Source organism: Prionailurus viverrinus, chromosome B2, assembly GCF_022837055.1.
Source record: "Prionailurus viverrinus isolate Anna chromosome B2, UM_Priviv_1.0, whole genome shotgun sequence".
Classification (NCBI taxonomy): domain Eukaryota; kingdom Metazoa; phylum Chordata; class Mammalia; order Carnivora; family Felidae; genus Prionailurus; species Prionailurus viverrinus.
Window position 1 is genome coordinate 120,263,640 of NC_062565.1, and position 144,179 is coordinate 120,407,818.

Here is a 144,179-nt window from a genome sequence, read left to right on the forward strand (position 1 = left end):
CTGTCCTATTGCCTTTAAAAAGACTGATGCTCAAGGCAACTAAGGAATTTGGTCTCATAGCAGAAAGTGGCAAAGCCAGGAATCAAAGGAAGGTCTAACTCTGAAGTTCCATTTCTCTCTGCTGCCATTTTATTTCTCCGGTTTTACAGACAACTAGACACACTCCGATTTATAAATTGTCTTTGGTGAGTTTAGTTAAAGTGGCTCAGTTTCCCGGAGGCTGATCATTTCTGGTGACACTGAGACTGAGTTTTAGAGCTTACAGTATAGAGAACAGACAGGGAATAGAACCGTCTCCCTTCCAAAAAAGGGCAACTTTGTACAATATCAATCTCTTGACTGTATTTGCAGACAGTGTATAAGTACAGGATATGACCATGATACCTTGTGAAAGCATGAGGCCATCCAAGGGCATGGAATCCAGTAGCTACTGAAGCAAGTGACTCTACAGAAAATTCCATGCAAATCTCTACATTAGAGCTGAATATTCTATCTGAGGCCACTTCTATCTAAATACCTTAGTGTATCGGAATCATTTATATATATTTTTTAATGTTTATTTTTGAGTGAGAGAGAGAGAGAAAGAGAGGGAGAGAATGTGAGCAGGGGAGGGGCAGAGAGAGAAAGGGAGCCACACAATAGAAAGCAGGCTCCAGCCTCTGAGCTGTCAGCACAGAGCCCCACGTGCGACTCGAACTCGTGAACCACTTGTGAACTGGGAGATCATGACCTGAGCCGAAGTCCCACATTTAACCTACTGAGCCACCCAGGTGCCCCTGAAGCATTTATATCTTAAGGGCCTAGTACAGCCTCTGGGGTCTAGAAACCCAGTAAGTAATAGTTCTGGAAACTAATAATAATAAGGAAGCTAAATAGCAAGTGATGCTTCAAAAACTGTGTTCAGTTCGGAGTCCTGAGGATAGACCAAATGCTAGCAAGTCTCATAAATCTCTTAAAACCACTTTCAGAAAATAGGTTGACAGATAAATAAAATCATCCTGATGCCATAAACCCTGAATATTTTCATGAGTTTTAGAGGATTGTCTGTATATCTATCCTTTGGCCACTACAAAGAGAAGAATGGAATGTAAGGGGCATTCAGCTTATATATTTTAGGAAGGATATTTTCTCTTTTTGAACCTATCCTAAGACATGTCACCTTGAATGTTAGTTTCTTATTGAACTTGAATCTCTGAGCCAGAAATTATATTCACTTGAACCTAAAGAAGGCAGCCTTTGGGTTTTTATACCAGATCTCTACTCCTCAGGGCCCCAGAATGGAGAGACCCAGTATAAAGTAACTTCATCTCTTTCACCTTTTTTGTTTGTTTTCCCCATTGGAGGCAAGAGGAGGAATAAACTAGGGCAGCAATTTAAAATAGTGAATTCCCCCACAGTGTGCTGCTCAGAACCTTTTCTCACATTTTAGGATCTTGAAGACAGAACCTGAACATACTGCTCGTGTGGGCACAGCCAATGCTTGGTTTGTGTCAATAGTAATAAAGAGAAATTATAAGGAGGATGAGAAGGGTAAAGAGCAGTGGTGAAGGAGGAAGAGAAAGAAGAGGAGGGAACATAGGAGGACAAGGAAAAAAAGAGAAAGAGGAAGAGAAGAGAAAGGGAGGGGGAAAAACTTACTGAACTTAGACCAGTCACTGGGCAAAAGGCATTACATGAAATCTCTCTGGTTTATTCCCAATACCCTCCAAATAGCTGGATAGGGAAAACTGAGATAATTACTACCTTAATGAAAATTTCAGCTAACATCCATCTATGGATCGGTGGGTTGGGGAATCTTATTAATTACAAGCTAAGCAAGGTGAAGTGATAACAAACTAAATAGTAGTATCAGAACATTTTCAAAATAGTATTTGTAATTGTCTTAATAACTAACATCATTGTAATATATTTTTATCAACAGTCTCTGAAGATAATGCTCACATCTTTATTTCAGTTAAAATTAAATTATATATGTCCTTAAGGAATAATTTCAGTGTTTAGATTTTATTTTATTTTTTTGCCATAGTGCTTTCATAATCTACCTCTAGAACAACTACTTTCCTATAACTAGGTACACAGTGGCAGGCTTTTCAATCAATTTTTATTCATATTGCAACAGCAAATAAACCCTCAGTAATTGTCTTTGATAGAACAAGATGAAATTTTATCATAGACAGAAAGAAAAAAATCAGCTGCTTCACAATGAATTTCAGTTAAGTCAACATTGCAATCTGTTAAAAGAGTATTTTGTTTTACTAATATTTTCACAACTCAATTCAAAGTTTAACCAATCAACATGTCTACAAAGCACATTGCCCAAACATTAACTTTTTATTAGGTAATCTACCACCATACTGACAGGTGGGCCTTATTTGCCTTGGCAGGAGTTCAAAGTTTCTAGAAGGTATTGATAGCTGAATAGCTGCTAACACTGATAAGAGCTCTTGCCATATTTCTGTGGCTAGACCACCATATGCAACTAATTTCAAAATAGAAAGATTAAAAGAGCTCACTCTTCTGTTAACACATAGTCATTGATGCTTCTAAACTTACCTCTCAAGACTGAAAAATTCCCACTCTTCATTTTGATAATCTTCTCCTAATTTTTCAAGGCAAAACTTTATTCTCCATGCCACGTCAACAAATATGACCAACTAAGTTCAATCTTTGTTCCAGGAGATATATATGCTTTAATATTAATCGTGTACTTTCACCTTAGCTCTCATCCTGCATTCTGTCAAAGTCTGAGCTATTAAAGCTATGAGACTATGTAGAATGTGGCATATCTTTCCTGTAAAGGTAAGGATGCAATTAAAATCTGGCTTTAATAATCACTAAGCAAAGGGGTGCCTGGGTGGCTTAGTTGGTTAAGCTTCCAACTCTTGATTTTGACTCAGGTCATGATCTCACAATTCATGAATTTGAGCCCACATCAGGCTCTATGCTGACAGCATGGAACCTGCTTGGGATTCTCTCTCTCCCTCTCTCCTTGTCCCTCTCCTGCTCACTCTCTCTCTCTCTCTCTCTCTCTCTCTCTTTCTCTGTCTCTCAAAAGTAAGTAAACATAAAAAAAATTTTAAAAATATTCTTAAAAATATAATAATAATCCTAAGCAAACAATCAGTGTCCAGCTCACTAAGCAAATAATCAGTATCTAGCATTTCAATCAACAAGATTAACACTGAGTCTTTCAGAAAGCCACAGTCTAGTGTGTAAGAAACCATTAGTGGACATCCCTGAAGATGGCGGCTTAGGAGGACGCTGGGCTCACCGCACGTCCTGCTGATCACTTAGACTCCATCTACATCTGCCTAAATAACCCAGAAAACCGCCAGAGGATTAGCGGAACGGAGTCGCCGGAGCCAAACGCAGACGAGAGGCCCACGGAAGAGGGTAGGAAGGGCGGCGAGGCGGTGCGCGCTCCACGGACTGGCGGGAGGGAGCCGGGGCGGAGGGGCGGCTCGCCGGCCAAGCAGAGCCCCCGAGTCTGGCTGGCAAAAGCGGAGGGGCCTGACGGGCTGTGTTCCCACAACAAGCGCGACTTAGCGTCTGGGAGGTCATAAGTTAACAGCTCTGCTAGGAAAGCGGGAAGGCTGGAGGACAAAGGGAGGGAGAGCTGCTGAGCCCCCTGACGACAGAGCTCAGTTTGGTGGGGAACAAAGGCGCTCGCCAGCGCCATCTGCCCCGCCCATCCCCCAGCCAAAATCCCAAAGAGAACCCGTTCCTGCCAGGGAACTTGCTCGCTCCGCGCAAACACCCAACTCTGCACTTCTGCGGAGCCAAACCTCCGGCAGCGGATCTGACTCCCTCCCGCTGCCACAGGGCCCCTCCTGAAGTGGATCACCTAAGGAGAAGCGATCTAAGCCTGCCCCTCCTGCCCCTGAGCACCTTGCCTACCCACCCCAGCTAATACGCCAGATCCCCAGCATCACAAGCCTGGCACGGTGCAAGTAGCCCAGACGAGCCACACCACCCCACAGTGAATCCCGCCCCTAGGAGAGGGGAAGAGAAGGCACACACCAGTCTGACTGTGGCCCCAGCGGTGGGCTGGGGGCAGACATCAGGTCTGACTGCGGCCCCGCCCACCAACTCCAGTTATACACCACAGCACAGGGGAAGTGCCCTGCAGGTCCTCACCACGCCAGGGACTATCCAAAATGACCAAGCGGAAGAATTCCCCTCAGAAGAATCTCCAGGAAATAACAACAGCTAATGAGCTGATCAAAAAGGACTTAAATAACATAACAGAAAGTGAATTTAGAATAATAGTCATAAAATTAATCGCTGGGCTTGAAAACAGTATACAGGACAGCAGAGAATCTCTTGCTACAGAGATCAAGGGACTAAGGAACAGTCACGAGGAGCTGAAAAACGCTTTAAACGAAATGCATAACAAAATGGAAACCACCACAGCTCGGCTTGAAGAGGCAGAGGAGAGAATAGGTGAACTAGAAGATAAAGTTATGGAAAAAGAGGAAGCTGAGAAAAAGAGAGATAAAAAAATCCAGGAGTATGAGGGGAAAATTAGAGAATTAAGTGATACACTAAAAAGAAATAATATACGCATAATTGGTATCCCAGAGGAGGAAGAGAGAGGGAAAGGTGCTGAAGGGGTACTTGAAGAAATCATAGCTGAGAACTTCCCTGAACTGGGGAAGGAAAAAGGCATTGAAATCCAAGAGGCACAGAGAACTCCCTTCAGACGTAACTTGAATCGATCTTCTGCACGACATATCATAGTGAAACTGGCAAAATACAAGGATAAAGAGAAAATTCTGAAAGCAGCAAGGGGTAAACGTGCCCTCACATATAAAGGGAGACCTATAAGACTCGTGACTGATCTCTCTTTTGAAACTTGGCAGGCCAGAAAGAATTGGCACGAGATTTTCAGGGTGCTAGACAGAAAAAATATGCAGCCGAGAATCCTTTATCCAGCAAGTCTGTCATTTAGAATAGAAGGAGAGATAAAGGTCTTCCCAAACAAACAAAAACTGAAGGAATTTGTCACCACTAAACCAGCCCTACAAGAGATCCTAAGGGGGACCCTGTGAGACAAAGTCCCAGAGACATCACTATAAGCATAAAACATACAGACATCACAATGACTCTAAACCCATATCTTTCTATAATAACACTGAATGTAAATGGATTAAATGCGCCAACCAAAAGACATAGGGTATCAGAATGGATAAAAAAACAAGACCCATCTATTTGCTGTCTACAAGAGACTCATTTTAGACCTGAGGACACCTTTAGATTGAGAGTGAGGGGATGGAGAACTATTTATCATGCGACTGGAAGCCAAAAGAAAGCTGGAGTAGCCATACTTATATCAGACAAACTAGACTTTAAATTAAAGGCTGTAACAAGAGATGGAGAAGGACATTATATAATAGTTACAGGGTCTATCCATCAGGAAGAGCTAACAATTATAAATGTCTATGCACCGAATACCGGAGCCCCTAAATATATAAAACAATTACTCATAAACATAAGCAACCTTATTGATAAGAATGTGGTAATTGCAGGGGACTTTAATACACCACTTACAGAAATGGATAGATCATCTAGACACACGGTCAATAAAGAAACAAGGGCCCTGAATGAGACATTGGATCAGATGGACTTGACAGATATATTTAGAACTCTGCATCCCAAAGCAACAGACTATACTTTCTTCTCGAGTGCACATGGAACATTCTCCAAGATAGATCATATACTGGGTCACAAAACAGCCCTTCATAAGTTTACAAGAATTGAAATTATACCATGCTTACTTTCAGACCACAATGCTATGAAGCTTGAAATCAACCACAGAAAAAAGTCTGGAAAACCTCCAAAAGCATGGAGGTTAAAGAACACCCTACTAACGAATGAGTGGGTCAACCAGGCAATTAGAGAAGAAATTAAAAAATATATGGAAACAAATGAAAATGAAAATACAACAATCCAAACGCTTTGGGACGCAGCAAAGGCAGTCCTGAGAGGAAAATACATTGCAATCCAGGCCTATCTCAAGAAACAAGAAAAATCCCAAATACAAAATCTAACAGCACACCTAAAGGAACTAGAAGCAGAACAGCAAAGGCAGCCTAAGCCCAGCAGAAGAAGAGAAATAATAAAGATCAGAGCAGAAATAAACAATATAGAAACTAAAAAAACTGTAGAGCAGATCAACGAAACCAAGAGTTGGTTTTTTGAAAAAATCAACAAAATTGACAAACCTCTAGCCAGGCTTCTCAAAAAGAAAAGGGAGATGACCCAAATAGATAAAATCATGAATGAAAATGGAATTATTACAACCAATCCCTCAGAGATACAAACAATTATCAGGGAATACTATGAAAAATTATATGCCAACAAACTGGACAACCTGGAAGAAATGGACAAATTCCTGAACAACCACACTCTTCCAAAACTCAATCAGGAGGAAATAGAAAGCTTGAACAGACCCATAACCAGTGAAGAAATTGAATCGGTTATCAAAAATCTCCCAACAAATAAGAGTCCAGGACCAGATGGCTTCCCAGGGGAGTTCTACCAGACGTTTAAAGCAGAGATAATACCTATCCTTCTCAAGCTATTCCAAGAAATAGAAAGGGAAGGAAAACTTCCAGACTCATTCTATGAAGCCAGTATCACTTTGATTCCTAAACCAGACAGAGACCCAGTAAAAAAAGAGAACTACAGGCCAATATCCCTGATGAATATGGATGCAAAAATTCTCAATAAGGTACTAGCAAATCGAATTCAACGGCATACAAAAAGAATTATTCACCATGATCAAGTGGGATTCATTCCTGGGATGCAGGGCTGGTTCAACATTCGCAAATCAATCAACGTGATACATCACATTAACAAAAAAAGAGAGAAGAACCATATGATCCTGTCAATCGATGTAGAAAAGGCCTTCGACAAAATCCAGCACCCTTTCTTAATAAAAACCCTTGAGAAAGTCGGGATAGAAGGAACATACTTAAAGATCATAAAAGCCATTTATGAAAAGCCCACAGCTAACATCATCCTCAACGGGGAAAAACTGAGAGCTTTTTCCCTGAGATCAGGAACACGACAAGGATGCCCACTCTCACCGCTGCTGTTTAACATAGTGCTGGAAGTTCTAGCATCAGCAATCAGACAACAAAAGGAAATCAAAGGCATCAAAATTGGCAAAGATGAAGTCAAGCTTTCGCTTTTTGCAGATGACATGATATTATACATGGAAAATCCGATAGACTCTAGCAAAAGTCTGCTAGAACTGATACATGAATTCAGCAAAGTTGCAGGATACAAAATCAATGTACAGAAATCAGTTGCATTCTTATACACTAACAATGAAGCAACAGAAAGACAAATAAAGAAACTGATCCCATTCACAATTGCACCAAGAAGCATAAAATACCTAGGAATAAATCTAACCAAAGATGTAAAGGATCTGTATGCTGAAAATTATAGAAAGCTTATGAAGGAAATTGAAGAAGATTTAAAGAAATGGAAAGACATTCCCTGCTCATGGATTGGAAAAATAAATATTGTCAAAATGTCAATACTACCCAAAGCTATCTACACATTCAATGCAATCCCAATCAAAATTGCACCAGCATTCTTCTCGAAACTAGAACAAGCAATCCTAAAATTCATATGGAACCACAAAAGGCCCCGAATAGCCAAAGGAATTTTGAAGAAGAAGACCAAAGCAGGAGGCATCACAATCCCAGACTTTAGCCTCTACTACAAAGCTGTCATCATCAAGACAGCATGGTATTGGCACCAAAACAGACACATAGACCAATGGAATAGAATAGAAACCCCAGAACTAGACCCACAAACGTATGGCCAACTCATCTTTGACAAAGCAGGAAAGAACATCCAATGGAAAAAAGACAGCCTCTTTAACAAATGGTGCTGGGAGAACTGGACAGCAACATGCAGAAGGTTGAAACTAGACCACTTTCTCACACCATTCACAAAAATAAACTCAAAATGGATAAAGGACCTAAATGTGAGACAGGAAACCATCAAAACCTTAGAGGAGAAAGCAGGAAAAGACCTCTCTGACCTCAGCCGTAGCAATCTCTTCCTCGACACATCCCCAAAGGCAAGGGAATTAAAAGCAAACGTTAATTACTGGGACCTTATGAAGATAAAAAGCTTCTGCACAGCAAAGGAAACAACCAACAAAACTAAAAGGCAACCAACGGAATGGGAAAAGATATTCGCAAATGACATATCGGACAAAGGGCTAGTATCCAAAATCTATAAAGAGCTCACCAAACTCCACACCCGAAAAACAAATAACCCAGTGAAGAAATGGGCAGAAAACATGAATAGACACTTCTCTAAAGAAGACATCCGGATGGCCAACAGGCACATGAAAAGATGTTCAGCGTCGCTCCTTATCAGGGAAATACAAATCAAAACCACACTCAGGTATCACCTCACGCCAGTCAGAGTGGCCAAAATGAACAAATCAGGAGACTATAGATGCTGGAGAGGAGGTGGAGAAACGGGAACCCTCCTGCACTGTTGGTGGGAATGCAAACTGGTGCAGCCGCTCTGGAAAGCAGTGTGGAGGTTCCTCAGAAAATTAAAAATAGACCTACCCTATGACCCAGCAATAGCACTGCTAGGAATTTATCCAAGGGATACAGGAGTACTGATGCATAGGGGCACCTGTACCCCAATGTTCATAGCAGCACTCTCAACAATAGCCAAATTATGGAAAGAGCCTAAATGTCCATCCACTGATGAATGGATAAAGAAATTGTGGTTTATATACACAATGGAATATTACGTGGCAATGAGAAAAAATGAAATATGGCCTTTTGTAGCAACGTGGATGGAACTGGAGAGTGTGATGCTAAGTGAAATAAGCCATACAGAGAAAGACAGATACCATATGGTTTCACTCTTATGTGGATCCTGAGAAACTGAACAGGAACCCATGGGGGAGGGGAAGGAAAAAAAAAAAAAGAGGTTAGAATGGGAGAGAGCCAAAGCATAAGAGACTTAAAAACTGAGAACAAACTGAGGGTTGATGGGTGGTGGGAGGGAGGAGAGGGTGGGTGATGGGTATTGAGGAGGGCACCTTTTGGGATGAGCACTGGGTGTTGTATGGAAACCAATTTGTCAATAAATTTCATAAAATAAATAAATAAATAAATAAATAAATAAATAAATAAATAAATAATAATAAATAATAAAAAAAAAAGAAACCATTAGTAACCTGTAATACTAGAAAAAGCATTGGACGTAAAATTAAAAGATTCCCATTTGAGGATCTGATATCTGATACACCTAAGAAGAGCAGAAAACAACACTTTGCTCTCTAAGGTAAAAAATGGAAGAAGAAAAAAAAAAGTACCCACTTTGTGAAATAATAGAAAATGTATCTGAAAATGTTTTGTAAACTATGAAACACTATATGTAAGACATTAGTGATGTCTTTGCATACTCTGGGTAAGAAGACACAGGTGAAGTTGCCTTCAGATTAATGGAAAGGGCAAGTAAAGTTTGAAGGAAGTGGTCATCTTGGCTTGCAATTGGCAGGCACATGGGGCTGTCAACGAAGTATGGGGTAGGAGGCAAGGATTATAGTCTCACTATACATTGGAAAATAAATGATAAATAGCAGTGCTGGTGACTCATGGCAGACATTTATTGGGTGGAAATAAATGGAAGTGGAAAAAGAATGTAAGATGCATGCCTTTGAAGACTTTCATTAAATGATAGCTATTACTAGTGCTAACCAATATTTATGGAATCCCTTCCCTTTCCTGGACACACAGGGAAATTATGCTTTCTGTGCATTTAAATTTGGCAAGTCCATAGGACTCGCTTTGGCCAAGAAAATACAAATGGGAATGACAAATATCACTAGATGAAAGCATTTTTTAAAAATGTTTATTCATTTTTGAGAGAGAGAAAGAGCACACGTAGCAGGAGAAGGGCAGAGTAGGGGGGAGAGAAGATCTGAAGTGAGCTCCACACTGACAGCACAGAGCCCAATGTGGGGCTCAAACTCACAAAACACGAGATCATGACCTGAGCTGGGGTCAGATGCCCAACCAACTGAACCACCCGGTTGCTCATGCCCGGTTTCCTAGATGAAAGCATTTAAAAGACAGTGTGCAATTTCTCCATATTCTTCTGTCATGCTCCAGAAATTATGGGAGCATTGGTAATAAGACAACAACACACAATGAAAAAGCCTGAGGTTCTGAGCTTTGACACAGAGGCTAGCTGCCCTGGAGTAGCCTTTGAGTGAGAAATGAATTTTCGTCTTATTTAGCCAGGAGATTTTTGTTTTTATTTGTTACTACACCACAAGCTAGCCTATCCTGACTAATACACACGATAAAGAAAAAGTATAGCAGAGTGAAAGAAATTTGGTTTTGTAGTGTCTGTACTTAAAACACTAAACATTGATTATGGCAGCATGCTACAGTATTACTCGTGGATATAGGTATTTTCCCCATCCAAGACTTGGTGATTACAAAAGCAAAATTAAGGTAATGCATTTGGAATACACTCAAGGGGCGCCTGGGTGGCTCAGTCGGTTACGCGTCCGACTTGGGCTCAGGTCATGATCTCGCGGTATGTGGGTTTGAGCCCCGCAACGGGCCCTGTGTTGACTGCTCAGAGCCTGGAGCCTGTTTCAGATTCTGTGTCTCCCTCTCTCTGACCCTCCCCCGTTCATGCTCTGTCTCTCTCTGTCTCAAAAATAAATAAAGGTTAAAAAAAAATTTTTTTTTAATTTAAAAAAAAAAAAAAAAGGAATACACTCAAGACATCCAGAATAGAGAATTGGAAGAATGTGGGGAATGCGAGGTTAATTTTTGATGTAAGAGCCAAGTGATAGATTTCAGAGCAGCTTTTGACATTGATAATGACTTTCTAGTTGATTGTTGCCATATTCAGAACACTTCAATTGTTACTTTCCATTTGTTTTATATTTTTATAGATTAGTAGAAAAAAATCCTTGCTGATTCAAAAAGAAAAAAAAACAGTTAATATGTTGATGTTCTTAAGACCCTTTTCCTAGTAGTGTCATTTCATGAATTAATGATTCTGGAACTTATGCTGTTTATTCTATGTTACTTTTTTTTTTAAGCTTTGTTTATTTTTGAGAGACAGAGAGAGAGACAGAGAGAGAGAGAGAGAGAGAGAGAGCATGAGTGGGGGAGGAGCAGAGAGAGGGAGACACAGAATCCGAAGCAGGCTCCAGGCTCTGAGCTGTCAGCACAGAGCCCAATTCGGGGCTCGAACTCATGAACCGCGTGATCATGACCTGAGCCGAAGTCGGACGCCCAACCGACTGAGCCACCCAGGCACCCCTATTCTATGTTACTTTTTAATGTGTATTCTTTTATAAAGTAGACTTCTAAGAAGTGAATGTAAAAGTCACAGGTGTGTATCAGGAGATGATGCCACCACAAATGAGTTAATCCAACCAATTTAAATTTTACCAAGAGCAGAAATCATTAAATTATTTAATCTTTAGCATAGAAAATAATTGTAGAAAGTCCTTTGGCACAATACTTTTCAGATGTAAATATTGGGAGTATATTTTGAAAGACATATTACATATATAGCAAAAAGAAAAGGAAACGGTCCTATGTTTTAAAATTATATAGAAATACATATAAATATAAATACATACTTATCGTAACAGCCAGCATCCCAATTGATCTGCAAAGATCCTTGTCTCTTGATATTCTTACCTTTGTGTGATTCTCTCCCACATTGTACCACTGTTGGTCTGTGTGACAAATAGCGTATGGCAGAAGTGATGTCACTTCCAAAATTAGGCTATAAAAGACTGAAATATCCACACCCTTCTATATATAGATATAGATGATATAGATACACATGATATGGATATAGATAGCTATAGATGATATAGATATCAATGATATAGATAGATATAGATATAGATGTAGGTATAGAAATAGATACAGATATAGATAGATATATTTATCTATCTCATCACTCACTCTTGGAGACGCCAGTTGCTTTTTTGTGAAAAATTTCAGGTAGCCCATGCATAAGGAAAAAGGCCACAGCCAGCTTCCAGCAAGGAGCTGAGGACCATCAACAACCATGTGAGTGATCTTAGCAGTGGAGTCTTCAGGCCCAGAGGAACTTAAGATGATTGTAACCCTGGGGACAGGTTTATTACAACGTTAAGAGAGACCTTAAGCCAGAAAACCCATTTAAGCCATTCCCAGATCCTGACTCCTAGAAACTGTGTCAGATAATAAATGTTTGCGGTTTTAAGCTGTTACATTGCCAGTAATTTGCTGTGCTACAATGGATATGTGATATATTTGCCAAAATAGAATAGCAAAGAAGCCCTTAGGGTTTATCGAAGGCTTTAATATTTTAAACTTAACACCGTTACAACAATTTTCTTCTTTAAATTAAAATTGTATGAAGTATTGAGGCTTGCCATGATGATTGTGGTCCCTAAATACATAGGGGGTTATTTTCTAATGGGCCCTTTTTAAAAGGTAGTTAACATCACCCAAAAGTATAAGGTGAATTTTACTCAAATATTATTGGATGAGATAGTATTTTTTTGAAAAGTATCTACCACAAAAATGTTTATTTCAAAATGATATATTACTGGTATGGATCATGCTCTCCTTCGCAGAAGGGCATGCTTCGTATAGTGTGGGGCTGATCTCGGGCTATGTGGATAGTCTACCGGTTGAGAGATGTTTTTGACTTCAACGATGTCCTTTGTTTCACTAAGTTGTATCAACAGATTCTTTTGTTACTAAAAAAGAATATTTAAGGACAGATCAATTACATGATTTCATCCGTGTGACTTTCTGCTTTCCCAACATCCAGATGGTCTGATGGTTTCAGCATCAGTTCAGCAATGCTTCTCTGAGAGTATCTAGTTGAGTCTCATGGAACCAGGATAGCTGGATCTTCTTAACTAGGTAACCATTCTGTTTAAGCTTCAATTTATGGTAGAAATGGAGAGGAGAGGGGATTAGAATTTGTACTGGTTTTCTAGGGCTGCCATTATAAAGTACCACGGATTAGTTTAAACAACAGAAATTTATTTTCTCAAGAGTCTGGAGGCCAGAAATCCAAATCAAACTGTCAACAGGGTTGATTTCTTCTGAGGGCCTTTCTCCTTGGCTTGTAGATGGCCATCTTCCATAGTTTCACATAGTTTCCATAGTGTTTATGTCCTAATCTTCTCTTCTTATAAGAATACCAGTCATATTGGATTAGGGCCCACCCTAATGCCATCATTTTACCTCTTAAAAGACTTTATCTTCAAATGCAATCACATTCTGAGGTATGGAATTCAGACTTCAATACGTGAATTTGAGGGGGGACATAATTCAGCCTATAGGAGACCTGAAATAGATTGTTCCGATAAAAAAACTAAAAGACCAAATAAGTAAAATCAATAGACACTTAAGCAGAGCTGAATAACAGATATGTGTTATAATACAAGTAAGAATGAATTCATATTTATTATAAGTGACAAGGCTCAGAAGCTATATAAAAGTTAATATAAGAATCAATAGCAACAAAACAATTAATCGTGGAGAATTTCTCCATGGAGCCTGGGTGGGAATCACTGGGGACCAGCTTGGAAAAAGGCTACCACAGTGAGAGAGGAAGTGGTTACATCATCATCATGAAGTTGATAACAAATGATATCTTTAAATGAGGAAGTATCAAAAATTGCTCTCTGGACCATTCAGAGGAGATCGGGTGCGTTCAGGGTGGTATGGCCATAGACAGGACCATTCAAATTGATCAAGGTATAAAGAGATTAAGGAACATATATTTGAGCATTGGTCTTTTTTGGAATTGGGTTGTTTGTATTAAAAGAGTATTACAAATGTTTTACGCAAAAGAAATAAAAATCACAGTTAAAAAGCACATCAAAACTATCGTAAAATACGTATGCATGTGTTAAAGAAATGCACAGTGAAAAAGTAATCAGATCTGGGTATGGATGTTGTAAATACCATTTTTAAAAAAGTAAATTCATTGCCTGTAATGTTTAATTTTAAGAAAAATCATTCTAAGGCAAGCTGGTGAGTTTGCCGAAGTTAAAATACCAGATAGTGTATTCCTATGAATAGTTCTTAGTTGATCTCCAGGAAAAATTTGAAAATAAAAACTAATGTGCTTTCTCCCAGGAATTTGAGAACATACCAAATCCATCAAAAAGCTTTGTGATGTGGTATCTTACAGTGAATGGATATCAACCATGTTTATAAAAATGATCTTATTTGGGGTATTAATCTACTTAGCACATTTGGCCATACGTTAATCAAGGCAATCTTTGCACATGTGTGCGTGATGGTATATAATACAAAGCAAATAAAGATATTCTATTTCTCTTTTTATGAAAGACACAGGCAATTTGCCCACTGAATTGCTTTAAAGGCTTTTAATACTAACATCTGTAGTTATTTAATACTTCAGAGCAGGAGTTAACAAACTTTTTGTGGAAAGGGCCAAGCAGTAAATATTTGCAGCTGTTCTGGCCATAACTGGCCATAACTGGCCATAACAGCTTTTCTGTGTCATAACTACCCAACTTTGTCACCATAGCATAAAAACAGTCATCAGCAGGGGCGCCTGGGTGGCTCAGTCGGTTAAGCGTCCGACTTTACCTCAGGTCACGATCTCGCGGTCTGTGAGTTTGAGCCCCGAGTCAGGCTCTGGGCTGATGGCTCAGAACCTGGAGCCTGCTTCCGATTCTGTGTCTCCCTCTCTCTCTGCCCCTCCCCCGTTCATGCTGTGTGTCTCTCTGTCTTAAAAGTAAATGAACGTTAAAAAAAAATTTTTTTTTAATTAAAAAAAAACCAGTCATCAGCAATACTTAAACAAACGTGGCTGTGTTCAATAAAACTTTACGTATTAAGACTAAAATTTGAACTTTAGATCGTTTTCATGTATCACAAAATATTCTTCTTCTTGGGATTCTTCCTCTTTTTCAACCATTTAGAAACATAAAACCCTTTCTTAGCTAACGGGCTATGCAAAAATAGATTACAGGCCAGATTTGGTAAATGTCTTAGAGCCTCCTTATTACTATACTTATAGGCTGACAAGGTAGACAAAACACTAAAGAGATGCTGAAAACCACAAAAAACATGAAGGCCTTCTAACAAGTTCCTAGGTGGAAGCCCAGCTGCCTTCTAGAATACCTCATTGCTAGGTACCAAGCCAAAGCCAATTAGCTGATGTTGAATTCATTGAGAGACATGCTCTGAGGGACAGAGAGAAGAGGGAGCCGCAGAATCTGAAGCAGGCTCCGGGCTCTGAGCTGTCAGCACAGAGCGCAGTAACGGGGCTTGAACTCATGGACTTTGAGATCATGACCTGAGCTCAAGTCAGATGCTTAACCGACTAAGCCACGCAGGCACCCCGAATTCACTGATTTTCTAACTGAAATATGCAGGGTGACTGAACCATTGGAAAATGTTTGCACTTTAGACAATTAGAGTGATATAGTTTTAGCAGTCAATATATCGTGCATGGTTTTCCTGTGACAGCCATTCACAGTTGTGATTAGCACACGTGCAGTCCTTTCCATGATCCAGTAACTGGTCTAAGGACTGTAAGTGTATTTTTTTTTCCTCACCAAAAATCCCTAAAATGTGGGTATAATTGTTATTCTCATTTTATGGATTTTGCCTTTCAAAATTATGTCACTGTGTATCTGGCTTCTATTATCTGGGGTGTGTGTGTGTGTGTGTGTGTGTGTGCGCGCGTCTAAAAACAGAGAAATACATACGTATAAATAATTGTATTCCCTTGTACAAAAGACCATGACCACTCTTATCAAAAGCCCAGATGCATGCTTCTGTTGTCACCCATCATTTTTTAAATCATGTAAAATAAAAAGGGAAATAGAACTATTTTACCAACTGAATGAGCACACAGTCAGTGCTATAACTACGAGCATTACTCGCGGTGCTTGTGCCCTGAGGTCTGATGAAGCCTTTAATATCCAGTCCTTCTCGTACAACCTCCCAAACAGAGTTACGGTCAAGACAGGTCCCGATGGCGGCTTCACGCTAAACAAGCGTCCATCACTTGACACCTAATTAAAGCACAGAGAAGTTAACCGGGTCTCCCTGCAAGTTCTACAACCCCACCACACGCTTTTAAAATTCAGGGCAACTGCATGAAGAAACAGTAAAAATAATAATGGCTACCTTCGGTCAGAAATTTTGAAATGGTGCAGATCACGGGAAAAATTGGAGGTGTGGAGTTGGCATGGATTCATTTATTATTGAAATGGCTACAGTCAATATCTTATAATTGACTTATTTGAGGAAGCATTCCATGAGGAAACAAGCATAAAGCAATGGGTTTGGGAAATCTAATGCTCTCAGGCAAAATAGGCTCTTCCAAGTGGACAGAAGGGACTGACTGAGGGGGTTGAGCTGAGCCTCTGTCAACCCTGTCACTCGCTCACCACAGCCCCCCACCATGTTCATTGACCCAATGCCCCACAGTAGCTGTTCCTACAAGGAATACAGAGTAAGAGCAGAACCTGCAGGAAAGCCAGGGGAAGAATGTGGCTGGGCAGAGCTTATACAGTAAGGAACTATTTCCGGCCTTTAAAAAAAAAAACGTGTTTTGTTTCTTGACAATTTCAGCTACCATCAGATTCTCTCTCCTCAGCTTTTCCTTCCTTCTTTTTTCTCCTGTGATCACAGAAGTTCTTTACACAACAATGAAAGGAACTCCCTTTATTTTTGCTAGGCTATCACTGCTCTTGATGTGAAGGGGTTCCCTCTGGTGAGACTGGTCCTAAAACCCTTCTGGAGTCTTCTTCTTACTCAGGGGATCCGAAACAGCCAGCCTCCTCCCAGTAGTCTCCATAATATATATATTATGTATATATGTATACATAATATATATACATATATATATTATGTACATAATATATATATGTATATACATATATATATTATTCACATAATATATATATGTATATACATATATATATTATTCTCAAGGACACTAATTACTATAGCAAGAATTTCCAGACAAAAAATTCAGCCTGCTCAGTGTGCCTCCTGATTCCTAAGAACAATTTTATCCTTTCTAAATGGAGATTTTTGTGATATTTGTAAACACTTGAGTCGGTTTCATACTCAAAAAGTACTCCCTCTTACATGAAATGAATTGTCAATATTCAGCAAAGATTCTTACCTGAAATTCCCCAGGTGCAAGCTGACTGTCACTCAGCAACACCTCAGGGAAGACATATCGGGTTCCAAAAGTGCCACTGAGGGAAAACATTTCAAACCTGGTGGAAGCAGATTCAACCGCATCACCACAAGTGCGTAAGTTTGGTGTTTTACACTTCAGCAGAGTACAAATCTAGGAAAGTAAATGCAAACCAGTGAGTCCTAAGAAAGCCAACTGATGCACCCTTCTGACCTACAAATATTGCCTCTGCAATGCCTAGGCTCTTTTGTTTGATAAAATAATGTTATTTTTCCATTCGATTAATTCAATTCATTGATGGATAGCTAATTCAACTAGTAATAAAAATAAACGACTTCAGACCCTAATGCTTTCTGCCATTCACGGTCAAACAGATTAAATCTCATGAAGAAACAATCAGACCCTTGGTCTATAGCGATGAACAACTATACCCTCATTGTTCTCAAGCTGGCAATGCTTTTAATCATTGACTTCCATTTTTTTTCCAAAAGGTTAAATCTAGTTTCATCTCTACATTTTTGCCTGTTTCCCACAATAAAAGAAATTTAAAGTTGTAATGAACCCTAGAGTTGATCTAGAGGCAATCCCCGTGAATGGGAAAAGTCACACACTTTATATCTGAGCAAGAACTGAAATAGTTCTCACTATACTACACAGTTATATTCTACTCTACTCTACTACATAATAATGTAAATGTAATGTACATGTAAATGTAAATGTAAAATCTAAGTATAGGAATCATCTCACTATGCAGATGCAAAGTCCCCAAAAGGAAGATCCATATTCATTGAACCTGTACTGCATCTTCCAAACCTTATTTCAAGCCACCTTACCTCCTGCCTGACTAAAGCAACAGCTTTAACTGGTCTCCCTGTTTCTACTTTTGAAGTCAGAGAGTAAGAGCTTTAGAGCAAGTATGTTAAGATGGGATAAAAATAGCTTTCAGATAAAGGAACAATGAATACATGCGTCTGTTTTATTCCCTATATCTTACCTAAGCCAAACTTGGTTTGTTTGTTTAAGACATGAACCCATAAGGATAGGAAAACAGGAGGCTAGAGCATGGCTTAATGTTGGAAGTTGGGACAGTTGATGCAAAAGTAGTGACTGATTTCCCAAGCCTAAGAAAAGCCAAGTCCTAATCTGGCAATAAGAGAACCACGAATCAACCCTATCTACACGGCAGAATACTCAGAAGATTCCACCCCTGGGAGCACCAGGTACCTCAGGAACTGGTAAAGTTGTGGTGGCTAATGTAAGGAAAATTGGTAGGAATTTGTTAAGGATGCCTCAGATTCTGAGTCCCCCACCATGGATGGGCAACTCTCCTTCCTCTAGTAGAGGTTTTGAAAAACCTGGTTGAAGGGGATTACATGAATGAAATTTTGTTGAGATCATCCCCCTCCACCATGGATGCATCCAGCAAGGTCATTGCTCCCACCTGGTTCTCCAGATGCTGTCAGCAATGAATTTACCCTTCAGAAATAAAATTACCAGATAAATACAGGACAGGAGCCCAATTTAAATTTGAAGTTTAAATATACTAATAGTATCAAAAATGGTTTTTAGTGTGTAAGTATGTCTCAAATATTGAATGGGACAATCTTATATTTTTTAAATATTTGTTGTTTATCCAAACTTTGAATTTACTAGGGCACCCTGTATTTCAATTTGCTAAATTAGATAACATTATTCAGGAAGAGAATTAGAAGAATTTTAAAGACTGAGAAACCTGACCCTTCCCAAGAGGAAGTCTCCAAATATACTTGCTCCAAATATACTTACTTACTGTTTCCCCTAACAAAATGCCTGGTTAGATCACCCTACTTTGAAGTTTAAGTGGGCAAATATCACTCATGCTCGGCCCTTGACTTAGTTTTTGGTAAGGTTAAAGGGTTACTACATTTCTGAGGAAAGCTTCTAACATGAAAGAGAGAGCAGAACAGGTAGATAAAAGAAACTTTAGGGAAAAAGAGACTATTTAAAGAGAAGAAGCTTCAAGAAAAAATTTTCTGTAGGGCACCTGGGTGGCTCAGTCAGTTAAGTGTCTGAATCTTGATTTTGACTCAAGTTGCGATCTCACAGCTCTGGAGATTGAGCCCCCTTTCAAACTCTGCACTGACAGTGCAGCACCCACTTGGGATTCTCTCTCCCCCATCTCTCTGTGCCTCCCCCACTCACCTTTATTGTCTCTCTCTCTCTCTCTCTCTCAAAATAAATGAATAAACATTTAAAAGAAAGAAAAAAAGAAAAAAAATTCCTTACCAGTCTCAGAGAGATAAAATACTGGATCCACAAAACAACATCAACAGAAAAAAACTCATAAAGCAAAAAAAATAGTTCTTGAAAAATAAAAACATGTCAACAAAAATAAATGACTCAATGTAAGGCTTGAAAGATCAAGAGGAGTAAATGAAAAAAAGAGAGAAAGAAAAAAGAAAGAAAGAAAGAAAGAAAGAAAGAAAGAAAGAAAGAAAAAACAGGAAGGAAAGAAAGAAAGAAAGAAAGAAAGAAAGAAAGAAAGAAAACAAAGAAAAGATACAAAAATATTAGAGGACAAACCCAAAAAACACATGATTCCAAAAATAGGAGTTCCAGAAGAGGAAACCATGGAGGGGAGGAAATTCTATAAGGTTTCTGAGGAAACAGTAGGAAGAGGGATACACATACAAAGCACCAGGAATCAAAATAACTCAAGAATTCTCAGTAGCAATACAATGACCTTGAATTTTATACTTAGGGAAATCCTCCATCAAATATGAAAGGAAAGGCATTTTGAGACTTGTAAGTTGAAAATATTTTATCACCCACTCAGAGTGATCTTCCAGGAACTTACACCAACAACAACAAAGGAAGTGGGTGGTACTGTGTAAGAAAATGTAGTAAGAAAAATATATTTGGTCTTTTTCTAGTGCCTGGCAAGAAAAACTCTAAAATCCTTGGAATTTCCTTAGTGATGAGAGGTGAAATGTGAAAACAGGGGCTTTTGTTACTAATAACAAGCCTCTTCAACCACGACTGAGTTCATGTTAATGAGGAGATTTTTGGAGAGCCTTAAATAACCACAGGATGGAAACTGGTGACCAGGGAAACCAACCACCTGGTTAGAGAGTTGGAATTTTCAGCGTCGCCATCCCCACCCCTATATCTGCGGAGGGAAGAGGAGCTGGAGGCTAAATTAAGCACCAATGGTCAATAACTTGAATCAATCATGTCCATGAAATTAAGCCTCCATGAAAATCCCTAAAGTATGGAGTTCAGAGAGAATCCAGGTTGGTGAACAAGAAGGCCGTATCAACATGATGGGAAGGTGGCATACCCCAAACGCCATGGGACAGAAACTCCTATGCTTGGGATACTCCCAGACCTTGCCGTATGTGTCTCTTCATCTGGCTGTTCATTTGTATTCTTTGAAATGTCCTCTGTAATAAATTGTTAGTAGTACATAAGGCACTTTCTTAGGTTCTATGAGCCATTCCAGAAAATTAGCAAACCCAAGGCAGAGATCGCGGGAGCCCCTGATTTACAGTCAATCAGGTCAGAAGCATGGGTGACAACCTGGACTTGCGATTGGAGTCTCAAATGGGGAGGGGACCAGTCTTGTGGGACTGAGCCCTGAGTCTGTGGACTCTGCTTTAGCTCCTGGTAGATGATGTCAGATGAGTACATTTCAGAAGAAACAGTTAAAAGATTCAAAAGTGTTTGCCTCCAGAAAGAAGGACAGGATGGATTAGGGAAGAAACCGGTGTTTCACAAGATTTTAGTGCTGTCTTCTTAGGTGTGCCCATGCATTACTTTTATTAAAATGAAGAAAGAAGTGATAGAGGCAATCTAGGTGATAGGAAGGGAGAGAACATCTGGCATATGACAAGAACTCAAGAAACAAAGGAGTTGACTCAGGACCTGCTTGCAGTGCAGCCAGTGTTCACGTGAGCAAAGAAAAGTTTATGTTACTTTTTTTAGCAGCAACAACAACAATAATAAAAGTTAACATTCATTGAGGACTTTTTATGTGTAGGCACGGTGCTGAATTCTTTACATTTATTTGTTAGTTTATATATTTACTTATTTTTAATGTTTATTTCTTTACTTTGATCGGGGGGGGGCAGGGAGAGAGAGAGATTGAGCACGAGCAGGGGAGAGGTAGAGAGAAAGGAAGACAGTGCGGAGCCAGACGTGGGGCTCAAATTCACAAACTATGAAAGCATGACCTGAGCCAAAATGAAGAGTTAGACGCTTAACTGACTGAGCCACCCGGGTGTCCCTGTTTACATTTATTTATGAAATCAAAGTTCCCCCAAATGCCATAAATAATAATAATAATTATTATTATTATTGTCATCATTCTTACTTCCCTCCTAGGATTAAGTTAGGTCCTCCAGTTGTATGGTTTAATTGTCCGTGCTACTTTCCTTTGGAAACATTTGTCCCAGCTAAAATCAACTAGTGATTTCCTTAGTTTTCTCTTCAATGCCTGTGTCCCCACCAGCATTATGCTATATGAAGACAGTGACAGTATCTGTCTTGCTCATCTTAATATCCTCAGGCTGTACCAAGTGCTTGCACACAGAAAGCATTATATAAATATTTGGTGAATGAAAATGAATCCACATGTTACAGATGAGGAACCAGGGATTTAAAGAGGTTGGCCCAGGGCCAGGTGGTCAACACACAGTTAAGAAGTGATTTACCCAGAATTTCTGACTCCAGAATCTATGTTCTCACCATGTCATATCTCTAATTTCTTACCCTGTTGGGAAATAGTTTCACATTCTAGAAGAGAGAGGCTGGTGATTTGGATGACTCTTACCTTGGTGGGAGGAAATGGAGAGGACAAAGGGTACAGAAAATAATCTCAAGAGGAAGATCTCCCAGGTTATATGGGGTAAAGGGAATGAACTTTTGTTTAGTTTATTCCTTCTTTATTAATTGATTTACTCAATGATTCTTTACAATATGTAGGCTGCTTCTCCCAGTCTCCTATAACCACTGCTATAAATTTTTACCCAATCTTTTACCATCCTGTACTCTAGAAAATGCTACAAGCACCTTCTTTCCCTACGTCCTTAAAATTCACTATAGAACATTTGGAAAATCTCCGTGGCAAGATGCAGAGTTATTGTACCCTTATTTCCTTTTTTTTTTTTTTTTTTTGTCTTCTCTTCTTAGTTAAGAACTAGATTTTGGTGTTATAGAGATTTTTCTGGCATTAATTATCGTCACAGTTAGACTATGAAGGATTATGAATATAATCCCATACCCAAATCCCTCATTCTTAATTCCAAGACCAAACTTCTCTGAAAATAAAGGCTTTTGTAGCACATTGGACATTGAAACCTAACTTGAACTAACATAAGGCTATCCTGTTTTTAAGTTATTTAGGGTGCATAATCCCACATTTTCCAGCAGACACATTAACACGTTTTATCTGGGGTGCTGCTCCAGGCTCTGCTGGTGATGTCAGGTACCAGGGCTCCAGCTGAATGTCCCATAAATACTTTGAAACCAGAATATCCATAGCTGAACTGAGCATCTCTCCACTGCCAGCCTGCTCCCCTTCTAACATCCTGAAACATACATTCACCCAGCTACTCTTGTCGGAAACCTGGCATTCTAGCCGCTTCATTCTGCTTTCCTGTTCTGTATCCAATTAGCTACTAAGTTTAGACTTCTACATATTGCCAGAGTCCACACCCTGCTCTTACTCCTACTGACATAATCTTGATACAGGTTTTAATAGGGCTATTTTTAAAATCTAACCAGTCTTTGTGCCCTCGCTCCCCCCTCCACAGTGCTGCCACAGCGATCTAACTCAACAGCAGATCTGATCACATCATTCCCTGGCTGAACACCTTCCCACAGAAGACTGGCACCCAGAGAATAAAGTCCAAACCTTAGGAATGACGGGTAAGATCCTGCCAAACGTGATCCTGCCTCTAAGCCCATCTTCCACCAATCCTTGCTTCTTACGTTATGCCTTAGTGACACTGACCCGTATACCCTACTTCTTGACATGTCCTCACCCTTGCTCACACTCTCCACTCCACCTAGAATTTCCTCCCACTCTTTTTCATCTGGAGAAGAGCATGAGCATAAGCTCATACATCATGTCTCCAGAAACCTCCCTGAATCCCCAAATCAGGCTAGGTATAGCTCCTTAGTATTTCCTACAACAAAACGTGCACTCTATGTTCTATCACATGCCGATTTGTACTGACATTACCTGGTCCTATGTCTTTCCCCCCTGCTAAATTCTTCAAGAGGAGGGCCTTGGCTTATTCGTCTTCATATCATTAGCACTGAATATATACACCTACTATGTAGTAGGCACTCAACAAGTGTCCAGGGAAAGATGCATTAAGACGGTGCTTATCATACAGCAAACGACATTTTGCACATTGGGTACAGTTCCAGCACTTATGCACAAGGATGTGCATCATTTCACATAATATGTCCTTAATAAAGCTGAGCGTAGGATGCCTGGGGAGGTGGGCTTGGTGCTATAGGAAGTGTCAGGGCAGCCCTCGGGGTGAAGAGAACACCCGAAAAGCACCATGAATGGTGAGGCGGTGGGGCCATCATAGATAAAGGAGACAACCTGTGCAAACATCCAGAGGTTCTGCAGATGCCGGCACATTGGGGATGAAGAAATGCCTCAACATGAGAGGAGCCCAGGGCACGTGTGGGTAGAAGTGAGAGAAGAGAGAACAGAGAGTAGGAAGAGGTACATGTCAAGCATTTCTGAGTAGCTTTTTGGTGAGGAAGTTGATTTGCCAATGAGAAGACAGTGAGGCCTTTTAAGCAAGGCAGGGAAATAATCAGAAATGGCTTTTAGTAATTGGTATAATTAGAGTACGTGAAGTAGATGGGATGGAGCTGAAACTGTCAACAGGAAGCCCTGTTCAGATGTTGCACGGTCTGAGTGACATAGGATAGGAGCCAGATCAAGGAAGAGGAGAGCAGAATGAGAGGAACATGAAAGTTGCTTGTTGCAACTCACCATAGCTCTTCCTTTGATGTTGAGGGCTGTGAGATACCAAGTCTCTGCACTAGTAAACTACTCTACTGCATGTCTCAGAGGTCAACCCTAGATGTCTCCAGGACATACTTAGTGTCAAGTTCTTAAGTAAAAAAAAAAAAAAAAAAAAAGGGGGGAGGGGGCTGGGTGGCTCAGTCGGTTGAGCGTCCGACTTCGGCTCAGGTCATGATCTCGCACTTCGTGAGTTTGAGCCCCGTGTTGGGCTCTGTGCTGACAGCCTAGAGCCTGGAGCCTGCTTCGGATTCTGTGCATGTCTCTCTCTCTCTCTCTCTGCCCCTCCCCACTCACCCTCTGTCTGTCCTGCTCGCGAAAATAAATATTGAAAAAAATTAAAAATAAAAATAAAAAGCTTTAGCGAACATATCAAGAAAATGGGTATGTTTGTTCAGGGAAGAACTATCAGAGGTTAATCATCCTTTAAAATCATCTGTAATTTGATTACTGTATCATTTTAAATGCGGGTACTGTAAATAAATCTTCTGCCTTTTTCCAGCCAGTTTAAAATTGGACATCTAGGATTGCAAGTTTTGGCAAATAAGAATTCAGGATGCCCAACTAAGTTTGAATTTCAAGTAAATAACAAAATTTTTAGTGTGCATATATCCTCAAAAGTGGGACCCATTTTTTTTTTCTTGAAGTGGGACACACAATGAAACAATTTGTTGTTTATCTGAGAGTCAAATTCAACTGGGTGTCCTATATTTTGCCTGGTTAATGCCCCTGCCGGCAAAACAAGCATTACCTGTAGATAATAACTCCCTTCGACAATATGTAGTCCATCAAATGCCCCTAGGGCATAAACTTCATCTGGTTTCTTCTCAGACATCTTGTAGCTTAGATGGCAGCAGAGTTCTTTCTGACAAACTGTGTAATTTCCTGTGACTCTTGTGAGCTCCAAGAAGGTGAATTCATCAAAAAACGCAGTATTTTTAAATTCCTGATTTCCTGTGGAGAATGCTTTTATACTACTGGCATAAGAAGCCCAATTTACCACTCCAGGGTCGTATGAAGAAGAATTCAGTCGTGAGATGAGGAGTTTTCCCTCCTTTGTCTTCATGTCATAATGAAATGCTCTTGGAGAGTCAGGTGCATAGATGCCGCTTCCTGAAAGTGATGTTGGAAATGGCATTTGAAATAGAGAAGTGAAAAGGGATTGCATGATTGCTACTGCTATTTTATTTTATTTTATTTTATTTTTAATTTTTTTTTCAACGTTTTTTATTTATTTTTGGGACAGAGAGAGACAGAGCATGAACGGGGGAGGGGCAGAGAGAGAGGGAGACACAGAATCGGAAACAGGCTCCAGGCTCGGAGCTATCAGCCCAGAGCCTGACGCGGGGCTCGAACTCACGGACCGCGAGATCGTGACCTGGCTGAAGTCGGACGCTTAACCGACTGCGCCACCCAAGCGCCCCAACTACTGCTATTTTAAACTCACATTAACATTTAGTCTGGCTAAGCTAACTATTTCAGTAATTTCAGTAAAATATACTGACAGGGAAACAGGTGAGAGGAAATCTAACAGGGTTTGATACTGAGAAGCCAATAAGAGAAACTTTCGGGTCAGAAGTGGTCACTCTTGAGGGGGAAAAAAGTGTGCCTGTAAGTTGAATAGAACTAAATAAATCTACAAAACAATTTAGATTGAGATGGATTCTACGGTATGTCACCAGCCAGAGGTGCAAAAAATAAGAGTTGGAAAACATTATATTAAGGAGTACACGTTAGCTAGAAAAAATCATTATTTTGCTTTTTTGGTTATGGCCTAAAGTTTGTACATCTTAGAGATTGCACATTACCTGTCATCCTCTTGTGGGGGTGGTGTATGTTGGCTGCAAGGAAGTTAACCCCCATGCCCACTGCCCAAGCCGAGTGGAATTCAATAGCTGATAAATGTGGCAAGACATTCATCCACGCTGTTGGGAAAACTATGGTATCCACATGGAAATCTTTCACCAGAGTAACAGCGGGATCATGGAAGAGTATATCGAAGCATGTGAAAATGCCAAATCTTCCAAAGATGGTGTCAAAAGTCACAACCTCAGGCTTCTTTGGTACGTTGAATTGATCCTCACCCATGAAAAGGTTGTACTGTAATAAAGAGAAGATGAAGTGGGTAAAAGTCTCTTTTCAGAAGTTGGCCTGGGTGTCAATGTGTCTGAAAAAGTGCAAGCCAACATCTCTTAGTGCCAATTTCATCCATAACCACCGTCCTCACAGGGAAAAAGTGTTACAGAATCAGAGATTACTATGGCTGATAGGAGCCTTTGGTTCAATCTCTACATTTTAGAGATCTGTAGAAGGGAATCCTTATGTATTAAGATCCTATTGAATCTTACAAGACCTAAGAGTGAAATAGATAACTTCTATTTGCCAAGAACACCTAAATATTTTCTATAGACAAAATTGCTCCTTTCTTTTCAAAACCAAGTCTATCTGGTAGGTAGTTTTTTTGTTCTAGTCTTGACCCATTGCCAGGGCATGTCCTTAAAAAGACAAAGTCTAAAAGGCAACATTATATTTCAGTGCAGGTACCTCCTGCTGATTCTCACATACTTCCAAAGATACATTCCTATGTTCCTAAATGCATAGAAAACCTCTTGAGTCTCTTTATAGGAGCTTACCATGCCTAATTATCGTTTTCCATGCTTTGTCTCTACTCTGCTTCTAAAGTATGCTTATTATAAACATTAATGTTTTTTCCCCTTTTTTCCCACTTTATTTTGTTAAACATTCAGTATCTGAACTGTGTGCAAATTAATTTTACCTTATGGTAGCGTGCCACCAGTTTTCCCTGAGAATCAAACACCACATCAGTATTGTACTGGTAACGGCCATCGGGGGGACACTGAGGGTCACTGGCATTGCATGGCTTCTTGTCCCCAATATTTGCCACAACGTAGATAGAGTTGTGCTTGGCCAGGCAGCTGAGTCTTTCTTGCACTGGGGTGTGGCCAAACCTAATATGTGTTCATTGGAAGAGGAAAACAAAAATCAAGCTTACCTCTTAATAAAATTCAGCGTTATATTGCCTGAAGCTATTATGTGACATACACAAAACTAAATTCTAAATAACATAACACAAGGGAAGGATTAAAACAAGAATAGACTTTGGAGGCAGTACACACTTGTGGGAATTTGGTTGTAGAAAACTGTTCTAGGATAAGATTCTAGGTCATGTATCTTTTTTCTTCACAGCATTTATCATCATCTATAATCAGTATTCATTGTGTGTTTATTTTATGATCCGTGTCATATCTCATAGGTATTTTGGGCAAAGATATACATCTTGTGTTCACTAACCCTGGCAGAAAAGAAGCATTAAAAAAAATATTTCAATTGAAATAAGAACAACTTGGAATTAAGAGAATTTGGGGAAGATGGCTGAGCACAAAGCACCAAGAATCCATCCTTCCACGTAAATGATATTTGTGTTGGCAGAATCTAACTGAAATTTTGGAGTCTATTCCAAGGGTTGTGAGTTCCAGGGGGAAGGCTTGGCAGGTGCATAGATGCCGCTTCCTGAAAGCGATGTTGGAAATGGCATTTGAAATAGAGAAGTGAAAAGGGATTGCATGATTTCTATTGCTATTTTAAACTCGCAGTAACATTTAGTCTGTCTAAGCTAACTACTTCAGTAATTTCACTAAATTTCACTAAATTTCAGTTAGTTTCAGTCAATTTCAGCTCTTATCATGGGTAGTGGCTACCCATGCTCTACCCCACCCCAAGCCCCATGGCAGGCAGCCATGCAAGTGTTCCTGCAATACTGTGTAGGTAGTTTATGGGATCAGGTTAGACAATAGAAACCCTGTCCTCTAAATATCAGGAAACTGTATTCTGATCACTGATAACTGCTTCTTATCCTGGAGGTGCAGACACAGGGACAGGTAGCCATTGTTGCATCTCCACCACTATAATGTTGTCAGTCCTTCCCCCACTAACTGAAATAATTTCTAGAGGATTTAAAAAGCCAGAGTCTTCTTCTCTCCCCCTTCCTTAATTTTGCTTTTTTTCCCTTTCTTTTGGGAATCATACATTGAAGGACTAGGATATACAAAAGCAATCATATATATAGGAGATTGTAGAAAGTCACCACATACGCTCGGGGTAAAATAAAGGCTAAGACAAGGCTTCAAAAGATTTTATACCTCAAGCTTATGCCTAGCACAGATACACCTACAGCAATCAAAACAGATAAACAAGCAAAAGGCAGTAAACCCTGGGGAAGGGGGAAAATTTCATTTCCAGAATTATCACATTTTAAGATTCAAATACCAACTTGTCAACAAAAAAATCATAAGGTATACAAATAAAGAGGAAAGGGTGTCCCCATTCCAAGGAAAATAAGAATAAACCTACAGAAACTATCCTTGAGTACGACCAGATGGCAAACTTCCTGGACAAAGACAAAAACAACGGTTTTAAAGATGCTCAAAGAACTAAAAGCAAATGCAGAGGAAGTCAAGAAAATTATGTGTGAACAAAAAGGAAATATCAATAAAAAAGATGGAAAACCTAAAATAAACCAAAAAGAAATTCCGGAGCTGAAAATTACAATGTTTAAAATAAAAAATTTACTAAAGGGATTCAGAGATGGATTTGAGTTGGCAGAAGAAAGAATCAATAAACTTAAAGGTAATGCAATTGAAATGATCGAGTTGAAAGAATGGAAAGAGAAAAAGACTGATGTCAACAAGGCCTAAGGGAGCTGTAGGACACCACCAAGTGGACACATATATACATTCTAGGAGTTCAAGAAGAGTGAGATAAAGGAACAGAGAGATTATTTGAAGAAATAATGTCCAAAACCTTTCCAAATTTGAATAAAGACATGACTATAAAGATCCAAGAAGTTAAATGATCTCCAAGAAGGATGAACTCAAAGACACCCATATCAACACACATTCTAATCAAATTATCAAAAGCCAAAGACAAAATAAGAATGTTGAAGGCCACAAGAGATAAGTGATTGATACCATACAACCAATCCTCAGTAAGATTATCACAGTTTTTAAAAATTTTTTTTTTTTCAACGTTTATTTATTTTTGGGACAGAGAGAGACAGAGCATGAACGGGGGAGGGGCAGAGAGAGAGGGAGACACAGAATCGGAAACAGGCTCCAGGCTCTGAGCCATCAGACCAGAGCCCGACGCGGGGCTCGAACTCACGGACCGCGAGATCGTGACCTGGCTGAAGTCGGACGCTTAACCGACTGCGCCACCCAGGCGCCCCAAGATTATCACAGTTTTTAATCAGACACTTTAGAGGCCAGAAAGCAGGGGGCCAATATATTTAAAGCACTGAAAGAAAAAACTTTCAACTAAAAATCCTACATTCAGCAACACTGTCCTTCAAATGTGAGGGGAAAATTAAGATATTCTATGCTAATATCTGACATAATTGACTTTAAATTAAAAAAAAAGATTATAAGAGACAGAGAAGAGCATTGTATATTAATATTCACAATACAACAGAGAACTCTTAAAATTCAACAACAAAAACCCTGATTTAAAAATGGGCAAAAGACTGGAATAGACTTTTCTCAAAAAAAAAAAAAAAAAAGGCCATACAAATGTTCTTTTTTTGATAAAAACCCTCAAGAAAGTAGGGATAGAAGGACCATACCTCAAGATCTTAAAACCATATATGAAAGACCCACAGCTAGTATCATCTTCAATGAGGAAAAATTGAGAGCATTCCCCTTAACATCCGGAACACGACAGGGATGTCCACTCTCACTACTGTTATTCAACGTAGTGTTGGAAGTCCTGGCCTCAGCAATCAGACAACACAAAGGAATAAAAGGCATCCAAATCGGCAAAGAGGAAGTCAGACTTTTACTCTTTGCAGCTAACATGATATTCTACCTGAAAAACCCAAAAGATTCCACCAAAAAACTGCTAGAACTGATCCATGAATTCAGCAAAGTCACAGGACATAAAATCAACGCACAGAAATCAGTTGCATTCCTATACACCAATAATGAAGCAACAGAAAGAGAAATCAAGGATTCGATCCCATTTACAATTGCACCAAAGCCATAAAATACCTAGGAATAAACCTAACCAAAGAGGTGAAAAATCTATACACTGAGAACTATAGAAACTTTATGAAAGAACTTGAAGAAGACACGCACACAAAAAGGAAAAATATTCCGTGCTCATGGATTGGAAGAACAAATATTGTTATAGTGTTGATACTACCCAAAGCAATGTATATATTCAATGCAATCCCTATCAAAATAACACCAGCATTCTTCACAGAGCTAGAACAAACAATCTTAAAATTTGTATGGAACCAGAAAAGACCCCGTATAGCCAAAGCAATCCTGAAAACGAAAACCAAAGATGGAGGCATCACAATCCTGGACTTCAAGCTGTATTCCAAAGCTGTAATCATCAAAACAGTATGGTACTGGAACAAAAACAGATACATAGATCAATGGAACATAATAGAGAACCCAGAAATGGGCCCACAAACGTATGGCCAGCTAATCTTTGACAAAGCAGGAAAGAACAGTCAATGGAATATAGACAGTCTCTTCAGTAAATGTTACTGGGAAAACTGGATAGAAACATGCAGAAGAATGAACCTGGGCCACTTTCTTACACCATATACAAAAATAAACTCAAAATGGATGAAAGACCTAAACTTGAGACAGGAAGCCATCAAAATCCTAGAGGAGAAAGCAGGCAAAAACCCCTGACCTCGGCCGCAGCAACTTCTTACACAACATGTCTCCGGAGGCAAGAGAAACAAAAGCAAACATGAACTATTGGGACTTCATAAAGATAAAAATCTTCTGCACCTTGAAGGGAACAATCAACAAAACTAAAAGGCAACCAATGGAATGGGAGAAGATATTTGCAAATGACATATCAGATAAAGCATTAGTATCCAAAATCTATAAAGAACTTATCAAACTCAACACCCAAAAACAAATAGTCCAATGAAGAAATGGGCAAAAGATGTGAATAGACACTTTTCCAAAGAAGGCATCCAGATGGCTAACAGACACATGAAAATATGCTCAACATCACTCATCATTAGGGAAATACAAATTAAAACCTCACATCTGTCAGAATGACTAAAATTAACAACACAGGCAACTACAATGTTGGTGAGGATGTGGAGAAAGAGGATCTCTTTTGCACTGCTGATGGTGCAGCCACTCTCAAAAACAGTGTGGAGGTACCTCAAAAAATTAAAACTAGAATTACCCTATGATCCAGCAATTGCACTACTAGGTATTTATCCAAGGGATACAGGTGTGTGTTTCGAAGGGGCACATGCACCCCAATGTTTATAGCAACACTATCGACAATAGCTGAAGTATGGAAAGTGCCCAAATGTCCATTGACTGACGAATGGATAAAGAAGATGTGGTATATACAATGGAGTATTACTTGGCAATCAAAAAGAATGAAATCTTGCCATTTGCAACTACATGGATGGAACCAGAGGGTTTTATGCTAAGTGAAATTAGTCAGAGAAAGACAAATATCATATGAGTTCACTCAGATGTGGAGTTTAAGAAACAAAACAGATGAACATAAGAGAAGGGAAGCAAAAATAATATAACAACAGAGAGGGAGACAAACCATAAGAGACTCTTATATACAGAGAACAAACTGACGGTTGCTGGCAGGGCGTTGGGTAGGGGGTTAAATGGGCTAAATGGGTAAGGGACATTAAGGAAGACACTTGGGATGGGTACTGGGTGTTACACATAGAGGGTGGATCACTGGAATCTACTCCCAAAATCATTATTGCACTATATGCTAACTTGGATGTAAATTAAACAATCAATCAATCAATAAAAAAATTTTTAAAGGAATAAAAAAAGGATGTTATATTTTGTCAAAAGCTTTTTTTCTGCATCTATTGAGAGGATCATGTGGTTCTCATCCTTTCTTTTATTAATGTGATGTATCACATTGATTGATTTGCAGATATTGAACCAGCCCTGCATCCCATAAATAAATCCCACCGGATCATGGTGAATAATTATTTTAGTGTATTGTTTGATGTGGTTTGCTAGGACCTTATTGAGAATTTTTGCATACGTGTTCATGCAAAAATGTTAGTGGGATCTTTGTCCGGTTTTGGAATCAAGGTAATGCTGGCCTTGTAGAAACAGTTTGGAAGTTTTCCTTCTGTTTCTATTTTTTGGGACAGCTTCAAAAGAATAGGTGTTAACTCTTTAGATGTTTCATAGAATTCCCCTGGAAAGCCTTCTGGCTCTGGACTCTTGTTTCTTGGGAGATTTTTGATTACCGATTCACTTTCTTTACTGGTTATGGATCTGTTCAAATTTTCTATTTTTCCCTGTTTCAGTTTGGCAGTTTATGTTTCTAGGAATTTGTCCATTTCTTCCAGATTGTCCAATTTGTTGGCATATAATTGTTCATGATATTCTATTATTTTTTGCATTCCTGTGGTGTTGGTTGTGATCTCTCCTCTTTCATTCATGATTTTTTAAAAATTGTTAATGTTTATTTACTTTTGAGAGAGAGAGACAGAGCACAAGCAGGGAAGAGGCAGAGAGAGAGGGAGACACAGAATCTGAAGCAGGCTCCAGGCTCTGAGCTGTCAGCACAGAGCCCGACGCGAGGCTTGAACTCACAAGCCATGAGATCATGACCTGAGCTGAAGTTGGACGCTTAACTGAGTGAGACACCCAGGCACCCACATTCGTGATTTTATGAATTTGGGTCCTTTCCTTTTTCTTTTTGATCAATCTGGCTAGGGGGTTATCAATTTATTAATTCTTTCTAATAATCAGCTCCTGGTTTCATTGATCTGTTCTACTGTTGTTGCTTTTTCTCGATATCATTGATTTCTGCTCTACGCTTTACTATTCCCTTCTACTGCTGGTTTGGGGCTTAATTTGCTCTTCTTTTTCCAAATGTTTTAGGTGTAAGGTTAGGTTGTGTACTTGAGACCTTTCTTCCTTCTTTAGAAAGGCCCCGGTTGCTATATACTTCCTTCTTATAACCATCTTTGGTGCATCCCAGAGGTTTTGGACTGTCATGTTATCATTTTCATTGGCTTCCATGTACTTTTTAATTTCCTCTTTAATTTCTTGGTTAATTCATTCATTCTTTAGTAGGATGTTCTTTAATCTCCAAGTATTCAGGGTCTTTCCAAATTTTTTCTTGTGGTTGATTTCAAGTTTCATAGTGTTGTGGTTTGAAAATATGCAAGGTATGATCACAATTTTTTTTATACTTGTTGAGGGCTGATTTGTGTCCCAGTAAGTGATCTATACTGGAGAATGTTCCATGTGCACTTGAGAAGAATGTGTATTCTTCTGCTTTAGGATGAAATGTTCCAAATATATCTGTTAAGTCCATCTGGTTGAGTGTGTCATTCAAAGCCATTGTTTCCTTGTTGATTTTCTGTCTATATGGTCTGTCCATTGCTGTAAGTGAGGTGTTGAAGTCCCCTACCATTATGGTATTATTATCAATGAGTTTCTTTATGTTTGTGATTAACTGATTTATATATTTGGGTGGCTGCATATTGGAGGCATAAATATTTACAATCATTATATCTTATTGGTGGATAGACCCCTTAATTATAATATAATGCCCTTCTTCATCTCTTGTTACAGTCTTTATTTTAAAATCTAGTTTGTCTGATATAAGTATGGCTACCCCAGCTTTCTTTTGATGACCATTAACATGATAGATGGTTCTCCATCCCCTTACTTCCACTCTGCAGGTGTCTTTAGGTCTATAATGAGTCTTTTGTAAGCAACATATAGATGGGTCTTGTTTTCTTATGCATTCTGATACCCTATGTCTTTTGATTGGAGAATTTAGTCCATTGACATTTACAGCAAGTACTGCAAGATGTGAATTTAGTGCCATTGTGTTCCCTGTAGCATTGGTGTTTCTGGTAATGTTCTCTGGTCCTTTCTAGTCTTTGTTGCTTTGGGTAATTTTTGTTTTGTTTGGTCTTTTCTCCACTCACAGAGTCCCCCTTAAAATTTCTTGCAGGGCTGGTTTAGTGGTAACAAACTTCTTTAGTTTTTGTCTGGGAAACTCTTTATCTCTCCTATTTTGAATGACAGCCTTGCTGGATAAAGAATTCTTGGCTGCATATATCCTGCAACACATTGAATATATCCTGTCACTCCTTTCTGGACTGCCAAGTTTCTGTGGATAGGTCTGCTGTGCACCTGATCTGTCTTCCCTTATAGGTTAAGGACGTTTTTTCCCTGGCCACTTTCATAATTCTTTCCTTGTCTATGTATTTTGTGAATTTGACTGTGATAGGTCTTGGTGATGGTTGGTTTTTGTTGAATCTAATGGGAGTTCTCTGTGCTTCTTGGATTTTGATGTCTGTGAACTTCCCCAGATTAAGGAAAGTTTTCCACTATAATTTGCTCACATAAATCTTCTGCCTCTTTTTCTCTCTATTCACCTTCTGGGACTCCTATGATTTGGATGCTATTCCTTGTTGACAAGTCACTGAGTTCTCTAATTGTATCATGATCTTTTGTCTTTGTTTCCCTCCTTTTTTTCTGCTTCATTATCCTCCATAATTTTATCTTCTCTACCATGGATTCGCTGCTCTGCTCTGCCCATGCTTGCCATCGTGGCATCATTCAAGATTGCATCTTGGTTATAGCATTTTTAATCTCATCCAGACTAGATTTTATTTCTTTTATCTCCACAGAGAGTGACTCTATGCTTTCTTCAAAAGCAGCTAATATTCCTATTATTGTGGCTATAAATCCTAGTTCAGACATCTTGCTTATATCTGTATTGACTAAGCCCCTGGCTGTCATTTCCTCCTGTTCTTTATTTTGGGGTAAATTCCTTCATTTTGTCATTTTGGAGGAAGAAAAAAATTAACAAGATTAAAAATTAAAATTAAAAAAGTAAACACAAAGCAAAAAATCAAATAAAGGAAGCTAGATCCTAGCTGTTTTGTGCGTTTTGGTCTGCTTGTTGAAAGAAGCTTGATATAATAGAGTAAAAAAAGGAAAGAAAAAAAAGGTAAGAAAAAATTTTAAATAAAATATTTTATATAATAAAATAAAATGAAATAGAATAACAATTTTTTAAATAAAAAATAATGTAAAAAAGAAATAAAAATAAATGTTTCTCTTTCTGTATCCAAGAAAGAGGATGGAAAGAAAGAAAAGAGAAAACAATTTAAGCAAAAACAGAAGGAAAGAAAAGGAACAAATAAATGAATCAGCAAACAGAGTGAACTCTGGATGAAGTTATATCCAGTTTCCTCTAGAACTGAAACTATGAAGCCTTCTATAGTCCATACACTAAACAGGTGGAGTGGCTTGTGCTGGTCTGCTAGGGGATGTGCTTGGAGGGTGCAGTTGGGCAGGGCTTGGTGTAATGGTTCCATTCTTCACTAGGTGGTGCTGCTTAGCTTACTGGGGTGGATCAGTGTGGCATGCATGTGCATGTGCACTTGCATGTGTGTGGGAAAGGTGGAAATGGCTTCACCCAGCTCCCTAATCTCTAAAACAGGAACTCTGTGCTCTTACCGACTTACAGTCAAGCACCATTCCTTTGTCTGAGGCCTCTGTCCACTCCCCACCTCTACCTTGTCCGTGTCCAAGCTGTCCACCTGCCAGGTGACATCTCTTCCCAGAGTTTTATCTCAGATGGGGTTGTGTTTCAAAATCCCACACTTCAGAGACCCCCGTGGCTTGGACCCATCTGACTCTCTGGGGAAGGGTCTTGCTGAGCATTGGCCAGGTCTTGGCTTGCCCCAGAAAACATTTGTGCAATTGTTCAATAGCAGAGATTCAGAGATTATGGCAAATTACAACACACAGCCAGTGCCAGATTTCACTGCACTCTAGAGTCTTTGTCCCAATACCAGCAAACGTGGCCGCTCTCCAGCGTCTGCTGGGACCTTTGCCTATGGGGAGAATGTATGGCCTTTACCAAATGCTTTCCAAGCAAGGGAACTGCTTCCCCTGTGTGGCACATGGACCCCTCAGACCCCACTGCCTGCTCCTGGGAATTCACGCTACTTCCTCACCAGAGTACCACCAGGCATTGAGCTCAGAAACTTCACACTCTGCACTCCACTGTTTATAGAATCCTGGTGGTAATGCTCTCCTTTCTTCCCATCAACAGTTTTAGGGAACAGATTTCTTGATCAGGCCCCTGCAAGTATTTTCACTCTTTCCCTCTCTTTCTCTCCAGCTACTTTAGGGGGAGTACTTTTCTTGCACAATCTGATGTGCTGCACTCTCCCCCTTTCTCTTTCTCTGTCCTCTCTCTGCAAAAACAGCTCCCTAGCCTCTGTGGCTTTTCTCTCCCCCTGTTCACCTTTCCATGCCATGTACCTGCCGAGTTTTGTGGCTCAAGTTATGCAGATTGTTGTGTTAATCCTCAGATCAGTTTCTTAGGTGTTCAAAATGGTTTGGAGCTGATCTACCTGTGTTTCAGAAGTGAAACAAGCTCAGGGTCTCGATGCTGCTCCTGTGATTTGATTTTCTTTCTTTCTTTCTTTCTTTTTTAAGTTTATTTATTTTTGAGAAAGAGAGAGAGCATGAACGGGGGAGGTCAGAGAGAGAGGGAGACACAGAATCCGAAGCAGGCTCCAGGCTCTGAGCTGTCAGCACAGAGCCCGACGTGGGGCTCGAACTCACGGACTGTGAGATCATGACCTGAGCCAAAGTTGGATGCTTAACTGACTGAGCCACCCAGGTGCCCCTCCTGTGATTTGATTTTCATCAGAGGTGCTTGGCCAGATTATTATTTCCCTTTGTATTTCAGAGACTTGTTACAAGATGCAGAGCTTCTACTTGTTTCAAGGATGAGAACCTAGTTATGGCCAAAAGGACCTGTCCTTTTATGGGCCTGCCTGGTCTTCACTGAGCTTTTTCTCTCAGGAAGTTTCTGCCCCTGGCAACACCAATTTCAAGATTATCCCCCATGTTTTCTTCTAGGATTTTTATTGTTTAGGTCTTATATTTAAGTCTTTAACCCCTTTTGAGTTAATGGTGTAAAGAATGGTGTAAAGAATGGTGTAAAGAAGTGAATGGTGTAAGATAAAGGTTCAATTTTACTCTTTTGCATGTGAATATACAGTTTTCCCAACACATTTTTTGAACAGACTGTCCTCTCCCCATTGAGTATTCCTGGCTCTTTAGTCAAATGTTCATTGACCATATACACATGGTTTATTTCTGGGCTCTCGAGTCTGTTCAAATGGTCTATGTGTTTCTTTTTCTTGCCTAATTGCTCTGGCTAAGACTTCCAGTACTAATTAAAGAGGAGTACTGATACTGTCTTTTCTTGATCTTAGAGAGAAAATCTTCAAATTTCATCACTGAATATGATGTTAGCTGTGGGCTTGCTATTTATGGCCTTCATTATGTTGAGGTATGTTCCTTTTATACCCATTTTGTTGAAAGTTTCTAAAATGAAAGGATGTTGAATTTCGTCAAATGATTTTTCTGTATCTATTGAAATGATATGATTTTTATATTTCATTCTATTAATGTGGTGTATCATATGCTTTGATTACATGCATTGAAACATTCTTGCATCCCAGGGACAAATTCCACTTAACCATGGTCTATGATCCTTTTAATATGCTGTTGAATTTGGTTTGCTAGTATTTTGGTAAGAATTTTTACATCTATATTCATCAGGGATATTGGGTTGTAGTTTTATTTTATTGTGGTGTCCTTACTTAACCCTGGCATTAAAGTAATGGCCTCATAAAATAAGTTTGGGACTATTCTCTCCTCTTAAATTTTTTGGATGAGTTTGAGATGAACTGGAATTAATTATTCTTTAAAAGTTTGATAGAATTTATCTGTGAGCCATCTGGTTCTGGGCTTTCCTTTGTTGAGAGTTTTTTGATTACTGATCCAATATCCTTACTCATTATCGGTGTGTTCAGATTTTCTATTTCTTCATGATTTGGTCTTGGTAGGTTGCCTGTTTCTAGAAATCTATGAATTTCTTCTAAGTTGTCCAATTTATCGGCATATAATTGTTCAGAGTAGTGTCTTATGATCTGTAGTACTTCTGTGATAACGCGTAAACATAATGCCTCCCCTTTCATTTCTAAAAATATGGCGTGCTTCAGGAATTTTCATGTTATCCTTGTGCAAGGGCCACAAGGTTTTGTGTTTTGCTAGATAAAAAGGAGTTCTGGAGGTGGATGATGGTGATGGTCGAACAACAACATAAACAGACTTAATACTACTGACTGCACATTTAAAAAGGGTTAAGATGGTAAATTTTATGTTATGTGTATTTTACCCCAGTAAAGAATATTAGAAAAAAAGTAACCTTTTGTAGGCTAAGAAAAGGGAAATCTTGTTCAGGGAACTAGTCAATCTGGTTGGTGCAGAGGCATCCTTAAGGAAGAAAAGGGAAGAGGAAATTTAAAAAGATGCATTTGGGGTCATAAAAGATAGAGCTCAGCACAAGAAGCTAAAAAGCTTATTTTAAATTTAATAGACAGAAAAGTACCATTAAAGGTTTTAAGGACAGAAGTAACATGATCTCAATTATTTTTCAGATAATAGGGCATTAGGGTATAGAATGTGCTAGAATGGTGAGAGACTAAATGTAGGGAATTGTTGGGAAACTGTTGGAATAGTTCAAGTTAAAAGCAACAAGGGTTGGGCTAGGGCGATGCCAGACAGTATGGAAAACTGGAAATATTGGAACATTTGTTAATGTTTGATTTCTTTATTCTTTATCATGTTACCAAGTTGTCCCAGTAAATCAACTAAAATACAATCTTCAAAAGTGAGACCTCAGAATATATAACATATAGCCATATGTACTCTACTGGCACAATCCTTAAATATTAAATGGTTAATACTAGGTTATTGAAGAATAGCTGAGAAGGGTAAAATTACTGTTGAATGAATGGCATATTGGTGCCATCTGCTGGAGCTTTCTTTGAGTATCAAATCTATACTGTTAGATCTCCAAATTGGTAAAATTAACATAAGCAATTATCTACAAAACATATCCTTGAAAAAGACAATGAGGATGATAAACCACATGTAAAAATTATTATTTTAATGCATTTATATAAAGAACAACTATTTGATAGTTGTTCTCCCTGTTTTCTTCAATTAATTCCTGAATGACATAGATGTAAGCACAACACATTGAACCACTTGAAACATTTTTAGCCCAAGTCTTTTCAGATCTCCACAAATGGTACAATAGTGTATTGAGATAGAAGCCTGGTGTTTGGGATTTCTTAAACAGTCCCGATTACATATTTCCCTCCTGTCTATTAATCTTGAAAGTACATCAGATATTCTAATATATTTACATTTAAACCACATTTTCCAGACTGTTTACTCTATCCAGGAAAGGCTCCAAATTCTTTGTTAGAAAATACACCCATATTACCTACTCACTCACTTCTTCCAAGTCTCTGTTTAGATGTTACCATGGAGTCGACTGATGACCAAAAATTTAAGCCCCATGCTTTCCGCCATATTCACCGGTCCTGCTTTTGTTTTTCTCTGTAACATTTACCTTTGCTACATGGCATAGAGCAGTAGACAGATAACAACTAACTAGATATTATCTTTTTTTCATTGACTATCTCCCCACAGTAGAATATAAGCTCCAGGAAGACAGAGATTTTTAATCTATTTTGTCTACTCTACTGTCCAGAATAGTGAGTGCCTGAACATAATAAGTACACACACACACAAAAATGTTGAATAGATGAGTGAAGGCAAGGAATGGGGATGTCATCAGTTGATGGAAAAAAAGAAGGGCAACCAGATTTCTTGAAATGAGATGTATGGAAGGGTCTGGTGGGGATTTCCAGGAGACCCTTGGAAATGTGGGTCTGGGAAAAGGTCATTCGGAAGCAAGTGAAGTCAATACATAATGGAAGTGAACACAGAGTGTTGCCCTTTAACAACCGAAAATCTGGCATGAGAGGTGGTCAAATAAAAAATAATTATGATACAATGAAATATGAAGATAGTAGACGATTAGGATAAATAATACTGAACTGTGTCAAAATCAAGGTGTCTCTATACGCAGTTACAGTGGTTAGTTTGCATGGTTTTGAGAGCATTTCCAAAACGGGAGTTCCTAATGATGTTAGCAATAGCACGTTTGGAAAGAAGTGAGTTAACAGAGATAATTCTCTTAAATCTATAAGGTATTGCTTTGCTTACGTTGAAAAAAATAGTGCTGCTTTCATCATACATTATATTTCTTTAGTTTACGCCAGACTTAAACCACTCACACAGTTCTAGGACACCAATAATTACCTTAAGCTCTCAGGATTTCATTCACATTAACCTCATTTGGCTATCTTATTGATGTAAAAGGGAAAGTTTTAATCTTAAACTAACATGCGACTCTATTTTGCCATTTTCTCACAGTTTTCACATGGGGAAACAATTTTTTGTTCACTGGTAAGAAGTCAGAGACTAGAGTTTGATTCTGACTCTCCCACTAACCAACTACCCCTGTAAACCATAAGCAAGTTACGCTATTGTCTTCCAGATTCATTCTCTCAATGAAAATATATTCACAATTTGGTGGTTTCTATGAGACCTTCCAACACTGATCTCTGTGATTTCACAATTCATATTTGCTTCCCTAATAAATGTACCCATAGGAGGTGAAAAATAATAAAATCATCTTGAGCTTCGAGTTGATAGTGAATCTTATGCACTGATCTTCTACAAAGTTCTCCCAGGTACAGTAAGTTCATGTTCATGATTGAATTGTCCACCATCTGTTTCTTTACCTGTTGGGATAATTACAAGGGATCCAGTTCACTCGAGGGTCTGGGATATCCTCCAAGTATGGATAGATAGTTTCTCTGTTAAAATTCCAGCCATAGATACCGTCTTCTGGAGTCACAATAATATGTGCACCCTGTGAAAAATGTAGCTTAATTGAAATATTTCTCAATTAAGGAAACGATCCAAGAAGGGTTTATAAGAGGACCTGAGCAACTGAGTGGATGAGAAACAACCATCCAGGCTTTTTTTTTTTTCCCCCCCTTTTCAATCCTAATCCTTTGTTTTCACTATTTTTAGAATTTATTTTCTTGGCCCAGCCATTTTTATTGTCTAATCCCACCATCGCCATTTCTATACAACTTTTTCATTCTTCCATAAACATCAATAGCCTTACATGTTTGCCATCCACTGCAGTTAACTGTAAACCCTGGTCTTCTCAAAATCACTTCCCTTTTCTGGACTTCAGTCGGATGTTGTGTCTGAGTGTCACCTGGTTGATTTATATTCAAAGTCTTGGTTTTACTTCCTCCTCTGTTCCAGCCTTCCCTGCTCCGTATCCTGCAAAAGTGACTCTGGCTTCTCAGAAGGAGGGCACTCAGACCCTGGTTCCCTGAAGCGTGCCAAGCCCAGAGGTACACCCCACGCTAACCTGGGCACCTTCAGACCGGGGAATCACCCTGAAAGCTACTGTAGCCTTTGAGAAAATGGCTGGACTAAGGGTGAAAAAGAACCTCAGAATTCTTGTAGCCTTTAAAATGTTCGTAAGTATGTATAAGAACATGTGCTGATGAAGTGTGAGATGTGATGTGTACGTTATACGTATGTATTCACGACTCATCACACTTTACATATCCCTCCTCTACACCTGATCTACAGATGCCTTATTTAAACCATACCCATTCAGACCACGCACTTAAACTTAACCCTTCATTGAACTCAAGGACTTACTATGCATCAACATATACTTTTATCCTGTAATTAGAACGAAGTATGAAGTACATAATGCATATTAATTTGCAACTTACTAACTTTATTTTGGTGTTATGAACTAATCTGAAAACCTGCGCCCACTTAAGAGCACAAAAGTATATCAAGGCTGCTAACACTCTAAAGCACAGCACCTGGTCCTGACCCATTTATCTTCGACCCTTTATGTGTAGCAAAAGGACGGGAGCAAAGTTGTGGAATTCACAGCAAGTTCCTCAAAGGCCTGCTGAGCCTTAATGATGAGGAAGCCATTCTTTTCTTCACTTGGTCTCACTCAGGGAGGCATAATAGTGTCCTTGCCGTAATAATTTTGAGAAGGAGGTAGGACTCTGATTGTACAGCAAAAGTTGTTGGCTACCCTGACACTTATGTCATCCAAAAGTATAACTGAACCTGCCAGTGACCCTGTCTCCTAAGACCCCCACTCTTCCTCTACATGGAATCTAGCACACTCGAGAGATGGTACCTGTTTTGCTGCTGAAGTGATCGCTCCCTCCAAAAGATCCAGATTTCGGTTCATTAACGCCAATGCCTCTTCACGGGACACTGGTATTAGGGTGGTATTAGGCAATATCACGGCGTGTTCATAAACAGCTGCAATAAAGGTATCCAGGGAGCTGACTTTTAAGACACAGGAAACTGAAATTGCCACATAAGCCAGCCACTGGGGAGTAATCATGCTGAAGTCCAATGACTGCTGATAAACAGAGCAAGTCCTGATATGTACAGAGAGAAAACACAATAAATCATGTGATTCCCAGGACTTAGTACCTTACAAGCAAATTAAAATCTACTATAAGCAAGCCGTGTGGTTTTACATCACAGAGATGCAAACAAATCTTACATAACGAAGGACTCTTTTTGTAGGGATTTGTGAGGATCCGATGAGGAAATGTATATTTCAGTTTGCCAGGCTTGTCATAATGAAGGACTAGAAACTGGGGAGTTTAGGCAACAGAAGCTTATTGTCTCACAGCTCTGGAGGCAAGAAGTTTCAGAGGAAAACAGATCTGGTTCCTCTTGAGGGCTATAAGGGAAGGCAAGGCTTCTCTCTGTGTAGACGGCTATCTTCTCCCTGTGTCTACACATGATATTCTCCCTGTGTCTACTCATGGATTCCTCCTGTGTGCACGTCTGAATCAAAACTTCCCTTTTTGACGAGGACGGGAGTCATTAGATTTAGTGCCCACCTTACTCCCCTAATGGCCTCATCTTAACTTATATCTGAAACAATCTTATTCCCAAATGAGGTCACATTCTAAGGTACAAGTGGTTGGAGCCAGAATTGGTATGATCACATTAACTGTCATTGACTAATTGCCAGATGCTCCGGCAAATAACCAAGGCAGGCAGTTTTCCTACTTTTTAAACAATGAGACAATAAACCTGTGAGAAACTGACAGGACAAAGAACGCTTCGGGAGCTTCAATTAGTAAGGGCTTCCAGAATCTGGGCTAGAGTTGTAAATTAAACAAAAAGTAACAAGGGCTGTTCATACAGTCTTTTTGGCTCTAAATTTCCTATCTTTGGTAATGAGGATCTCTCTACCTCCTGGTACAGAGAGGTTACCTTTCACATGGGAGATGTATTTCTTGTTTTCTGGAGGTGAAGATGGGGGGTGTCAGAGCTGGTTTTGTTTTGTTTTGTTTTGTTTGCCTTGGTTGTTTCTTAAGTCACTTTTATTTAAAATAATCAACATGCCGGGGGAAAATGAGTGATGGGCGTTGAGAAGTACACTTGTTCGGATAAGTGCTGGGTGTTGGATGTAAGCGATGAACTACGGGAATCTACCCCCAAAATCAAGAGCACACTTTACACACTGGATGTTAGCCAATTTGACGATAAATTATATTTTAAAAAAATAAATAAATAATAAAAATTGGAAAAAGATAGCAAAGAAAATAAAAATAAATAGACAAAATAATCAATATGCCAAAGTGGTCACATTTTGGGGTGGCCTGTCCTTGGTCCCTATAGTTTCCTCCTCGGAAACTTCCCTGGAAGTTTCGCACATTCGAAGTTGAGCTGGCAGATTGTTTTATGTCACTAAACAGTATTTTAGTTCTAACAATGGGTTAGTGTAAATTAAATGAACTTTAGAAGGCTGTGCTGCTTGTGTATTTTCAGAGTGAAGCCGACGGTTCAAATAATCATATAGTAGATACGAGGCATTTTTATGGAAACAACAACAACAACAAAAAAAAATGGTTAAGATTAGATACATTATAAAACTGGTTTTGAGTTCTGAGAGTAGCCAGTTAAAAAGATTTCTACAAGCATTTGCAAATAAGGTTAGTGCAGGCAGTGACAATTTGGCAGACTGTTTCGGTTTGTACAAGCGTCTCTGGTAACCTTTCTGAGCGACCCGCACAACAGGCATGACGATTGTTATATATTAGCTGTTGTGGTGACTTCTCTGGAGTTTACATCAAGTTGTATCTATTTAGTCTGTAAGGCTTCAGAAAAAGGAGAAGTTTTATTTACAAAATGATTCCAAGTCAAAATGATGGGAAAAAACTGGAAACGTTCATTCAGAGTTATAACCAGACACTGAAGGAAACTAGAAAAAAATCAAGGTCTGGTCTCATTTGTTTGTTTGTTTGTTTGTTTTTAAGTTTATTTGTTTATTTTGAGAGAGACAGAGAGAGAGCACAAGCAGGGAAGGAGCGGAGAGAAGAGGGGACAGAGGATCCAAAGCGGGCTTCTGTGATGACAGCACAGAGCCTGATGTGAGTCTTGAACTCACAAACCGGGAGATATGATCTGAGCCGAAGGCACGTGGTTAACTGACGGAGCCGCCCAGGCACTCAATGGATCTAGTCTCATTTATAATGAACTGTTTTAGAATCTAATATCTATAAAGATGTGTTACTGAAACATAATTTTCTTTTTATAAGCACCCTCATTTTACCAAAGACAGTCAAATTAAGACTGATTTGTTTATAAAATAAACGTAGTTTAAAAATATTGGCCTGATTCTTTATAAAAGTTCAGCAAGAATAGCATTTGATCATACAGACTCTTTTAAATCTGCTTTGCTGGAATTTTTTATAAAGAACCTCTAGACTCAACTTTTAACAGGCTCTGAAGGCCAGAAGCCAAGTCAAATCCTTGCCATCAGACTCTGCCTTTAATATTTATAGATTTAGGTTAATTCTTCTCTTCTTGAAGTCCTCAAAATATCCTGAGGTTCCTGCACCTGCCAAGAAGTGACCTTCTTTACCTGTAAGGTTGCTAGCAACCCCATAAGCAAGGTATTGGGCTGTTTTCCCAAGGAGCTTTATTGGGTCCCTATCATTAATACTAGTTCCTTAAAGCTGTCTGGTAATATCTAAGTTTTTGCAGGTCTCCCTCAAATACAACATTCCAGTCAAAGCCTCAGTAGTACAATCAATGTTTCCAATTATGTTCTGTTACAGGAACCGGTTCTTACTGAACTTATGCAAGTGGATACATTGCCATGAAAATATAAGAATATTCACTGAAAATTCTGAGGGGATCAGAGAGAAGAAAAAGGTATATGTTTTAATTTGTTGAAAAGTTTTATTTTGTCAAATTGCTATAGGCCATAGAGAAAGTTAGTTAAATCTGGAAAAGCAAAACCTTAAAAGATCAGCAAAGTTTCAAACAAAAAAAGTCATAAAAAGTATAATCATCCTCAGTTCATTTAGTCTCATGATTTTAATTTGTGTTCTGCTTGAATCCAATTTCCTCACTAAACCAAGTTTAGTTTTAACGTCTTAGGGTTGCTAAAACACAACCTGGTGGTGCCTGGGTGTCTCAGTCGATGAAATATCTGACTTCGGCTCAGGTTATGATCTCATGGTCCATGAGTCTGAGCCCTGCATCGGGTTCTGGGCTGACAGCTCAGAGCCTGGAGCCTGCTTAGGATTCTGTGTCTCCCTCTATTTGCCCCTCCCCCAGTCCATCTCTCTCTCATAAAGAAACAAACATTAAAAAAATTAAACAAAAAGCTTTAAAAACAATAAACCTATACTCAGAGTTCTTTCCATGAGTCTCACTGGAGATAAAATACATGTGCAGGAAACTTGTAAAAGCGTCTGAGAAAAAGTATAACTGTCTGTAAATGATAAAGGACCTTAAAAATCCATGATTAAAGATGTGATTAGAAATCATTACAATGTAATTGGTAAGGAAATTTGGTTATTTTTCTGGTACATAACATTTTAAGATAATAACATACCAGGACATATCAGATTTCTAGGCGTTTCATACAATTTCCAGAGTACTGACTTTAGTAACATATATCTACACAAATATAAGACAGTTTAGTATTACTTATTTGATAATACTTCCTATGTAATTTAACATACCAAGAACGCCTAAGTAGTTTAATATCTCTCTTTTATGATGAGAAATAGAATCATCGAACTATTCCAGGGGCCCTCTGGAACATTTCAATTGGCTGGTAGTCAAAACACTATTTTACAGCTCAATTTTGGAGGGTGCCTGGCTGGTTCAGTTGGAAGAGTGTGTGACTCTTGATCTCAGGGTAGTGAGTCTGATCCCCATGTTGGGTGTAGAGATAACTTGAAAATAAAGTCTTAAAAAAAATTTGATTTTGGGAAGGTCATCAAAGAATATCAAAAGTTTCAAACATTTAATTAAAGAATGATCATAGATCATTATAAAACTACTTATCAGTTTAAACAAAGTGACAATAAAAGATTTTTACATTTTTTTAAATGTTTATTTATTCTTTGAGAGAGAAAGAGAGAGAGCATGAGAGGGGGAGGGGCAGAGAGAGAGGGAGACACAGAATCCAAAACAGGCTCCAGGCTATCAGCACAGAGCCCGACTTGGGGCTCAAACTCATGAACCGGAAGACCATGACCTGAGCCGAAGTCAGATGCCTAACCAACTGAGCCACCCAGGGACCCTCTGACAACAGAAAATTTTAAAGGCACATATAGAGGATTATGTAGTTGTAAACAAATCTTAGCTCTTTTAATATCAAGAAGACTCGGTTCTTGAATGATCAAAGATTTGATTAAAACAAAACACAGAATCTTTTTCTAGGCAGATTACATTAGAGGTAAAGAAATTTTTTATTACAATTTCTAATAAAAAGCAAACAAATCACCTAAGAAAGCTTTCTTCTTTTAACAGAGGAAAAAACCAAATTCTAATTTTCTTTCCATGAGTGTACTTTTGATACGAAAACTTATTCTTAAATAAATGTATTCTAATCTTAGCCATTTACAATTTTTTTTAAGTTTATTTATTTGAGAGAGAGAGAGAAAGAGAGAGTAGGGGAGGCACAGAGAAAGAGGGAAAGAGAGAATCCCAAGCAGGCTCTACACTGTCAATGCCAAGCTGGATACCTGGTTTGATCTCACAATTTGTGAGATCATGACCTCAGCCGAAATCAGGAGTCTGACACTTAACCAACTGAACCACCCAAGTGCCCTAATTTTTAACAGCTTTAATCACATGTACTAATCACAACTTTTAACCCTTACAAACTAATTTCTAGTGAAAACTAAGTAGTAAAAAATGTGAATTGTCTGTTTCTCCAGCATTTTTTAGATTGGCAATTTTCTGAATACATTTCATAGCTTCTAGAAGCATGTGTTTCTTCATAGTGCAATCTTTTAATAAAGCACAAAACATGGTTGCTAACAGATCCAAATTTATTTTTAGTTTCTCTATAATAAGGAAATTATAAGTAGATAAACCTATGCTTAGTATTTAATGTTTATTATTTTATCTTATTTGGAAATGACCCAGATAGTCAATGAATTCAACCTAACTTATCACTTAGCAAAATGTCAAGGTTTCAACTTGCCAAAAAGATTTGGGAACGCTACTCAAAAAAATTTTTTTAATGTTTATTATTTATTTTTGAGAGAGAGACAGAGTGTGAGTAGGGAGGGGCAGAGAGAGAGGGAGACACAGAATCCAAAGTAGGCTCCAGGCTCTGAGCTGTCAGCACAGAGCCCAACATAGGGCTCAAACTCATGGACCATGAGATCATGACCCCAGCCAAAGTTGGTTGCTTAAGCGACAGAGCCACCCAGGTGTCCCTGGAGAAACTACTTTAAAAGTTTACCTAAAAACCTTTTAAAAGTTATATCTCTTCAATTTACTTGTTCTTAACAGTCATGCGTAGGTTACCAATAAAAACTACATGAGACATGAAAATCTTCCCAAGCTAATTATATTTTTAAAACATTTTACAGGGGCGCCTGGGTGGCGCAGTCGGTTAAGCGTCCGACTTCAGCCAGGTCACGATCTCGCGGTCCGGGAGTTCGAGCCCCACGTCAGGCTCTGGGCTGATGGCTCAGAGCCTGGAGCCTGTTTCCGATTCTGTGTCTCCCTCTCTCTCTGCCCCTCCCCCGTTCATGCTCTGTCTCTCTCTGTCCCAAAAATAAATAAAAAACGTAAAAAAAAAAAAAAAAACCATTTTACAACAGAGGTAGTATCCACTTATTTGACTTGAACTAAACTGAGGCAGAATAAAAGTTTTAGTTTTAATGGTGATAATTTCAAAACATGTCTATTTTAATTAAACCAACCACCTTAAATTACCTTTAACACTGAATATTTTCCCAGATCATATGAACTTGAAAATAAGCGCTTGCCTTTAAACCAACTAAATAGGGCTCTTTTACAAATTAATTTTAGTAATACCATCCAGATGTAGGGAAAAAATCTCACACTTACAACATATGTGTTGTTAAAAGGAAAACCACAGGCCTAAAATGGAATTACTTAGGTTGAGGCTCCAAGTCAGTAAACCACGACTAAATACCTGAACTAACTGCAATTTCAATTCCCCAGGAATGCAACCTTTAACCAGTCAACATGGAATTTCCTGGTCAGCACAAGAAGTTTATTGATAGATCTCTTCCATTTCCCTTCGGAGGGCAACACAGCCTACAACAATGGATGTTTTGCTTAAAACGATCTTTTTCCACTCCACCTCTACTTTCAAAAACAGTTCCTTTTCTGTAGGACTCTAGAGTTCCTTTCTAATTGTTAGATGGGACGCTCCCAATTCATGAATTGATTAATAACGCCGATTAGATCTTTAAAATTTACGCTGTTGGATTTTCGTGATTTAACAGTATGGACTTACATACAAACATACTTACAGATGTAAACAAAGATCTTATCGTTTTTGTTTTGTGGAGAGAGCATCATGGGTCTGATTTTGACATACCTTTTCTCTGCCTTCCTTCTGATGCGAAACTTTTTTTTTTAGAGTTTGTATTTCAAAGGATGGCTTTTCGGTAGAGAAAATTGATATCACAAAGACATAGAGAAAGTATCCAAGTTTTCTCCAACGTGGACTTTTTGGGGACATATTGTCCTCTTATCAGAGATGTTAGAGCCTGGGCACAAGAGGCATTTTAGTAGTTTGTATTTTTAAAAGACCTTTTCTCTTCTCTGCCTTTTTCCTTCAGTCTCAGGCAATTGTGGGCTGTGTTTACATTTCAAGGTATGATAAAAATTTATAATTTTAAGGGACAGAGAAAAGAATGCAAGTTTGTTTTGTTTTGTTTTTTTAAAGAAATGTGGGCTAATTGCTATTTAACTTTTATTTCTGTTCTTAGGACAATTTTGCTCCAATATCCCAATCTTTTATAATATCTATAAGCATTTTGAGAGGAATAGGAAAGATTTTGAGATTTGAGATTAGTAAAGATCGGTGGTTGATTTGCTTTTAGAGTTTTGTAGAGATTTATAAGATAAAGACACTTGTTTTTAATTCCCCCAAAGATTTGGATTGCACCCTGAATATCAAGGGATTGACCTGCCTTTTTTTTTTTTTTGAGAGATTGAGAGAGAGACAGCACAAATGAGTGAGGGGCAGAGAGAGAGACAGCACAAATGAGTGAGGGGCAGAGAGAGAGAGAGCGAGAGAGAGGGAGAGAGGGAGAATCCCACGATGGGCAGAGAAAGAAGGAGAAGAGAGAGAGGGGGAGAGAAAGAAGCAGGACTCAAACTCATGAACTGTGAGATCACACCCTGAGCTGAAGTTAGATGCTTAACCAACTGAGCCACCCAGACGCCCATCCTGCCTTTTTAGCTAAACATTATATATTTATACCAGGGAGATGATTAACTAAAATAGGAATCAAAACCTTTATGCCTGTGTAAACTCTATATAAAGCACTCTAATAAAAGCCTTTTTTTTTCCCCTAAGTACAAAATTTAACCTGAGCTTTTATTATATTAAGCCTTGAGAATCAGCCTTCCACTGATTAATTGAAGGAGGGCCTAGGAGAAATTTTGGTCTTCTGCTTCCTCTGTGAAGGGGGGCAGAGTTCCAGGGGGCCTTCTGTCATGCCTAATAACCATATCTATAATCATGAGCTGAAAGAAACTTCCCTTAGGAACCAGTCAAGTTCTCTGTGAGTGAGGCTGTGACTAGCCATTAAGCCAATTCCTCTAAATTTGGTAGGATCTTTTCTTTGAAATATTAGTAGGTTTCATGCCCAGGGTGGAGCCCCATGCAGGGTTTGAACTCATGACCATGAGATCAAGACCTGAGCTGAGATCAAGAGTTGGATGCTTAGCCGACTTAATCCAAGCTGGTAGGGTCTTTGAAAATGGAGGAAAAGGGCATTATAACTTAAAAGATCTGCTGCTGTTCAAGGGACATGAATTCTTTATGGTTGTTGGGGGCAGGGTCATTGCATAGAAATGCCTAAAGGTGGCAGAGCCTGATTAGAGCAAAGCAAGCCCTACTGCCTGTCTCAGGTGCTTCTGCTAAATTTACTTTTTGGCTTTCAGCATTTATGAGTAACTTGTATACTTTGAACTTGAGATTAAGCTGGAATGCTGTCTACAAATCTTGTACGGAGTGGAAAGTTTAATTTCTGTTTTTTGTCTTGTTAAGCGAGTCCCTAAGGCTAGCCTTATACTAATAAGACAATTCAGAGCTCTCTATAAAGATTTTTTTTTTTAATTTAGCTAATTTAAAAGATTCATCTTCTGGTCATTGATGAGTAAGATCTTACTATTAATAGTGACTCAAACCAGTAAGTCTTTTCATGGCTTAACCAAAGATACAAAAGGCATCCTAAAGAGGGCATAGTTGATTAAAGTTCCCATGATCCAAAAGTCTACTCTCAAGAAAGCAAAGGCCTTGGGGGACAGTAGGGAAGAATGACGTGGTATATCCTGTGTCTCCAGCCTCCCACAAGGGTGCAAAGCTTCCTGACCCACTAATTTGTGTCAGCAGGCAGGTGCTTCCAGAATGGGATTTTTCTAGCACTTAACAAGCAATGAAAGTTGAGAGGACAAAGGTCCTTATGGTCTAGACATAAGACATTTTCTTATGACAAATTCCCCTGAGAGCTGGCACAGCTGGAGAAAGAGAGTGCTCCTCGTCAGTGGGTGTCTCAGATCCCCACTGTATTCAACTGGCCACTGAAGTGCACCCCAGTAAATGCACCCTCCGAATGCCAGAGAGAATGTTCTCACTGGTCACAAAGCCAAGCTCTTAGCACATAGAACAAGATGAAAGGAAAACCCTCATCCGGTTATTACACAGGGGATTCACAGCAAAGTACGTCCGAACTGACACTGTCTGATGAGAAACTGTGAACTCATCACTCAGTGGGATCAGCTTGCACAGCAGGCTGGTAGGGTCTATGCTTGAGTTCTTCTCTACGATAATCCCTTTTAAGAAAAATAACACAAAAGACACAGACCAAGGGGGAAAAAAAAAGACCACCTCTGGGAGGAAAGGGATCACTAACCAAACAGTACTCTACCAAATTTTTACCAAGAGTCACTAAGCCAAAGAAAATAATTCGACAAATATTTTCTCTTACTAATCTAATCTGAGAGAGAGAAAGAGAGAGAGAGACAGAGAGAGAGAGAGAGAGAGGGGGAGAGAGAAAGGCTGTCATCACTCTCACTCCACCAGACCTCACAGATTCCAGGAGGCTGGCATGGTAAGAAACCTTACCTTCTGCCGGCTGTACGTCAGATCTCCCAAGACCTCAAAGCTGCAGAATCTTCGGAGCAAATATCCAGCGGAAGTTGATCCAGCTGGCCACGCCAACCATAGGGGAGGAACAACCTCCTCTGCTTTCAAAGATTTCCTGCTGGTCTAAGAATTAAATGAACATGAGACAGATTAACGGGGAGGGGTGGGGGGGGGGAGCCAAAGCTTTAATACGTGCACACAGAGTCCCAATAATGAAATTGAGTCCTAAAGAAATTACCAAGGCAGACAGTTTCTCAACTTTTTAGACAAAGGGGCAGTAAATCTGTGGTGAGGAATTGACAGGACAAAGAAATATAACTTTGGAAACCTCAATGAGTGAGGAATTCTAAACAGAATTTAGGGACTACGGTAGTAAATTAAATAAAAAGTAACAGCCTTTTTGGTTCTAAATGTCCTATCTCTGGTGATAAGAATCTATTTAGCTCCAGGCACAGAGAGACTACCTTTTACACAAGAGATTTGCCGTCTTGTTTTCTCACAAGGAGGAGTCAGACTGTTCTTTTTGCATTGGCTGTTTCTTAAGTAATTTTTATTTAAAATAATATGCCAAAGTGGCACACTTTGGAGTGGCCTGCCCTTGGCCTGAACAAAACTTATTTTTTTTAAGTTTATTTATTTAAAAAAAATTTTTTTAAATTTTTATTTACTTTTGAGAGAGACAGAGACAGAATGTGAGTGGGTTAGGGGCAGAGAGAGAGGGAGACACAGATCTGAAGCAGGATCCAGGCTCTGAGCTGTCAGCACAGAGCCCGATGCGAGGCTCAAACTTACAGGCTGTGAGATCATGACCTGAGCTGAAGTCGGCCGCTCAACTGACTGAGCCACCCAGGCGCCCCTAAGTTTATTTATTTATTTGAGAGAGAGAGAGAGAGAGAGAGAGAGAGGAGAATGAGCATGAGCAGGGGAGGGGACAGAGAATCCTGAACAGACTCCATAGGGACCAGGGGCTTGAACTCACAAATCGTTAGATCACGACTTGAGTCCACATCAAGAGTTGGACGCTTAACTGACTGAGCCACCCAGGCGCCATTTTCCTCCCCAACCCCAACAAAACTTTTAGGTAGAGAGAAATCTTGATTAATACCACCAGACAGCCAATCAAACCTGCAAGGATAGAGATGATTACCCGCTGAGAGGGAATATGTAACATCCCACTGCCTGGTGTTGGAATAAGACCTCCAGCATCTGGGGTTTCACTGACAGCAACCCAGGTAGCAAACCCCAAAAGGAACTCAGCAGCACATCTTGCCCAGCCCAAGTGGAAAGAACCAGAAACAGGAGAAAGGAGAGGAGAACAAAGACCGAATGGGGTGGGTACTGCCTGTTGCATTTCTCTATGTACCCAATACCCAGCCCAATACCTGGTACACAAAAGACCTAACAAATGTGCCATTTAAGGGATCACCCCAGGACTGCCACCAGCTTTCGATAGAACTTTGGATAATTTACTTCCCTCATTGGTTATCTGTTCAGTTGTTGCAGCTAATCCAGTTGTTCTGGATGATCCAAGGGAGGTCAATGCAAGAGAACCATGATTTAATCATGGGTGCCTATGTAATGAAGGGGTTTGGAGAGCTTTGGGGTTGGTGAGCACATGGAAGTATGGGGAGAGCAGCACACTCAGAGAGGGCATGGAAACTCTGTGCCCCTTCCCATACCTTGCCCTGTGCATCCTTTCCATGTATCCTTTTTAATGAAACTAATGTTAAAAAGAAAGCCACAGGCCCCCAAAATGGCATCACTTAGGGCCCCAAGTCAGTAAACCAAGACTTAACACCTAACCTGTATACAATTGCAACACCCCAAGGATGTAACCATTCACCAGCCAACATGGAATTTCCTGGTCAATTCTAGAAAATTTACTGATAGGCCCTTACCACTACCCTTAGGAAGACAACCTTGCCTAAACAATGCATTCCTTGGTAATAAATTCCTTTTTTCTTTCTTTTTTTTTTATGCTTTCTCTCTCCCTTCAAAAACTGTTACCTGCAAGACCCCCAAGACCTGACCCTCACTCCCCACCTGCTTGTACTCACCAACCTTTGTCCCACATTTTTCCGTAAGCTCTTCTTTCCAGCTTATCTCCTAACTCAGACAAATAAAAATCAAAAGCACTCCTCAGGCCATAGTGACTGCCCTGACAAGACCTCCAGCCAGCCCAGACCAACAAGACCAGTTTGAGCTTAACTTCTGACTTGCACCTGCACAGGAGGACCATAGAGTGACCTCCAGAATGACCAAAAACTACCTCATTATAATACTCATTATACTCATTATAATACTAATTATACCTCATTATAATACTCATTACCTCATTATAATACTAAAATCTCTGCCCAAGGAAGAGCACAGACCTCATTGACATAACACACAATGCATGTATAGGCATGTTTCTCTAAGGCATGTGCATGACCTTATGACTACCTCTACATACAGAGGGGAGGCTTACTAATCTAAATATTCACCCTGAATCTAAATAAAGAGAATCCATTCACCCTTGCTTGGAGAGTCACTGCATTGGAAGCCATTCCCTGTAATGTCCTTATTTGCTGCAAATAAATCTTTCTTTGTGTGCCAACTCAACCCAGTTCAATTTTTGATTCACCAAGGAGCAAACTAAACGTTGGTTCAGTTACAAAACCTGCCTCTTGTTTAGCTCAAGGGAGCTCCCGTCTATTTGCTAGATGGAATGCTGCCTGATTCATGAATCATTTAATAAAGCTAGCTAGATCTTCAAATATACTCGGCTGAATTGTTTTGTTTTGTTTTAACAGATTTGGGGGCACTGTCAGGATCTGAAGCACAATTCTGACTGTATTTGGGAGCAATGAGAAACACAGGTATAATGCTCTGTGAACACTTCTGAGTTCACTGTCTTGCTTCTTCTGAGGGCCATTGGTAAGTCCCTCTCAGTTAAGCTCTGCTGTTTTTGCATTCGAGCTCCTGACCTAATTGGCTTTCCAGTCCATGGTCAACAGGTCGGTCTAGACAGATAAGAAGCTTTAATGGAGTGCCAGTCCTTAGCCCTTTGATCAGTCTGCAATTTCACATTGGGATTCCTTCTTAACTTCCACACTGAAGTCCCCATTTACTGGGGTTTCCTGGTTTATTCCTTTCCCCAGTTCCAGTCTGCAGTCTCCATAATGAATTCTGCTGGTTTAGTCCACAGTGGGAATTGCTAACGGTGGGCACAGCCTTCCCTTGGCCAGTCCACAGTGACAACTTTTGTTTACTGCTGGTGCATTAAGTTGCCCATGTTTGTTTGTCTTGTGTCCTGTGAACAAACACTTAGCTAATGGGATTCTTAAAATCAGAAGAGTCAAGCATGTCACCTTCTGGAACACCCGCTTATTTTATGTCTAAAAACTATAGTGCTGGGGGCTGTGATTATCTACAGAAATGGTAAAACTTTAATAAAAACAACATAGAATTATGATGGCCATGATGCAGAACGTTGTTAATTAGGTAAGGCCATCTAAGCAGTACACTTGAAAGTAAGGGTTCCCAAAGTAAACAGAATGGGATACCTGTTTTAATTGGCAAGCAGATGCCTGCAAAAAGTTTCAAAATTTCAAAATAGTTTTGTTGGAAGATCCACTGCAAAAGGATAATGAAAAATTAAATTTAGATGAGCTACCTGCCAGGGCCAAGGCAGGCTGCCCCAAGATGGTCCACTTTGGCATGAACATTATTTTGAGTTAAAAGCAAAAGAATCCAACAGATTCAGGAAAACTCTTTACCTCCTCCTCCACTGCCTGCATCAGGAAAACAGGTATTAACAGAGATTTCTCTCTACTTAATAAATCTATCAGCACAATAGGCAAGCATTGTTTTCCAAACATGTCCTCAGCTTCCTGCTGATGATCTTTCTTCCCTTTGTATCTTTAGGAATTTCATGCCTGTGTGGATTCCCTGTATGTATGAAATGAAATTTGATTTTCTCCTGTCATTCATCTCATATCCATTTGATTCTTAGTCCAGCTAGAAGGACCTTGAATAGCAGAGGAAAGTCTTCCTCCTCAACACATCTTTGTAAGTACAGTAAAATCTTGGTTTCTGAGCATAATTCATTCAGGGCATACGCTTGTAATCCAAAGCATGAGTATATCAAAGCGAATTTCCCCATAAGAAGTAATGGAAACTCAGATGATTTGTTCCACAACCCAAAAATACTCATATAAAAATGATTACAATTCTGTAATATAATACAAAATAATAAAGAAAATACAAAATATAAAGAAAAATAAACAAATTAACCTGCACTTACCTTTGAAAACCCTAGTGACTGGTGTGAGGGAGACAAGAGAGAGGAGGGTTATTGTATAGGATGACTTTCACTTTCACTGGATGTTGACTACAGTACAGTGTCATATACTGTATTTACTGTAACTGGCAATAAGGCAGCAGGGGAAAGGGTCTAGATCTGGAAGCAGCCTGACCTAGAATGAAGCAAAGCATCCTAAGCTTACTCTTGTATGGAAAAGTAGAGGACTGTCCATAGTTGCTATGAAGTGATAAAAAACACACTAGTGCCAGTTATGGGCACTTTCTAATGTTCTGAAAACCCACTGATTTCTGCCAAACACCGTGGCCTGAGACTGAGCATCCAAGCATGGGAGACCATCACCCACAATCTCCCATCACACAGTGGGAGAGAGAGAGAGAGAGAGAGAGAGAGAGAAGAACCATTGGCTCACTTATGATCATGTGGCATTCAGCATCATGTGCTACTCATATTGTAAGACATTGCTCTTTTATCAAGTTAAAATGTATTAGAAATATTTGCTTATCTTGCGGAACACTCGCGAGCAAGTTACTCGCAACACAAGGTTTTACTGTATTGGATTTTAATACTGCTTCTTATAAACTGGACCAGATTCTGATTTCTTCTAGTGTTCCCCAATACCTGGTTATGACTCTCCAAACTAACATTTTTTTCTCTCACCTTTCTGACTTGAAATCGTTTAAAAACTAAAACTGCCTTTATTTCTGAAGCTCTACAAACAATATAAACAACTTGGTATAAATTTTACAGAAATCACCACAATAGCTCATGTATAAACAATCTTCAGGCCTCTTGCTCTGTGGACCGCTCAAAAAGATAGCCTGATGGGTGCCTGGGTGGCTCAGTTGGTTAAGCATCTGACTTCAACTCAGGTCACGATCACGCTCACATGCTGTCTCTGCCTCTCTCAAAAATAAGTAAACATTAAAAAAAATTAAAAAAAAAAAAATATAGCCTGACATATAAAAATCTTCTTGATTGGCTACTCTCAAAACTCGGAAATTGGTTTATAATTTGATACAAACCTTAACCATTGTTTTCTTTTGTTTCCATAAAAATGTCTCTTATTTAATATCTGGTTGTTTATACCAAAGGCCAAACTTTGAGAATATACCTTTATCATGACCTCCTGAAATGAGTTTAACTAAATTGACCTATTGTCAGGACTAAGAGACTGGCTTGAAAATATGAAATCATCTACCAACTCAATTTATTAATGTGTGAAACTTCAGTGAAGTTTCAGACAAAGGGACTGTAGGGCAAAAGGGAGGCTGTCCCAAGAAGGGCCATTTTGGCATGAAGATTACTTTGAGCTAAAGATACATCCAAATTGAAAGTGAGATGATACACCACCACCTATCATGCTAATGGACATCAACAGAAAGCTGGAGTAGCCATGCCATACTTATATCAGACAAACTATATTTTAAACAGAACTGTAGCAAGAGATAAAGAAAGTCACTATATCATAATAAATGGGTCTATCCAACAAGATCTAACAATTGTAAATATATGTGCCCCCAATGTGATGACACCCAAATATATAAATCACCTAATCACAAACATAAAGAAATTCATTGATAATGATACAATAATAGTAAGAGACTTTAACACCCCACTTACAACAAAGGACAGATCATCTTAAAAGAAAATCAACAAGGGAACAATGGCTTTGAATACCACATTGAATCAGATGGACTTATAATTATATTCAAAACATTTCACCCTAAAGCAGCAGAATACACATCCTTTTTGAGTGAACATGGAGCATTCTCCAGAATAGATCACATACAGATTCACAAATCAGGCCTCAGCAAGTACAAAAAGATTGAAATCATACCATGCATATTTTCAGACCACAATGCTATGAAACATGAAATCAAACACAAGAAAAAATTTGGAAAGACCACAAATACATGGAGGTTAAAGAACATCTTACTAAATAATGAATGGGTTAACCAGAAAATTAAAGAAAAAATAAAAAAAAATACATAGAAGCAAATGAAAATGAAAATATGACAGTTCAGAACCTTTCAGATGCAGCAAAGGAGGTCATAAAAGAGAAGTATATAGCAATCCAGGCTTACCTCATAAAGCCTAAAGCCAGTAAAAGAAGGGAAATAATAAAACATAGAGCAGAAATAAATTATATAGAAACAAACAAAAAAATCAGTAGAAAAGATCAATGGAACAAAGAGCTGGTTCTTTGAAAGAATTAATAAAATTGATGAACCCCTGGCCAGACTTAATCAAAAAGAAAAGAGGAAAAACCAAGAAAACAAAATCACAAACTAAAGAGGGGAGATCACAACCAACACCACAGAAATACAAACAAGTACAAAAAAATATTATGAACAGTTATATGCCAGCAAATTGGGCATTCTGGAAGAAATGGATAAATTCCAGGAAACATACAAACTACCAAAGCTGAAACAGGAAGAAATAGAAAATTTCAACAGATCCATTACCAGCAAAGAAAGTGAATCAGTAATCACAAATCTCGCAATAAACAAAAGTCCAGGGCCAGATGGCTTACCAGGAGAATTCTACCAGATATTTAAGAACAGTTCATATCTACTCTTCTCAAACTGTTTCAAAAGAATATAAATGGAAGGAAAACTTCCAAACTCAATCTACAAGGCCAAAATTACCTTTATTCCAAAACCAAAAACCCCACTAAAAAGGAGAATTATGGGCAGCAAAAATTCTCAACAAGATACCAGCAAATCAAATCCAGCAGTACATTAAAAGAATTATTATTCACCACGATCAAGTAGGATTGGTTTCTGGGCAGCAGGGGTGGTTCAATATTCACAAATTGATCAACGTGATACACCACATTAATAAAAGAAAGGATGAGTACCATAGGATCCCCTCAATAGATGCAGAAAGAGTGTTTGACAAAATACAGCATCCATTCTTGATAAAAACCCTCAACAACATAGGGATAGATAGAACACACTTCAACATCATAAAGGCCATATATGAAAGACCCACAGCTAATACCATTCTCAATGAGGAAAAACTGAGAGGTTTTCCTTTATAGTCAGGAACAAGACAGGGACGCCCACTCTTACCATATTTAACAAAGTATTGCAAGTCTTAGCCTCAGCAATCAGACAACAAAAAGAAATAAAGTCTTAGCCTCAGCAATCAGACAACAAAAATAAATAAAAGGCATTCGAATCAGCAAGGAAGAAATCAAACTTTCACTATTTGCAAATGACATGGTATTCTATGTAGAAAAATCAAAGACTCCACTAAAAAATTGTTAGAACTAACCCATTAATTCAGCAAAGTCTCAGAACATACAATCAATGCACAGAAATCTGTTGCATTTAATGTGGATGGAACTGGAGGGTATTATGCTAAGTGAAATAAATCAGTCAGAGAAAGACAGATATCATATGATTTCACTCATATATCAAATTTGAAAAACTTATTAGAAGACCACAGGGGAAGGGAAAGAAAAATAAGATACAAACAGAGGGAGGCAAACCATAAAAGACTCTTAAATACAGAGAACAGACTGAGGGTTGATGGGGTTGGGAGTTGGGAGTAGGGAAAATGGGTGATGGGCATTGAGGAGCGGACTTGTTGGGATGAGCACTGAGTGTTGCATGTAAGTGATGAATCATGGGAATCTACTCCTGAAGCCAATGCCACACTGTATGTTAGCTAACCTGACAATAAAACAAAAAAAGAAAGAAAAAAGTCTGTTGCATTGCTACACACCAATAATGAACGAGCAGAAAAAGAAATCAAGGAATCGATCCCATTTACAATTACACCAAAAACCCAAGATACGTAGGAAAAACTTAACCAATGTGGTGAAAGATCTGTACTCTGAAAACTATAGAACATTTATGAAAGAAATTGAAGAGGTCACAAAGAAATGGAAAAACTTCCCATGCTTATGGATTAGAACAAACATTGTTAAAATGTTTATACTAGCCAAAGCAATCTACATATTTAATGTAATGCCTATGAAAATACCACCAGAATTTTTTACGGGTTGGAAAATAAGCCCTAAGATTTGTATGGAACCACAAAAGACCCCAAAGAGCAAAAGCAATTTTGAAAAAGAAAAGCAAAGCAGAAGGCATCACAATTCTGGACTTCAAGCTGTATGACAAAGCTGTAATCATCAAGACAGTATGGTACTGGCACGAAAACAGACACATAGATCAATGGAACAGAATACAAAGCCCAGAAATATTGTTGACCCACAACTGTATGGTCAATTAATCCTTGACAAAGCAGGAAGAATATGCAATGGAAGAAAGGCAGTCTCTTCAGCAAGTGGTATTAAAACTAGACAGCAATATGCAGAAGAATGAACCTGGACCACTTTCTTACACCATACACAAAAAATAAATTCAAAATGGATGAAAGACCTAAGTGTGAGACAGGAAACCATCAAAATCCTAGAGGAGAACATAGGCAGCAACTTCTTCGACCTTGGCCATAGCAACTTCTTACTAGACACGTCTCCAGAGGCAAAGGGAAACAAAAGCAGACATGAACTACTGGGACTTCATCAAGATAAAAAGCCTGTGCAGAGTGAAGGAGACAATCAACAAAACTGAAAGGCAGCCTATGGAATGGGAGAAGATATTTGCAAATGACATATCTTATAAAGGGTTAATATCTAAAATCTATAAAAGACTTATCAAACTCAACAGCCAAAACCCAAATAATCCAATTAAGAAATGGGCAGAAGACATGAATAGACACTTTTCCAAAGAAGACATCCAGATGGCTAACAGACACAAGGAAAGATGTGGATAAATCTTTAGCCACAAAATGGCTAAAATTAACACCACAAGAAACAACAGGTGTTGGCGTGGATGTGGATAAAGGGAACCCTCTTACACTGTTGGTGGGAATGCAAACCGGTGCAGTATGGAGAACAGTATGGAGGTTCCTCAAGAAACTAAAAATAGATCTACCCTACAATCCAGCAATTGCACTATTAGATATTTATCCAAAGGATACAAAAACACAGATTCAAAGGGGTACATGACCCTGATATTTATAACAGCATTATCAAGAATAACCAAACTATGGAAAGATCCCAATTGTCCATTGACTGATGAATGGATAAAGAAGATGTGGTATATAGGTACAATGGAATATTACTCAGCCATCAAAAAGAATGACATCTTGCCATTTGCAATGACATAGATGGAGCTAGAGTGTATTATGCTAAGTGGAATAAGTCAGCCAGAGAAAGACAAATACCATAGGATTTCACTCATATGTAGAATTTAAGAAACAAGACAGATAAACACAGGGAAAAGAGGAAAAAAAGAGAAAGGGGGAGGCAAACCATAGAGACTCTTAACTATAGAGAAGAAACTAAGGGTTGATGGAAGGGAGGTGTTCCGTGGGATGGGCTAGATGGGGGATGGGTATTAAGGAGGACACTTGTTGGGATGAGCACTGGATGTTGTATGCAAGCGATAAATCACTCAATTCTACTCCTGAAGCCAACATTACGCTATATGTTAGCTAACTAGAATTTAATAAAAATTTGATGAAAAGAAAGTAATCAAAATCCAGCAAATTCAGGAAAAGCTCTTTACCTCCTCCACAACTGCCTGAAAAGAATTTAGATAGAGGATCAGCTCCAGGACGTGAGCTATCACCTTAGATAACTATGTTTTGACATGAACTAGGTGTGGCAGACAGGAAGAAACCTAGCAAGACTTGTTTCATCAAAGTCCTGTTTGTCTCACATTTCCTGAGAGGCCTAGCAAACATTTGTTTACCAACCATTTACTCTTTCTTATCTCCCTGTGAATTTCATTCCTTCCCTCTGAAGTCCCAGGCCCCACCCTCTTCTCCTTACTTCACAGTGACAGATATACTTCATTTTGCCTGATATCTTTGGAATTTCCATGTGCATGTGGATTCCCAGTACATACGAAATCAAATTCAATTTTCTCCTGTTAATTTGTCTCATGTCAGTTTGATTCCTAATCTGGCTAGATGGGCCTTGAGAGGAAAAGGAAATTTGTGCTCCCTGATATACCTACAGCAGAAGACAATTAGACTGATGTAACTCTCATGGCTCATCTCTGTCCTCTTCTGAGTACTCCATTCTACTAATCCTCTGTCTAAATTGTTCTCCCGCTCTGGAAAGACTACATAATTAAAAGCAAAAGTCTGCCAATTTAATGCTTTTACAGACACCCCTGTAACTACCTTCAGAGAAGGGCCCCCATGGAGCCCCCTCCCAGAGTTGAAGAAACTGAGGAATTTTCTGGTAAACTGCTACATTCTTCCCTTAAACAGCTAAGAGGGAACTGGTGGATATCAGAGCCTGCAGATAGGATTCTGGAAAAACTGTCAGAGGCCAGTGAAAGATGAAAATTCTTACCAGAATCAGTTCTTCTGAATCTCTGTCTGTGATGCCCAGTCCAGAGAGGAAAATTAAATCTCACTGTTGTCCCTTCATTTCCAAATGCAAACCCATTGTGTATTGTTCTTTTCTCTCCAAGGGATAGGAATCGCCTTCTTACTTGTCTCCTTTTGCGTGAATAGGCTAGGCTTTCTGCCTGCCTGGTACATGCAAGTTGTTTCTTTCTTTTGGCTGTCTGTGGGAGTGACTCTGGATTTGAGAAAGATAGGATCTTTTGCACCCTCTTTGGGGGCCTGCTGGACACCCATGAGATGTTATGCAATACTGCCAGAAATATTTAAAATTAAAACTATGTACCCATGCAGCATTACTTACAATAGCCAAATTATGGAAGCGATCCAAGTCTCCATCGATTGATGAATCGATAAGGAAGTGAGATACACACACACACACACACACACACACACACACACACAAAATAAATGTAACTCAGCCGTAAGAAAAGAATGACATTTGCAGCAAAATGGATGAATCTACAGGGTATAATGCTAACTGATATAAGTCAATCAGAGGAAGACAAATAGTATGTCATTTCATCATGTGGAATTTAAGAAACAAAACAAACCAACAAAGAAAAAAAGAGAGATAAAAAAAAAAGACTCATAAATATGGAGAAGAAATTTATGGTTACCAGAGGGGAGATCTGTGGGGAGATGGGTGAAATAGATAAAGGGGATTGAGAGTACACTTATCACGATGAGCACTGAGTAATGTATACAATTGTTGAATCACTATACTGTACACATGGAACAAATATAACACTGTATGCTAATTATACTGGGATTAAAAAAACAACAAAGCTGTGTATCCAGAGGGAAAGAAAAAAAAAAGAGGATAATGTAGTAGGATAGATGGATTAACCTATAAAGTCATTTAATTTATAACCCAGTTCTTTGAGGAATTAAAAACAACATTCTTATAGATCTTTTACAAAACAAAAGTCAGCCTACAGGCTATTCAAATTCGCCTATTCTTTTACCAATCCCAAAACTTCTCTTCTTTATCTGAAAAATCCTGTAAATCATCAGCCTTAGAAAATCAAAGTCCTTCTTGGGAGAACGCCCTTTTTTTCTCTTCCCCTTAAAGTTATACATCTTATCATGTCTTTGCAATGTAAATATAGCCCCAAACTACCTGACTGAAGGGGAAAAAAAAGGCAAGAAAAAGAGTGTTTTTTAAAATAAACTGCCAGGGTCCCTGGGTGGCTCAGTTGGTTAAGCGTCCAACTCTTGATTTCGACTCAGGTCATGACCTCACGGTTTGTGAATTGGAGCCCCATGTCGGAATATGACATGTGTATGTCTCACAGCATGTGGGAATGTGTGGCCTGCTTGGGATTCTCTCTCTCTCCCTCTCAAAAAATAAATAAACAAATAAAAGTAACTGCTAAAAGGGCTCTTGTGCCCAGACTCCAGCACAGCTTTCTTAAGATTAATTTAGGAACAAATACAAATGTTAAAATCTCCACAAATATTTGTAGCAAAATTAATTTTCAAAAGAGCTCTATTTAGTTGGTTTGAAGACCAGTGCTAATAAGGACTGACCATTCTAAACCTCCGAAAAAGATAGAAATTAACCCAAGTGTTTTTTTCAAGTTCATGTGATCCAGGAAAATATTCGATATGAAAGCTGGTTTAAGGTTGTTGGTTTGATTGAAATAAACATGTCTTCAGAGCTATCAGCAATAAAATTAAAACTTTTATTCTGCCTGGGTTTACTTAAAGTCCTATAAATCAATATTATCTCTGTTACAGAATATTAAAAAAAAAATAGCTTGGAGGAGCGCCTGGGTGGCTCAGTTGGGTGGGCATCAGACTCTTGGTTTCAGCTTAGGTCATGATCCCAGGGTCATGGAATCAAGCCCCGTGTCAGGCTCCATGTTGAGGATGCAGCCTGCTTAAGATTATCTCTCTCACTCTCCCTCTGCCCTTCTCCCCAATTGTGCTCTCTCTCTCTCTAAAATATAAAAAATAAAATAAAATAATTAACAAAAAAGAAAAATAACTTGGAAGATGGACTTTGATATATCACAAAGTTTTTATGAGTAACCTAAGCATAAATTGTTGAGAACAAGTAAATTGAATAAGCATAACTAAAATAAAAAAAATAAGCTAAACTTTTAAATAATTTTCCTAAATCTTACTGGATGGAGAATACATACATACATACATACATACATAAATTCATTCAATATCTAGATCACTTCCAAATAAAACAAGATACTAAAATATTAATTACTAAACATAGGTTTATGTATTTTTGACTTCTAGTTACAGAGAAACTAAAAGATGTCCTGATCTGTTCATGCTCCACTGGAAAATTTAAAAAAGCATATGCTTCTAAAAATTATGAAATATATTCATAAATGTGCAAATCTGAAGAATTGTGCTAAGACAGTTCGCAATCACTACTTAATGTTCACTAGAAATGAAGGTTTCTAAGACTTAAAAATTCTAATGAATGTAATGTATTAGACCACCGGAAATTATAAGGGAAAAAGCTTTGTATGCAAAGAAAATAAGATGGATGTTTTCAGTGAAAAAAAATTATGAGATACAGAGATGCATTCTGGTTGAGGGAAAATAAAGTAATTTTGTCCTAAAGTGAGGCTGGTTATTTAAAGAGGGAAAACCTAGGACAAATCTGAGTTAAAGAAAGAAAATTATAGAAGGTTTATATATTTAAAAAAAAAAAAGGAATTTGGAAAGAACTTTCAATAAGTGATCAAGTTGGCTTCCGTGACAAGGCTGCAGCAACAGAATCCATAATGATTATAGCACATCTGGATGAGGTCCATTCTGCTTCTGCAAAAATGGTTTCTCACTGCCAGGCTGTTGTCATCCTGATATCCGTATAACATGGCAACAGTCTGCCCCTGAATCAGAGAAATTGAGGTGGGTAGACAATGGCTGTAAATTAAATGAATAGTTGGGGCCATCGGAAACCCAAGATGGTTGCTTCGTTTTTGCCAGGTCCTTGACAAATCCCATTTTATTTTTGTGTTCCTTCAACCACTGTAGTGCATTTAAGATGACTCAAATTATACATAGACATTAGTGGGAAAGCCTCTCTAAAATTGCAAAAACAGTCTACCAAAATGTCTAACGTGTCAGACCCATAATCCTGAAAAAGACTGATTTTTGTCTACAGTGTCCTCAGACCATCTCCTTGTAGACTCTTTGAACCCCTACCTACAGCTAGACTTCATTCAATGGCCACTTAGTAGGGGTTACCAATATGTCCTTGTTATTGTATGCATGTTTCCCAGATGAGTCGAAGCTCTCATGGGATGGGGGTAGGATGCTGCTAAAAACTGTGTTTCCCACTTTGAGTATACCTTCTTTAGTCTCCAGTGATCAAGGCACCCGCTTCACTGGGTGAAGCATCTGAGCCTTAATGAAAACCTTGCAAACTTCTTGAATTCTATCAATATATAACCTTTTGCTGATTCCTTGCTGTCTCATGCTATTATGGCCACTACTACTGTAAGTCTCTAATGCCTTATGCTCAAGCCTGTCATCAACAGGGCAAAGAAGCCTTCCTGGGTCCCAATTCAAAGGATCCCGTTGGTCCCAGTTTAGAGCCCCATGATTGGGTATTCTGAATATGTCATCAGAGCAAGACCTCCGGCCCCATTAGAAAGAAGCTTACCAGGTGTTCCTGACCACTGACACGGCTACAAAACTAGAAGATGTAGAGCCTTGGGTACATATTGCACAGATGAAGAAGACTCAATATGACCCCTGGTCCTGGAGACACTGGAGAGCTCTGAATCAAAGTGACAGGGAAGAGAAGTAGCTGAGGTAGACTGTTTCCACCCAAGATGCCAGATCGCCTTCCTCCTTTAATTGAACATGAAACCCCTTGTCCTTCTTCACTCCTCTTCACTTCTTCCCCTTCCTTCCCTCTGGAATTGGCTGGGAAAAATAAACCCCTCATCTTTATCTCCCAGGCCATTTCTGAGATGGGTGACCTCTGGAATTGAGAACAACAACCTTTTATTTCAGGCTAGGAAGCTGAAATCTAAATGACCCCCTACATCTCGTTGGTTGACTCCCCTGAATTTATATCATCAAGTTAGAAAAGGCCTACCAGGAGGCTCTCGTGATTCGGGACTCACTCCTTTGGCAGGTTCCGACTTCTCTGGCAACGGATAAATATAAATGAGGCTGTGATCAGGAGCTCCTCTTTAATTCTTGAAATTGTTGCAGAATCCACTGTGAAAGCAATAACTGCCCAACAAAGATCCTTAGACTGTCTGGCTTAAGTTGTTCTTGATAACAGGATAGCCCTTGATCATCTGTTGGCTGAGCAAGGAGGTGTCTGCTGTAACCAATTTCTCCCGCTATACCTGGATTAACACTTCTGCGGAAGTTAAAACTCCGTTACATAAGGTCACAAAGCGATCCATCTGGATTAAAAAGGTGACTCCTTCCGTGAGGTCTTTTTATTTGGTTTTGATTAGATTGGGCCTAGGGGACTGATGAGGAACACAAAGGCAAGAGAAAGGTAGATAAAGTTAAATTTCCTTACAACCTGCAGCCCACTGATAAATGCTTGAGACCTGCAGAGTGTGACATTCCTTAAGGAACTCACAAACTGCCTTAATGTTAATGCTTTGCTAGGGACGAAAAGCAACCTTAGCTTGACAATAGCCAGAACTCCAGGATCCGAGGTTTCTTTAACATCCAGAAATACTTTTAGAGACTTCCGTTATCTCTACCACCCCAACTCCAAAATATATAATCAGTCATGCCTCACAACCCCAGTGCAGCTCTTTCAATACCCACAGGTCCCGTCCCTGTGCTTTAACGAAAGCACTTTTTTACACCAGATATTTATCCAGATACTTGATGCCCTCTCTTCATTCCTATTCTTATACAAAGCTGTCTTTCTTGGGCACAGGACAGTCACCTAAGTCACTAAGATGGTTGCCAATCTTAAGACTCCAATATCAGTTTTCCTCCTCATTGGTCACTGCAATCCCCTCCACATCTCTAGTCTAGTCACTTCTGGCCAAAAGACCTCTGCTTAGAGCCAGCTGAAACCAGTATGCGACTGAATTTGAAACCGTTGCAACCAGGGAGTGTTACGTGGGGCAGTTTTAAAGACTACATGTGTTGGAATGTCGCTTAGACCGTGATGGATTTCCACTTTATTATTCCTCATCAATGCCCCCTACTGAGTACTTAAGTTGTAATATCAGGTACTTCTGCTCTTGCAAATTCTTAGCATCTCCATGGGTTAAAATGGCAGTCTGTCTTGGGTCCATCTACTGGCACCTATTGTGTCCCGGAAAAAAAAAAAATAGGGAAGCAAAGAGATGTCAACATCACTTTAGTAAACAAGCTGGTGTTCAAAACAGCTTTTTGAGGGATGCCTCTGGTTGCTTTGAACACCAGGAACCCTCGACATTATTCTGAACGGGATGCAACCCAGGAGCCAGGGGAGGGGAGGCAATTAGGGTAACGAACGTATCCACTTTTATAGGAACATAAGATTTCCCTCTTTTTTTTTTTTTCTTTTAAGGTTTACTCTTGACATATTGGATAATGATTGTGTAAATAGGCCCCCTCCTCCTAACAAACCTGGGCTACTGGAGGAATCACCGGCCAGTTCAAACAAGGAGAACATTGGCTCTGTCATTATCCTTCCTCCTTACAAATCCTAAGGACTCTCCTGCTCCCAGCCTGGCTGGACGTAACAGGAGCAGAATCCCCCATCTTCCAGGAGCTTCTCCTACATCTGGACTATATCCCCTTAGGGACGTTGTTAATGGAGAAATGGGCACTATTAGAACCTGCGTCCCATTCTTCATGGAAGACTTGACTCATACAAAACAATTAGGATGATATTCTGAAAACTCTTCTCAATTTATTGAGGGTTTTCAACAAGTTTCTATTATGTTTCACTTGACCTGGCAAGATATATATATATATATATATATATATATATATATACATATATATGTATATATATATCACATTAACTCATGGCTGCACCCCTCAGGAAAAGAACCTTCTGGGCAAGGGCTCAAGAATTTGCTGATGAGCTAGCACCCAGAGATAAAGATCATTATGCAGTAGGGTAATGCTGGCCCAAATACCAAACCACATTGGAATTACCAGGAGGGTAGGATGAGAAGGAAAACATGAGACCATATGATCACTTGTTTAATAGTAGGAATGAAAAAAAGGATTCTCTAAACCTGTAAACTTTGCTAAAATTCAGAAAATTACTCCAGGAGCTGATGAAAATCCAGCTCTATTTCGGGGTCATTTGGAGAAGCCATCCTTAAATATATAAATCTGGACCCAACCTCACCTGAGTGAACAATTACATTAAACGTACATTTTATAAAAAATCAGTTGGCACCTGACATCTGTCAAAAATTGACTAAAGTGGCTTTAGGGCCTCAAACCTCCACCCAGTGTCTACTAGAGGTACCTCCTGGAGTTTTTTGTTTTAATTTTGTTTGTTTGTTTGTTTTGTTTTAGTTTTTTTGTTTGTTTGTTTTAGTTTTCCGAGGGGAAAGGGTAAATTTTATTTTTTTTATTTTTTTCTCCAATTTTTAAAAAAAAATCTACTTAGTTAACATGTAGTGTGATATTGGTTTCAGGAGTAGAATTTAGTGATTCATCACTTACATATAACACCCAGTGCTCAACAAGACAAGCGCCTTCCTTAATGCCCATCCCCCCTTTAGCCCATCCCCCACCCACATCCCTCCAACCACCCTCAGTTTGTTCTCTATTCTAAGAGTCTCTTTTGGTTTGTTTCCCTGATGGACTTATTTCCCTTAGCATAATACACTCTAGCTGCATCCACATTACAGCAAATGGCAAGATTTCCTTCTTTTTGATAGCTGAGTAATACTGCATTATATATGTATAATTCAAATTCAAATCTGAATTTTTGTACCCTTTGGATAAACAGTAGTGCAATTGCTGGATGGTAAAGCAGTTCCATTTTTACTTTCTTGAGGGACGTCCTACTGTTTTCCAGAGTGGCTGCCCCAGTTTGCACTCCCACCAACAGTGCAAGAGAGTTCCCCTTTCTCTGCATCCTCGCCAACACCTTTTGTTTCTTGGGTTGTTAAGTTTAGCCATTCTGACAGGTGTGAGGTGGTATCTCATCAGGGTGGTTTTGATTTGCATTTCCCTGATGATAAGTGGCGTTGAGCATCTTTTTATGTGCCTGTTAGCCATCTGGATGTCTTCTTTGGAAAAGTGTCTACTCATGTCTTCTGCCCATTTCTTAATTGGATTATTTGGTTTTTGGCTATTGAGTTTGATAAGTCCTTTATAGATTTTGGATACAAATCCTTTATCAGATATGTCATTTGCAAATATCATCTCGCATTCCATAGGCTGCCTTTCAGTTTTGTTGATTGTCTCCTTCACTCTGCAGAGGCTTTTTATCTTGATGAAGTCCCAGTAGTTCATGTCTGCTTTTGTTTCCCTTTGTCTCTGGAGACATATGTAGTAAGAAGTTGCTATGGCCAAGGTCAAAGAGGTTGCTGCCTATGTTCTCCTCTAGGATTTTGATGGTTTCCTGTCTCACATTTAGGTCTTTCGTCCATTTTAAACTTATTTTTCTGTATAGTGTAAGAAAATGGCCCAGTTTCATTCTTCTGCATGTTGCTATCTAGTTTTCCCAACACCACTTGTTGAAGAGACTGTCATTCTCCCATTGGATATTCCTGTTTTGTCAAAGGTTAGTTGACCATATAGCTGTGGGTCCATTTCTGGGTTTTGTATTCTGTTCCATTGATCTATGTGTCTGTCTGTTTTTGTGCCAGTACCATACTGTCTTGATGATTACAACTTTGTTATATAGCTTGAAGTCCAGAATCATGATGCCTCCAACTTTGCTTTGTCTGGTTTTGGAATCAAATAAAGTTGGCCTCTTATAATGAGGTTGGAACAAAGGTTTTCTTTCCATTTCTATTTTTTGGGAACAGTTTAAGAAAAATTAACTCTTCTTGGGGCGCCTGGGTGGCGCAGTCGGTTAAGCGTCCGACTTCAGCCAGGTCACGATCTCGCGGTCTGTGAGTTCGAGCCCCGCGTCGGGCTCTGGGCTGATGGCTCAGAGCCTGGAGCCTGTTTCCCATTCTGTGTCTCCCTCTCTCTCTGCCCCTTCCCCGTTCACGCTCTGTCTCTCTCTGTCCCAAAAATAAATAAACGTTGAAAAAAAAAAATTAAAAAAAAAAAAAAAAAAGAAAAATTAACTCTTCTTAAAATGTCTGGTAGAATTCTCCTAGGAAACCATCTGGCCTTGAACTTTTGTTTCTTGGGAGATTTTTGATTACTCATTCACTTTCATTTCTGGTAATGGATCTGTTCAAACTTCCTAGTTCTTCCTGTTTGGGAAATTTGTATGTTTCTTGGAATTTATCCATTTCTTCCAGATTGCTCAATTTGTTGGCACATAACTTTTCATAATATTTTCTTATAATTGTGTGTATTTCTGTGGTGTTGGTTGTGATGTCTCCTCTTTCATTCATGATTTTATTTATTTGGGTCCTTCCTCTTTTCTTTTTGATAGTCTGGCTAGGGGGTTATCAATTTTGTTAACTCTTTCAAAGAACCAATTCTTAGTTTTGCTGATTTGTTCTACTGGGTTTTTTGTTGTTGTTTTTGTTTCTATATCATTTATTTCCACTCTAATCATTATTAGTTCCTTTCTGCTGAGTTTCCTCAGCATTCCTTTTTGCTGTTCCTTTTCTAGCTCCTTTAGGTGTAAGGTTAAGCTGTGTATATGAGAATTTTCTTGCTTCTTGAGGTAGGAATACTGGAATTTTTTTTTTAATTTTTTTTTCAACGTTTATTTATTTTTGGGACAGAGAGAGACAGAGCGTGAACGGGGGAGGGGCAGAGAGAGAGGGAGACACAGAATCGGAAACAGGCTCCAGGCTCTGAGCCATCAGCCCAGAGCCTGATGCGGGGCTCAAACTCACGGACCGCGAGATCGTGACCTGGCTGAAGTCGGACGCTTAACCGACTGCGCCACCCAGGCGCCCCTGGAATTTTTAATAATAGCAGTATGGTTTTAAGACAAGAAAAGGACTGAAGACCTAAATTGCAGGGACAAATACAGGCTCAAATATTGGCTGCCACTATCACAGATTCTCCACAATGCCAGACTAACCAGGAGCCAAAGAAAAAGCAGGTATCAGACAAAGGACAAGGTAAGATCCCATGCTAGAGGTGTGGCCATCAGATACTGGAGCAAGGAATGTCCAAACAAATGCTCTCCAGTAGGGCCATGTCCTTCTGTCTCTCTGCCCCTCCCCTGCATATGTTCTCTCTCTCTCCCTCTCTTAAAAATAAATTAACATTAAAAAAAAATAAATAATAAAAGCTTCCTTCTTTACATCCCTCTCAGTGCAAAAACACGGCCACTATTTGCTTTTGAATGGACCTCACCTTTCAGCCACAGGCTGCTTGATTAACATGGACAGTTTTGACACAGGAATTTAGAGACAGTCTCCACCTTTTCAGGGGCTGCACTTAGCAAAGACCTCTGTGATATATCCTTGCCTCAAAGAACAATAATTTGATACGTGGATGATATTTTAAACTGCAGTCCCACCAGAGAAATGTCTGATAGTAATTTTATAACTTTTCTTAATGTATTGGCAGATGGGGTATTGCATCATCCCTAAGAAGGCACAAATATCTAAACAGAAGGTACAATATCTGGGATATGAATTAACACCAGATCACTGGACACCGTTTACTGACAAGAAACAGGCTATATTAGATCTTGAGCCCCCAACTACAAAGAAGCAACTCCACACTTCCCTAGACATGGGAAGTTTTTGCCACCTATCGATTCCTGGATTTGGGCTCTTAACCACACCACTGTATGATTTAATGACTAAAGCCCAACAGACAGCCTTTCAAGCACTAAAAACTTGACAGCTGTCCACCCCAGCCTTGGCTTTACCAAATTTAGGAAAACCTTTTCCTTTATATGTAGCAGAAAAACAGGGACAAGCCTTGGGAGTTCTTATCAAGAAATTAGGAAATAAAATAAGAACAGTGGACTATTTTTCAGAGATATTTGAGAATGTAGTGCAAGGGCGGCCATCTTGTCTTCAAGCAGTGGCTACAACAGCTCACTAAGAGGAAGAAGCTTTGAAACTTACTGTGGGACAATCCTTGACAGTAATGACATCACATCAGGCCCAGAGAGGCCTAGAGACCAAAGACACCAAAGAAACAGTGAAAATAACAGGAGACCAATCTACTAAACATACAGGCTATGCTTTTAGATATTCTCAAAATAATACTTAAAACCTGTCAAACTTTAAACCCAGCTACCCTGATTCTTGGATGTGACCATCATGCCTCTATGCTAGAACATGACTGCTCAGAAATTATCAAACTTGTTTATTCTAGCAGACTAGATTGAAAAGACTCCCCTATTGAAAATGCAGACGATGGTTGGTTTACTGATGGCGGTAGCTTCCCGGATAAGGGAGAAAGAAATGCTGGATATGCTATAGCGATCTTAACTAAGACCACTGGGGCAAAAGCCCTTCCAGTGAATAACTGCCCAAAAGGCTGAATGAAGAGCACGTACCCATGCTCTTCAATCGGCCAAAGCCCTAAAAATTAATACTTATACTAACTCTAAATACACTTTCTTGGTGCCACATGACCATGGGGCAGGTTGGAAGGAAAGGGGATTTTTATCAAATCATAATTCCTCAAACAAATATGGGCCTGAAATAATCACCTTTCTTGAGGCTGTACACCTGCCTAAGGAGGGACCTGTAATTCACCTAGAGGACATCAGAAGGGTATGAATTTAGAGTCTAAAAGAAACAATTTGGCAAACCATGCAAGTGAAGCAGGCAGCACAAAATGAACATATACCAGTCTTCATTCTAATACAATCCATAACTCCAGTCTATTCAGACCAAGAAATTCACATAGTCCAGGAATGAGGATATTAAAAAAAAAAAAATACATAGGACTGGCTTACTAATAACAAGGGAAAAAAATCTTCATATCCAAAAATAACCAGTGAAAAGTAGTACAGGGTTTATAGCAGGCTACTCATTTGGGCAAAATGCTTTAGAACATTTAATTAAAAATATATTTGATGATTGAGGCTCCTGGGTGGCTCAGTTGGTAAAGTATCCGATCTTCAGCTCAGGTCATGATCTCGTTGTTCACGAGTTCAAGCCCTACATCAGGCTCTGTGCTGACAGCTCAGAGCCTTGAGCCTACTTCAGATTCTGTGCCTCGCTCTCTCTCTCTGCCCCTCCCCCACTCACGTTCTCTCTCTCTCTCTCTCTCTCTCTCTCTCTCAAAAACAAATAACCATTAAAAAATATATGTATATATCTATATGATGGAATAAATTTAACAACTACTATGAAATAGCTCTGTCGATCCTATATTGTTTGTGCAGGAGTAAATTTGGAAGGTGCAGTCTTTCAAACCAGTCTGAAGACTTGAACATATCCAGAAGAGGACTGGCAGCTTGATGTCACACAGATGCCTCCTTGCAAAGGCTGTAAGTTCCTACTAGTGTTTGTTGATACCTTCCCTGGATGAGTCCAGGCCTTTCCATGTAAAACTGAAAGAACCACAGAAGTGACCAAAGTCCTGTTGTGAGAAATTACTCCTAGACTTGGCCTTCCATGAGCCCTTCAAAGTGACAATGGCCCTTCTTTTACTGCACAAATAACTCAACAAATAGCATGAGCTTAAAAATTATATATTTTTTACACTCAGCCTGGCATCACAATTCTCTGGAAAGGTAGAGAAAGCTAATCATACTTCAGTTTTTAAAAATGTTTTTATTTTTATTTTTATTTTTATTTTTTGAAAGAGAAAAAGAGAGCATGAGCAGAGGTGGTGCAGAGTGAAAGAGGTTGAGAGAGAGAATCCCAAGCAGGCTCCATGCTGTCAGTGCAGAGCTGATAGGGAACTCGATCTTGCAAACCTTGAGACATGACCGGAGCCGAAATCAAGAGTCAGATGCTCAACCAACAAAGCCCCTCAGGTGCCCCAAGCTAATCATACTTGAAAACAACACCTTACTAAACTTAGTCTGGAGATCCAAGAAAATTGGGTTACTGTCTTACCAATAGGACATCTCAGAATGAGGACTGCTCCAAAACAACTTATAGGACTAAGCTATTTTGAGTTATTATATGGAAAACCATTTTACAGTGGACCTGTTATTAGATAAAGATTATAATACTTTATTAAATTACTCACTTGAAGCCAGGTTAATTCATAAATTACTTCATATACCGAACGTATGCTCCCCAAATCTAATTTAACTATAACTGAAAGCTTACCCCATGCAAGCCCTGGAGGCATGGTTTATTTAAAATATTGGAAGTCAAATATAGTAGAGGGCTTAAACCCCAAGTCCATATCAGGCCATATTATGTACTCCCACTGCAATACAATTAAAGGGACACTCTTCCTGGACTCATATATCCAGAATAAAACTGGTAACTCCTTCATAGGAAACAATGAACAAACTAACGTGACTTCTTACTCTTGTGGACCTGTAGAAGATGTCAAATGACGATGAAGGTTGTATAATTTCTTTTAATTCTCTGTGCACCCATTTTAATAGACAATTCCTTTCTACAATGGGCACAACATTACACTGGACTTCAGAATCAAATAGATTGTTGGATATGTGGAGTTTTGCCCATGTCACGTATGTCTGGGTTACCCTGATGTGTTTCTCCTTTACAAGGCACTGCTTAGTACTGCTTATGCACTTATGTTTTAGATATAATACATAATCCTAACACTAGCATGTATCGTGATAATTCTATCATTAGACATAATGTTTCTTCTTGGCCCATGATCAGTATGACTTGGAACTTTCCAGGTCATAACCAGACTTTTTCATACACTCCAACTACTAAGGTTTTAATTGAATTCACAAGCCCACTAGTTAATGCCCATCAAGGAGTGCCTAGACTATAAAACTCTACTTATCAATTTACCCAGGACAATATATATACCAAATCTGGGATTAATATTTATGGTTCACACCCCTTCATTGGACAACTCAGTCAAAAGGCAATTTTACACCGGAAACAAAGAAACCATATATATGATACCTGGACAAACAGCACACGACGTTTGGGCTGGCTATCTCTAGAAATCTGTTCTCAAACCATTGTATTCCAGGCTACTGATTGGTTTGCTTCTGATTGGTTTGCTACTACTGATTGGACAAGGTAGCCCAGAATTGGATGGGTAACTCCAAACGGGATCCAATGGTTATATGGATCTAACCTATGGCCTTGGCTTCCTCCAGGATGGATAATAGGTCATTGCCCCTTGAGTCTTGCTTGGATTTATCGGTGTATTATCAAAACCATGACTAATCTTCCAAATTTAAAACAACAATGGATACGATCAATACTTCACTGATATGATCACTTAATGTCCATCTTTGTTCCATCAATGGGACTAGAGAATGTCATTTGGCATATGGAAGCCCTTAATCAATAAACTGTAAAAGCACTAAATGACTCACAAAGCCGTATTTCCTTACTCAATGCTGCCATTAAGCAGATATGTAAAGCAGTTCTACAAAATTAAATGACCTTACCTGCTTTAACAGCTGCACAAATAGTTACATGTGCCATTATCAAAACAGAATGTAGTGTATATATTCCAGAATTTTTAAAAGATATACTCCAGATTATCACAAAAACATAACAAGATTGCTAAAAGATATGAATCCCCAAATTGGCACTTTACATCATCCTTCTCTCTCCCTTAATGATTGGTTAAGCTCCTGGATGGAAGGAAAATTTCAGTCCAACTACCACTGGTCTCTTTATTAGGCTTCTTTTTCTCATAATAATATTGATCTTAATTTGTGGTCTCTTCCAGTGTCTCCCTGCCTGGTGCCTAAGCTCCTTCACTTCCATGACTTCAAGCTGACAGATGAAAGAGATTCATGTATGTTGTCTGTCTTGGATTTGACTGCCTCTGCCTTTCGTAACTCCTTTATATAAATTCCCCAACTGACCAATGTTGACCCATAGGTAGGGACATCTCTACATAGGAAAAGGTTACAGAAGACAAGACCTTCCACCTCAGCAATCTCAAAGATTTAAGGGTCAAAATTGTTGGGGGGGGGGGGGGTGTGGAGAGTGGGGGTGGGAAGAGAATAATGAAGAGACCAAAGGCAAAAGAAATGCAAATAAAATTTCCTTACAACCTGCAGCCCACTGATAAATACTTGAGACCTGCAGAGTGTGACATTCCTTAAGGAACTCACAAACTGCCTTAATGTTAATGCTTTGCTAGAGACGAAAAGCAACCTTAGTTTGACAATAGCCAGAACTCCAGGATCCTAGAAGTTTTCTTTAACATACAGAAATCCCTGCGTGTTAAACTCCAAAATATGTAATCAGTCACACCTCACCATCACAAGTGCAGCTCTTTCTGCCCCTGAATCCTGTCCCTGGCTTTAATAAAAGCACCTTTTTCGCACAAAAAATGTTTCAAGGTTTCTTTCTTGACTGTTGCGCTCAACGACCCGACAGCAAGGACTATGACTTCAAAGTACACTCCAAACGTCGGGAATTATCCCACTTATAGTAATCATAACAGCCTTCCTGGTACCTGATATTCTTTCAAAATTTTTAAATGCCTCAGCAAAGGAACCAAGGATGACTGACTTACAGGGTGCAAACCTAAACTCATAATCCGCAGATATCACAGAGGTAAAGAAAAAAGTCATGACCTGTGAATGCCACACAAAGAATCAACAGAAGCTTCAAGAACTTCAGAGCAGTGGCATTACTGCCTTAAATTTGGATCACATCCGAAAGTCTGATCAAAAGGAGGGGATTGTTAAAAAGAAAATCACAGACCCAAAATGGCATCACTTAGGTTAAGGCCCCAAGTCAAGTAGGATGAGGGAGCCTGGGGCAAGCTGAGGGCAAAGTACAGGCTAACAGAACCCCCTGCCATCACTAGGTGGGATATGAGTGATATTTCTCAGACACCCCTGGCTGCCCAAGAACAGGGGAAAGGAAAGAAAGCAAATGGTTGACTGATAGAGATCACAGTCATGCAGGACAGGAGTCTCCTTCGGTTTACAGATAACTTAGTAAACTGCAAGAAAAAGGCAATCTTATCCATAGCTTAATCTCCAGAAACCTATAGATTCTGTTTCCTGGAGCCCTACTATCACCCTCATCAAGATGGAAGGGGGTTTAAGTACTTGCCATGATGATGTGGGAAACAAAGGCAAATAAATGAAAAAGTAAATTCCCTTACTGCCTACAGCCCATTGACAAGTCCTTGAAACAGGCAGAGTGACCTCCCTCCAGGAGCTCAGCTGCCTCAAGGTCCTGAAAACCTTGCTTCCAAAATACCTTAGAGACTTACTCTACCCCTGACCCCCTCCCAACCTGATGGCATATAATCAGTGACCCGTCACAACCCCAGTGCACCTCTTTCTGCCCACGGGCCCTGTCCCCGTGCTTTCATAAAATCACCTTTTTGCACCAAAGATGTCTTCAAGAATTCTTCCTTGGCCATTGGCTCTGGACCAACCCATCATCACCCCAAAACCCCATCAAGTAAACCAAGACTTACTACCTAACCTACTACTGCAATTGCAACACCCCAAATGTTACCCCATGTAACCTGTAACCAGTCAACATCAAATTTCCTGGTCAATTCTAGACCAGGATTGGAGTAGTAAGTAGTACTTACTACTTCACTTAGAAGGGCAACTTGGCCTAAACAATGCATTCCTTGCTGATAAATTCCTTTCTTCTCCTTCTCCTTCTTCTTTCTTATGTATTGTATTGTATTGTATTGTATTGTATTGTATTGTATTTTACTTTATTTCATTTTATTTCATTTCATTTCATTTTATTTCATTTTATTTCATTTTATTTTACTTTATTTTTCTACTTATTTATTTTTATGCCCTTTCTCTGCCTTTAAATGCCTTTTTCTTGTTTAGCTCCGGGGAGCTCCCCTCCACTTGCAGTGGGATGCTGCCTGCCTGACTCATGAATCATTTCCAAAGACAATTAGAACTTCAAATTTACTCGGTTGAATTTTGTTTTTTAACACGAGTAATCCAGTGAGTAAAATGTTTCTGAGTTCTAGTGAGCCACTAGGGCAAATTAACCAAACCGAGGGAGGGGGTCCTTGGACCCTCCTTTGTATAACCAGTCAGTCAGAAGCACAGGTGACAATCTGGGCTTGACGTCTAAAGTGGGGAGAGGGCAGTTTTGTGGGGCTAAGCCCCTCAACTGTGAGACCCAGCACTGTCTCTAGGTATATAGTATCAGAATTGAGTTGAATTGTAGGACCTCCAGCTGGTGTCAGACAATTGCTTAATGGTGTGGGACCCTCCTCCCCCACCTCAGAATTGGGTGTCAGAATTGTAGGTGGTGATCAGAAGTGGGATCGGAGTCAGAGTTATAGTATGTTATGTATGATAAAAGATAAGAAATCTGCCTCTGTGTTGCTACTAAATATATATGCCTAGATATTAATATTGTTAAAAAGAAGACAGCAGTTCCAAAATGGAGTCACTTAATCTAAACCCCACCAAGACTTAATACCTAACCTAACTGGCAGCTTCAGCTCCTCCCAGAAATGTGAACTTTAACCAGACAACCTGAAATTTCCTGGGCTATACTAGAACTTAATCCTTAAGCTCCCCGTAGGAGAGCCACCTTGAATAAAATAATGCATTGTTTGATAATAATTTTTCTTTTTCCACTCTCTCTCTGCCTTTAAAAACCTTCCTTTTTCTAAACCTCAATGGAGTTTTGTTTTTGTTTTTCTTCCCCCCTAGATGAAATGCTGCTGGACTCATAAATCACTGAATGAAGCCAATTTGGTCTTTAAATTTACTCAGTTGAATTCTTGTTATTTAATACTTACTGACTAGAACACTTTCAACTTTCTAGAGTGAATCTGATTGGTACAGTTATTTACATTGTAAGAATGTATATATTTTTGCCACAGAACTTAATAAAACATTTATTTTTTAACTCTCAGTCCTAACCATTGTTCTGTGGCTAAACTGGCTCCCATAAAAAGAAAAAAAATATTTTTGCTCACCTGTAGATTATACTCTGCTGACTCAGGAATACTAGCTGAAGCCAAAAGAAAGATTTCACTCTCCAAAGAAAGAATTTAGACGAGGAAGTCACTGCTCTGAGGAGTGAGTCTATCAGAGCTCCTCATTTATAAGTCATGGTAAATAAAGTGTGGGAGGGGGGGGAGATAGGAGAGAGACTAAAGAGGTCAAAGAAATAAAAAACATGTGGTATTAAAAGATAAGGATCAAAACAACTTCCAGAGAGACAGCTTGTTTGTTGAGTCATTGTGAGTAGGAGTGGAGAAACTCACAGGATCTGGTGATTCTGTGGTCTCCTCATGCTAGAGAAAGGGGGCAGAGGTCGCTTACGTAACATGCATGGGGTGAAGGGTGGTGAGGAGGCTGGGGCCACCAGGTACTAATGCTGTCACCAGACAAATGTCTAGGAAAGAGAGGGAAGAATTCTAGAAAAAGCCTGCACAAGACCATCAGGACAGAAGATGCCCGTGTCCCGCATGGAAGAGTCCGGGGCACTGGTACAATCTTGGGATCTGAATGGCATAGCCCCTGGAGAGGAAATCCAGACATGACGGGAGCAGAGATCAAGGGGATCGTCTGCGGCTCAGAACATCTCCAGCCCCCTGGAACTGGGTTGAACTAAATGGAATGGAAATAAGCATCTGGGAGAAGCCTAGGAGAGCAACTGTCATCTTCTGTGTGAAAAAGATGTCCCCAGCCCAGAGTGATCCCCAACCACTCCCGCATGAACCAGAAAGTTCCCTGCTCTCCTGTGTGTCTCTTCCCAGTGTTAATCAGTGACCACCTGGAAAAAAAAGAGCTCAGCGGTAGCAGGGCTGAGAGACCAATGGTAACTGGGGGAAAGGTGACAGGGTGGCCCTTTCTAAGGAAGCTCCCAGTGTCACACAGACTGCAACAAACCTGAGGATCCAGCGGGCTTAATCAGGATTGGATAAATTTTAGGATAGAATATTTCCAGAAGGAGACAGGGTGTGGTCTGAGGGAGATCATTTTTTCTTTTTTGTTTCCGTCCTAAGGATCTGATTTCCATACATTTAGAACTTAAGAGTATAATAAACAGATAATAGAAGAATTTTAATCAGGTAACAAGTTACTCAAAATGTTTTGAAAAGTTGCTCATAATCACTTTACGAGATGCCCTTGTTTTTTTTTTTTTTTTACTTCCTATATCGTAGTCAACGAGGATCAAAAGCCCTCTGCGTACTTAAGGTGCCCCCTGTGTATTTACAAATGATAGACAAACATTCACATGTATCAGAGTAGTTAACACAAAAGGAGTTTTCTAAGTCCCCCTCCATTTAACTGCATGTTCTGCTACACACACATATGCTCACATACACTTACATTGCACCTACACGGATCCCACATGCAGCTCCCATAAATGAGTTGGTGCTATATATCAAATATGGAAAACGTAAAACATATAAAACCCATCCACTGCTTTTCACGTTTTAAGTTTGTTGTTCTGGCCAATTTGTGACATCTCTTCTACACAGACATGAAGCTTTTTTTTTTTTTTTTCCCCCTCTCCCTTTCTTTGCCAGGGTAATCCTGAAAGTGTGCCAGTGGAAAGGGATCATTCTAATCTCCGGGGTCCTTGCCCCAAGCGCGGAGGGTCTTTGTCAAACACTCTTCCGTACAGGGCCAAAACTAAGACAGGCAGAGGGGTTCTGCTTCGGCTCCTCAGACGTCCGTCTCTCAAGACCTGATCAAAGAGAGCAAAGGATTAACTCCAATGCAGAGCTTTGGTTTCCAGCCCAGAGTCCTTCTCTGACAGCATCATTCTAAAATAGTAACAGACAGGCACACGGGACTTGGTGTCAGAAGACCCGTGTGTCAGATCTAAAGGTCGAAGGGTAGAGAGATTTGGGTGAAAGTGCAGCAAATAAACTACCGCACAGGTGGTTAAAAAAGATGACGTATAAAAAAAATTCTTTTAACTCATGAAGCACCGCCATTATTACTCTCATTATTGCTATCATTAGAACAACTTCTCAAAATAACATACCCATGAAATAAACTGTAGGTGCATTGTTTAATGTGTTTAACTTGGGCCTTCCACACCATTAAAAAAAATTTATTTATGGGGCGCCTGGGTGGCGCAGTCGGTTAAGCGTCCGACTTCAGCCAGGTCACGATCTCACGGTCCGTGAGTTCGAGCCCCGCGTCGGGCTCTGGGCTGATGGCTCGGAGCCTGGAGCCTGTTTCCTATTCTGTGTCTCCCTCTCTCTCTGCCCCTCCCCCGTTCATGCTCTGTCTCTCTCTATCCCAAAAATAAAATAAACGTTGAAAAAAAAATTTATTTATTTATGCAAATAAAGAGAACATTAGCTGCCGTCGTCCATAACCCTACCGTTGCCTTGGATCTCAGCATCGCATTTATGTAGGAAAAGTGAACCCCAAATTCTCTGTCACAGCCTAAAGACATCTAGAACCACAATTTCTCTTCCATATTAAAGCTTCCCGTGTCTTTAAAGCTCTGCCTGTATAATGTGAACCACAGCACTGCAACACTGTGTCATAATCTCAAAGATTTCCAAGGTGCTAGTCTACCCCATCTGTTCAAAGAAATTGATCATCCTGAATTCCTCCTACCTCATAATGCCTTTCAGGAGCAAGCTGACTTCCACTGAGAATGATCTGTGGGAAAACATAACGTGTTGCAAATGTGCCGCTGAGGGAGAATTCTTCCAACTTGGTGAAAGCTGACCCCACGGGCTCCCCACAAGTTCTCAGGTCACTGATTTGACACTTCAGTAATGTGCATATCTGTGTAGGCAAAGGAGAGAGAAGTAGTCAGAGATCTTGGAAATAGTTTCTCCATGAAAGACACAATCTCAAGGAATAGAGGAAGATTTGTTAAGTCGCATCTGTCACGGAGGAAGAATTTCCTGTCCCCGTCAAGGTCCTTCTGGCCAGACTAAGAATTGAATGGACATGAGACAGATTAACAGGAGAACGTCAAATTGAATTTTGTACATTTGGGAATCCACACAGACATGGCAATTCCCAAGACAGGCAAAATGAGGTGTGCATATCGTTCTGGAATAAGGAGGAGGGCATAGGGGTCTGGGACTTCAAAGGGAAGGAATGCAATTTACGTAAGATGAGAAAGAATAAACATTGGGTACACAAATATTTGCCGGGCCTCTTAGAAACACTGGAATGTGGAGGCCTTTGATCCAACAGGCCTTGTGAGGCTCCTCCCTGTTCGCCACACCTGGTTCCTGTCCTCACATCCTTACTTATGCTGATAGCTCTCTTTCTGAAGCAGATCCTCTACCTAAATTCTTGTAGGCAGTTGTGGGGGAGGTAAAGAGCTTTTTCTGAATCTTCTGGCTTTTAATTGCTTTTTTAATTCACAATAATCTTCATGCCCAAATGGCTCCTCTTGGGATGGCCTGCCTTTATCCCCTACACCTCTTAAGCAGTCTTTTCAAACTGGAGGTCAGAGGCTATTAGTGAATCTGAAAATCAGTTCAATAGGTCAGGACTAACTCCCTCCCTCTCTCTCTCTCTCTCTCTCTCTCTCTCTGTCTCTTTTAAATAAAGTGAAATGCAATAAATTGGATTTTAAAAGTCAGACTGCTATTGCTCATAATTATGGCTATTTCTAATTCTAATTGAAGTCATAAATAAAATATTTGTTTCAATTACCATCACGTATCTTGACCGCACAGCATCGTAACATGAAACGGACTTCTGAGTCTGGACTCCTGTTGAAGACAGTTCGAAAAGCACTGTTCTCAAGTAACCTGACACAAAACGAGAAGGCATGGAGGTTGCAGCCTTTCAACTTGAATCCAGCTGGCTGAGAGCTCATCAACTCGCTTTATGTTTTACCTTGCAGCCAAGAGAAGACATTCTGTTCTTGCTAAGACTAAACAAAGTGTGCTGGGGGAAAACTTCAGTGATGACTGTAACGGCTACCAAGTAACTGAATCCAGCACGATTGTTAAAGAAATGCAGCGATGATCCAGAAGAAAAACTAATAAACAATCCATTCTAACTGACGTCACTATTGTTTACCTGTAGGTAATATTGACCTTCTACTGTGTGCAGTCCATCAAAAGCACCTAGTGCGTAAACCTCATCTGTTCGTTTCTCCGACATCTTGTAAGTTAAGTGACAGCACAGGTCTTTCTGGCAAACTGTGTAATTTCCTGTGTTTCTCTTAAGCTCAATGAAGGTGAGCTCATCAAAATAAATCATCCCCGGAAAATTTGACTGTTCAGACAAGAATGGCTTGACACTTCTGGCATAAGCACTCCAGTCAACAGCTGCAGGATAGGTGGGTTCACTTCGCGGCCGGGACTTCAGTTCGGACAGCATCAGCTGGCCACTCTCTGTTTCCATGTCATAGTGATACACTTTGACCGCTTCCGGTGCGTAGATTCCACTCCCTATGGCGACACAAGGCAACGCAAATATTGGTTCCAAATTTTGCATGGTTACAAACTCGTAAAATCATCCCCCAGAGAAATTCGATATGGCTTTATGAAAGCATAAGCACTTTCAGGACAGTTAAGGAGATAGCTTGTTAGCCTGGCATAGTTCCCATTTGCCTCTGTGTCCTCCATTAGGTTCTGCTTGCACTGAAATGATCAATTGACTTGGGTCAATTGACTTTTTTACTTAAACTACCTCTTCTTTAACCAACTTAACAAACAACTAGAAAATTCCCCAACACGAAGAATAATTTTAGCTCTCTGCTGACCTGTCTAATTTATTTGTGTTTAAGTTTCTTCATCTGGATCAATGAATAACCCAAGCAGTCAAGAGGGGAGCTTGTATTACCTCGAACATGGATGCAATGAAGGATAAACTCTGGTTAAGTCTAAAATGATTTTATCACCTTAACCACAAAGATTTATTTCACTATTACTGATGGATGCTGGCAGCAAAGTTCTTTAGATCTGGCTTTGTTTTTCTTTTTTCCTTGTTTTTGTTTGTTTGTTCATGTGACTTGACTTCTCTTTAACTCCAATGTTCCCTCATGTGAAATTGAGATAATAGCGTTTACCTCCTTCCGTACTCATAGGGATAATGGTCCTTAAAACATATTGGCACTGAAAGCCAGGCTATTATTAATTTTGTGACATTAGAATTAATGAAAGAATTATTAAAGACAAGTGTGGCTTGGAAATCAATGAAGACTGTCTAAGGCTATCATGGCCAGTCGGTGCAGGACACGTGTGAGTTACCTGTCATGTGCATGCTGGTGTTGTGGGTATTCGCAGCAAGCAAGTTGACTCTCATGGCTCTGGCCCACGCAGAGTGGAAGGGAACAGCCGACAGAAGGGGCAGCGTGTTGTACCACGCCACCGGGTAGAGAACGCTGTCCACTTGAAACTCATCCACCACCACCACAGCTGGGGTGTGAGAAAAAATGTCAAAGCAAGTGAAAATGCCAAACTTCCCAAAAGGAGTCTCAAAAGTCACAGATTCTGAATCCTTGGGGAAATCAAATTGAATTTCAGGCGCAAAAAGATTGTACTGTTAACAAAAAGCAAAGAAGGGGGAAATTCATGAGAAAACTACCAAGGAGAGGTGTTTCATACCCATCAAAATTTTTTCCCAGCCATGTTGACATGCATATTTAAAACTATTGCACATAAATTTGCAGAAATCACACCCAGTATACCACTGTCTAGGAGTTTTATGACGACGGTGCTGGTCAGAAAACTCCACCTTTCCACAACTAACGAACGAAATCATATCTAAAAACGATATTTGAAAGGTGACTATTTCTCTTAACATCACAGGTTGAAAATCTGAATCATAAACTTCAGATTTTTTGTCACTGTATTCTTTAAATACCAACAACACTGTCAGTGTGAAACCTAGCACGTAGTAATAAAATTAACTTTGTCCTATCTCTCTTTGATACTGCTGGGCTTATAAAAGTGAAATACATTTAAAGTAAAGTTAGGCTGGGGCGCCTGGGTGGCTTGGTCAGTTAAGCGTCCGACTTCGGCTCAAGTCGTGACCTCACGGTCCGTGAGTTCGAGCGCCGCGTCGGGCTCTGTGTTGACAGCTCAGAGCCTGGAGCCTGTTTCAGATTCTGTCTCCCTCTCTCTCTGCTTCTCCCCTGTTCATGCTCTGTCTCTCTCTGTCTCAAAAATAAATAAACGTTGAAAAAAATTAAAAAAAAATAAAGTTAGGCAAGGTAATAGCTCACACTTGTTAATCAGTGAGCCATTGGTAATTTTTTTCCAGCTTGATTATTGCTCCCCAACTCCACTTTGCCCTGGGTCAAGAGTACTTGCTCAGATACTATGTACCATGAGGCTTGATGTGTACATATTTGTGCTCTGGCAACACCCCCTCCCCTTCAGTGAGGGTCACTTGCTCCTCTACCCTACACGCAGGTGGAAGCTTGTCCTTCATCCCGCAGGGATCGGCTCAAGGAAAGCACGTAGCCTAACCGGAGTCAAGGTGTGATGACGAGGTCTACAAGGCAGGGCAAAAATACACTCTTCCTCTGGATTTTGCTCCTACAGAATGTGAGCTTTATGTTGAGCACCATGGGGTCTCTAAAAGCACAGCTCGAGTAAAAGCTGTAATACAAGTTAAGAGAGCTAGAGGAATAGCTGACGTCTTTTGAGCCTCTGAGGGACAGACTACATCTGATAAAACTTAGTCATGCTATGAGTGTCAATGAATTGAGCCAAAACACTAACCAGGGTATAACAGCATTTCTCCTTCTTTCTCAGAGACTATTAACATCTTTGTGAGACTATGATCACATTCAATATTCTGCCAAATTCTACTTCATGCTTAATTCAAACTCAGAACCCTTATATGAGACCAGAGTAAATGAAACCCCCTTTTCAACTAAAGCGTAATAATCAAGAGACGCGTTCTTCTTTCGGCCATGTTCAACAAATGAATGTACATATATACCACAAACAAACACAAGAAGATATTCTTACCTTATGGTAGCGTGCCACCAGCCTACCCTCAGAATCAAACACCACATCAGTGTTGTACTGGTAACGGCCATCGGGGGGACACTGAGGGTCACTGGCATTGCATGGCTTCTTGTCCCCAATATTTGCCACAACGTAGATGGAGTTGTCCTTGGCCAGGCAGCTGAGCCTTTGTTGCACTGGGGTGTAGCCAAACCTGATTTAATAGATATGGCCTTAAACTTACTGTACTTGAGTGATTTCTAATCTTCCAGAACATACTTTATTTGCCTGTTACTTAGAACACAAGCTCTAGGTTAAGAATCAAATCAGAAAAGATCTAAAATTCCACATGCAATATAGTCTTCATATTTATGAAAGCTAACCTAGTTTACCTTGCTTATTTTTTATTGAAGTATAGTTGACACATTGTTACATTAGTTCTAGGCGTACAGCCTAATGATTCGACAGTCCTCGATGTCGTGCTATGCTCACTACCAGTGTAGCTATCATCTGTCATAGTGTCATACAACACTATGACAATACCATGGACTACATTTGCTATACTGTGCCTTTTAGTCCATGACTAATTCATTCCATAACGGGAATCCCGTATCTCCCACTCCCCTTTGCCCATCTTGCCCATCCCCCCGCCTCCCCTGAAGGCTAACCTATTTTAATGTGCCAGACTCTCAGTTGCAGTGTGAGACTGAAACACTGGAAAGATGGTGGAGGAAGAGGAGAAAGAAGAGAAGGAAAGCTTTCTCTTATAAAGTGCTTCTAGGCAGGCAAATGAAGGGCTTGAAATTTAACACACTCTTTTAGTGGGGAGGAGCTTTTCTATAATTCTAGCCATACTCTTACTAGGAAGCAGTAAATAGTTGTTCCTATGTCAATCGTCTTCTATAGAGAACAAATGCATCATTATGTACTTGAAATATTTCAGGAAGGAAGGGAGGGAAGGAGGGAGGAAGGGAAGGAGGAAGGAAGGAAGGGAGGGAGGAAGGAGAAAGAAAAGAAAGGAAGAAAGAAAGAAAAGGAAAAAGGAGAGAGAAAAAGAAAGAAAGAAAGAAAGAAAGAAAGAAAGAAAGAAAGGTGAGAGGAAGGGAGGGAGGAAGGAAGGAAGGGAGGGAGGAAGGAGAAAGAAAAGAAAGGAAGAAAGAAAGAAAAGGAAAAAGAGAGAGAAAGAAAGAAAGAAGAAAGAAAGAAAGAAAGAAAGAAAGGAGGGAGGGAGGGAGGAAAGAAGGAAGGGACTTCACTGTGTTGCCTCAGTTTCCTTATCTGTCAGTACAACATAATTACTTCCTGCCTGCCTGCGAGGGTGTTCATGAGAAACCCTGAGATAAACACAGACTACGAAATTGCTTCTCAAAGTATTGCCAAATCCATCTACATTGGGGACATTAACCAAGAAATAAGAAGAGATTGAGGTGACAAAATAGGTGGAATGATAGGTGGCTTCAAATATTTGAAAGGCTCTAATCTGAAGGAGGTGAGTCATATATATACAATGATAATATATAAAGTAATAAAGGCAGTACAAAGACTAACGTTATAGAGAGACAGATAAGCAGAAAAGAAAAAAATTTTGCAACCAGAACATTCTGTCAAAGGAGTGGGTTCACTGGTCACTGGTGATTTCAAATACAATATGGTGCATCCAGGTGCTCCAAGACTACCAGTTATCAGGGCTCAGATGGAAATGGCTGGGTTTGATTTCCTGCCATGTTAATTACCAATATGAGACCGTAAGCCTCCTTTTTTCCCTGATATGAAAAATGGAAATAGTTATACCTGTCACATAAAGTGAACGAGACAATATGTCTAGTGTACCAGGTACAATTCCTGGAACCACGTAGATGCTCCATAAAGAAATAATGGCCAGTATGGACTTTGTAACTACAGGGGGACAACCCAGGAAACTGATGGATTTACTGCTTCTAGAAGCCATTTGGGTTCTCTCCATCATCTCTCAGCCTCTCTACAGTTGATGTGGAGCTAATCTTTGAAGAGAAAGGGCAAATTTATGACTGTGATTGATTTATGATTTATGATTTATGACTACTGTTTCAGATCATTTCTTTTTTTTCCCCCCCTCAGGAAAAACAGGGCAACATTGTTAACATTGAGACTCTTTAAAACTTTCAATGAAACTATCACCTATTTTCTTTTTTCTTTCTTTCTTTCTCTCTTTCTTTTTTTTCTTTCTTTCTGTTTCTTTCTCTCTCTCTCTTTCTCTTTCTTTCTTTCTTTCTTTCTTTCTTTCTTCCTGCTAAATAATTAGGGCATTTTAATATCTTCTATTACTCCTCATGGGTAATGCTCAAGGAAGCATGGGACAGGTCAGTATTGTAAATGATGGTATTTAAATACACAAGGATAACTAGGTGGCCCTCTATTATCCCCTTTAAGTATAAATATTACTAGGGAAGAAATGGTGGCTTTTTTTAAAACCAATATTACCGTCTTATTAAATATCGGACTTCTGTTTTTGTAAGTCAGGCTGAAAGCTTACCATTTGAGTAAATGTCTGCAACCCTCAATAATGTTGAAGTTTCATCAGTCATCTACCTTCCCAACTTAAAATAATTCATCTGAGATTAATTATCAGGATTCAGGACTTCTTTCCCCTAGGAAAGTCAGTATTATCAGCCCAGGCAAATAAAGTGAATTTTAGAATCAGCCTCTTGGATTATTGCAGATAATGAGTCCTTCCTGCTCTGGGGGAAAAAAAAACAAACCTCATGATCAAGTAAACATTGAGTTATAGTTAATGCGGTTACTGTAAACATAGACGATGCAACACTTAGATTATTTTTTCAAAGGTGAAACTCCTGGGAGAAACTGACCCACACAGTAGAACTCCTATGTTGCAACGTTGGACTTGAGCCCAACCCCCCAGTCAATTTCAAATGTTAAAATTATTGAAGACATTCTTTTTCTTGTACAATAGATATAGTTCGGAACAGATGCCTGCAAGTTTAAAATTAGCAAATTAAATTTTTTTTTAATGCATAGATTTTGCCTTTTAAAGGAATTACATATAAACTATTTTAAAAAGTAAATACATACAAAATAATTTCATAAATCTGTCTTATGTTTTATACAGATGTTCCCTAAGAAAGTTATGCTTAAACAAAGTGCCTGGGTGGCTCAGTTGATTGAGTGTCTGACTTTAGCTCAGGTCACGATCTTGCAGTTTGTGAGGTCAAGCCCTGCATCAGGCTCTGTGCTGACAGCTCGGAGCCTGGAGCCTGCTTTGGAGTCTGTGTCTCCCTCTCTCTCTGCCCCACCCCCCCTCATGCTCTGACTCTCTGTCTCTCAAAAATAAAATAAACATTGAAAAGTTATGCTTAAACTATAGCTATTAATAATTGCTTACATTTCCCAAAGACAAGAAAACACAGAGGTTCAGATCCAATTATCTTTTATTTTTATTTTTTTTAATCGTTATTTATTTTTGAGAGAGAGAGAGAGAGACAGAGTGCGAGTGGGGGAGGAACAGAGAGAGGGAGACAGAATCCGAAGCAGGTTCCAGGCTCTGAGCTGTCAGCACAGAGCCTGATGTGGAGCTCAAACTCACAAACCGTGAGATCATGACCTGAGCCGAAGCGGGACGCTTAACCGACTGAGCCACCCAGGCGCCCCAGATCCAATTATTTTTGTGAAAAAAAAAAAAAAAAAAAAAAAGGAATCGTGACAGCTAACGTTGGAGGCGGCACAACTGTGTTTAGATTCTACGTGTATCACTTCAGTTGACACTCTTGTCTACTCTGTAAAGGAAGTAGGACAGGAAATTTTATGATCTCTGTTTGTGGATAAAGAAACGGAGATGAGAAGTATTTAGGTGATCTGCCGCCCATCACACAGCTAGGAGGTGGAAACATAAGTTCATTTATCTTTTTACCATTCCTGCAAAGGAGGCAGGTATTCATGGGTGAGCTTACTTTATTTGGGGACAGAAGTCCTAGCTAGTACAACTTTTTCACTTTGTTGAAACCCCATGGAGTGTATTTATTATAAAAACTATGTACACACAGGCCATTCATTAAAGAAAGCCACAATAAATAACCAACCAAGAATCATCATCTCAAGCCATGCCAGACGGCACACAGTATGAAGAGGCTTGTGGGTCCAGAGCCATAAACTGATTGCCAGAAAAGAGAACGAGTCAAGTTTAATGGATTTGTTATTTGTATTTTTGCAATATCACAATTTTTTTTGTTCAAAAATCAAAGGGTAATGACATTACCTCTGGGGATCTGTACATGGAATCCAGTTCACCTCTGGTTCTGGGATATCTTCCAGATAGGGGTAAATGGTCTCTCTTGTGAAAACCCAGCCATAAATTCCATCTTCTGGGGTAACAATGATATGTGCACCCTGCTCAAAACAAGTACGAGCAAAACAGTCTTTCACAAATTCCAAATACCCACGCTCTTTCCAAGTTTCAAATTTCCTCTGCAATATCCCAGCCAGCATAAGAAAGGACAATACCTGCCTGGCTGCCAGTTTAACTGCGTTCTCCAAAACATCTATGTTCTTGTTCATCAGGAGCAAAGCTTCTTCTTTGGAAACTGGTGTCTCTGTTCTGTTTGGTAATATGACAGCGTGTTCATACACTGCAGCAATGAAAGTGTCCAATGCACCGACACATAGGACACAGATGGCAAATAGCGCCACATATTTTGGAAAATATGATGTAATCATAGCTAGAAGCTGGTGATCTTCGATAAACTCAGATTCTCATATTTGGTATCACTGGAGAAAGTTTTAGGGGAAAACCCGGCTCGCTTCTGGGTATTTATATTTTCACAGAAATAACATTACACAACACATTAAGAAAGAATGTTGCGCAAGAAAACGGACAGCCAGAAGTACAAAATCACATGGACTCAAGTGTGCAATGTTCTTGTTGACAGTGGTTCAGAGGTTTATTCAGCTCTAGAAGTGAAATTAGTGAGTGAATCAGATGAGTTCAAGCCAATCCCCAAACCACTGGCTGTTGAACTCCTTTTTTAAAGTTTATTTATTAATTCTGGGATACAGAGAGCACATGCATGAGTGGGGGAAGGGAGAGAGACAGAGAGAGAGAGAGAGAGAGAGTCAGCACAGAGCCCAATGCAGGGCTCGAGCTCATGAGCCGTGAGATCATGACCTGAATAGAAGTCTGATGCTTGGACAACTGAGCCACCCAGGCACCCCTGTTGAACTCTTTTTTTAAATAAAATATATTTTCCTGGTAGCGCAATGGTTCCATTAATAAGGCCAATACTCAACTCTTCTAGAAGGCACCCAGCATAACAACAATGTGCTAAGAACTTACACATGTGGCTGTAGCAGAAACAGAACAGAGCGTAAGACAAGCTCCAGTTTCAACAGAGCTCATAAAATGTCAAAGGAGAATAGATATATCTGCTTATGATCGGGTTCACAACCAGTGGCCCTCAATTTTTGCATTATAAAAGGATTTCAGCAGGAACCACAGTTGCTGGCTTCCCTCCGAAAGACTGTAAAATAGTCTGAAATGTAGGAAGTTTCTCTGACCACTTTGCAAAACACAGATTATAACCCGGTCAATAAGTTAATGAGTGCCCACTGAGTTGAGTCTCTGGGCGTCTCCAGAATCTGGCTACTGCTGTAGAGCTCATGTGCTGAAAACCAAGAAGTTAGGCTTCAGATCATACAATTTCTTCATCTTTATAGAATTGGCCCATTTAAAACACAATTTTTTAATGTTTATTTATTTTTGAGAGAGACAGAGTGTGAGTGGGGGAGGGTCAGAGAGAGAGGAAGACACATATTTGAAGCAGGCTCCCGGCTCTGAGCTGTCAGCACAGAGCCCGACACGGGGCTTGAACTCATGAACCGCGAGATCATGACCTGAGCTGAAGTCAGACGCCCGACTGACCGAGGCACCCAGGCGCCCCAAATCTGCCCATTTTTTTAAGTGAAGTCCTCTTCCCTAAATACTTGTACTATTACATCATCCAAAATCTCATTTTCAGGAAATGATTTCCTTGTGCCTCTAAAGAGTTGAACATCTTTATTTTTTTATTTTTTTTTTCAACGTTTATTTATTTTTGGGACAGAGAGAGACAGAGCATGAACGGGGGAGGGGCAGAGAGAGAGGGAGACACAGAATCGGAAACAGGCTCCAGGCTCTGAGCCATCAGCCCAGAGCCTGACGCGGGGCTCGAACTCCCGGACCGCGAGATCGTGACCTGGCTGAAGTCGGACGCTCAACCGACTGCGCCACCCAGGCGCCCCTAGCTGAACATCTTTAAAATATTAGATATAGGTGTCATCCATTTAACTGGACTCTCAGACATTTTCCTCTCCCTTTGCTCCCACATCTAATTCATTGTAAAGTTTCTTTTAAACATCTCTTCCTGTCCTGGGGCACCTGAGTGGCCCCGTCAATTGAGAATCCAACTTCGGCTCAGGTCATAATCCTGTGGTTTGTGGATTGGAGCCCTGCGTTGGGGCCCTGTGCTGACAGCTCAGAGCCTGGAGCCTGCTTCAGATTCTGTGTCTCCCTCTCTCTCTGCCCCTCCCACACTCATGCTCTCTCTCTCTCTCTCAAATATAAACATTAAATAAATAAATAAATAAATAAATAAATAAATAAATAAAATACCTCTTCCTGTCCTGATTGTTTATGCTAAAGCAGGTTCTGCTTTTTAATTGATCTTCCTACCTCCCACAATGGCCAAAGTTGTTCATTCGACACATAGCCACCAGATGAATTTTCTCCAAAATCCAGCTCCTGTTATGTCACTTAAATTCCATTATTTAAAGCGTGATTTTCCATTATTTAAAACGTTAATTCTCCAAACGTGGTCCATGCTCCGTGAGGGGAAAGCAGGTTGATTTTGCCAGATATACAGATAAATACTTTTAATAGTTACAGATTAACTATCATGTTTATTAGATAATTTAAGACTCTTAAACCCACGGATAGTAGAGTTTAGGATGAGGCAACACAAAAGATGTCCATCCGTCTTAAAAGATTACCAAGTAAGTAAAATGGTATATGGTTAATACAAAAATCATAAAGATAATGGCATAATGACATGATTTCCTGAAATTTGGGAAAAGCTGATGTTGTTCAAGTTCTCCTACAACCTGAATTTATCTCTACGGCTGCCTTTATGAACACTTTATTCAGTGAAGTTGAATCATTCCCTGATCTCTGAACGAACACGCCATGCACTACTCCACCTAGATGATTCTCTGCCCAATTCTCCCTGAAATGTCCTGGCTCGCTGTCTAAGCTCTAACTCCGTGTACAGTTCTCCCAAACCTACCCCTAGTCCTAAGCAATATTTCTGAGCCATCAGAGCACATTTTTCTTGTCCTGGTGAATGCCACTCACCGCTTGCTGTTGTCTTGACCTTCAATTTAAATCCGATTCCGATATTTTGTTCTGTATATGTATGTCTTGTCTTCTTAAAAGATATTCAAAAAGAATCTTGTTGTATCTTTCCAGAACATCCATGTCAAATAATTATCTATAGATGATGCGTCCCAAGGTTGTGACTCCTGGAGGATAAGAAAGCGTCTTGCTGACTGATGAACCTCATCGCTCCAGCCCACATGTGTAATAGGTGAGGAAGCCCGATACATGAATGATTGTTGAATGAAATCCGCTACCTGAAACTTCAGTCTGTTTCATGTTTGAACACTGCGAATTTTTAGAACACCCTTTCTTGCACTGAGATGCAATTTACATCATGTATCTTCTACGATTTAGAACAATAAATCCAATCCTGCTTCTTGCTTCCTACTTCCAGACTATTAGATAATTCAAAGAGAGTTCTAAATTGTCTCTTAATTCTTTTATTTTTCTGATGCATTATCCTTATAAATTCCTTAAGAATGGGGCCGCATTTTGATTCTCTCTGCTGCTTCTGTGGAGGTTTGTACTGTGCTAAGCTCTGTAAATGTTTTCTGATTTGTTAAACTCAATTTCCTGTCCTAGTTTTGGAATGAATCCCCTTTTTTGAAAGTGAGTTCATGTAAAGGAATTTCTTTTAAGATTTACATCTCTGATTCTAGAATGATTAATACTGGTACTTAGTCTCTCTCTCTCCGGGATTCTTTCTAATCATCTGACATAGAGAAACCAATAGGTTTTGGAGATTAATGCCTCTCATTTGTTTGGTTGGTTCTAGAGTTCAAAATCTTTCCATTCCAGTAACCGTTTTCCATTATCTGAATACTCCTTTCTTCTCCCAGTTTCCCCAGTGAGTTTCCAGTGTCCTTATACGCTAAAATGATGTTCATTAGATGCAAATTTTCATTTCGGCAAAAAAAAAAAAAAAAGAATTGAAAGTGACATAGAGGGGCGCCTGGATGGCTCAGTCGGTTAAGCGGCCGACTTCGGCTCAGGTCATGATCTCACAGTCCGTGAGTTTGAGCCCCGCGTCGGGCTGTGTGCTGATAGCTCAGAGCCTGGAGCCTGTTTCAGATTCTGTGTCTCCCTCTCTCTGACCCTCCCCCGTTCATGCTCTGTCTCTCTCTGTCTCAAAAATAAATAAACGGTAAAAAAAATTAAAAAAAAAAAAAAAGAAAGTGACATAGAAATTCTGTAAAACCAATGGATTGCTTTGTAATGAGAAAAAGGAAACTATTTTCATATTTCAAATTGAAATTCTATTGTCTTGGTTCACCTGACTGTGCGAATAGAACCAAAAGAAAACATATGAGAATTTCCCTTTACTCTCCAGTACCCAATTCCAGGAAATGTACCAACTTTTATTATATTGAAATCAACAGAAACCCGGATTAAGTGTTATCAAATGTGGTTAGCAATGGCTTTGCCTCATATGTGTATAAAGAATAGGGATTGTGGGTGTAAGTTATTTAAACAAGGTGTTTCTATGTAACCTGAATGACAGTTTGAAATTCTTGCAGGATTAGGGAGAGTTTTGTATTAAAATAAATATAATTCTGCTTTAAAATATGTAAAGCACAAATTTTAAAGGGGAAAAGCACCCTAGAATAAAATCTCTAAGAATTTGTTTGCCCTCCCCAAGTCTTTATTTCTAATATCCATTGTTAATCTTCCTCCCCATTTCCATTATCAGAGTCCTAACTCTGTGGCCAAGCATTCCTCTTACTTACAGGGTTGATCCCACCCCTGACACGTTAATCTTCGATCAGTATTGCAAACCATTTAAGTTCCCTTAACCATTGCTCCCACTAACTAAAATTCTTCCTATATGTATAGCAAATCAAGGCAGACAACCAGAACTTTCTCCCACTTGGTGCCATTTTCTCTCTCCTGTTCTTAGCTCAGACCATTCTTCTTATTATGCTTTTTAATACACTCGCTACTGCCCTGATCCTGGAATGATGTCTCGCTAAATCCTGCCCCTTTGACTCAAGTCTTGTCATTCTTTTTTTATTTTATTCATTTATTTATTTAAAAAAAAAATTTTTTTTTCAACCTTTATTTATTTTTGGGACAGAGAGAGACAGAGCATGAACGGGAGAGGGGCAGAGATAGAGGGAGACACAGAATCGGAAACAGGCTCCAGGCTCTGAGCCATCAGCCCAGAGCCTGACGCGGGGCTCGAACTCACGGACCGCGAGATCGTGACCTGGCTGAAGTCGGACGCTTAACCGACTGCGCCACCCAGGCGCCCCTCAAGTCTTGTCATTCTTTGTTGCTCATTTCTTCTCTGAACTTTTAATGTACTTATGGTCAGAAGCCACATTTTGTTAATTGGTGTTTTCATGTCATATTCGACTGTCTCTTCCCCATAGCAGATCTTTTCTATTGCATACCTTCGACTACCTGTTATGCTGTCTCTACCTTTAGCTCAAACTTTTCTCCTGAACTCCAGGCCTGTTTATCCAACTAGACAGAGACTTCCCTAAGTTCCCAGCAAGCATCAGCCCACTTGCCAGCATCTTAGCCTATCAACTCTGCCTCCCCTCCTGTCACTGTAAATGACTGCCCATGCCCCTTTCCGTCCTTGTGCAGCGGATCCCAAAGATATATCTTTAGGAATCCTTTTCACTTACTCAGCATCAATTTCTGCCTATTGGGTGATTACAATCAGCATACAAATACCCCATTATATCACCTATCTTAAAAAGGAACTCTCCTGATCTGACATTCCCTTACGGTTCCTGCCCCATTTCCCCGCTCCATTTTACAACGAAACTCCTTTACGGGCTTGTGCCCATTCTGTTTTAATTCCTTTCCTCCCACCGAGATTTTGCCCCCATGATTCCACCATCTTATCAAGCTCATCGTTGATCATCACGTGACTAAATCCATCGGTCAGTTTTCGGTCCCATCTGACTTGACTTATTAGCACACTTGCCATTACCTCATTCTCAATCTGCTTTCTCTCCCCACGCTCTTCTGGGTTTCCTTTTCCTTCCTCCTTCTCAGTGTCTGCGCTTGTTTACTTTGGATGTTTTTGTGGATCTATTTGCCTTTTTCTGGTTGCTTCTTACCGCCTCAGACCTCTTAACTTTTGTGCATCCTGATCCCAATTTTTGGAAATCTTCTGTTCCTATCTGCACTCGCTGCCTGGGTGATTACCTTCATTTCATGGCTTTCAACACCATAAATATATTTCAGTGATAAATGGATTTATAACTTTTCACTCAGACTTCTCCCCTGGACTCCAGATGCCCATGGCCCACAATGTCTGCTCAAAACCTGCATTTGGCTGCATAGACACATCAAATCAACACAAACAAAATTGAGCTTTTAGCCTTCCCCTCCTGCCACTCCTACAATCTTTCGGATCTCAGTTAATGGCTTTTCGTCCTCTAGTTTTTCAGGCCAAAGCCTTTGGGGTTCTCCTTACTTCTCTCTTGGTCTCTCACTCTACACATGTTGCATCAGGAGACCTTTTGCTATTGCAACCCCGGTCCGAGCCGCCATCATCTCTGGCCTGGATTACCCCAATAACTTCCTACCCGGTTTTGGTGCCTCTGCTTCTACTTCTGCTCGATAGCAATCCTATTAAAATGTAAAAACAGGGGCGCCTGGGTGGCGCAGTCGGTTGGGCGTCCGACTTCAGCCAGGTCATGATCTCAGGGTCCGTGAGTTCGAGCCCCGCGTCGGGCTCTGGGCTGATGGCTCAGAGCCTGGAGCCTGTTTCCGATTCTGTGTCTCCCTCTCTCTCTGCCCCTCGCCTGTTCGTGTTCTGTCTCTCTCTGTCCCAAAAATAAAAAAATAAAATAAAATAAAATAAAATAAAATAAAATAAAATGTAAAAACAACTGTGTTGGTCCTCTGCTCAAAATCCTTCAATGGCATCTCACTTCGCTCAGAGCAAAAAGCCAAGTTCTTGCCATGCTTACAAGCCCCACTATGATCCGGGCTCCTGTTACTCCTAACATCAACTCCTACTAACTTCCCCCAGGTTCCTGTGGCTCCAATTGTATTGGTCCTCTTGCTGCTCCTCAAGCATGTCGCGATGGGCCATTCTGCCTCCACTACCCTGAGAATTGTCTCCTACACGGCCACGCTGCATTTAGAATTTCTCTCTACTCCTTTCTACTCCATCCTGCAAACCACTATCAATGATTTAAAGACTCTTTAGCTCACCATAATATTAGACTCTAAAATCTTTCAATGGGTTTCCTCTTAGCCTCAGCATACAGTCTACATTTTATTTGTGCTTCAGTGATCTGGTCCTTGGCTCATGTTCTTATTGTTTCCCCTTCCTCTTCCTCCTTTACCTGCCCACCCCACCCTTCCAAATCTATTGGACTCTTTTTGCAACATGCTATTCTCCCATGTCTTTGTATGCATGACTAAGTCTACCTGAATGCCCTTACTGACTTGCCCAGCTGGTCTCAGTCACCTTTCTTGTCTTCCAAGGTAAAATGGACTCCTTCCTGGCCCTGATATTGGTCACAGCATTATCATATTCTATGGCTTTTATTATAGCATTAAACGAGATGCTTGAAAACGCTTTAGCCCAGTGTGAAGCATTTTCTAAGGGTTCAAATTTGATTATTACTCTGCTAAAGAAAGACAGTAATGATAGTGATGTTCTGTTTCCTCTTCCCGACTGTGATCCTTAAGAAAAGAACTTTTGTTCTATTCATTATCACCATCCAGCACAAGGCCTCCCTGACAGATAGTAAGCATCCAAAAAGCTCTTTGACTTAAGATCAAAGAGACGCATACAAGGATGTTCAGAGAAACTACTTAAAATAGGAATTAATAGTGGTAATAACTGTAATAAATAAATTAAAAAAATTCGAAAACCGAAGCATCTGTTGAACAAGCTAAACCACAGAAACAAGTTCAGGGACAAAGACTATTGAAAAATGATGACTCAGAGTGAGCTAAGGTTGCTTCTTTGTTCAGCTTGTTACTAAGAAATCACATAATCACTTGCTTGCATGTGGCCGCAAAGCCTGTGTTCTCACAGATGTGCACCCAAAGTTCATGGCTTCCACAGACCTTGTGAAGTGAAGAACACAGCAGATCAGAGGAAGCCAGACAATGGGCCTATTGCTTTTTTACTGGTGGCTGGGGGAGCGGTCCTGACAGCATGCGTGGAACCACCACTGCCCCACTTCTGTACATTTTGTTTGTTGCTACATCATGGAGTTTACCCAAGATGTTAGTGCAGTCAGCCGGGCCGTGCTTGCCCTATTTATCAATAAGAGAAAGGACACATGAAGATTGTTTTCGTCCAGGCACCAGACAAGGTGCAACTAGGGAAACAGAATCCACACCAGTTATTTTCAGAGAACATAAGGACTCGGTTAAAGAGGTATTTGATGATTGAAGCACATGAAAGGAACACCTAGGTAACAAAGCAACTGCAAAACGCAGCTACCACTCCTGGTGTTGGGGGGACAGAGGGAAGAGAAGGTGCTAGGGGCGAGAAGCTTTCCAGAGGAGACTGTGTTGCCGAGGCTCCAACCCCTGAGAAGAGTGTGCTGTCTAGCTGGAGCAGAGGAACAGATCCTGAGAGGACTGTCCCCAGGGAGCTAGAACTCACCTCTCTTGAGGGGACAATGGCTGGTGCTGGTAGTTTGGAAGAAAGGCAATGACACTGGTTCTGAAAGAATGGGGACGAATTGAAAACTGGAAGCACCTGCTATCGGAACAAACTACTGGTCTGCTGCCGGGCGGGTGGGACAACACTGATTGGTGAGCAAACAGAAGGAGGTCCCATCGCCCCTCCTCCAACCTTCGGTATTCCTTTAGCGCCCCCTCTGGGCAGAATCTAATAGAGAGCCAGGCGGCCAAGGAGAAACATACTTGCCTAGTCCTAGCCCAGCATCACAAAGAATACTGAAGGGTAGGTTTGGAGCTGGAAGACAATAGCTTAATAACGAACACATTCATATAACTGTACACCATACAGCAGTGAAAATGGGTGAAATTAGACTGATTCTTATTTACATGGATTAAGCTCACAGTTTCTTATATAGAAATCAGAAATATGCAATACATTTGCATGCAATAAATCTGCATATATACAAAGTTCAAAAAGATACAAAAAGTACCAAGTAGGAATAAGTACGTGTGTAATAAACAACCAGGATGTCCTGGGAATGATCTAGAAAAATCTTAAGGTAGTTATTTCCCAAGAAAGGACCAGAATGTGATTGGAAGGGAATACAAGGGGTGCCTTCTTCATGACACAAACTGAACAGCAGATCCACAGGTGATTGCTATGCAATCCTTTATACACCTCTGTGTGTCACATTGTCGTAATACGTTCTTAAATAACTTGCAATATGCGGTTTTTTTTTTTAATAAGTGAATGTGTCCAGGGGCGCCTGGGTGGCTCAGTCAGTTAAGCTTCCGACTTCAGCTCAGGTCATGGTCTCACGGTTTGTGAGTTTGAGCCCCACGTCGGGTTCTGTGCTGACAGCTCAGAGCCTGGAGCCTGCTCAGATTCTGTGTCTCCCTCTCTCTCTGACCCTCCCCTGCTGGCGCGCATGCTCTCTCTCTCTCCCAAGAATAAATAAACATTAAAAATTAAAAAAAAAAAATCTATGGCTTCCAAAAGGAAGATCTTTCCCAACTCTGCTCCCATATCATAATGGTAAACTTTGGGAGAGGATGGTGCATAGATACCACCGACTGTGAATAGAAATCTTCTAAAAACAAAAATGAAACCAACGTTGCCAGATTCCCCATCAGAACTGAGCATGTGATCATGTCACCATATTAGTTACATTGAGATAGCACACGGGCTTCTAGTTACGCTGAATACTCAAGCACTTTCCCTATGCTCTATTGGAGAAAATTACAAAGGTCTCATTTCAAGTGAACTTTGAATATAATGGAATTATTTGTTACCATTATGAATAATTAAACCCAATATAAAAACCTTTGTATTTGGTAGTTTCTGGAAGGTAGGCTGACATGACTTGTGTTGGTCACAAGAAAATGAATCCCCATTCCCACAGCCTAAGCCACATGGAATTCAATAGCTGTCCAATGGGACAAGACATCCATCCAAACTATGGGAAACAGTATGGTATCCGCATGAAAATCTTCCACCACGGTCACAGCAGAATCACGGAAAACTATATTAAAGCATATGAAAATACCACCCTTCAAAGATGGTGTTGAAAGTCACTATCTCTGACACTTTAGGGGCATCAAACAGGCTCAGAATAGAGGTGGTACTGTTACAAAGGTAAAGGACAAAGTCAGAAAAACCTTGTTTCTTGAAGACATAATTCACAGAAACCCTCCAAAGTTAGTAATAAGTTTGGCTATAGTCAATGGTAGGTACCCTATAGGAAGTGTATGAATCTGGTGATTGGAAGTAAATTTCCAACAAATACAGGGGAAAATGCAGTTTCTCTCTTTCTGTCTCTGTTTCTGTCCCATGCCCCCACCTTATCCTTACTCCTTCCTCCCAGTTAGGAGCCAAATACCTTCCTATGAATCCTGAAGATTATGAGTTTCTTGAAACCTGAAGAACCTCTTTTATGTTTCCAGGTATCAGGGATTCAAAGAAGAATAGTGCATGTTATTGTCCTGAACAGTATCTGCTAATCAGATGAGGGATAACACCTCCCTCTTTACCATATGTTCCATCCAAAGTAATTTTAGAGACTGTTATCCAGCTTTCAAAATTGCTGTTGAAACTAAACATTTTATTCAACTCTCTTTGATTCCTTCCAGGTAACCTTTAAAAACTAACCTAGTTTAACACAGTAGTCAGGGTCAACAGTTTAATAAAATGGTCTGCAACATAGGGAATGCCAAAGGTTAAGAATGAGACTATTAAAATGTCTCCCTACATTTATTTTCTATATAAAAATATAAAAAGAAAGTGAAATTTACTAGCATTTTAAGAATTGATGGACAAAGGTACTCTTAATAGGTCCATGTGTCAGAGGTCATGGGTAACAAATGGTCTCCAAGGTACCCAGAGGGGAGAACGATCCTTAATTTACACAGGATAACTGCAGATTCCTCACTAGCTCGTCCAAGTTCACTGCACTGTGCCATCCTGCAGTTTACATGGGCCTGGTTAAATGGCTTAACCAACTAGGCTACCATTTTAACTAAATCAACATTTACAGAATAGAAGAATAGCTTAAAATGATTCTTGCAAAGAAAGTGTGTTAAAAAATGATACTAATAATGCGAACAGTCTCAAAAAAAAAAAAAAAGAACAGGTGACATTTCTATTCCTGGTATGAGACACATTTTTGAGGAGAATATGAAAGTTTACTTGCATATGAAAAGAAATTGTCAAAACCCACAAAGCTATGAGGAAAGGTTTTGGAAGTTTTGTGTTCTACTTATAAATACAAAAATAAGTAAATATATACATACCGAGGACTCATTAAAATTTTTCCAGTAGGGATATATGATCAAAACATTTGAAAATCATTGTCTCAATATCATTCCTTTTGGCCGATATTGGAACTTCCAGGAGACAATTTCTCTACTCAAAAGATTCTGAGGCTACAATTTAAGATGCTTAGAAAAAAATATAGGGAGGAAGAAGGCCATTCACACTGATATGTACATCACATCGCCACTGAAGTATAAAATTTAGTATACTTCCCTACCCCCATTTAATATAAAATTATGGCATAAGGTTATTTTAGTCTTGAAACTCAGACTTTAACGTAGAAATTTTAGGATTTGACCTTAAACCTGTAAAAGGGTAATTAAATGAACTGGTATAGAAAATAAACAGAAAGATGATTTTTGTGATTTGAAAGATAATAAGGAATTTAACTTCTATGAAACTGATTCATACAGTTTGGAAACATCTTTGTATCCTTTTGATATTAAGTTGTATCCAGATTATAGTCAACTTACTGTTTTTTGTATCAATATTAAAATGATTTGTTTTCTTATATGCCAAAAAATCTCAATCCTGGAATATTACACCTTTCTAATAGGTCTTTGCCTAGATTTTGTCCCAGAGTACTTTTTTTCTGAAATGCTATTTTCTTTAATTGCTCACTTAAAAAAAAAAAAAAATCTCTAGTATTGTCGTATCATAGAGGTAATGAAGATCAAACTTTTTTAAATGTTTATTTATTTTTGAGAGGGAGATTGAGAATGAGCAGGGGAGGGGCAGAGAGAGGGGGAGACATAGAATCCAAAGCAGGCTCCAGGCTCTGAGCTGTCAGCACAACGCCCGATGCAGGGTTCGAACTCAAGAACCGCGAGATCATGACCTGAGTCGAAGTCAGATGCTTAACCGACTGAGGCACCCAGGTGCCCCAAGATCAAACTCAAACACAGCATTGACCACTCTCACCGCAGGGCTCCATTTTACATATCCCCTCCCTATTACTTATGGTAATGTGCCACCAGGTCCCCCCTCAGGAGGACATGTGGAGTCATGGGAACTACATGACTTTTTGTTCCCAATATTTGCCAAGACATAGAATTGTTCTTGGCCAGGTCGATGAGTCTTGCTTGTCCTGGTGTGTGACCAAATCGAAATGAAATTTTAATTGAAACATTTCAATAAGTTAGACAGAGACAGATAAATACTGTATGATAGCACTTATATGTGGAATCTAGAAAAGCTGAACTCATAAAAGAAGAATAAGAATGGTGATTACCGGGGGCTTGGGGGAAGGAGGAATTGGGGATATCATTTAAGGGTGCAGAGTTGCAGCTAGCAGATAAATATGTCCTGGAGATTCAACACACTGCATAGTGATTAGAGTTAACAACATAACCTAAAAGCGTATTTTATTCAGTTCATCCAGAAACAAACAGTAGTGAGAATCTAAGTGTGAGTCAATTTACAAGCCAATGGAAAAACTATTCATGAAAAAGATCATCATTAAAAGCCATAAGTTAAACTTCATGATTTTTTTTTTTTTTTCACATTGGAGCTACTGCTCTGGCAATTGCTTATTCACTCTCTTGGGTCATTGGCTGTCTCCTCTCTACTGGATCATTCCACTGGCATGCAAATGTGCTCTAGTACTTAAAAAAATAATAATAATAATAATTAAAAACCTCTCCTGAATCCATATGTCCCTCTAAATACTGCTCCATTGCTCAGCTCCCTCTTCTAGCAAAGCTCATAGAAAGAGTTGTCCATCTGGCTGTTTCCAGCTTGTTCTCTCTCATTCTTTCTTGAGGCATTCAAATGAGCTTCCGTTTCTATCATCCCACCTGACAACTCTTACCGATGCCAACGATGACCTCCACATCTTACTTGATGTCATCCTACTTGTCTGCAACACTTGACACAGTTAATGACACCCTCTTCCCAGAAACACTTCACCCTGCTGATTGGACCCCGCTCTCTCCTTCTCCTGCTCAATGGCTGCTCTTCTCATACTCCTTTGCTGGTTCCTCCTCACCCCTTCTGAGTCTAAACATCGGAGTTTCCTGGATCTCAAGCCTTAGGTCTCTTCTCTTCTGTAACTCACTCCATAGGTGAACCATCATGGTGCTAAAAATCATCTGTGTGCTGACCCTGGGTTTTCTATCTCAGTCCTGACTTTGCCCTTCCATGCCAGACTTGTCTATGCTACTGGCAGGCTTACATCTCCGCCTGGATGTTGAAAGGGCAGCTTACACGTAAGGTGCACAAAATTGGCTTCCTAATTGGCATCCCAGACTTGCTGTTCCTTCAGTGCTCTGTATATCTGTAAATGGCAATTCCGTGTCTCCATTTGCTCAGGCCGAAAATGGGAGTCACTCCTGACGCTCGTCTTTCTCTCATACCCCCACAACAAATCCGGCAACAAATCCTGTCCCCTTGACATCTAAAATATATCTATTCTGATCACCACACAACATTCTAAATAATAATGAGTCTGTTTGCCTCTACCTTCTCTCACTAAATATTCATAAGTCATGGGGGGGGCGCATAACCTTCATTTACTAAGCGCTGTATCTCCTATTTCTAGAATAATATCGGGCACATCGTAGATGCTCGATAAATAATGGCTGAATGAGTGAAAATTAAGTGAATTCAATGTGACTATCCTGGATGACGATGCAAACCCATTTTCTGTCAAAATTCATTCCTTCTACTGTAGGGCTGTGACAGAGCTCTTTACTAACCATACATAACATCCTTTCCCCCAAACTTCACTAGTTTCCATAGCTATTGTGATCTTTGACTAGTCCACAATTTTACAACATGTGTTGTTGTTTTTAATTTTTTTTATGTTTATTTATTTTTGAGAGGGAGAGAGACAGAGCACAAGCAGGGGAGGGGCAGAGAGAATCTGAGGCAGGCTCCAGGCTCTGAGCGGTCAGCACAGAGCCCTATGCGGGGCTCGAACTCATGCATCACGAGTTCGTGACCAGAGCTGAAGTCAGACACTTAACCGACTGAGCCATCCAGATGCCCCCAATACATGTAGTGGTTGTTGTTGTTGTTGTTTTCAACTTTTTTTAAACATTTATTTATTCTTGAGAGACAGAGAGAGACAAAGCACGAGTGGGGGAGGGGCAGAGAGAGAGGGAGACAAAGAATCTGAAGCAGGACCAAAGCTCTGAGCTGTCAGCATGTAGCAGGATACTCCCAGGGAGTCGTGACATGCGACACTGAGGCTTTTCCTTCCAGGAAGCAACTTTATTCCCCCCCACACATGACTCAGTGGGGTTCCCACGGAGGAACTGAGCCCTGAATGACACATAGCATAGTTTTCTGTATATTTTTTGCTACTCTGTCTCCCATATATGGTAACACACAGATGTGCAGTTTGATCAGGTCTCATGTTACAAGGTTGTGAGGAATGTTATGTACTAGGATAGCCAGGTTGCCTTGAGGTTTTGTTTTTTTTTTTCCTTTCCTTAGGGAGGGGACCCTACCACAAGCACAGAGCCCCATATGGGGCTTGAACCCAGGAACCATGAAATCATGACCTGAGCCAAAGTGGGATACTTTAACCAACTGAGCCACCCAGGCACCCCCAACGTATGTTGTTATTAACAGGAAACCCAGAACTTAACCCTACTGTGAGTTGAAAAACAAATGAGTTGTCCCAATTTTCAAAACTTCTATGCAGAAATACTGTCTAGCTATTGACCTCTTTTCTGGAACAAAAGAAAATTTACAAACACCATAGACAGCATCAACTCAGGACAAGAAGAGTGGAAAGATTAACTGTCTTTTATCATGTCACCCAATATTTTCTTCTTTGTGTCTCTTCAGAGCTAAGAAAAGCTGTCTTCTGGTAACCCTTATATAAATGTCCGAAGAGCCAGGCATCCTAAAAAAAAAAGTATGGTATTCATAATCCTCTAGTAAAACCAAAAAAATGGCAGATAAATGTTTAATAAACTTAATCTGAGGTAAAAGAGGGAGAGAAAGTATGAGAGAGTAAGAGAGAGGATTTGACAGGAGAGAGAGAGTGCCAAAATAGAAATGTGTGATCTGTACCTCAGTAATTTAATTTTCAAGCCTTCTTAGACAGTAAGATTTATACATTAAATATGCACTTATATATATTAAATATTTTATATTAGAAAGTCTAGTCTAGATTATTTTTCCTCAAGAAAATTAGCTTTATGAGCCTAGGAAAACACTAAGTTTCAAAGCGTAAGGTCTTGTGATTCACGAGAATGTACATAGTAAGCTCTTTCTGCCTGAGAAGTAGATTCTGGAACAGAAAGACTCCATAAGATTGAAGTTTCGTAATTTCTTTTTTAATGTTTATTCATTTTTTGAGAGAGAGAGAGAGAGAGAGGCAGAGAGAGGGAGACACAGAAACTGAAGCAGCCTCCAGGACCTGAACTCTCAGCACCGAGCTCAATGCGGGGCCCGAACTCAAACCATGAGATCGTGACCTGAGCCGAAGTGGGACGCTTAACCAACTGAGCCACCCAGATGCCCCCGAAGTATGGTACTTTCAATGGAGACCTTGGGCTACTTCCCAAATACAACCCACTGTCTACTTCAGAAATTAATTTATTACTTGACTCCATGAGATTCCCTTCCCCTTAGCTTCTAATCCTAGCAATAAATATCTTGTTTACATATTTTCTCCAAATTTAATAAAGCTATCCATTTAGAAATGAGTATTAAATGGTATCTAAGCACAAATTTTTTAAGCAAATGCCAAGATAAAAACAACAATATCGTATGCCACATCTGTGATAATTCAGGATTTATCATGCCGCTGTGGTGAACATGCGCATTTTAGAGAATTGCAGCATTTTTTGCACAAACAATGAGGATATTTAAAATATCTTCCTGGGCACCTCGGTGGCTCAGTTGGTTAAGCGTCCAACTCTCGATCTTGGCTCAGGTCATGATCTCACAGTGGGTGGGATTAAGTGCTGCGGTGGGCTTTGTGCTGACCGCATGGAGCCTGCTTGGGATTCCCTCTCCCTCTCTCTCTGGCCCTCCGCTGTTCCCATGCACACGTGCTCATGCTCTCTCTCTCTCTCTCTCTCTCTCTCAAAATAAATAAATAAACTTTTTTTTTTAAGTTTAAGAAATATATACCTCTGGGTGTGTTGACATGTAATCCAATTCACCTGAGGGGCCGGGATATCCTTCAGATAAAGAGAAATGGTTTCCCTGGAAAATTTCCATCCATAAAGCGCATCTTCTGGAGTCACAGTCATTTGAGCATTCCGCTTAAAATAAGCGAAATCAAAATTATTTCTTCATATGTCACATAGTTCAACACTCCATTCTTCTACTCACTCTCCCTACCTGCTTAGCTGAGTGCTTAATTGCTCTGTCTAGAAGCCTATATTCTCGTTCATAAGGAACAGGGCATTGTCCTGGGAAACAAGCGTTTCTGTCTTATTTGGCAATATAACAGCATGTTCATATACCGCGACTGTAAAAGCATCCAAGGCACTAATGTGCAGGATGATTAGGGCAAAAATTGCCACGGAGATTTGAAGAGAAGTGATCATAGCCAACATCTAGTGAGCTCTGAAAGTGAAAGCAACATTCATTCAGTACTTCTGGAGAGGGAAGCATTTATATCACATAAAACTAACTTCCAGCTAACAGACTTTTCTTTTATAATCTTAGGAATATTATACCTAACTACTTTTGTGGAAAAAAAACCCATTTCAGTTCAATGAATACAATCAGAAACTATTACAAGGATTGCACAATATGTACTATTGATAAGATTTGATATCGAATTTAAAAAAACACAAAATTCAAATGTAAGCCCACTGTACCCTTTTATTGATAGAAAGAAAATAAAGTAACTCTCGTGAAAAATCATAATACAATAAACATTTCATTTATTAAATTACAAAACCTTTTTTTTCTGCTCTATTAAATGATTTACATCATGTATATTTTTAGAAGAGGAGAACAATTTAAAAATATTTGCTACTAGGAAAATGCACTAAGGTACAACATCGGGAAGAAAATTCACCCAAATTGACACTCTGGCTTACTTATTAAAGACTAAGAATGTGTGCTCCATAAAAGCATGATTTTGTGTCTATTTTATTCACTGCCAAATCTTCAGTGCATGAATTGTGCAGGTGAGGTTCTCTGGTGTTAGGCCAGAGGAGAAATCAAGGTCACTGCTTAGCTGGACCCAGCCCTAGGAGAACTAAACTTACTTCTTCCTTCCCTCCCTCTCTCTTTTCATTCTTCCCTCCCTCCCTTCTGTCCCCCCTTCCTATTTCCTTCCTTCCTCCCTCTCTCCTTCCCTTCCTCCCTCCCTTCCTCCTCCCCTCCACCTTCTTTCCTTCACCTCCTTCCCCTCTCCTTTCCTCTTTCCCTCCCTCCCTCCCTCCCTTCCTTCCCTCCTTCCAAAGTACATACAAGGGAAGAAGTATCTCAGGCCAGTCATCATAAAGATAATCTGTTATAACTCAGAGAAGACATAACTTTCATTTTCTCAAAGACAAATTAATCACATAATAGAGTTTTAAGAATATGCTTTTCCTAGGACATCCATATTCTCACTCCCCTGCTCCCAATTCTACCATGCAAGAGGTTTTTCCAGTTGTTTTAGGGTTTTTTGTTATTGTTGTTGTTGTTGTTTTAAAAAATCTGGCCTTCTTAGTAAAAGCCATTCAAATATTATTGTAGAGTAGCAACAAATAAATTATTCTGTGCTTTCCCTCATATGGAGATAAAATTCTTGGTAAAGGAAAGGCCTAAGGGCTATAAACAAGTCTGCTCATATTTTCTGCTTTGAATAGAATTTTCTATTTAAGAAATAACTTCTTAAATAGAACAATACAAATAATTTTGAGAAAAATGGTCAAGCCCTTTAGTGGACAATGTGAGGGGAGAGATATGTTTGTGAATTTTTAGCAGATTGTACAATAGATTACTAGTATGTGATTGTACTGTATAGTTTGTCCATAGTTATTATATTAATATAGGTAATTGGTATATACTCATCTCTATACAGTAGATTTTGAGTGCCTTTAGAGTTTAGAGAGCATATAAACCAAATGCCCACACTTTATAGGACAGGAATCTGAGGCACAGAGAAGCAGAGTAACTTAGAGACGGGTGTGCAACTTCTCATTCCCGATTCCAGAATCTTCTCCTTATATCCAAGAGATCATGCGTGGGACTGTGCTCTGATTTAATGTCTGCATCCCAGGGTCTGAGCCCCGGAGCCTCTTAAAGAACTCAATTCAAAGTGATTGCCTTAAGGAAACCTCACATGAATCTGCTAAGTGCTAGATGGGCACTTGATGTGGTCAATGCCTAGTGAAGACCCTTAAGCTTTTCCATCTCTCCAAGAACTATTGGGATCATGACCTACCTTCATGTGACTGAACTCACTAACTAATAATATTTCATTATCTCCTTTGCTTAGAAGTAGTCAGGTAAGCTGGCAAAGATGAGCTACAACCTTTTCTTTTTGAGGCTAGGAGCAGAAACAGCCATATCCGTCTTTCATGTCTTAGCATCCCCCAGTTTCCTGGACGATGTTCTTCTTTGTGGCTATGCAAGAGAGAAATGGTGTTAAATAGGGTTTTCGGCTGCAGGGGGAAAAGGGCAACGGCTTCTGATGTGAAGTCGAGAGGATGACCGAGTTGCCTCTTTTCTCTGCAGCCTTTCAAAATTGTCTCATTACAATTGAGGTGTAACAAAAATAAAGGCATGGAAAACAGCAATTAAAACACAGAAAGATCCTTGAGATAGAAAGGAAAAGTGAATCATCTTTACAAACATTTGCTATCGAGATAGTTGCTATTGCCTGAAATCTTCAGAAGCAAAAGATTCAATTCAAGACATAGAACTTCCGGAGTTCCCATTTTCATGTTCATTAAAGTGATTGATTAAATAAAGCTTAACTTCTTTAGTTTAGCTCAGTTATAAAATAACGTTACCCGTCACAGGAGCACGGATGAATCATAATTTACTGCTAAGAGTGCCTACCTTCTGATTTACCATTTTGTGATTAACGGACTTAGTTGCAAGGGTGAAAAGTTACAATCGATTCAAAGTTATTTGGTCAAGGAGTCACTCTGGAAAAACATACAAAAAATAATTGCGAACCTGGTTGTCTCTAAGAACGGTGCTCAGTTGGGGCTAGGTTTCGCATCTGTAATAAGGGAAAAGAATAGAAGCGTAGTTTCTGCTTTGCACTCCCCTTCTTTGAACCTCTGTCTCTCACCTAAGAGTTCAGGTCATCATACCTGCTCTATCGCCTTCACAAGGTTATTCGGAGAGCCAAAGACACAGGAAAGTCCTCTGTAAGATTACGATGGGATCACAAGCATTAACAAAAAGGAGCACCAATGTAGCAATGCAAGGATCCTGACTGCTCAATGTTCTTTGTTAAGTTCAAGAGCTACTGCTGTTTAGTTAAACGCATCTATGCCGTTCAGGGTGTTGTGCTGGGAAACAGCTGGGAACAGGTTGTGGACAGGATATCAAGCCAAGGCAGGAACAGCAGATGCACAGCGGGGGGGGGGGGGGGGGGGGGGAGCAGGGGGGAGTCGTCAGAGGCACAGCAAAGGCACCAAGACAGGAAGGAGGGAGCAGCTCCGGGCTCTGACACGGGCTACAGGACTGGTCTGGCCTCTCTCCCAGATATGAGATGGTAATAAGCGAGTTAAGAAATACAGGGTTGGAAACAGCATGTACAATTTTTGACAGCATTTCCTCCTAGGCAGCCAGGATGACACATCAAAATAGGAAGCAAGAAAAACAGAAAACTCGGGCCCTTCTTGTAAAACGATTTTCTCTGGATAGCACATGCCAAAAAAAAGAAGACAACAAAGGTCCCGTACCCCAAAAAAGGAACATGGAGTTAAAGAACGTTTCTGTCCTGCCCCCACCCCCACCCCACCCCCTGGATTCTTGGCCCGCGTCCTCTGCAAGACAGTTTGAATCAGCCTCCGTGGAAGGGAAGGTCTTTTTTTGAGCAGAACCAGCCTGAACTTGACCAGAGCCGGTCTGAACTTCAACCGGTGCTCCTCTGGCCTGGCCTGGCCTGGCATGGGCGTTCTCTTGAGACCCGCAACGCAACTGAAGCCAAGACAGGATCTGAGATCATAATGACGCACGATAGCCTCGTGCTCCCTGCAGGCCCGACTGGTTGGACAGAGCTAAACCACAGGAAGGTGCCACTAGCCAACTGGTTTTGGCCTACAACAGCAGCCTGCCCGGCTCCTTTCTGTTCTCGGAAGTTTAGGATGGAGGTGTGCTGAGCCGCAGAGAACAGGTAGCATGCTCCCATTCGGAGGGCCCCGGCTTCCTCAGAAGAAAAACAGTACCGAGCTCTCTTATTGATGTCACTTGCAGATTGCTAACTTTTGCTCTGATCCAACTCTGCCAAAAGTTCATCGCATTCACCAGCAGAGACCTGTAAAAACTCTTTCGGTTGGTGCTATAGACTGAATGTCTGTGTGCCCCCCCCCCACTCCCCCCTGCCTCCCACATTCATATGTGGAATCTTGATCCCCAGTACGATGGTGGTAGGGGGTGGAACCTTTGGGAGGTGCTTGCATCATGAGGGTGAAGTCCTCACCAATGGGAGGTCTGCGGTTATAAAAGAGACCCCAGAGAGCTCCCTTGCCCCTTCTGCCCTGTGAGGACACGGTGAGAAGTTGGCAGTTTGCAGCCAGGAAGCAGGTTCTCACCAGACCTGAAATCTGCGGGGGCCTTGTTCTTGGACTGCCCGGCCTCCGGAACTGTGAGAAATAAATTTCTGTTGCTTATAAGCCATCCAGTCTACCGCAATCTGTTACAGCAGCCTGAACTGACCAACACGGCTGGATTCAAGGTCAGGGTGACCGCTGCAACTAAAACAAATCCAAAGGAAATGGATCGAAGTCATTTGTTTAATTGATGAGGCAGGTGAAGAAGCATGCATTTAAAAGGATATGATATTTGGGGCTCCTGGGTGGCTCAGTTGGTTGAGTGCCCAACTTTGGCTCTGGTCGCGATCTCGATCTCGTGTTCATGGGCTTGAGCCCCTGCATCGGGCTCGGTGCTGACAGCTCAGAGCCTGGGGCCCGCTTTGGATTCTGCATCCCCCACCTCTTTCTGCCCCTCCCCTGCTCAAGCTCTCTCTCTCTCTCTCTCTCTCTGTGTCTCTCAAAAAATAAAATAAAATGTTAAAAAAAAATTTTTTTAAGAAAGAAAGGATATGATACAAAAAACAAAAGTGAAATCTCAGAAACTTACAGAGGAAAAAGATAGATGAAAAGAGAAAAGTGTCCATCAAGCTGTGGTACATTTATCGTTTTGTTGAGTCATATGAAAGCACCACACTAATCTATCATAATTCGCCTTGTTCTTTTTCAGTAAGCAAAGACATAGAAACGCATGTCGGAGGCCCAAGATAACTAGTTACAGGTTCTGTTGAAGTGAAGCCCTCTGTTCCCCTGGATCCCATCTGCTTCTTTTTTTCCAAAGCTGGTGTCTCCTCCAATCACCCCTTTCAGTTTTGTTTTACTTTCCAGAGGATTCTGCCCTCCTACTCAGGGACCAGGAAAGGGAGTATTTGTTTCATCTAGCCTGACAACTCTGATTCTGGGGTTTTCTTTCAAGCCACCGGAGGCCAGGTTTACACTGGCACGATGGGACTGCATGATTTCTACTGAACGAAGGCCAAATGGCCAGGAGAAGTAACAGGGCAACAGAAGCTGGGAATTTCTCTCTCTGGGCCTAAGCTGACTCTTAAGTTCATGTCATATTCTTTCTTTTTTTAGCACATTATTCTTCTATTATAACACAGATCTACTCTAGAACTTTCCTCGGGGTGGAGATGACTACATTCTGTATGGTCCTGCATCTAATTACTGCTAACTTAGGTGACGTGAATTTTCCTCACTACAGTTATGAGTCGTGATGGTATTGAGTAACGGTTAAGGAAGCCAGAGGCTTGAGTCACTTTCTAGCTGTGCAACCGTGAGCAAGTTATGTGCCACAGTTTTCTTCATCTGCAAAATAGTGATGGACGAAGTGATTTTTGCTGTTATTATTACTGCCTCAGGTCTACAAGACAGAGGCTTCATTCTGAGGGCAAGGCCCAGTGCATCTTTGACCCGCATCTTTAACTCTTACTGATCAGTGGGCCACCCATCCCTGACTAATAACTGGTTAAAAGAACATGAACTAATCCACATTCTCTATTGTCTCATTGTTCCGTCTCTTTCCACAAAGTCCTTCTTTGTTCCGTCTCTTCTGCGTCAGCCTGACCAGAATGGTTTCTCCTGAACTTATTCAAATCTATTCCTACTAGATAATCTGGATGGCTTTCCTTCTAACACGACCAGAGACTCTCCCTCTGATCAATAGCCCTCTATCCTTATTTCTTGCCTCATTCTTTTGTTTAAACCTCACACACAGAGAAAAAAACAGCTTACCAACAAACTGGATTACTCAGGCGTCGCTCTGGGGAATGGAAAATGGCCCCGCCACTCTAGAAAACAGGTTGGCAGTTTCTTAAAATAACTATCCACTGCCTGGCCCCCTCTGGGATGACAGGCAAATCAGGGAGGCGGGGCAGGGTCACTGTGCCTCCTCTATCCTCGTGTTCCCTGCTCTGGAAAAGGAGACAGGACAGCATGGAGAATTTAGAGACCCCAATTTAGAAATGCTTTAGGAGATGTTTCTTCAGTTCCTTATGGGCCACACCAGTAACTAAAGTGACCATGTGCCAAGACAGAGGAAAAAAAGCTTCAGGTTTGTGTTTGTCTGCTTTGAACACCCAGAATCCCAATCTTATGTCATAGCCCCGCTACACGGAATTCATTTACATGGGTGATCAATTAATGTGTAATATCTGCTTGGGAGTTCTCGCTCTTCTGAACCCACTAAACGTGGTCTTGAAAGCTGTGTGAAGATAAATTCATTAGCTACAGGAATGAAGACGTCAGCAGATCTTACTGTTCTAGGCAGGTTTGTTTTTTTTTTTTTCCAATTAATAATGCTGCTTTACCTCAAGAATATGTTTTCTTTAAAAAAATGTGCAGCGGCATGCATGTAATCCAATGTGGCAGCCACCTTACCATGAGATGACCGGGTTGCTTCCTCACAGACATCCTTGTTGCCTCCCCACCATGTTCTGGATCCGGGGAATGGATCTCTTAGGAATGGACTCATCGACAACCAAGTGACTCTGATTTTTATCACACAAATAGAAGAGGCAAAAGCCAACCAGTAACAGTGACAGAACAGAAAACAATAGAGGAAATGAGTATAGCCCAAAGTTCTCCAAGCGTACAAAGAAAAGGTATTACGTTTCTCAGGATCCACATAAGAGTGAAAACATATGGTATCTGTCTTTCTCCGTATGACTTATTTCACTTAGCGTAACACTCTTTCCAGTTCCATCCACCTTGCTACAAAAGGCCATGTTTCATGGGGGAGGGGAAGGGAAAGAAAAGTTAGAGAGGGAGGGAGGCAAACCATAAGAGACTCTTAAAAACTGAGAACAAACTGAGGGTTGATGGGGGTGGGATGGAGGGGAGGGTGGGTGATGGGTACTGAGGAGGGCACCTTTTGGGATGAGCACTGGGTGTTGTATGGAAATCAATTTGATAATAAATTTCATATTAAAAAAAAGAAAAGAAAAGGTATTAGTATTATCTTTAAATGAAGTATTTATCTACACTGGTTTTCTCTTAAAAGCAAAAAGAAAGCTCTATCTGAATTCATCCAACAACTGATCTTGTATCCGTCACTTTTAAAATAAATAATAATGTGACAGCTAATTTGGTATTCAAATTTATCTTGAATGACAAAAACTTAAAACCGATTGTTTTTTGTATTTGTATTTGTCACACTATTGTTGAACCATTGTCAACAAGAAACACACTTTGTGTTACTACTGATGACGAAATCACACTAAACCATAAATCAAAAGTTATTATCATGCTTTCCTCGATCATTCCCTATAACTCAAACTATAAATAGGCTGGGATTAGAAGTGAAGCTGTGAATTTTCTGAAGGAAACTAGGGCAAATATTTCAAAGTTGCAAGTTTTCCTAATGAGCAGACTTTAGTTTCTTTTCCTAATAAGCAGACTTTTCCTAATAAGCAGACTTCAGTTTCTTTTCATACCTTAGAAAGGTATTTTTTCAGTCTAACTATGTTGTTTCTGAGACTTACTCTTCTGTGCATGTATCTCATAAACTGAGGACATATGACAGTGATACCAAAGGAAAGGTAACTGTCCTAGTAGTCCTTTTTGGGTCATTCCCTTTTGATACGATTGTATGTAAATAGAGATATCTGCTTCTTTATTTCTCATTTATTAACTGTATTTAATGAAAATTAGTTGGCTGTGTAGTATTATTACTCACTTCTTTTGCCACCTCGATTTAAGAGGGTATATTTAACACATTGGATCTCGATAAATTAATAAACAAGTAAATAGAATATTACATTAAGGTATGATATTTAACATGTATTGTCTAAATCGAATTTCCTATGTAAATAAGTGGGTTATTTGGGGCAAACATGAAGCATCATACAACCTAGCAGTTGTATTCCTGGGCATTTATCCCAGAGAAGGAAAGATTTGTGTTCACAAAAAAGAACCCTGCAAGTGAATGTTCATAGCATAGTTTATTTGTGTTTATAATCATAAAATGGAAACAATCCAGATGTTCTTAAGTGGATGAGTAAACATACTGCATATCCATAGCATGGAATGCTACTCATCAATATACAGAAATTAACTACCAATATGTACACGATCAAAGAGCATTTGGCTGAATGAGAAAAAACAATCCCAAAAGGTAGCATACTATAGGATTCCATTTGAACACGTTCTTGAAATGATGAAATTACAGAACTGGGGAACAGAGCAGTGCTTCCCTCGGATTAAGGAGGGGGTGAGGGTGAGAAGGAAGCGGATATGCCTATAAAAGGACAACATGAAGGGTGGGACTGTTGTGTATCTTGACTGCACCTTGGTTTTAATATTGTACCGTCCTGTTGCAAGATGTCACCACTGGGGGAGCCTGGGTATGGAGTAAACATGGTCTCCATATTATTTCTGTGTATTATTTCAACCGCATGTGAACCAGCAATTATCAAGGCAAAAAAAAAAAAAAGTTTCAGAAAAACGATTTGTGAATTTTTATTTGCCCTTCTTATTTTATTTTCCATTTGGATTAATTTGCATGTCTATATGTATATATGATACCTTTTATTTATTATTCTACATTCGGTCTCATTTAAAAAAAAAGGTTTCTTTTAAGCTGGGTATCTTTGTTACATTTAGAGGCATACAGATCTATAAAAATATAAACACACATACAGTGATTTCCCTGAGAGTTTTGACCCACCTTTTCATCAAAGTTCCTCTCTCTTTTCTCATAGTTTTAAATTTTTGTCATCTATTTTAGCATCTGCAAAATCATAAAATGAGGAAATAGCAAAGGTGGTTTTGCACAAAGTGTCTGTAAATACACAGGTAGACGGCGGCAGGTATTGGAAGCATCGTGTTTGGGAAGGGGGGCAGAAACCTCTCGCCAGAAAGCCTGGAATCTTTGCGGTGACGGTCGACAGCGCTGGTGGCCCGGAGCCATGTGGCACGCGAGCCCCGCGAGCCCGGTCTCAGCGCCCCAGCTGGGAGCTGCAGGATCCATCGCCACAGTGATTTAATAGCGGCCCCGTGCGGCAGCGGCGGGAACTGCAGGTGTTCAGAGGCAAACTGGGCCGCTGGGCCGACGCTGGGGTGCAGCGGGTCAGGGGCACCCTCCATCCCGGTTCCACTCCGGGAAGTGGGGCACAGGGGGCTGGGTGACCGGGCACTCCTTCTCACATGCACTGGACCACCCTCTGGAGTGCCCACAACGGAGGGACTTCGGGGGAGAAGGGCAATGAAGATTTCCGCAGTTAAAGCCAATTTTCCAACACGTGGTTGCTCTCCATCATCCCCATCTCCATCATCCTTTTAATTTTTTTTTTTTCTTCGCTCTGGTGGTGGTGTTACAGGGCATCCCACCCTGGGTTATTTTTCCCCTTCAGGATTTGATTTGTTCCTATTCTTCCCCATCTCACCAAGAGGCACTCTCATCCACCCACATACATCCTCAAGCCAAAACCTTGAGTCACCCCTAAATTCCTCTCTCCCCTCCTTCTACATGAGCAGGTCCTGTTGGCTCTCCTTCCAAACACATCTTTTATGCTCCATCTCCGCCACCACCTCCATGGTCCAAACTACTCATGTCTCTCTCTCTCTCTGTCTCCAAGCTCCCATAGATCTCCCTCCATCGTTGCTAGACAATGGCCCTCCTGAAACATGAATCAAATTCTGGCATCCCCTGTTGAGAAGCTGATTCCTTCCTACCTCCCCAACGTCCTCTGTTTACTAGATTTCAGTCACATGGGCCACAGTGTCATCTTTGACCATGACAAACCCTTTGGCACGGGCTAGGGAAGGCTCTCCCTCGGGATGACTGCCTTATTCTCATCCTTCGGGTCTCCGTTCAAACGTCTCACCTCCATGGAGAGGCCTTATCTAAATTAGAACCCCACACCTAATGACTCCAGCCACCTTCTCTTTCCTATCACCATGTTTTCCCCTTAATAGCAACTCTGTAAGATAACGGGAGAGTCTGGTATTTATTTATATGTTGTCCATCCACCAAGTTCCAAAAAGCAGAGATTGTGTTTATTTTGATCACAGTTCAATTCCTAGCACGTCACAGACTGTCAGTTTAGAGAAGTCATTCAATAAATATTTTTGAATTAATACACTTCTTCTATTTAAAAAATGGGGGGTGGGGGGATAAACGTGGCTACTACACCATGGAAACACAGCAGAAGGTATGAGAACTACACAGTAGGGATTCACCCACTTCAAGCAACAGCACGGATTTTACGTGAAGTCAGACAAACCCCTTCCCTGAAATATAATAAGCAATCCTGTGGGCTTACTTGCTTGGGAATGGGATACATCTACCAGAAGTAGGTTTAAAAAAAAAAAAACAAAAAACAAAAAAACAAAAAAAAGATGACAGGACTGAAAGACAGACATTAAGAGAAATGAGTAATGTTATACTAAGTATTGTTTATAAATCCAGATCATAATTCATAAAGTACGTTACAAAAGGGAAAATCTAAAGTAAGGTTATTCTTGTAACTCTCACACAAACGAAACTTCTAGAAGAGCTGAGGGCCTGGGAATACTATGCAACTTTTGCATGGGAGGAAGGAATCTTGCCTTTTGAAAAGAACAAAACTCTTAGGACCCAGATAAAGCATGCCTTTTAAAAACTGATTTCACAGTAACTATTCTATACATTTTGAGAAATCTTGGTACTACTTTGAGGCATATCAAATTAATTCATTTATTTCCCTGTTAATAAAGAAAAAGGTACATTCACAGAATTAGTGCATTTAGAATAAAAAGTAAACAGAGGAATCAGGAGACCTGGAGTCAATAACCTCTTGATGGACAAATTCGATCACCTAAAAACACAAACTTTTGCTGATTCTCAACCGCTCTTCTCACACTTCATGTTTCACACATGGCTGGCTCAACGGGCCAGCTTTTCAGGAAAGCCCAACACAGGATTCTCCAAAAATATGTTGAGACTTTCAGGATGGTGGTGTAGGTAGGGTCTGTGGAGTTTTACGTGTAATAGTAAGAAAACCCCTTTCAACTTTGATGTTCAAGGCCAGGAGCCATCAGTCTCCCCACGGGTATCCATCCAGGATTCTTAAGGCTAGATTTCATCAGGTAAGAGAGCAGTTTGCTCTTCCTCTGTGCCGAGGATATTTTGGAGTTTAGATCTGCGTTGAAGGGAAAAAGAGGAGTACCTTACTATTTCTCATCTTAAAAAGACCCAGTACCTACACCTCTGCCTTTCCCCTTAAATGCCATCTACCAAGTGATGAGGCTTACAGTGCCCAGAAATCTTCTGCCTGAAGGAAGGGCGTAAAATGGCTATTTCTTTTCCACTGCCCTGGGCTGACTTTTCTTTTTTTAATGTTTACTTTTTTTTTTAAATGTTTTTGTAATGTTTATTTATGTTTGAGAGAGAGTCAGAGAGAGACAGAGCGTAAGAGGTGGAGGGGCAGAGTGAGAAGGAGTCATAGAATCCGAAGCAGGCTCCAGGCTCTGAGCTGCCAGCACAGAGCCCGACGAGGGGCTCAAACCCATGGGCTGTGAGATCATGACCAGAGCTGAAGTTGGACGCCTAACCAACTGAGCCACCCAGGAGCCCCTAATGTTTACTTATTTTGAGAGAGAGAGAGAGCACATGATCAGGGGAGGGTTGGGGGGGGAGGGGGATCCCAAATAGGCTCCACGAGTCAGTGCAGAGCACACGAGGGGCTCCAACTCACGAACCCAACTGCGAGGTCATGACCTGAGCCGAGATCAAGATCTGATGGGTACCCAGCTGAGCCACCCAGGTGCTTCGAGGGCTGATTTTTAAAGGGAAAAAAATAAGCCCAAGAACCGACCATACCTTCTTCTCTGTGCGTGCTCCCACAGGTAAAACAAGCCCATCGCCAATCCCTTTAACACAATGAAAGGGGCAGTTAATGCCAATGCTCCAAATCACACTTCTCTGCAAATGCCAGGAAGATGAAAACAAAAGGCTACTCACACTTGTCAGAGCCCAAAGACCTTGCACAGCAGCTGCCCATTCAAAACCAATTTTCTCATAAAGAAATCCACCCAGTGTGGGTCCTATAAAAGCACTAAGAAAAGAAGAAAGCGTATTCAATAGTGTAAAAAAAAAAAAAAGAATTATTTCCTAAAGGCCGCATGATCCCTCAATCATAGATCTTCATTAAATTGGAACTGTAAGTACTGAAGACAGAAGCCAATTCCTGGACGGAGCACTGGGTGCGACAAAACCGATTCTACCCGATAATGATGATGTTTAACGCTTTTTAAGCAATTCTAAAATTATAACTGCTTCTAAAAAGTTGGTGCCTTACATAAAAATTTTAAAAACGTGACATGCACGCCAAAGAACCCTTATATGATTCTCTCTATTGTTCTCAATAATTGTATTTAAAATAACTCCAGTCTGCACATATTTATTGAGATATTCTACAGTTCCAGCATACATTTATTCCTCAGGAATAGCAAAGAATAAAAACGAAACAAATGAATGAAGAATACTGAGACATGACCTGTTAAAGGAACTTAGAAAGGTCACTTAAGACAAAGTATATGGGGACCATTTTGATTAGGTATTAAACTGCTGGTATAAACCAGTGATCTTGGAGTCAGAGGGTGTGGGGTTAGGACTCCAACTCTGCCCTAAGTGAATTAAGTGCCTTTGGGCACCTCATCAGACCTCTCGGTGTCAGTTTCTTCAGGCAAATGCAGATAGTATTTTCCATCTTGCAGGTGTGAACGAAATGGCTACTCACCCAACTGACCACATGGCACTGAAGAGCCCCGATACAAGTCCCAAGGTACTTAACCCTTCTTCAAATCCATTTTCGCTGCAAAGAGACAAGAGTAGATCTGTTATGGACAGGGAAACCTGCGTGAAAGCAATGAACAGTGTGTGGCAAATAAATTAAGAGACTGGGAATAATCTGGGGGCACCTGGGTGACTCACTGGGGTAAGCGTTCGACTTTGGCTCAGGTCACAATCTCCTAGATAGTGGGTTAAACCCCTGTGCTGGGCTCTGTGCGGACAGCTCGGAGCCTGGAGCCTGCTTCGGATTCTGTGTCTCCCTCTCTCTGCCCCTCCCCTGTTCACACTCTATCTCTCAAAAATGAATAAACATTAAAAAAAATTTTTTTAAAGAGACTGGGAATAACCTGAACAAAACCAACAGACAGAACACTCCATCTCTAAGATAAAAGCGAATCTAATCTGAAGGAATTTTCATAGTTACCTCTACTCCATGGTTTTCTAAAAATAATTTTACTGCATATCTAAAACATGATATTAAGAATCATGACCCATTTGCATGAAGTCTCATAAAAATACATAGTTAAGAAATTCTTTTTTTTTTATGTTCACTTTATTTTTGAGAGAGAGAGGGTGAGCAGGGGAGGGCCAGAGAGAGGGGGACAGAGGCTCAGAGGTGGGCCCCCTGCTGACAGCAGCAAGCCCATGTGCAGCTCGAACCCGCGAACCCGTGAGATCATGACCGGAGCAAAAGTCGGACGCTCAACCGACTGAGCCACCCAGGCGCCCCTAAGAAATTCTTAAAGTGAGATGAACATGTAAAGAGAATAATGGGCAACTTTTAGAAAACACGGAGGCAACTCATTATTCCTCAGAGAATACTGAGTCAACCCAGTGGATCTCCTCCCTTCTCTAGTTCACGTGGTGTTCTTTACCATCATGCCTAGTAAACAACACCGATGGCCAAGTGACAAATACCCGGTGCGATACTGTGATTCATAGTAAGAAATATATATCTGGTCTCCCTCCTGTTTGCAACATAGAACCCATAACACCCTTGGAATTTCCTAAGTGATTAAAACAATTTCAAGTACCTTTTTTGTTATGTTCATGTGGTGGCTTTTAGGGGGCTGGTTGCCCAGAGAGTCAACCATGTGATTAGAGGGGTTAGAACTTCCAACCCCAAGACCAGAAACCCCCCACCTCTGAGGAGGGGCCAGGCTGGAGATGGAATCAATGGCCAATGGTGAGTGATTTAACCAATCAGCAGTATGTAAGCGTCCACAAAAATCCCAAAAGGACAGGGCGAGAGAGCTGCTGAGTTGGTAAACCAGACCCTTTCCACATGCCAGTGTGCCAGGGCTCCAAAACCCACAAGGACAGAAGTTCCTTTGTTCAGGTTACTCTTTGTGTCTTTTCGTCTGGTTGCTGATTCGTATCCTTTAATCTCTTTTGTAACAAATCACTGAATCTAACGAGTACGCTGGATTCCTGAGTTCTGTGAGTCACTCTAGCAGATTAATTGAATCTAAGGAGGTCGTCAAGGGAACCTCTGATGCACGGGCCAGTCAGTCGGAAGCACATGTGAACTTGTAACTAGCACCTGAAGCAGAGGGCAATCTGTGGGACGGAGTCCCTCACCTGTGGGATCTGATCATATCACCAGATGGATAGTCTCAGAACGGAGTTGCATTGTAGGACACCTAGCTGGTTTGGGAGAATTGCTTGGTGGTGTGGGAGCTGCCCCCTCTCCCGACCCCGCACTGGAAATGGGACTAGAATCATTTTACCTGGTCATTGTGTGCCCGTGTATGGACCTTCTCCGTGAGAAGGAAACAATGCTGAGGGCTTTCCGTTGTGCTTTAGCGTTGCAAAAGTGTTTCTGTTCCTAGGCATCAACCGAGCCAAGCCTCCATCCACAACTCATTTTACCTATCATTGTATAATATTACCATATACGGTAAAACCTTGCATTGCGAGTAACTTGTTCTACAAGTGTTCTGTAAGACGGGCAAACATTTCTCACAAATTTTAACTTGATAAATGAGCGACTGTCTTGCAACAAGAGTAGCATGTGACCATGAATGGGACAGGATCACAACTGAGGCAATGATTCTTCTCTCTCACTGCAAGACTGTGGGCGATCATCAATGCAATGTCACATTTCCTCAAAAAGAGGCAAAGGCGAGTGTCACTGGATAGGTTCCTTGTTAAAGTTGCAAAAAAAAAAAACCAAAAAAAACAAAAAACAAGATTCCATTGAGCCAGTAGATAGCAGGGATTCCATTAGTGATAGTGAAAGTCATTCTACACAATAACCTTCCTCTCTCGTCTCCCTCACACCAGCCATGAAGGTTTTCAAAGGTACGTGCAGGTTAATTTCTTTATCTTTCTTTATATTTTGTGCTTTATTATTTTGTATTATATGATGGTATTATAATCATTTTTGTATGAATATTTTTGGGTTGTGGAGCGAACCATCTGAGTTTCCATCATTTCTTAAGGGGAAATTCGATTTGATATACAAGTGCTTTGGATTATAAGCATGTTTCTGGTCACAAACCAAGGTTTTACTGTATTTTCATTTCCGTGACAGTATTATTGCATGCAGTGTTTATATCAGAATGCTGTGTGACATAAACTCATGAAGATTTGGTCTTGCGGAAAAAAAAATCCAACATCCTACGACATTGAGAAACCCAAGAAAGCCTGTGATGCTCACTGCAATTTGCAACACGGCTCCACAAGCACAGAGGTAACTTACTATGCACAACTGAGAATCTCCGGGAAAGTTGGAATGATGCTCATTCCAGCAGAGACGCCATTCAAGACTAATATCAGCACCAGCAGCCAGAGCTGACTGCAAAAGAATTTTGGAAAAAGAAACAAGACAAAACAACATGAGCACGCTGAGAGACACAGGGCTCAAGTTAAGGAGGGCAGGCTGAATCCCAGAGAAGCGTGCTTCCGAGACGGCATCACTAGTCGGCCTCATTCCCATCCGATCCCACTTCCTTCAGAGACAGCACCCTCTGGCTCCTCCCACTTTGAGGGGGGTGGCGAATCAATTCACCACGATACCTCAATTTCTTTGGTCACGTACATCACCTGCCCTCTTATCACCATACGGAATCTTTTCAAAATTGGTTAAACGTTAACGCTGCTCCTTCAATCACTTGGCTTTGAAATTCAATGGACAGAAAAAAAATGGCATAGAAGGGAACTGGTAAAGAAGGGGCAGGAAACTAATTTGCTCGGCTTCCTGCACTGTGCCAATGGCTTAACATCCATTACCCCCATTGAATCCTTGCAGCAATATTCTGCCAAGTAAGCACCATCGTCAGCTCCTTTTTGGAGATAAGAACACTAAGGCTCTCGGAAGCTAAATGATTTGCCGGAGTTCACGTACCTAGTAAGTGGCAAAGCAAAATGCAAACCCAAATGTGAAGGACTCTGAAATCCTTGCCCTTTCCATGTCACACTTGATCCCAGAACCAGCTGAAAAGCTCTAAGCTTCCCTTATTTTAGCAAATACATTACCCTTAACAAGCTCCAATGAGCCGGTACCACATGCTAAGAATGATACAGAAACAAACAAAGACTTGATCCCAGACTCAAGGATTGAGAAAGAGTAGGAAAAAAAAAACAAACCAAAAACACGTTTTAACAGCTATCAGCCAAAGGGAGGCGGCAACAAATGCTATTTTCAAAATAAAGTACAAATAAGCATGCAATTGAAACACAAAGGGAGAAGCGGTTTTCGCATTTGATCCAGATGTGATGATGCATTTTTCTATCTACTTGTAGCAGTGCCACCTTCTGGTAAGGTAGAATACTGCCAGTCCAACCCAACAATTCAATATAGTCCTAAATCTAGGTAGTTATTTAAATAATAAGGTTCAAAATACGAAACCATACCAGCAGCACACGAAAAATTTCTGTAGTAATTCTTAATGTTATTCAGCCAAAAATACAGAAGAAGGAAAAAACATTACCTCTGAATGTGTAAGACCGGGATTGGTCCCAAGAGCATGTAGCATCCGGCTGTGATTATGTTTCCCAAAACCAGAAACCATTTCCTGAGATGCTGGTAAAGAGAAGGAGAGTCCGAAAAACCCCTGAGAGGTAAAGCCCCTCCACGATCAAAGCATATACACAAAAATCACTGAAGAACACAAGCCCTGACATTTAAAAATCCAAATACATTGAAGAAAATGAAACTTTACATTTAAGAGAAAATAGGTAGATGGTAAACAGAAAGGCGAGACAATATACCCCAAGATAGGGAGTTTCTAGGGACAAGGATTCCTTGGGAAGGGAGTGTATTGTAGATTTTCCACATGATGAACTATCCCCAAAGTAACAATTTAAAAAGCAGCCATCCTGGGGCGCCTAGACGGCTCAGTCGGTTAGGCATCTGACTTAGGCTCAGGTTCATGAGTTCAAGCTCCATGTCGGGCTCTGTGCTGACAGCTCAGTCTGGTACCTGTTTTGGATTCTGTGTCTCCCTCTCTCTCTCTGCCCCTCCCCTGCTCATGCTCTGTCCCTGTCTCAAAAATAAATATAAACATTTAAAAACATTTTTTTAAATAAGTAGAATAAATAAAAATAAAAAAACAGTCAGCACAAGGAACCACCTGGTAGATACAGTACCTGAAAAATTCACACTATTTAAAAAGCACCCAATAAAATTACTCCTTTTAAACTACTTGAATGCAGGCTGAAAATTCTAGGGGTAAAATAGCTGCTCAGTTAAATAAGACTGTCTTAAAACAAGCTCCAATCACTGTTTAAGACACTTGTTTTTTGTCACCTGGGTTACTAAGTAAACTCTATGTAATTTAGGTTGTGATAAATATTTATGCAAGTTTAACAAAGAGAGGAAATGCAAACAAGTAAAAAGCACTAAAGCCACAGAAGCTTGGTATGTGGTTAACAGTACTTACTAGTACTGTTTACCAGCATCTGGAGTGAATGGTATAGACCTAAGCAAAGGAGAACAGAAGGGAATTTCTATCAGGATAGCTACAGGATAAGCAATGTACATTTATGTAGCCACCCCTTTCATTCCCACAGAAAAGAAACTAAATTATCTCCTCTCAGTCTGACCGAGTCCTAATTAGGGACTCTGCCCTAATTATTTTATTTTTTTAAATGCTTATTTATTTTTGAGAGAGAGCATGAGTGGGGCAAGGGCAGAGAGAGAATCCCAAGCAGTCTCCGCACTGTCAGTGCAGAGCCCGATGTGGGGCTTGAACTCACCATCCGCGAGATCATGACCTGAGCTGAAATCAAGAATCGAACGTTCCACTGACTGAGCCACCCAGGCGCCCCCTGCCCTAATTATTAAGGCCAATCCGTGTATTTTGCATCAAGTGAGTTTCATCCTTTAGAGAGTCTAATCCAATAGTTTTCAATAGCCTTGTTAGCACCGACCCCTTTCCCCCAGAAGAAGCAATTAAAAGTGAATGTTCTCTGAGTGATGGCAGGTTGGAAGACATGGGAACCTCTCCATCAACTCCAAAAATTGAATATAGTACAATTTAAGTGTTCTCGCCCCCTCAAGTAAAAAAACAAAACAAAACAGATAGATAATACAGAGGTGATGGCTGTGTTAATTAACTTGACAGAGGACATCCTTCCACAATGTATTCGGATCCCGAATCACCATGATGCACACTTTAAATATCTTACAATTTTATTTCTCAATTAAACAGTAATGAGCTATTTTTTTTTTTAATTTGAATGTCAATTCTAATCAATGGACCTCTAGAGTTCCAGAAGTACAGCTGGAAAGCTCACCAATCTAAATACACAAAGGTGTTTCTCAAACGTAGGTTAAGTGTACGTACTGGTATTTTATCACTCAGTAAACCAAACAGCGGCGAAGAAATGGCGTAGGATAGTGCCAAACCCAGGAATACCAGTCCCACATAGCCAGCTGGTAAATTAAACTGTAAAAGAAATTTTTTATTAGAGTTACACCATTAAGTCATTTTTTACATAAACAAAAATCTTTTCTTTTTTTATTTCTTTTTTTTTTTAATTTTTTTTTCAACGTTTATTTATTTTTGGGACAGAGAGAGACAGAGCATGAACGGGGGAGGGGCAGAGAGAGAGGGAGACACAGAATCGGAAACAGGCTCCAGGCTCTGAGCCATCAGCCCAGAGCCTGACGTGGGGCTCGAACTCCCGGACCGCGAGATCGTGACCTGGCTGAAGTTGGACGCTTAACCGACTGTGCCACCCAGGTACCCCTCTTTTCTTTTTTTAAAAAAAAAAAGTTGATTTATTTATTTTGAGACAGAGAGAGAGAATGAATGGGCAGGGAAGGGCAGAGAGAGAGGGAGAGAGAGAATCTCAAGGAGGCTCCGTGCTATCAGTGCAGAGCCCGATGCAGAGCTCAAACTCATGAACCGTGAGATCATGACCTGGGCCAAAATCAAGAGCTGGACACTTAACTGACTGAGCCACCCAAGTGCCCCACACATAAATCTTTTCTACACACTTCTTCAGCTCTTGTTATCTACCATGAGCCCACTATTAACACTGAGCATCGTTCCTAATTTTGGTCTTACTTTTTTAAATGAATTACTTTTTCTTTATGAGGGGGAAAAAATCTAATGGAGGTCAAAAGTCCTAGATATCTTGTTTTGCAGCATTTGATATTGTACATATAAATTTGTTTCTATGAACCATAGTATTTTTACATATATTTTTACGTTTAAACCAGTGCTGCATAAACTTTATGTGCATGAGAATTGCCCAGAGAACTTTTTTTTTAATGTTTGTTTACTTATTTTGAGAGAGCGAGCATGAGAGCAGGGGAGGGACAGAGAGAGAGGGAGAGAGAGAGAGAATCCCAAGTAGCACAGAGCCAGACACAGGGCTTGAACCTTGAGATCATGACCTGAACAGAAATCAACAGTCGGTCCCTTAACTGACTAAGCCACCGAGGCACCTCCCAGAGAACTTGTTAAAAGGGTTTCTTAGTTGGATCCAAGTGCTAACATGCCTTGGTTCAAGGGATGGGAAAAAACAAAAAGGTTCTTAGGCTTCAGACCTAGAATTTCTGATTCAAAAGGTATGAGATGGGGCCAGAGAATCTGACTTCTAATAAGCAACAAGGCGATGCTTACTGTCCATGGACTGCAGTATACTGATGTGAAAAACCCGGAGGATAATATCTATTTTATCCATTTCAAAGGGATGTTAATATCTAATTTAAAGAATTACATGGTATGACACTTTACAAAAGGCTTTTAAAACAGTAAGTTAACCACATCACTCTGTGATATTGTTACTATTACCAGCATGATACAAACACCTTTCTTTGGTTAACTGAGTTGTTTTCGTTTCCTTAATTTCCTTAACTGATTTTCTTAAGTAAGCACGTGAGATTTATATAGGAGTCCATGTACATTTCAACAACTTTATGACAAATTAGTCCCTTAAAGATACGAGGAGGAAGAAAAAAGTCAGAGATGTCTTCTTCCGGTTTTATAACTGGTCAAGACAGCATGGAGCCCTCGCAGCCTAAAAGGCTGGGTCACCAGTGACTGGACAGTGAACTGTCAATTCAAACAATGATGTAAAGTCAGAAGAATGGCAATAGGATAAAAAAAAACTTTCTATAAAAAACAGGAAAACTCAAAGATGTATTTTTTTAATTTTTGTTTTAATGTTTTGTTTATTTTTGAGACAGAGAGAGAGCAGAGCATGAGCAGCAGAGGGGCAGAGAGAGAAGGAGACACAGATCTGAAGCAGGCTCCAGGCTCTGAGCCATCAGCACAGAGCCTGAGGCAGGGCTCAAACCCACGAACCATGAGATCATGACCTGAGCCGAAATCGGACGCTCAATCGGCTGAGCCACCCAGGTGCCCCTCAAAGATGTATTTCTAAGTGTATTTAGAAAATGACACTTGTAAAGATTTCTTATGAAATAGACATGCGCAACTGGGATTTACCAGACATTGGCTAAGATATTTTTTCCTCATGTGGGCAGAAATTCTTAAGAATATACAAAAATGACTCCTGGAGAGATACACTGTTGATGTGACTGGAATGTGTCCTCATAAACACAAAATATGTTTCTTGTTACCTTATGGATGCTCACTGCTTAAACAAGATATTATATTATTTTCTAAGTCTTGGGCAAGGCACCAAAATGACAGTGTCCACGTTTATCTTTTTGGATATTTCACAAACACAAAACCGTCCCTAGTGCCGTTGAGGAATTGTGTTTCTGGTAACTGCTTTTTTAATTCCAGTACCTCACATAAAGTCAGCATGGGCCGCAATTAGATTTCTACCTCGATAAACACATGTTAATCCTTCATTATAATTAACTACCAGAGTTGGTCATGTACTTTATCACATCATTGATAATCCTTTTTTCAGAAATATCTAAGAGTGGGGCGCCCGGATGGCTCAGCCGGTTAAGCCTCCGACTCTTTAGCTCAGATCATTAACCCAGGGTCATGGGATCGAACCCCACACTGGGCCCCACTTCAGGCTATGCACTGAGGACAGAAACTGCTAAAGATTCTCTCCCTCCCTCAGCCCTTCTCCCTCACTCGTGCTCTAACCTCTCTCTCTAAATTAAAAAAAGAAGAAAAGGAAAAGAAATATCTAAGAGCAAATCTCTACAACAACCCTTTACATTCAGAATTTATTTTCCAGCACTAAAAAAAAAAAAAAAGAAGAAGAAGAAGAAGAGTCTTGGTTCCTTTCTACCATCCCAGATTAATATATTTCATAGTCATTCAATTATATGTAACAGCCTAAAAGGTAAGTGGACCCACAGGGGACCTGTTAGTGAAGAACATTAAATGAGCTATGGAGTACCCCAAATGCTTCACTGGAGTTCAAACAAGTAGAGGAAAAGTGTCCTTGTTAAGCACTCAGGATAATTCCCAAGCCAGACATGTGATGACTCAAGCAAGACCTTGAAAAGGAGACCAATGTTTGGGCCACTTGGTGAAAAGCTTCTTTCACTTGCCCTGAATCAGACCCCTGGTGAAAGGGATGTCACAGAGGGAGGGGACAGGCTGTGTTGGGGTGTAGATCTCATTCTGTCTCCTCACAGCCACTCGGAGTCTTTCTACAGAGTGGGGCCCCAGAGCAAGCAAGTGCACCCACCTTCCACAGAGCAGAGCTCTCTGACAAGCAGGCTACTCACCTTCTCCAGAACAAAGAGAGACAGAGTAGGATCAAGGAAGCCAAAACATGAGCTGAGGGAGTTGATGACGAAGGCTATAAGTGCAATCTTGGGTAACGTGATGAGTTTCCAGAATGAGTGTTCACCTGGATCAGAGTCTAAGGGTAAAAAATCCAAAAAAGAGTAATTAAAATTCTAACCTATTTGGAAAAATGAAATTGGTAAGGCCATCTTTTATCTGGTAATCAAAATAACTGCACCTCTGAGTTTGCCTAAAATTGCATATTGTCTGCATTTGCGTATAAATTATTCACACCTAGAAGCCACATTCAGTCTTCTTAAAGACAATTTCTCAAATTGATAAAGAATCCACTGGAATCAGAGTGTGAGGAGAAGAGGGGGTCTTAGGTTATAGGTTATAACTTTGAAGCAAGTTGAAGCCTTCCCCCCAATGAGATAGAGACTATATGAAGTTAGATTTGGTGCATGGGAAGAGCCAGAAGCTTTATCAAGGAAGGGAGAAATCTGAGTTCATCAAAGGGCACAGACAAAAATTTTTTTTTTTCCTGATGGCAAAGAAAACACCAGATTGAGGAGGGTGTTACTGAATCATGCATAAATCACGTGGGCATTCAAGGTCAACTGAGCACGGACCTCACTCCTAGCATCCCCCTTGCAGTAACCCAGATTCTTTACTGTTCCCAGCAACAGGAACTGTTGTATCCAAGCCTCCAGTCACATGCTATGATTCCTTTCTTTTTCTCCTGCTAATTTTTCAAATTCTATTCACTCTGTGAGGTCTGGCTCTGGCCCTAATTATTCCACAAATCTTACCTTCCTCTGTTTCCTACTGCACTTCTGCTCTGTACCATACCTTTTAGCAACTAAACCACATTTCATTTTACATTGTTGACTATTGTTTGGTGATTTTCCTGTCTTCCCGTTAATTTACTGAGCCATGTCTTTGCTGAGTCAGGTACCATGCAAAATGCTGGGCAAAGACAAAGAAGACAAGCTCAGACCCTGTTCTCACAGAGAAGTTACAGTAAAGAGTGGAGAGAAAAAGGATGGAACAAGGAGGGAATCTTTCAAAGCACAGCAGATAGTTGGCTAAAACAAAACAATAACAAAAACAAAACAACAACAACAACAAAAACAGAGAAAGCCATATAGAGAAGGCTTTCGTCAAGTAGTAATATCTAAGTTGGTGCCCAAGGCATGAGCTTAAGATGAGCAAGCAAAGAAGGAGGAAAGAATAATCCAGGCATATTATTCCAGGAATGGTACATTCCAAGACTCAGCAGTGAGGAAAACTATTCTGAGTTGGAAGGAAATGAAAGAAGAGAAGCAAAGCTAGAGGATGGAGATTAGAGTAGGGGACACCAGCACGGTGGAGAGAGAGATCATACTGCAGAAGCATGTTATGCAAGACTTTGGAAAACATGCTAACAGGCCTGAGAAATCACTACGGATTCTAACCGAGGGGTAGGAATGAGATCTGTGGTTTAAAGAGACCTCTCTGTGACCTTGTGGAGAATGGAGACAAGAGGACCAGTTAGGAGGCTGTTGGAGTGCCAGGCCAGAGATGATACTGGCCAGGTCTGGGTAAGGAAGATCTTTGAGGGTGAGGATTAGCCCCTGTTATGCTCTCATTTCTCCAAAAACACCCACCATGCTTCATTACTTAATTCTTGGTGAATAATGATCTAGCATGGAACAAATTCAAAGAAACACAAAGATCGGTTCAAGTATTTTAAGTGCTACATTTAGACTTTGTCAGGATACAAGGGATAAAGGTTAAATCATGATGTTAGTTTCTTAATTATTAGCCAAATATTCAATGCTAAACAGCCCACGACGCTCAACCACAGAAAGTGCACAGACTTAGAAAGGGGACAAGCACTAGCATATGGCTCGGTGCAGTAGGGCCAGCAAGGAGACTCCATTTGGTGAGTGTTTTGAATTGTTTATTAAAGATGTTCATTAGTCACCTTTAAGATATAAATTATAAAAGATCAACTTGAGGGGCGCCTGGGTGGCGCAGTCGGTTAAGCGTCCGACTTCAGCCAGGTCATGATCTCGCAGTCAGTGAGTTCGAGCCCCGCGTCGGGCTCTGGGCTGATGGCTCGGAGCCTGGAGCCTGTTTCCGATTCTGTGTCTCCCTCTCTCTCTGCCCCTCCCCTGTTCATGCTCTGTCTCTTTCTGTCCCAAAAATAAATAAACGTTGAGAAAAAAAAAAAAAAAAAAAGATCAACTTGAATTGGTTATATTTACTTGCATATAAAAGGTATTATGGATTTATGCTATAAGATAAATTATTATGGCAGAAATGGTCCCCTTCTCTAAATCCAAAGTGGGAAAGATGAGAAATCATAATGAGGGTACGTAAGCACGTCCATAGCAACAAATACATAATGGGTTTAATTAAACTGTTGCAGAAGCCCAAGTAATGAAAACCTAGGCTGATTATCTGCTTTAAGAGACAGATGAGGAGCTTTTCCAAGCTACTCAATTACTCTCTCTGCTCCCCACAATTCTGACATATTCTTTGAGAGAGACATGACCCCCTGGTTGACCTGGCCTGCCACAGGAAGCTACTGGTAGAGGCGAGGAAGCAGGGGAGGGAAATAGGGAACCCCTCGGGTGTGAAGGGGCAGGAAGCATGCTGATCACTGCAGCACTACTTACTGAGCACTTATTCCAATGACCGAGAAGCTTCAGAAGGATTTCCCAGAAGAGGAAATAGAAGTTAAGTTTTGAAGGATGAGGAGGGATTAGAGTGGATGCGAAAGGGACAGTTTTCAGATCATGTGACTCCTCTACTGGGATCTCACAACAGCTTCCTCACAGCTTTCAGGATAGGGCTCACATTTCACAGATTCACAGCTTTTTAATAAGAGGATTGGCACGTCCATGACTGTGCTTTAGAAATATTTCTTTAGAGCAGTACAGGAGAGGGGACTTGATGCACAAAGGATGAGAGAGAGGGAGGGACCAAAGTTGACTCTAGAACGATGTTGGCTGTGAGTCTAAAATGGGGTAAAGGAGTGGGGTAGAACTTGTAGGACACAAAATTCTGCCAATATCATCAAAATAAAAGACGATTTAATTGTCAGGCTTCTCTCCGTAAGCTCTCCCAAAACACTAATTTTATTTAACTTTTTTATTTTTTTAATGAACCATTTTTTTAAATATTTATGTATTCATTTTTGAGAGAGAGAAAGAGAGCACATGTGTGAATCAGGGAAGGGCAGAGAAAGAAAGGGAGAGAGAATCCAAAGCAGGCTCTGCGCTCAGAGTGGAGCCCGATGTAGGGCTCGATCCCACACCCTGGGATCATGACCTGAGCTGACATCAAGAGCTGGGCTCTCAACTAACTGAGCCACCCAGGTGCCTCCCAAAACACTAATTTTAAAAAGTACTCCTTAATGAGAACACCTAAACCTATACTTACAGGCTTTACATTATCAATCTCAGAGATCTTTTTATTAATACCAGTTTTTTCCATTCAATCTAAATAGAAGGTCCTTCCATAGATAACCAGTGTTTGCCAAAAAGTTTGTTCATAGAAATATAGCTAACTGGGACTTTGTTGAGTTCAATGAAAATGTCGGGAGATTTTAGTTGAGGATTAACAGAAATGAAGAGAAATGACCATCAAGTAACTAGGCTGGTGGCAACCAGAGGGGGCCGCAAAAGATTGTCGGGGGAGGGAGGAGGCGAGGGGAGCAGGCCAGGACTCCAGGAGAAACAGATATTGGGGCCGGTCCAGTGCCTAATCACACAAGTTCTAAATACCCTGCCCTACCATTAATTAATAAACACAGTCTTTCCCCCATACAGTGTGGTAAAGGGCGAACGTGACTCTTTTCCCTGCTCCATGACAATGTGACCTGGTGTCAGTGTCTTGATTATCGGTCCATTGTTCATCTGTGAACCAAGCAACCAGGACGCTTAACCACAGAAACCACAGTAGAAGAAGTAGTTGTACTTCTCACAAGTAGAAACCACCGTCTTACATGTTTCAGCATGGTGGTGCCTCTCTAGAAACATTCTCTGGCTCTCTCCTCTCTAGCCTTCAAGTTAGCTCTCTAGCTCTGTTCCCTTCGTCATCGGATAAGTGTAAAATGCCAGCTATGTCACTAGGCAATCTTGCTTACAGTGAGAATAACCCTTGCCTGGTACAGAAGAAACTGTACATGAACCTGCACACCATGATTTGTGCCCTGAGTGTTCTGACTCTTGTACCCGGCGCGTCCCTCGTGGTGATCCTGAGAGCTATGTCCAGGAAGTTGCTACAGGATAGGTTGATTCTTATGGGGTGTGAAGGTTTGAAGCCAGAGTGACCCCCATTACTGCCTGATGTGGCCCTGTGTCCTTGTACTTGGGCTGTGCTTCACAGGCAGCTGGGAGGACCACTGGGGAGAAGGTCAGGCCTTGCCCTCCCGCCTGGTGGCCTTCCAGGAAGACAGTGCCATGTGTGGCCCTTGGTAACTCGTCATTCTGAAATATTTAATTAAGTCCAAGAACACCTCTGGTGGACACTTTATATGGTGATGTTTTATGACAAGGAATTAAATATTCGTTAGTTCTAAAGGTCAGAAAAAATTGTAATATATAGAAATTCACATAAACTGCCTACAGCAACATTTCTCAAAAGAGAATCAGCTCTTTCAGGGTACTCTAGAAATCTACCATGGAGCATGCAAGATGAAAGTGAGTACTGTTAACTTGGTCCCCTATACATGTATAAAAATACTTCAATTTAAGATTCTTAAAGTGAGTAATAAATGCAGTCTTACCATAATTAGGTAAAATGTACATGTTGAGTGGTACCATCAGCAGAACTATGCATCCCAGAAAGATAAAAGGCACCTCATAGCCAAAGGATTGATACAAGAAGCCACCTAAAGGGGGCCCTAACACTAGTCCCAGGCCAGAAAAAATCTCAAGACTTCCCTAAAAATGGGGGAAAAAAAGAGAATTGAGTCAATACAGTTGGTTTGAAGAATTCACAAATAAAGATTTAATGGACGCTAACTGAAAAAAAGGCTATCCACTTCACAATTTACACACCCAAACCCACACAACTCCAAGATGAACCAAAACTTTAAACATGCATATTGAAACCACAGAAGTACTAGAAAAATAAAATATGGGAGGAGGTTTTTTTTTTCTATGGTGGGGAAGTTTTTCTAATTATGACATAAAACTCAGAAGACACAGAAGAATCATAAATCTGATTACATGAAAATGTGAAAAAACTATGGATGTTAAGCACATAAAAAAGACAAATGAAGAATAGTAAAAAAAAAAAAAAAAAATACTGACAAAGGACTAATTTCCCCAAATATACCAAAAGAGCTAATACTAATCAATGGGGGAAAAATGAACAACCCAATAGGAAAATGAGCAAATGCTACAAACAACTATTGACACGTGAAAGAAAATGCAAATACGTCTCAGGCATGTAAAAGAAAGCTCACCCTCACTTTAAAAAAAAAAATAAACGGTTAAACCACAAGATAACAATTTTTACCCATCACCCATCAAACACCCCGCTGGCAGGAAAGTGAGGAAAGAAGCATGTTTGGACACGGCTGGTGAGTGAACACAGGAGGATAATTTGGCAAATCTATCAATATTACAAACGCACATACTCTCTGGCCCAGAATGCCATTCTGGGACACGTCAATGGGCTCATGTTCTCCAGAACCGTTTCTGGGAAATGTAAGCAGTACGCCTATCACAGTGGCCACCACTGCGTGCCACATGGCTGTACAACCCAAAATAAACCTAAGCAGATAGCTAGCCGGCTGTAGATATAGATATTTAATTAAAATGGGAGTAAATAACAATCTCCACAGCAAATAGTGTACTTAATGGCCAAAGCTATAGTATTAATATGGGCAAAGGAGGAAATTCTTGGTACTAAGCCGATGAGGCCCTGAAGTCTCAAGGACAATTATTTGTTGGGAGGGCTGCATTTGGTCTACTATGCAAACCACACGTCCTTCAGAAACGCATGGGTCCAGAGGAGACAGGCAGGAGAGAGCCTGCTTGGGGTGAAGGAGGCAGTAGCCAAGAGCTGGGACAGAAATCTGGTACGTCACCAATGCCAGGCGTCCAGGCACCTAGCCAATATATTATGTTAATACAATGCTACCAAGTTCTGGGTTTGGGGGAAAACAAGAAAGCACTCGGCAAACGGCACAGAGGCAGGGAAAGGCTTTAAGGTCTCTAAGATTCCTTCCACGAACCTGGGAAGAGTAGAGGAAGGACATTAGTATATACTCAAGTGGCCACTAGGGATGACTTTTCTAAAGCAAAGGAATGCCTCCGGCAGCTCAGCCACAATCTGGGCTACAGAGAGACAACAAAATACTACTGGGCAGGTGTTGTTCTTTTAAGTGGTAGACTCTAAACCCGGGAAGAGACCTAAATAAGACCAATGGTATGTTCAGTGACAGCCCGCTGCTAGAAGCAGTAATTGGGGTAAAAGGTAACCAAAACACAGAAAATAGAAAAGAAAAGAAAAAGAAAGGGCAGGTCTAGAAGAATGGATTTCAGCTTTGACTTGGAAGGGCAAACAAATACTTGAGCCTACGCTAAAAGGAAAACAGGAAAAACGCGTAAAATACATACCAACACCGTGGCCACACTGTTTGGAAAAGCCTTTGCAAGAATAGAAAAAGACGCAGTTATTGCCGCCGCAAAGCTGACTGCGTCTGCTATTCTCACTAGAAAACACATAGCGGTAAATACCGGTCCTTCTGGAACTTGGTCCAACACGCTAAAAAAGAACAAGACAATTCTCAAATGCCAAGTTGGTTTGTCGTCGTCGTCGTCGTTGTTGTTGTTTTCCTTTTTACCGCTACTCACTGAAAAGAGTAGCATCTCACACAGTTATTATAATAAATCTCTTCAGAATATGAATGTTTTCAATTGCTTTATTTTACAAAGGGAAGTCTCTTTTTGGGGGGGAGATGGGTAACCATTCGATTCATAATGACGGTTTAGTCGCCCTTTTCTGATGCAATTGGCCGTTTAAATGATAACACTGAATTAGTTTCTCTGAGACATGTAGAATCACTCTGACCAGAACATATACAAAAGAAAGACTTCTTGGTTTCAGGTATCCCTCAGTGGTAGGACTCAAACCTTGGGGGGGAAAAAGGAGGGTGGGGCAGAAAATAGAAGACCATGCCCCTTCCCCTGCCAAAAAATAGAAAAAGGAAAAGGAAAAAAAAAAAACAACAACAACAAAAAAAAAAACACTTAGTTTGACACGAAGGCTTCCTAGCTTACTTCACCATAATCTTACAGCACTCTTCCTTCTCCTATGTTCCCCAAGAGGCTGTGTAGGCTCATCCATATTATTTGCCACTAGGCTGCTGATTTAAGGATTCTTAAGCTTAAGAACTTCCACAGCTATTTTGCCTCTATTTTCCCTTTTCCTGGAAATAGCAATGGAGGGAACCATTCTGAAGTGAGCATATGACTCAAGCCTGGCCAATCAGAGTACCCCCTCCCCTACATTAACCTTGATGCAGGGATAGGTCACCAACAAAGATCAAGCCAGGGGCTCCGTCCTGTGAATCTCCTGGAATTCCAGGAAAAGTGGCATTCTCTTCCTCTGGGAGCTGCTGGAGAATTCTTGCCACCACAAGCAGACAGCTTGTCCATGAACAAAGCACAAGAAGAGGAAAGCAAAACTGGGAGCTTGAGATAGATTTCCGATGGCAGTATTTTAATATGTGTGTCCTGATGTTCTCCAGCTCATTCTTTATTGCACTTTCTCTGCTCGAGGCAAAATGTATCTGTGACTCCGAAAAGTGGGTTAAGTTTCTGTCACTCCCACTCATAGCAGTCCTAATGAACAGATTCAGAAGCCACTTAATGCTCAGCCCTTAGAAGACTCTGTCCTTCATTAGTCCCATCCTCTAAATCACCCAATAGCTACACGCTGAGCCCTCAACAGACAATCAATGGGACGGACTGATTTAAAGAATTCATTAACATTTTAAACTGAAGATAAATTATGAAATCTGTTCAAGCTCCCAAACAGATCAGAGCACGACTTACCCAAAGAGAACTGTAACTCCTCCTGAGACAAACATTCCTGCCACAAACATAAATTTTGCTCCAATATGTACAAGCTATAATAAATGTCAGAGAAGAGTCGGTAAATCGACGACTGTTACAAGTCTACATCCAGATAAACACAAACCCACTGTATCAGGAAATATACAAGATTTGGGAAACGTATGTTTGGGAAATATAGTTAATGTAATATTATAATTAATTCTTTAGTGGAATGGCAACACACATTGCTTAAAAACATGGAAGAAGCAAAAAAATCAATCAACCCATTACGATAAGCAAAATAAGTCAGTCAGAGAAAGATAAATACCATATGATTTCACCCATCTGTGGAATTTAAGAAACAAAACAAATGAGCAAAGAGAAAAAAAAAGAAAAGAAAGAAGCAAACCACACAACAGACTCTTACTATAGAGAACAAATTGATGGTTACCAGAACGAGGTGGGGGCGGGGGGCGGGGGGGGGGAATGGGTGAAATAGGTGAAGGAGACTAAGGAGGGCACTTGTTGTGACGAGCCCAAGGGGTTATATAGAAGTGTTGAATCACCACACTGCACACCTGAAACTAATATTACACTGATGTCAACTGAAATTAAAATAAAAACAAAAAAAAATCAATCAACCCTATGAACGGAGTTATCAACAGGAGCATATTTCATAAAATATAATGGTGGTTATTTCTGAATCAATGGAAATTCGAGGCTTATAGATTAGAATAGGTCATTACACAACTTTCAAAACTTAAAATGTTCCCATGAACTTTAATACTCACGTATTTTCCAAATACCAAAGATGCCAGCAAGTCAAATAAAGCATAACATCCAAAGATCATACCGGTAACTGTATTGCTGGCTCCTTTCTTTTCAGCCTTTAAAGAAACAAAAAAGGAAACAAAGTTTGACAGACAAATTAGCATCAGTGAGGAAAAATGGAGCTATCAGATCAGAGCATTGTGTTCTTATAACCTTTATCTGTGTAGCAATTTTCAAAGATTATTATTTTAAAATAAGCTGGATGGGGAAGGAAGGGAAACTATGGTCAAACCTAGTCTCTGACATGGAAACTATTCACTCAACACACCCCTAAAGAACTGTTAGCTTTACAATCTTGAGAAAGGAAAACAAAGCTGGCAGCAACGTACTTTGTGATTTCAAAAATGAATTGCAAAGCTGAATTAAAACAGCATAAATACAAACATATGAAACAGATTAGAGCCCTTAGAAATAAACCCACACATATATGATCATTGATCTTCCACAGGGTGTCAAGGACACACAACGAAGAAAGGATAGCCTCTTTGACAAATGGTGTTGGGGAAACGAGACATGCACCAACAAAAGAATGAAATCAGACCCCCATCTTACACCACTCACAAAATCAACTCAAAAAGACTTAAACGTAAGACCTGAAACTGTCAAACTCCTCAGAGAAAATATGGGGGAGGAGGTGCATCTTGACATTGGTCTTGGCGATGATTTCTTGGATTGGACACCAAGAGCTCGGGCAATAAAACCAAAAGTAGACAGATGGGATGAGAAGTCAGCTATCCATAAGCCAAGGAGAGAAGTGGGAACAGACTCTTCCCTCACAGTCCTCAGGAGGAACTAACCCCGTGAACACCTTCATCTCAGACTGGTGGCTCCAGAAGCCACCCAGTTTGTGGTACTTTGTTATGGCAGCACCAGCAAACTAAAACAGGTACCTCAGAGGGAAGGTATCATCGAAGGAGTCAATAAAGATGTAGAAAGAACACTCATGGGTCAAGCCACATTATCCACGTTCTTTGCTTAATAGATCTGATAAGTATTCTAGAGTTTGGCATTACTTATATAATGGCCTCACAACTAACATTTACTGGCCCCCCACTATGAGCCAGAATCTCTATTATTAAGCACTGTTTTACATGGTTTCTAGCAACAATGAAATAAAGGATATATTTTTAGTGGGCCCCATTTTATAGATGAGGGTACAGACTTGCAAACTTTATAGGGTCACAGAAGCCATGACAGTTTCCATCTTGAGCAGGTTCCCACGTTCACCGTAGAGACGGGATGGTGACTTCAGATATCCTAGAATCACATTCCATGGCAGCAGCTAAATATGACTTTTGGAATGTGGATCCTGCTTCACATCAGTAAGCAAGAAGAGCTATTAAAAGCAATTTCTGGTTCACATGTTATCCTGTGACAACAAAAGAGGATGCCAGAAAAAGGAGGACTAGAAATAGGAATCTTACTCTAGAATTTAAGAAGGGCCCTGTTTTTCCTTTGCCTAATTAGCTCTGGCTAGAAGGAAGGAAAACAGAGCATGCAGGAGGAAGGGTAAGTTTTTCCAGTGCATTTGTCAACCACAGGGTTCTAAGAAGAAACAAAAAGGAAGAGCCCACTCTTTGTATCTAGACCTTTTAAAATTAGAGCGCTCTCTCCCTGCCTCTGTTTTCTTTCCTTCAGCCTTCCCTCTTGTAAGCAAAAAAAACTAAATCAAAAACTTAAAAGTATAGCATGGGGAATATAGTCAATAATACTGTAATAACTTTGAGGATACCTGGGTGGCTTAGTTAAGCATCCGACTTTGGCTCAGGTCGTGATCTCGCCGTTCCGGAGTTCCAGCCCTGCATCGGGTTCCCCACTGAAAGTGTGGAGCCTGCCTGTCATTCTCTCTCTCTCCCTCTCTCTCTCTGCACCCCCCCCCCCCCCCGGCTCGCTCATTCTCTCTCTCTGTCTCAAAATACATAACTAAACTTAAAAGATACTGTAATAACTTTGTATGTTGACAGATGGTAACGACACTTACCGTGGTGAGCACTGCATAATACACAGAATTGTGTATTTGCTATGTTGTAGATGTGAAACTAACATGGTACGTCAACATTTTGTCAATTTTTTTTAAAAGGGATTGGAAAAATTATTAACAAAATCAAAAGACACACATCTGTAGTCTGGTGTTCCTTTGTGTGCATTCCACTAAGCAGAAGCTAACATTAGTTGCTCTAGTGCCCTGAAGGTTGAGCCAGCTGCCCAGTTTTCAGCCAGGAAATGCCCTGCTAACTGGGCATCATTCTACTTCCTCCAGTTCCTCTCTGCCCTAACTCTGCAGGCTCCACCCATCATTATATTTTCCAAATCCCAAAACTGATCAGTCTAGTCTGTCTTGTTCTGATAACTTCTCACTGACTAATGTCTCCGGCATTCTAGCTCTGTCTCCTCCCCAGACCTGCTGCCTCTTGGACCTCACTCCACCTCAGGCTCAAGCCACATCAAGTTGTCTGCTTTCCCGGAGAACGTGCTACTTCCTGTGCTAATCCCATGACTATCTCAAGTGATTTCTTTCCTAGAACACCCTTGCCTCTGTGGTTCACCTTGAGAGCTACCTTCCTGAAGACCAATGTTTTTTCATATCGTCTCACTCCCAACTGGTAGACAAGAGAGGGACATTTTCCCGATCTTTTTTCTGTCCTAATGCATCCAGTGCCTGCACACTCTAGAGTGGGAGACGGTTACCCCTCCCGCTCCCACTCAGTAAATAGAATCGAACTGAGCCAGTCGCTGAACTTCTGAGTCTTGTCTTCATTGACAACATGACGGATGGCGTTCTCACTACGCTGCCTTAGGGAGTAGCTGCAAAGACCAAATGGGATAAATGCGTGGGAAATCACACTGAAAACTAAAAAGCACTGTATGGGTACAGAGTCACATTGTTCCTTTGGCAGAGAAACCATATCCATTCTCCTTGGTAACACGCAGAATGGCGGATGGGGCACCTGGGTGGTTCAGTCGGTTAAGTGTCTGACTCTTGATTTCGGCTCAGGTCATGATCTCACAATTGGGGGATCAAGCCACTTGTTGAGCTCTGTGCTGAGCATGGAGCCTGCTCGGGATTCTCTCTCCCTTTCTCTCTGCCTCTCCCCTGCTCGCTCTCTCTAAATAAATAAACAAACAAACATTCTAAACAATAAAAAATAAACACATGTGTATATCATCTCCATGCAACCAAGCCAGTTGCAAGCCATAGTTTCATGCTATGTCCCACTCACCTCCAGATTCCAGGTGGATTCTCTAGGGGTTAACTCCCTGTGAGTCTGTGCCATGAACTATAAACCCTAACACCACATAAAAGGCAATGATTACAAAGAGCTAATCAGTATTAACCAGAATTCTTCCTTGGGACAAACCATTGCCATTAGATACCATCAGAAATTCAAGGCAGAAAAAGGGAATTTAGTGGATCATGTCTTCCTAATTCCAAAAATATCAATAAGCGAAAAACTCCAGGAGACAGATTTCCTGTCTCAGCACAGACCTTTTGCAGTAACACTCAAATCTCAGTTACTCAAAGCACCCCCTTTGTTTCAGTTGCAGAAACCAAACAAAGATTTATAAAACTACACGGTAAGCAAAGCAATCCTCAGAAGGTCAGTTATATTTAGGTGAGTTATTTCCCGAGAGGATATTCTTTCTGACTGGATTGTTTTTATATCTGGCGTCAAATATTCTGTCAGAAGTCTTTCTGTTTACTGAAGTTCTATGCATCATCTTTACTAAATGCAGAGTTTCACATTTCACATACTGTAAAATGAAATAATGCAAAGGGCTTTTTTTTTAAATTAGAGTTCATAACAATACTAAAATGTCTCACCTCCTTGGGGAAAAAGGGTCCAAGGATAGAATAGCACATCATAGAACCCAAGTTAATGGAAGCTGCAGATATCAGCACAAAAAGCTGTTCTCTTGAAAGCTGTCTGGATGTCTCTCTTGTACCTCCTGGAGGGCCATCACCTTAAATGCAAACATGCTACAGTCACAGGCATGTAATTGGGACTGCTGATTGAAGTTGACACATGTCACTTCTGTGCAATGTGAAGATAACATATGCTGAGCTAAGGGCTATTTTGAATATACCACATTTGATAAAATGTCACACAAAATCTGGTACAACACTGTCATTTTGAAAACACCTCATTTTCAGGGCAGAATTTATCAAACCATCTGAAACCTGTTTTGCCTTCACTATTTCTTCCACCTTTGGTAAATTCCTTCAAGGATGAGGCAACAAGGTGACCTCCAAAGGGTGCTACTCTCTAAAGTATAGGATAACTATAATGAAGTTACCAGCCTCATAACGTTCCATGGACTTAACAGTGTTCTAAACATGTCACCTTAGCTGTTGGTTAAGCATTCTGGAGTAGTGTAGAAGTCAAGTGAAGTGTAAGTGGGAGAAAACAAGCTAAAATATTCAATTGGCAAATGACATCTTACAATGGTAATGCTCCTGGAGAGACAAGTCCCATAAATCGGTAAATCAATACACATTTTACACTAATAACTGGCCTTTTGCACCGATCATTTTCATACTGATTCCCAAAGCTAAATCTTCATCTAACTTAAAGGCAACAGGTCAATTATTCAGTTTCAAATATTCAGCGAATCTATCAGTCATTTTTAAGTTCAATGGTTTGGAAAAAAAAGAAATTTAAGGAAGAAGACTGTACTTGGTTTGCTCTACTTTTCAGAGGTAGTCATTGCGGTCCAGGAAAAAAAAAAAAAGAAAGAAGGAAAGAAAGGAAATCTGTGCAAGATGAGGAAGTCTCAAGAATCTTTGTAAAACTTCTGGAGTAGATGAGGAAGGGAAGTGAAAGTTAAAAGGGGAGGAACAACAATGGAATGTTTTACCTTTGTCTAATGGCATACTAATTTGAATGCATTTCCAATCACATGGTAATTTATAAAAGCAGCGCTACACGTAGAGCAAAGTCTTGAGAGAACTCTCTCTCCTGGGCCCTGAACTTTAACCCCTTGCAGAGAGAGAGAAGCTCTAACCCGAACCCCACCCTCAGGCCCCAGGCTTTTCGAATCTCTCCGAAACAAACCAAGCTAAAGCTAATTCAATCGTGGGTAAAGGGGACGGGACCCACGCCACCGAGAGGTGTCCGTCCGTGCCGCTATCGGTCACCT

General features: G+C 40.3%; 3 protein-coding genes and 2 pseudogenes across 13 annotated transcripts in view; 1 reads left to right on the forward strand and 4 right to left on the reverse strand.

Annotated features, from left to right (window-relative positions):
• Nucleotides 1-12,433: 12,433 nt before the first annotated feature.
• VNN1 (vanin 1) lies at nt 12,434-79,961 on the reverse strand. Of its 9 annotated transcripts, none has more exons than XM_047858776.1 (13): nt 79,818-79,953; nt 72,866-72,914; nt 66,805-67,192; nt 66,364-66,480; nt 51,959-52,102; nt 42,479-42,728; nt 41,028-41,158; nt 27,039-27,231; nt 26,071-26,362; nt 25,014-25,375; nt 17,215-17,385; nt 15,915-16,093; nt 12,434-13,380 (listed from the first exon to the last, which is right to left on the reverse strand). In XM_047858776.1, the coding sequence occupies exons 6-13, from the start codon at nt 42,689-42,691 to the stop codon at nt 13,365-13,367; spliced, it is 1,557 nt and encodes a 518-aa protein (XP_047714732.1). In that variant the 5' UTR covers nt 42,692-42,728; nt 51,959-52,102; nt 66,364-66,480; nt 66,805-67,192; nt 72,866-72,914; nt 79,818-79,953; the 3' UTR covers nt 12,434-13,364. The 9 variants fall into 9 exon arrangements, with proteins under 9 accessions (XP_047714732.1, XP_047714733.1, XP_047714736.1 ...); XM_047858777.1 differs by having other exon boundaries at nt 13,254-13,380; nt 66,833-67,192; XM_047858780.1 differs by lacking the exon at nt 66,805-67,192 and having other exon boundaries at nt 13,254-13,380.
• Nucleotides 79,962-80,924: 963 nt separating this feature from the next.
• LOC125165148 (vascular non-inflammatory molecule 3-like) lies at nt 80,925-91,490 on the reverse strand. Of its 2 annotated transcripts, XM_047857707.1 has the most exons (7): nt 91,245-91,490; nt 91,000-91,130; nt 86,772-86,964; nt 85,041-85,332; nt 83,866-84,239; nt 82,432-82,605; nt 80,925-81,541 (listed from the first exon to the last, which is right to left on the reverse strand). In XM_047857707.1, the coding sequence occupies exons 1-7, from the start codon at nt 91,455-91,457 to the stop codon at nt 81,413-81,415; spliced, it is 1,506 nt and encodes a 501-aa protein (XP_047713663.1). In that variant the 5' UTR covers nt 91,458-91,490; the 3' UTR covers nt 80,925-81,412. The 2 variants fall into 2 exon arrangements, 1 of the variants encoding a protein (XP_047713663.1); XR_007151990.1 differs by lacking the exon at nt 80,925-81,541 and having other exon boundaries at nt 82,472-82,605; nt 83,494-84,239.
• Nucleotides 91,491-103,531: 12,041 nt separating this feature from the next.
• On the reverse strand, nt 103,532-108,087 carry LOC125166508 (pantetheine hydrolase VNN2-like; annotated as a pseudogene).
• Nucleotides 108,088-113,467: 5,380 nt separating this feature from the next.
• Nucleotides 113,468-114,965, forward strand: LOC125166509 (splicing regulator RBM11-like; annotated as a pseudogene).
• Nucleotides 114,966-117,545: 2,580 nt separating this feature from the next.
• SLC18B1 (solute carrier family 18 member B1) overlaps nt 117,546-144,179 on the reverse strand; it is a 26,868-nt gene continuing 234 nt past the window's right edge. The window contains exons 1-14 of one of the 2 annotated variants that reach the window (XM_047859732.1): nt 144,178-144,179; nt 142,864-143,003; nt 139,001-139,096; nt 138,210-138,283; nt 136,770-136,917; nt 134,927-135,083; nt 130,146-130,282; nt 126,817-126,918; nt 124,960-125,051; nt 123,729-123,824; nt 120,972-121,046; nt 120,194-120,287; nt 120,053-120,102; nt 117,546-119,372 (exon numbers count right to left, since the gene is read on the reverse strand). The exon at nt 144,178-144,179 is cut by the window's right edge and continues 234 nt beyond it. In XM_047859732.1, coding sequence (XP_047715688.1) covers nt 119,306-119,372; nt 120,053-120,102; nt 120,194-120,287; nt 120,972-121,046; nt 123,729-123,824; nt 124,960-125,051; nt 126,817-126,918; nt 130,146-130,282; nt 134,927-135,083; nt 136,770-136,917; nt 138,210-138,283; nt 139,001-139,096; nt 142,864-143,003; nt 144,178-144,179 — 1,330 coding nt within the window. In that variant the 3' untranslated portion in view covers nt 117,546-119,305. The remainder of the gene's footprint in view (nt 119,373-120,052; nt 120,103-120,193; nt 120,288-120,971; nt 121,047-123,728; nt 123,825-124,959; nt 125,052-126,816; nt 126,919-130,145; nt 130,283-134,926; nt 135,084-136,769; nt 136,918-138,209; nt 138,284-139,000; nt 139,097-142,863; nt 143,004-144,177) is intronic. The other variant, XM_047859733.1, reaches the window with a different exon arrangement.

Bases quoted from the DNA above. Each gene is read 5' to 3' on its own strand.
- LOC125165148 (XM_047857707.1), bottom strand. From the start codon at position 91,457: ATGATTACATCATATTTTCCAAAATATGTGGCGCTATTTGCCATCTGT. The intron at 82,606-83,865 runs GTAAACAATAGT...TTGCCTACACAG, and splicing joins AAGGTCAATATTACCTACAG to ATATGCACATTACTGAAGTG. The intron at 81,542-82,431 runs GTAGGAGGAATT...CTCTTTGATCAG, and splicing joins CTCCTGAAAGGCATTATGAG to GTCTTGAGAGACGGACGTCT.
- VNN1 (XM_047858776.1), bottom strand. From the start codon at position 42,691: ATGATTACTCCCCAGTGGCTGGCTTATGTGGCAATTTCAGTTTCCTGT. The intron at 41,159-42,478 runs GTACCATCTCTC...CATTTTTCACAG, and splicing joins TCACTTCAGCAGCAAAACAG to GGTGCACATATTATTGTGAC. The intron at 16,094-17,214 runs GTAAGAATCTTT...TGCTTTAATTAG, and splicing joins TTGCACCTGGGGAATTTCAG to GTGTCAAGTGATGGACGCTT.